Source organism: Nelusetta ayraudi, unplaced genomic scaffold, assembly GCF_046127955.1.
Source record: "Nelusetta ayraudi isolate G7.1 ecotype Tasmania unplaced genomic scaffold, CSIRO-AGI_Nayr_v1 ptg000048l, whole genome shotgun sequence".
Lineage (NCBI taxonomy): Eukaryota > Metazoa > Chordata > Actinopteri > Tetraodontiformes > Monacanthidae > Nelusetta > Nelusetta ayraudi.
In genome coordinates, this window is record NW_027466098.1 from 2994872 (window position 1) to 3139050 (window position 144179).

General features: G+C 43.2%; 1 protein-coding gene and 1 long non-coding RNA gene across 2 annotated transcripts; both read right to left on the reverse strand.

The window, feature by feature from the left end:
- Positions 1–24284: 24284 nt before the first annotated feature.
- LOC142895009 (ribonuclease inhibitor-like) lies at positions 24285–98935 on the reverse strand. The gene is made up of 3 exons (XM_076035735.1): positions 98927–98935; positions 75590–75738; positions 24285–24525 (listed from the first exon to the last, which is right to left on the reverse strand). Exons 1-3 carry the CDS (start codon positions 98933–98935, stop codon positions 24285–24287), a joined length of 399 nt encoding a protein of 132 aa, XP_075891850.1.
- Positions 46373–46698, reverse strand: LOC142895088 (uncharacterized). The gene is made up of 2 exons (XR_012928165.1): positions 46668–46698; positions 46373–46464 (listed from the first exon to the last, which is right to left on the reverse strand). It is a non-coding gene; the product is annotated as an uncharacterized LOC142895088 (long non-coding RNA).
- Positions 98936–144179: the final 45244 nt, after the last annotated feature.

Genomic DNA, 144179 nt, shown 5'->3' on the forward strand with positions numbered 1-144179 from the left:
AGCACGAGCCCTGCTCCTCCCTCGGAACACCTCCACATACAAAGCGTTGGACTTTTGGAAGGACAGTCTTGAGGTCAGCATGACTAAAATCTCCAGTGAGGATGGTAAAGCTTTTGGGTTTGCTGTCTGTTGATCACTGATGGCCTGGTACAGTTCATTGAGTGCAGCGTTCCTCTCACTGCTGTTGTTGGTGGGAGGGATGTAAACTGCAACTAGCAAAATGGCAGTAAACTGCCAGGGCAGATAGAATGGACGGCACTTTATGATCATCAACTGTGCCAGTGGTGAACAGTGTTTCCATACCACTGCCCGTGTCCCGGCACCACGCACCACAGATGTAAACACATGCTGCACCACCGCGGGACTTCCCTCCATTTACATGATGATGGTGATGGTGATGATGATTATGATGATGATGATGATCAGACATTAATGAGTCTTGATTCACTTTCACTGTCTTTAGAATCTCACATGTCGACCACAACTTCTCTCTCTGCTCTCCTTCATCCAGTGAACTCTCAGAGCTTCAGTGTGCAGTGGTGTCTTCAGCTCTGCAGTCCAGCCCCTCCCACCTCACACTGCTGGACCTGAGTGAGAACTTCCTAAGGGATCCTGGAGTGAAGCTGCTCTGTGCTGGACTGCAGAGTCCAAACTGCAGACTGGAAGTTCTCAGGTCAGTTCCTGCTTTCTACTGGTGGACAGTGTGTGTCAGCAGATGACAACTGGTGTGTAACGCTGCTCAGTGTGAAGACTTTGAAGCAGATATTAAAGACTCATGTAGACAAAGTGGATGTTATTGATATTTTCATGTCAACAATCTGCAGCCAGAAAAGACTTTGGATGGTGGAAGAAAGTGTGGAAAATGTCTCCAGTCACTTTGGAGCTCAATGGAAGTTGTTGATTGGTGATGAAGGTCACATGACTGAGCAGAAGATCGTGTGAAGAAATATTAGAGGCAGATTAATAGTGCAGCAGTATTTCTTCATCTTGTCCTTTGAATGTGTTTGACTTGTAACGAGACTCTGATGACTGAAAACAGCCACAAGCACACAAAGGACTCACTGATTATTTTCCATCTTCACTGCTGATTGGCTGCACACTGACTGACACACTGCTGTTGTTATTGTGTTGACAACCCACTGGCACAATGACTCCTTTGAGGGAATGACTCAGTGATCCCAACAGCTGCACATCTGGATCATCAACAGGGAGAAATGACTCTGAATATGACATTTACACCATGGAAGAAATCAAATATTGATTCTTTATTCAGGCCGGAGAACTGCTGGTTGACAAAGCTCAGCTGTGATTGGCTGCTCTCAGCTCTGAAGTCCAACCCCTCCCACCTCAAAGAGCTGAACCTGAGTTGGAACCACCTTAAGGATTCATCAGTGAAGGAGCTGAGTGGTTTTCTGCAGAGTCCAGAATGTAAACTGGAGACTCTTGAGGTCAGTTCACCCTCTTCACTCTACAACTTCTATCACTCTTGTTGTTGTTGTCATGATTTTCACTTCACTGCTGTTGGAAATTCAATTTGCAGTCACTGCTTTGTGTTTGAAGCGTATGAAATTGGGTGGAAAGGTACAGTGTGTAAAATCCTACCATCTAGTGGTCAGATTTCAGATTGCTTTAGTGTCAGATTCTGAAGTCAACATTTCACTTTGATTTTCAGAGTGATGACACCCTGGAAAAACTCTCCATCATTTCTTCTCTATTCAGGTTGTGGAGATGTAGTTTGTTAGAGCTCAGCTGTGATTGGCTGCTCTCAGCTCTGAAGTCCAACCCCTCCCAACTCAGACACCTGGAGCTGAGTTGGAACTGCCTTCTGGATTCAACAGTGAAGGTGCTGAGTGGTTTTCTGCAGAGTCCAGACTGTAAACTGGAGGCTCTGAGGTCAGTTCACCCTCTTCACTCTACAACTACTGCAGTTATTGTTGTCATGACTTTGGATTGAGTTTGTTGGAATTCACTTTGATGCCATTAGAAATGTGTAAAACTGGTTTTAAATTACACACACACACACACACACACACACACACACACACACACACACACGTATGCGCACATACGCACTCACGCACGCACACACACACACACGCGCGCGTGCGCGCGCACACCCTACTGTGAATGACACTCTCCATCATTTATTCCGTATCCAGGTTGGAGAGGTGCAGGTTGTCATAGATCAGCTGTGATTGGCTGCTCTCAGCTCTGAAGTCCAACCCCTCCCACCTCAGAGAGCTGGACCTGGCTGAGAACTACTTTCAGGATTCATCAGTTAAGGAGCTGAGTGGTTTTCTGCAGAGTCCAGACTGTAAACTGGAGACTCTGAGGTCAGTTCACCCTCTTCACTCTACAACTTCTATCACTCTTGTTGTTGTCGTCATGATTTTCACTTCACTGCTGTTGGAAATTCAATTTGCAGACACTGGTTTGTGATAGTAATGAATGAAACTGTGCTTGAAGGTACAGTGTGTAAAATCCTCCCATCTAGTGGTCAGATTGCAGATTGCAGATGCTGAAGTGGACATTTCACTTTGATTTTCAGAGTGATGACACCCAGGAAAAACTCTCTATCATTATAAACTCCATCATTTATTCTCTGTTCAGGTTGTGGGGCTGCAATTTGTCAGAGCTCAGCTGTGATTGGCTGCTCTCAGCTCTGAAGTCCAACCCCTCCCACCTCAGAGAGCTGGACCTGAATATGAACCCCCTGAAGGAGTCATCAGTGAAGGAGCCACTGATGGATCTTGTCTACAGCAGTGACCATCAACTGGAGAGTGTGAGGTTAGTACTGGTTTGGAACCATTGGATGATGGTTCCAGCACCAAAGCCAGTTGATCCCACAGCAGAGGTCCAGTGTTCCCAGTCACAGTGTGAGAGGAGGATGGTGACGTCCAGCTGCTCCTCATTCATCCAACATCTGCTGCCAAACTGCTTCTTCTCTCAGTTCACCACTCAATTATTGATCAGTTCATCTTCATCAGGCCTCAGTATCAGTCCAACACTCCATGGTCACATGACCTTCTGATGTTCCACACTTGACATGTGACTGAGAGTCTGCTTCTTCTCACCAGTCACTCCATCATCTCCATCAACAGTCAACGTCTCTGTGATGATGCGTTCAAGGACGGTGAGTCCTGACTCCTGCTGTCTCTTCTTATCTTTGCAGGTGGTGGTGAGGATGAGGAGAGTGAAGAGGAGAGCTCCATCTACTGGTGGCTGACAGAACTACAACCAGTGGAGCCAAACAGCAAGCTGCACGCACCAACACTGTGTGGGCGTGTCACGACCTTTGACCCCAGTGCAGCGTGGTGGCTGGCGGACTGCTTCTCCCTACAAGCTGCTGTGGTTACTGGGAGAGACGTCCCAGAAGCCACTGGTGGAGCTGAATCCTCAGTGGAAGAAGCAGGACTTGGAGCAGCTGCTCAGTGAAGGCAGCAGCAACACAACCACTGCTTCTGCTCTCATCATCCACGACTGGAACATCTCAACATGAAGGTTCCACACATTAACAACACACTGGTCTGCTCTCACTTCAGACTTCTATAACATCTTCATTTTGGAGGTAAAAAATAATTTTCAAGAGACTTTATTTCTGCTTCATGATCTTAAATAAGGAAATCATGTGGAAAAGATAAAGTGATTCACAACACCTGTGATGGGAACTCAAGTCATTATTGAATCATAAGTAAGACAAAAGAAGTTTCCCTCAAAATAATTCATGGTTTTGATGCTTGCCAGATGTTTGTGTGGAGATTTCAGAAGGACGTCAATGAATCAGAAGGAAACCAGATCATTTATTTTATCTGATTATGTTATATCATCCTAACTTTGTTACGAGCTCAAACATTATATTTCAATGATTCAATATTCTGACAATAAAAGCCATCACAACCTCTGACCTGTGTGACCTTGACCTCAACTGACCTTTCATTTCTGCTGCTTTAACACTTTGATTATATATCTCCTGAAGTCCTACCATGGGGATTCTCCATATCTGAATAACTTGTGTACTCAAACCTTCTGTAGGCCATACCCACTTCTCCACTCGGTCTCAACATAAACCACATGAATCAATGAAAATAAATCTCACTTTTACAAACAAATCCAATTCAGTTCAAATATAATTTAAATAAAATAAATGATACATTATAATTAATCACCAACAGATAAATCAATGCTGGATATGAGGTGGTTTCCGCTCTCTGGGTCGGTGGGGAGGCCCTGCCTCAGGGGGAGGAGTTCCAGCATCTCAGGGTCTTGTTTGGGACGCCTCCCTGGGGAGGTGTTCCAGGCATGTCCCACCAGGAGGAGACCCTGCTGGAGGGACCAGGTCTCTGGGCTGGACTGGGAAGCCTTGGGGTCCCACTGGAGGAGCTGGAGGAGGTGACTGGGTCCAGGGAAGTCTGGGGGTCTCTGCTGAGGCTGCTGCCCCCGAGACCTGACTCCGGATATGGCAGTAGAAGATGGATGGATGGATGGATGCCAGGTGATAGAACATTTCATAAAAACAGACTCTGCATTATAACTTCTATTACACTAAAAATAACTCACTCCAATATAACTGCACTCGTCCTTCTCTCACATTACATTGGATCACAATGACCAAACAACACAACAAAGACAATGATCCAACTGTACTGCCACATCCAGACTCAGTATAGGTCTGTAGGCCTCTTGGACCTTCATGTGAACCACTGCGTGTTGACTGGAGGTGAAACATGGCTGACTGCTGTCCTCCTACCTGGACAATGCAATCTCACTTTCAATCTCACAGCCACTAAAAAACCTGATTGTGATTGAGAGGTCCTCAGCAGCCAATCACTGTTGGGAGTCCAGCCTTCAAACACTCCTCCTGAATCCACAGTCACATCTGTGAGCATCTGGAACTTTGGCCCTGATCCTCCACACCACACAACTTGGGATGACAGCGCCACCTACCTGGATCCTTTCAGCAGCCAGTCCATGCTCTGACCCGGTTCCACTGTGGCCTGTTGGCTCATCTGGACCGGAGTCTGGATCATCAGTGTCCAGGTTCATGGAATCTGTCAGAGTGCCGCCGTCCTGTGATGTAATGATAGAGAATCACTCTAGTTATACTAATGTGCAGAACCACTAGAGTGTCATTTCTTCACTACTATCAGCAACAAGCATTTGGTGTCACACTGGTGTACAACACTTATGGGCTAATTAATAAGAAATGACATATTTATGAATCACCCGCAATGCCCAGATTGTTGCTGCTTATCTGCTGATATGAGCCGTCAACTGTTGCAATATAGAACCACGGGCAGGAAATTACAATTAGTGTAGAGTGTATTATAATTTAAAAGTTTACTAACGGTAGTTCTTTAAAGAATTTAGCAGGGATGGAACAGGCTAACGTGACGACGTCACTTGTAAAACGGTAGGAGCTCAACCTGCTGTCACAGTGAAAACTCCGTGTTACGTCCCGTCTCGGGGGACCGAGACGCAACGTGTGGGACACTTTCCCCCACTCCCAAGCCTCATTAATTTTTCACCTTAGTTGGCGGTTTTCAACAAAAACATTTATGAGTCAGTCAATGAAAGAAACAAAACAACTTAACCGGTGGGCAGCAAAGGCTTCAGGGTGGGCCCAGGCCAAAATAATAAACCAAACTCCAACTAGCTCGCCTTAAGAACTAACTAAAGAAAGAAAGAGAAGCCAAATACAGAAAGGCTAACCTCCCTACATACTTAATAAACAGGAGAAAAGAGGGGACAAAGAAAATGGCAGCCCACCCCTACGGCTGCGTGCTCTAACACCATTTCAGAAGTGACTAACTGCAGAGTTGGGAGCGGAGGAGGGATGACCGTCAGGCTGGCTCGACTGCTCCTCCTTCTCAGCCATGGCGCGTCCAATCAGCAGCCAACATCCAGGACCGCACCTGCAAGGCATCATCCACTCTCACACACACACACAGACACAAACATAGAGGCACCTAGACCCACCCGTGGGTCATAACACCCCCTCCCTTAAGAACCAAACCCTATTAACATACCTACAAACAAAACTAAACAAGAAAACCCTCAGTTCCCCCGAAATAAGAATTTCGCAGCTAGTCCACATGTACACGTGATCATGCATCTGCCAACACAATATCAAGATCCCTAGATAGTAAGTTTGATAGATGGATAGAAATAGATAAGTTAGTTAAAGTTACACACACACACACTCGCACATATATGTACATATATAATATATATATTATATATATTTTTTTTTATTAACCTCTTTCAATGAACTCCAAAACATATATGGTCAAAATCCATATTATTTATGTTGTTGTTTTTTTTAAATGCTCATACAAAACAAAAAAAGTGGAGGGTGAGTTGTCTGAATTGGGTTCAGTGAGCATCACATCCACTTGTAGCGCATTATTTCCTTTTCCGTTCACTAACTCACTCAACCGCAACGATTGTCGAGGTGATTGTTGGAGCACCCAGCACGTGACCTCTACGCACGTGACCTCAACGACGAGATTCCTCCCACGGAAGTACCACAGGAGGACACGGATTAAATAGTATGGCTTGAACACCAGAAGGCTGTATTATGGTGTACATAATATAAAACTTCGGCCCAGGTCTGCTTGTCTTGCATTGTATTGGTTGGTGTTCCTGAAGTTTCATTTTTCGTCCCTTTTTATTTTTTACATCCATGTTTGTGATGAAATAGTATTGTGAATCGCTAGCTCGCATTGCATGCTGGGAAACAGCGACACTCAAGGAAGTTTTGGCTTCGCTGACACAGTCCTGAAGGGACGTGGGTTTTAGTGCACTGGAACGGGATGAATGTGTTCAATCAAGCACTACAAACCTGATTAATTGTCTTAATACTTCACTTCGAATGGCCATATTGTTTCGGAATTCAGAAATTAATTCAGAATTAGATGACAACTTCTTCACAATATTTGCAACTATTCAATTTGACCAGCAGGTGTCAGTAGAAGACGCAATTTCATGTTGACTATTTCCTAATGGAAGTGCTCTCTTGACGTTGGATTTTTCTCATAATTATTTGAAGTGTAGGCCTGTATCTGCACACAATTTGGAATTCGTCCCAGCGCCCTGAGCTGTAAATTTGGACGGTGTAAAAGGAAAATGGCCATCTGCAGCAGAAAAGTGGACCCATATATATATATATATATATATATATATATATATATATATATATATATATATATATATATATATATATATATATATATATATTTCCAGATATTTCCATATATATATATACATATACATATATACATATGCATATCTATATGCATATCTATAACATATATATATCTGCAATTCATATTTTAACGGTTTATATAGACCCCTCAGGCTCCATTCAAAATGGGGGTTATTGTACGAGAGTTGCAGTCAACGAGATTTGGAGAGAGTTTGGATTACTAGATTTTGGATAGTGTTTATAGTTTGGAGTGTTTGAGACTAGATAGCGTTTAGTTTGGAGATAGTTTTGAGAGCTTAGGGAGAGAGTGAGGAGAGGAGAGGTGATAGGATGGAGCCCCCTGTCCTGTACATCAATGTCCATGTTACACAAGCATCTATGCCAGGGGTGCCCATTACGTCCATCGCCATCTACTGGTCAATTGCGAAGGGAGTTTGGGTCGATCGCATGGAGAGAGAGAGGGAGAGAGGGAGTGAGTGTGAGAGAGAGAGAGAGAGAGAGAGAGAGAGAGAGAGAGAGAGAGAGATCCTCGTCAATTACAGCAGGTAGAATCGTTCAGGCAGGATTAGAAAACACGGTGGATCTGGTTGATTTTGGTCATAATGTACGATGTGCTGGATTTTGTTCTTATATGTGCTGTGCTTTACATTCATTCATGCATTCATTCATTTTCCATACCCGCTTAGTCCCGAACTCAGGGTCACGGGAGTCTGCTGGAGCCTCTCCCAGCTGTCTTAGGGCAAAGCCAGGGGACACCCTGGACAAGGGTGTCAAGGGTAAATGTGACGTATCGGCTTCGGCACTATTCAGATCAAATAAAGACCAGACAGGGACAGGAAAAAGAGTTTCGCTGTTGTTTTACACGCAAAACTACCGGGGTTGTCGCGTGAGCTTGCAATCCTGGCGTAAACTGATGGAGACACCTCGCTCGGAAAATGCGCTTCAAAGTGCACACGCACTGCAGACGCGCCGGAGATGCTGGGAGATGCTGCTGGCAAAACGTCTGCATCACACACACACACACACACACACACACACACACACACACACACACCTTTATCCCTAACCTATGCGCTGGAAAACACAAAAATATACAGCAAAACATCTTAACGTAAACACACTTTTATTGATAAAATCAAACATAGGCAGATATAACCTAAACAATTTTAAACCATGAGTTTTCTGTGCAATGATGAGCATAAATGCACATGGGAACATGTTGACCCATTTAATCCTCTTTCTTTCTTTATCATTGGACTACAAATATATTTCTGAATGAATATGTTTTCCTGTTTTATAGGAGGTGGATCTTTTTGACTTGCTCATTTTAAAAGTAGCTTGCATGTTGAAAAAGTGTGAACACCCCTGATCTATGCCCTTTTCCAAGTCCCACAATCACTTTCACTGTCATCTGCCTGATTACACCCATGCCATTTTCAGAAAAAAATTGCACAAACAGAATACATTCAAAAAATGTATCATACACATAGTTATCAAGTCAAGTTATTTATTTATTGTCATTGTTGAACAAAGTTAACAACAAAATTTGTTTGGAGCATCCCCATAACCACTGGCATCAGTACCCATAAAAATAATCATAAATAAGTGAGAAAAAAAAACAAAAATATATATATAATTAATGTACAGAAATTATTTGGTCATTCATTTTTTGCAATTCATAGTCATTCCCAACAGACATAACAGACACAAAAATTCAATGCATCACACGTGGTTCAGACACAGCTTGCCTGTGATTGTACATTTGGCCAGTAGGTGGTTTCGTGTGCACATGAAGCTTCGAGAAATGAACCGTTTCTCGAACCAGTTGGCTCAAGTGGTTCAATGCCTCATGAGGCTTCACCTCACCATCACTATAGTCACTGCATCCTGAATCAGTCACACTCAAAGTCGCACACCACCTCTGCTTTGTTCTGGACTGTGGAATGGGCAATATTAATTTAATCTAATTACATTCTGTTTTATTACTTTATGTCTATTTTAATGCTCTTTATTGGTGCTGAATGGAAGTGTGGTTGTTGTTTTATGAGCTAATGGATAGACAAGTGGCCTATAACATAAGACGCTTAAATGAAGTGAATAGGATATGTCCACAATGTCAAGAAAGGAAGCAGGGTGTCTTTAAAATCGATAACATTTGAATAAGTATTAAAAGTTGAGTTGATGTTATACTTGTATTGACATTATGAGTAATTTATACAACTTTTCCCAGGAACTTTTCCCAATGATGAGGTTGAGGGCCCATCATCTGCAATTCAGCATTCTGCAGGTAGTCAACACCAAAACAAGCGTATTCAGCTGTCATAATCCTGTTTGTAAATAATACATATAAACTGTGTACTTGTAATATAAGTCAAACTTTGGTAACTTGAATATAATTCTCACAAAGGGATTTTTCATGTGTATGCACTTTGTACCTGTTATGAATTTAAAAAAAAAAACATTCATAACTAAACTCAGTTGTTGGTTTCCATCTCTATAAGTTAACAAAGATACATAGATACCTATGAAACACTTGTTTATCTTGCTGAAACTAATACTAGGTTACTAGTACTAGATACACCAGTATACTCTCCCGGAGCACAGATCAACCCACTCAAACAAACAAAAAGCATTTTACTCAGTCAGATAAGATTACTAAATGCTGGATGATACACTGTTTTGTGCATTATTTGGGTAAATAAAATAGTTCTATTATTCATACCTCCGCCTACCATTTATTATTACTTAAGGCATAGGGCATTTAAAAAAACAAAACAAACGTCATTCTGGTGTGCCACCCTTCCACAGTCTGTGCCCCGAGCTTGCCCCCCCAAGAAAAAAATTCTAGGACCGCCCCTGTTTCCAACACTGTGGATGCTCGGTTGTTTATTGCAGCAGACAGATAAACAATTAAACGGCTAAAGCCATCTATTCCACCGTGAATGACAAATCTCCAGCTTTTGGTAAAAAAGGGAGAGAAGATGGAAAGAGAAATCTAAAATATATAAGGCATCAGATAGCTAATTGAAAAAGGTTCATGCACAGCTTATTTGACACAAAAAAGGTATGGTACAAAGATGAAAAGATTTGGAGTGGGTAGAAAATCTCAATGTTTCATTTGTTCAAGTATTTAAAAACAGTTTTGAAAAATACTGTATTAATTTGTGGTTTCCATCTATGTGCCACATTGCATTTGGTGCAGGAACAGAATACTGCCTCCGTCTTAGTGTGCGATTGGCCAAGGCTCGCACTTCAGTCCCAATTGGGTCCACTCTTCTTAAGGAATCACGTACTCTTTGAACTACAACAACGGCAAAAAAAAAAGAAAGACAAACTACATAAAATATTAAAGGCACAAATCCGTGTTAACACAGATAATGCTGACAAAAGGTATGATTTCATTTATTAAATACCCCCCCTTTCTTTTTTTTAAATATACTGCCATTCTTTTTTTAATCATCCATGTAAGCACTTTTAGCTACATTTTGTACGGAAAGCGTTATACAAATAAAGCTAATTATATTTGTTTGTTTCGGTTAAACTGATGCACAATACAGATTACTGAATACATTCATGTGGGGATCAACTTCATATCAAACTTACTTTGCACTCGTACATCCCCTGGCATGAAGGAATGCTCTCATCATTCTGTACCCTGTGTTTGGGTGACTGAGTTGGATTTCTGCAATGACGGCATCCAGCTCTTCATCACAAAGCGCTGAATACATGTCCGACATTCTAAACAAACAAAGAATAATTCCTGAAATTTTACTTGGCAAGAGCCAAAACATATATGATTAAAAGCGTCCATTTTCACTGCAACCATTTTGACGTGTATTTGTTGTATCATTAGTGTTATTAGGTACAAGTGTTGCTGCGTTCATTGCAAGGTTAACGTCATTTGCGTCAATAGATATGGAAAACAACTACACTTAAGTTTAAAAGAAATGTGCACGTTTTGTAAATGGCAATTTCTTAATATTATTATTATTATTATTATTATCATTATTATTATTATTATTATTATTATTATTATTATTATTATTAGTGTTCTGTTAAGGTGAAACAACAAAGAAGCCTTTAAGTCTAAATTGTTTAATAAATAGGTTAAGAGCAGTTGGTGTAAGTATGAAAGTCATTTCATTTATTTGTTGCATTAAGAGAAGCATTTATAGAGCGTCGTTGCCACCTACTGGCATCTTTCGGTAGTATTTCTGTTGTAATTTTGAAGCGAACTTTATACCGGAAGTAAGACACGGGAAACACACTGCCAGCGTTTTCTGATACGCACCCGTTCCTGTAAACCAGTGTTTGTGTGCCGCGAGACATTGTCAGGTGTGCCGTGGGAAATTATCCCATGTGTGTGCCTGTGCAGTCTAGCGCCTGGCAGAGTAATCGTGTAGTACTCTTCCGTACCAGTAGGTGGCAGCAGCAGGTAGCTAATTGCCTTGCGCCTGGAGACAAGCGAATTAGTGACGCATGGATGCAGCGACAGGTGTGTGGATTGTGGATAGCGGGACGACGGTTGAAAGTGATGGATAATTTTTTGAAGAGGAAAAATGCTGACTCTGAACTGGACCCTGGACAAAATCCGGACCCAGATGAAGGCCCTAGTGTGAGTGGAGGCAAAGACGGTGACGTCGAGCAAAGTTTCTGGCGTGAGGCAATACAATGAAAGCTATCTTTCATTTGGATTTACTTTTACCGGAGATGCAACGGCACCGACTCCGTTGTGCTTGGTATGTGGTGAAAAGCTCTCCAACAGTGCTATGGTCCCAAGTAAGCTTAAACGCCATCTCCAAACGAAACAGCCCTCAGTTCAAAAGAAAAATGTGGAGTATTTTGTTCGCTTGCGTGAACACACGGAGAAACAGGCAACTTTCATGAGAAAAACCGCAAAAGTAAACGAGAGAGCCCTTAAAGCTAGCTACCACGTCGCTGAACTAGGGTTGCCACCTACCAGAGTTACAAATCCGGGACCTCTGGGGGGTGGGGGGGGGGGGGGGGGGGGGGTGTCTCAAGTCTGTCGACGGGGGGGGGGGGGGGGGGGGGGGGGGGGGTCACCGAAATATACGGGACACAAAGTGAAGTGCGTCCTGTATCAGTTCATTACGGGACAGGTTTTTTAGTTGCCAAGTACGGGACAATCGCGTATTTTACGGGAGTAGACCACAGGCAGAAATCAAATGAGGTTTTGTCATTTTCCCTTAAAAACGGGACAAATTGTGTCCCGGGAGAGATTTTATTTTTCCCGGGACAGGTGGTGAAAAAAGAGAACAATTCTGGGAAAAACGGGACGGGTGGCAACACTACGCTGAACTTGTGGCTAAATCAAAAAAGTCCCACACTGTGGCAGAGCAATTAATACTTCCCGCCTGCAAAGCCATTGTAAATGAGACGCTCGGACGCGAAGCGGCTAAAGAAATAGCCAAAGCCCCTCTCTCAGATAACACAATCTCCAGACGTATTAATGAGATGTCTGCAGACATCGAAAGTGTGGTTTTGGACAAGATCCCTATCAGTAAGAAATTTGCCTTGCAACTTGATGAGTCTACTGATATAAGTGTTGTTGCAGATTCTGAAGTGGACATTTCACTTTGATTTTCAGAGTGATGACTCTGAAAACTCTCCATCATTATAAACTCTCCATCATTTCTTCTCTATTCAGGTTGGAGTATTGCAGGTTGTCAAAGCTCAGCTGTGATTGGCTGCTCTCAGCTCTGAAGTCCAACCCCTCCCACCTCAGACACCTGGACCTGAGTGAGAACCTGCTGCAGGATTCAACAGTGAAGGAGTTGAGTGGTTTTCTGCAGAGTCCAGACTGTAAACTGGAGACTCTGAGGTCAGTCCACCCTCTTCACTCTACAACTTCTATCACTCTTGTTGTTGTCGTCATGATTTGCACTTGACTGCTGTTGGAAATTCAATTTGCAGACACTGGTTTGTGTTTGAAATGAGTGAAACTGGGTTTGAAGCAGGGGTGCCCATTAGGTCTAGGGGGTGGGTAGAGAGACGAACCGCTCTCTCAGTCATTAGAAAACACGGTGGTTGTGGTTGATCTTGGTCATAATGTACGATGTGCTGGAGTTTGTTTCTATATGTGCTGTGTTTTACAGTCAAAGGTAAATGTGATGAATCGGCTTCTGCACTGCTCAGATCAAATAAAGGAGATATAAAGCAGGTTTCATTTTAAATCTGCAACTATAATGAACAAAATCAAGGTATACTTCAGATACCTGCATTCTGTTTGAGCACCCCTGGTTTAAAGGTACAGAGTGTAAAATCCTGCCATCTGGTGGTCAGATATCAGATTGCAGCGCTCATTCACTCACCCTCTCTCCTTTGATGAGTGTCAGATTCGAAAGTCGACTTTTGACTTTGATTCTCAGAGTGAAGACACCCTGGAAAAACTCTCCATCATTTCTTCTCTATTCAGGTTGTGGAGGTGCAGGTTGTCAAAGCTCAGTTGTGATTGGCTGCTCTCAGCTCTGAAGTCCAACCCCTCCCAACTCAGACACCTGGAGCTGAGTTGGAACTGCCTTCTGGATTCAACAGTGAAGGTGCTGAGTGGTTTTCTGCAGAGTCCAGACTGTAAACTGGAGACTCTGAGGTCAGTTCACCCTCTTCACTCTACAACTTCTATCACTCTTGTTATTGTTGTCATGATTTTCACTTGACTGCTGTTGGAAATTCAATTTGCAGTCACTGGTTTGTGTTTGAAATGAATGAAACTGGGTTTAAAGGTACAGTGTGTAAAATCCTCCCATCTAGTGGTCAGCTTTCAGATTGCAGATGCTGAAGTGGACATTTCACTTTGATTTTCAGAGTGATGACACCCAGGAAAAACTCTCTATCATTATAAACTCCATCATTTATTCGCTGTTCAGGTTGTGGGGCTGCAATTTGTCAGAGCTCAGCTGTGATTGGCTGCTCTCAGCTCTGAAGTCCAACCCCTCCCACCTCAGAGAGCTGGACCTGAATATGAACCCCCTGAAGGAGTCATCAGTGAAGGAGCCACTGATGGATCTTGTCTACAGCAGAGACTATCAACTGGAGAGTGTGAGGTCAGTACTGGTTTGGAACCATTGGATGATGGTTCCAGCACCACAGCCAGTTGATCCCACAGCAGAGGTCCAGTGTTCCCAGTCACAGTGTGAGAGGAGGATGGTGACGTCCAGCTGCTCCTCATTCATCCAACATCTGCTGCCAAACTGCTTCTTCTCTCAGTTCACCACCCAATTATTGATCAGTTCATCTTCATCAGGCCTCAGTATCAGTCCAACACTCCATGGTCACATGACCTTCACATGTTCCACACTAGACATGTGACTGAGAGTCTGCTTCTTCTCACCAGTCACTCCATCATCTCCATCAACAGTCAGCGTCTCTGTGATGATGCGTTCAAGGACCGTGAGTCCTGACTCCTGCAGTCTCTTCTTCTCTCTACAGGTGGAGGTGAGGGAGGATGAGGAGGAGAGTGAAGAGGAGCGCTCCATCTAGTGGTGGCTGACAGAACTACAACAAGTGGAGCCAAACAGCAAGCTGTGTGTCATGACTAGTGATGGTGAGGTGAAGCCTCATGAGGCATTGAACCGCTTGAGCCAAATGGTTCGAGAAACGGTTCATTTCTCGAAGCTTCATGTGCACACGAAACCACCTACTGGCCAAATGTACAATCACAGGCAAGCTGTGTCTGAACCACGTGTGATGCATTGAATTTTTGTGTCTGTTATGTCTGTTGGGAATGACTATGAATTGCAAAAAATGAATGACCAAATAATTTCTGTACATAAATTATATATATATTTTTGTTTTTTTTTCTCACTTATTTATGATTATTTTTATGGGTACTGATGCCAGTGGTTATGGGGACTATGTGTATGATACATTTTTTGAATGTATTCTGTTTGTGCAATTTTTTTCTGAAAATGGCATGGGTGTAATCAGGCAGATGACAGTGAAAGTGATTGTGGGACTTGGAAAAGGGCATAGATCAGGGGTGCTCACACCTTTTCAACATGCAAGCTACTTTTAAAATGAGCAAGTCAAAAAGATCCACCTACTATAAAACAGGAAAAGTCATTCAGAAATATATTTGTAGTCCAATGATAAAGAAAGAAAGGATTAAATGGGTCAACATGTTCCCATGTGCATTTATGCTCATCATTGCACAGAAAACAAACTCATGGTTTAAAATTGTTTAGGTTATATCTGCCTATGTTTGATTTTATCAATAAAAGTATGTTTACGTTAAGATGTTTTGCTGTATAGTTTTGTGTTTTCCAGCGCATAGATTAGGGATAATTGGTGTGTGTGTGTGTGTGTGTGTGTGTGTGTGTGTGTGTGTGTGTGTGTGTGTGTGTGTGTGACGCTGACGTTTTGCCAGCAGCATCTCCCAGGATCTCCGGCGCGTCTGCAGTGCGTGCGCACTTTGAAGCGCATTTTCCGAGCGAGGCGTCTCCATCAGTTTACGCCAGGATTGCAAGCTCACGCGACAACCCCGGTAGTTTTGCGTGTAAAACAACAGCGAAACTCTTTTTTCCTGTCCCTGTCTGGTCTTTATTTGATCTGAATAGTGCCGAAGCCGATACGTCACATTTACGTTTCACTGTAAAGCACAGCACATTTAAGAACAAAATCCAGCACATCGTACATTATGTCAAAATCAACCAGATCCACCGTGTTTTCTAATCCTGCCTGAACGATTCTACCTGCTGTAATTGACACGGATCTCTCTCTCTCTCTCTCTCTCTCTCTCTCTCTCTCTCTCTCTCTCTCTCTCTCCCTCTCTCTCTCATGCGATAGACCCAAACTCCCTTCGCAATTGACCAGTAGATCGCGATGGACGTAATGGGCACCCCTGGCATAGATGCTTGTGTAACATGGACATTGATGTACAGGACAGGGGGCTCCATCCTATCACCTCTCCTCTCCTCACTCTCTCCCTAAGCTCTCAAAACTATCTCCAAACTAAACGCTATCTAGTCTCAAACACTCCAAACTATAAACACTATCCAAAATCTAGTAATCCAAACTCTCTCCAAATCTCGTTGACTGCAACTCTCGTACAATAACCCCCATTTTGAATGGAGCCTGAGGGGTCTATATAAACCGTTAAAATATGAATTGCAGATATATATATGTTATAGATATGCATATAGATATGCATATGTATATATGTATATGTATATATATATATGGAAATATCTGGAAATATATATATATATATATATATATATATATATATATATAGTATGTATATATATATATATACACACACACACACATATATATATTTATATATATACATATATATGTATATATATATATATATATACATATATATGTATATATATATATATATATATATATATATATATATATATATATATATATATATATATATATATATATATATATATATATATACACACATATATATATATGGGTCCACTTTTCTGCTGCAGCTGGCCATTTTCATTTTACACCGTCCGTCAAGAGAGCACTTCCATTAGGAAATAGTCAACATGAAATTTCGTCTTCTACTGACACCTGCTGGTCAAATTGAATAGTTGCAAATATTGTGAAGAAGTTGTCATCTAATTCTAATCCTAAACAATATGGCCATTCGAAGTGAAGTATTAAGACAATTAATCAGGTTTGTACTGCTTGATTAAACACAGTCATCCCGTTCCAGTGCACTAAAACCCACTTCCCTTCAGGACCGTGTCAGCGAAGCCAAAACTTCCTTGAGTGTCGCTGTTTCCCAGCATGCAATGCGAGCTAGCGATTCACAATACTATTTCATCACAAACATGGATGTAAAAAATAAAAAGGGACGAAAAATGAAACTTCAGGAACACCAACCAATACAATGCAATACAAGCAGAACTGGGCCGAAGTTTTATATTATGTACACCATAATACAGCCTTCTGGTGGACAAGCCATACTATTTAATCCGTGTCCTCCTATGGTATTTCCGTGGGTGGAAGCTCATCGTAGAGGTCACGTGCTGTGTGTTCGTCACTCCACCAATCACTGTTGTGTGAGTTAGTGAATGGAAAAGTCCTAACAGGAGAAGCTTGCTGCCGGAAATAATGCGCTAAAAGTGGATGTGACCCTCACTGAACCCAATTCAGACAACTCTCCATCCACTTTTTTTCTTTTGTATGAGCATTAAAAAAAACAAAACAACAATAATAATATGGATTTTGACCATGTATGTTTTGGAGTTCATTGAAAGAGGTTAATAAAAAAAAGGGGTGGGCTGCCATTTTCTTTGTCCCCTCTTTTCTCCTGTTTAATAAGTATGTAGGGAGGTTAGCCTTTCTGTATTTGGCTTCTCTTTCTTTCTTTAGTTAGTTCTTAAGGCGAGCTAGTTGGAGTTTGGTTTATTATTTTGGCCTGGGCCCACCCTGAAGCCTTTGCTGCCCACCGGTTAAGTTGTTTTGTTTATTTCATTTACTGATCAATAAATGTTTTTGTTGAAAACCGCCAACTGCAGTGAAAAATTAATGAGGGTTGGGAGTGGGGGAAGGTGTCCCACACGTTGCGTCTCGGTCCCCCGAGACGGGACGTAACACAGAGTTTTCACTGTGACAGCAGGTTGAGCTCCTACCGTGTTACAAGTGACGTCGTCACGTTAGCCTGTCCCATCCCTGCTAAATTCTTTAAAGAACTACCGTTAGTAAACTTTTAAATTATAATACACTCTACCCTAATTGTAATTTCCTGCCCGTGGTTCTATATTGCAACAGTTGACGGCTCATATCAGCAGATAAGCAGCAACAATCTGGGCATTGCGGGTGATTCATAAATATGTCATTTCTTATTAATTAGCCCATAAGTGTTATACACCAGTGTGACACCAAATGCTTGTGGCTGACAGCAGTGAAGAAATGACACTCTAGTGGTTCTGCACATTAGTATAAATAGAGTGATTCTCTATCATTACATCACAGGACGGCGGCACTCTGACAGATTCCATGAACCTGGACACTGATGATCCAGACTCCGGTCCAGATGACACAACAGGCCACAGTGGAAACGGGTCAGAGCATGGGACTGGCTGCTGAAAGGATCCAGGTAGGTGGCGCTGTCATCCCAAGTTGTGTGGTGTGGAGGATCAGGGCCAAAGTTCCAGATGCTCACAGATGTGACTGTGGATTCAGGAGGAGTGTTTGAAGGCTGGACTCCCAACAGTGATTGGCTGCTGAGGACCTCTCAATCACAATCAGGTTTTTTAGTGGCTGTGAGATTGAAAGTGAGATTGCATTGTCCAGGTAGGAGGACAGCAGTCAGCCATGTTTCACCTCCAGTCAACACGCAGTGGTTCACATGAAGGTCCAAGAGGCCTACAGACCTACACTGAGTCTGGACGTGGCAGTACAGTTGGATCATTGTCTTTGTTGTGTTGTTTGGTCATTGTGATCCAATGTAATGTGAGAGAAGGACGAGTGCAGTTATATTGGAGTGAGTTATTTAGAGTGTAATAGAAGTTATAATGCAGGGTCTGTTTTTATGAAATGTTCTATCACCTGGCAACCATCCATCCATCCATCCATCCATCCATCTTCTACTGCCGTATCTGGAGTCAGGTCTCGGGGGCAGCAGCCTCAGCAGAGACCTCCAGACTTCCCTGGACCCAGTCACCTCCTCCAGCTCCTCCAGTGGGACCCCAAGGCTTCCCAGTCCAGCCCAGAGACCTGGTCCCTCCAGCAGGGTCTCCTCCTGGTGGGACATGCCTGCAACACCTCCCCAGGGAGGCGTCCCAAACAAGACCCCGAGATGCTGGAACTCCTCCCCCTGAGGCAGGGCCTCCCCACCGACCCAGAGAGTGCAAACCACCTCATATCCAGCATTGATTTATCTGTTGGTGATTAATTATAATGTATCATTTATTTTATTTAAATTATATTTGAACTGAATTGGATTTGTTTGTAAAAGTGAGATTTATTTTCATTGATTCATGTGGTTTATGTTGAGACCTAGTGGAGAAGTGGGTATGGCCTACAGAAGGTTTGAGTACACAAGTTATTCAGATACGGAGAATCCCCATGGCAGGACTTCAGGAGATATATAATCAAAGTGTTAAAGCAGCAGAAATGAAACGCCAGTTGAGGTCAAGGTCACACAGGTCAGAGGTTGTGATGGCTTTTATTGTCAGAATATTGAATCATTGAAATATAATGTTTGAGCTTGTAACAAAGTTAGGATGATATAACATAATCACATCAAATAAATGATCTGGTTTCCTTCTGATTCATTGACGTCCTTCTGAAATCTCCACACAAACATCTGGCAAGCATCAAAACCATGAATTATTTTGAGTGAAACTTCTTTTGTCTTACTTATGATTCAATAATGATTTGAGTTCCCATCACAGGTGTTGTGAATCACTTTATCTTTTCCACATGATTTCCTTATTTAAGATCATGAAGCAGAAATAAAGTCTCTTGAAAAGTATTTTTCACCTCTAAAATGAAGATGTTATAGAAGTCTGAAGTGAGAGCAGAGCAGTGTGTTGTTGATGTGTGGAACCTTCATGCTGAGATGTTCCAGCCGTGGATGATGAGAGCAGAAGCAGTGGTTGTGTTGCTGCTGCCTTCACTGAGCAGCTGCTCCAAGTCCTGCTTCTTCCACTGAGGATTCAGCTCCACCAGTGGCTTCTGGGACGTCTCTCCCAGTAACCACAGCAGCTTGTAGGGAGAAGCAGTCCGCCAGCCACCAGGCTGCACTGGGGTCAAAGGTCGTGACACGCCCACACAGTGTTGGCGAGTGCAGCTTGCTGTTTGGCTCCACTGGTTGTAGTTCTGTCAGCCACCAGTAGATGGAGCTCTCCTCTTCCTCACCACCACCTGCAAAGATAAGAAGAGACAGCAGGAGTCAGGACTCACGGTCCTTGAACGCATCATCACAGAGACGTTGACTGTTGATGGAGATGATGGAGTGACTGGTGAGAAGAAGCAGACTCTCAGTCACATGTCAAGTGTGGAACATCAGAAGGTCATGTGACCATGGAGTGTTGGACTGATACTGAGGCCTGATGAAGATGAACTGATCAATAATTGGGTGGTGAACTGAGAGAAGAAGCAGTTTGGCAGCAGATGTTGGATGAATGAGGAGCAGCTGGACGTCACCATCCTCCTCTCACACTGTGACTGGGAACACTGGACCTCTGCTGTGGGATCAACTGGCTTTGGTGCTGGAACCATCATCCAATGGTTCCAAACCAGTACTAACCTCACACTCTTCAGTTGATGGTCACTGCTGTAGACAAGATCCATCAGTGGCTCCTTCACTGATGATTCCTTCAGGGGGTTCATATTCAGGTCCAGCTCTCTGAGGTGGGAGGGGTTGGACTTCAGAGCTGAGAGCAGCCAATCACAGCTGAGCTCTGACAAATTGCATCCCCACAACCTGAACAGAGAATAAATGATGGAGTTTATAATGATAGAGAGTTTTTCCTGGGTGTCATCACTCTGAAAATCAAAGTGAAATGTCCACTTCAGCATCTGCAATCTGCAATCTGACCACTAGATGGGAGGATTTTACCCACTGTACCTTCAAGCCCAGTTTCATTCATTACTATCACAAACCAGTGTCTGCAAATTGAATTTCCAACAGCAGTAAAGTGCAAATCATGACGACAACAACAAGAGTTATAGAAGTTGTAGAGTGAAGAGGGTGAACTGACCTCAGAGTCTCCAGTTTACAGTCTGGACTCTGCAGAAAACCACTCAGCTCCTTAACTGATGAATCCTGAAGATAGTTCTCAGCCAGGTCCAGCTCTCTGAGGTGGGAGGGGTTGGACTTCAGAGCTGAGAGCAGCCAACCACAGCTGATCTTTGACAACCTGCACCTCTCCAACCTGAATACGGAATAAATGATGGAGAGTGTCATTCACAGTTAGGTGCGCGCGCGCGCGCGCGCGCGCGTGTGTGTGTGTGTGTGCGTGCGTGCGTGAGTGCGTATGTGCGCATACGTGTGTGTGTGTGTGTGTGTGTGTGTGTGTGTGTGTGTGTGTAATTTAAAACCAGTTTTACACATTTCTAATGGAATCAAAGTGAATTCCAACAAACTCAATTCAAAGTCATGACAACAATAACTGCAGCAGTTGTAGAGTGAAGAGGGTGAACTGACCTCAGAGTCTCCAGTTTACAGTCTGGACTCTGCAGAAAACCACTCAGCACCTTCACTGTTGAATCCAGAAGGCAGTTCCAACTCAGCTCCAGGTGTCTGAGTTGGGAGGGGTTGGACTTCAGAGCTGAGAGCAGCCAATCACAGCTGAGCTCTAACAAACTACATCTCCACAACCTGAATAGAGAAGAAATGATGGAGAGTTTTTCCAGGGTGTCATCACTCTGAAAATCAAAGTGAAATGTTGATTTCAGAATCTGACACTAAAGCAATCTGAAATCTGACCACTAGATGGTAGGATTTTACACACTGTACCTTTCCACCCAATTTCATACGCTTCAAACACAAAGCAGTGACTGCAAACTGAATTTCTAACAGCAGTGAAGTGAAAATCATGACAACAATAACAAGAGTGATAGAAGTTGTAGAGTGAAGAGGGTGGACTAACCTCAGAGTCTCCAGTTTACAGTCTGGACCCTGCAGAAAACCACTCAGCTCCTTCACTGATGAATCCTGCAGTTGGTTCTGACCGAGATCCAGGTGTCTGAGGTGGGAGTCGTTGGACTTCAGAGCTGAGAGCAGCCAATCACAGCTGAGCTCTGACAACCTGCAGCCCTCCAACCTGAATAGAGAAGAAATGATGGAGAGTTTAGAATCAAAGTCAAATGTCGACTTTAGAATCTGACACTCAACAAAGGAGAGAGGGTGAGTGAATGAGCGCTGCAATCTGAAATCTGACCACCAGATGGCAGGATTTTACACTCTGTACCTTTAAACCAGGGGTGCTCACACTTTTTCAACATGCAAGCTACTTTTAAAATGACCAAGTCAAAAAGATCTACCTACTATACAATCGGTGTGTGTGTGTGTGTGTGTGTGTGTGTGTGTGTGGAACGCAGATGTTTTGCTAGCAGCATCTCCCAGGATCTCCGGTGCTTCTGCTGTGCGTGACTTTGAAGCGTATTTTGCGAGCGAGGCGTCTCCGTCAGTTTACGCCAGGATTGCAAGCTCACGTGACAAGCACGGTAGTTTGGCGTGTATTTAAAGAAAACAACAGCCAAACTCTTTTTGCTGTCCCTGTCTGCTCTCATACAGAATGCAGGTATCTGAAGTATACATTGATTTTAACAATTATTATAGTTTCAGATTTAAAATGAAATCTGCTTTATGTCTCCTTTATTTGATCTGAGCGGTGCAGAAGCCGATTCGTCTCATTTACCTTTGACTGTAAAATCCAGCACATATAAAAACAAAATCCAGCACATCGTACATTATGACCAAGATCACTGAGTTCCTGCCTGAACCATTCTACCTGCTGGAAGTGACGAGGACTCCACACGATTGACCTAATGGACACCCCTGCTTCAAACCCAGTTCCACTCATTTCAAACACAAACCAGTGTCTGCAAATTGAATTTCCAACAGCAGTGAAGTGAAAATCATGACGACAACAACAAGAGTGATAGAAGTTGTAGAGTGAAGAGGGTGAACTGACCTCAGAGTCTCCAGTTTACAGTCTGGACTCTGCAGAAAACCACTCAGAACCTTCACTAATGAATCCTGCAGCTGGTTCTGACTCAGGTCCAGGTGTCTGAGGTGGGAGGGGTTGGATTTCAGAGCTGAGAGCAGCCAATCACAGCTGAGCTTTGACAACCAGCAGTACTCCAACCTGAATAGAGAAGAAATGATGGAGAGTTTATAACGATGGAATTTTACCAGGGTGTCATCACTCTGAACATCAAAGTGAAACGTCGACTTCAGAATCTGCAACAAAAGCAGTCTGCAATCTGACCACTAGATGGGAGGATTTTACCCACTGTACCTTCAAGCCCAGTTTAGGGCGTGTTTTCATTGCCTTGCCTCACCACGGTTCGCCTCGGTACGATTGCGTTTTCATTGGCTCTGTGATTACGAGACCGTGGGCAGAGTTGACACGGTAAAGCGGGACAATGTTTTCCCCAGTATTACTTCTGTGCGATACACAACAGCGCAGCGATGGACAAAGTAGAAGTTGTTTCATACCTGCTGCTCGGTCTGTGGTTGCTTTTCTGTTCAAGAAAGAACACTTTCCCTCACTGAAGTCACAGTTGATCATTTATGCAGCAACATTTATCATTTATTGTTTCGTTTTCCATGCGAGCAAATGTGTAGTTCAACCTTCATATTTTCACCAAAAGTAAACACGAGACGGATACAACGGGAAATAGCGTTTATTTAAAAACAAACAGAAAAACAGACAGTAAACACGCCTCCTTATTTGAAATAGCTGCCCTCGCGAGCCAAGGACGACTTTGTTATATGCCGCGGTGTTTGAGGCTTCCTCGCGGCCAAGAGCCACGTCCTCTCGACGAATCAGTATTTCTTCTCTCCTCAAGACTCCTGGGGTTCCCTAGCTTACCGCGCCTCACGCAGGAGCAACTCGATTTGTTTTCTTTACCGAGCGCTTCGCCATTTGCCGTTTGTCGTTTTCGCGAATATGGTTGAACACACTCGCGACGTCGAGGGCATTCCCGGTTCGCCTGCCTCTCCCCAAAAGACGAAAGTAAACATGTATTGAAAAAGCTGTTTTCAAAAACTGTATACACATAAATGTATTTGTACAACACCAATAGTAGCTACTTGTATTCACGGTAAAATGTACCTGACACGGAAGTTCTGTGTCAAAGGAGTTGGCGTGGATGTCCGCTCTGACAGGGAACATCGACGCGGACACGGAGCCAATCCAGTGCCCTGCTCGTTGCTACGTCACCACTAAACTCGCTTCGTCTTGCTCGGACCCTGGGGGATTGAGGTACCAAAACAGCGCCCCCTACAACTGTGTAGCGGCCAGTGCAAACACCCTAACACCATACCATGGCGAGGCGAGGTGAGGCAATGAAAACACGCCCTTTCATTCATTATCAAAAAAAAAGTGACTGCAAATTGAATTTCCAACAGCAGTCAAGTGAAAATCATGACAACAACAACAAGAGTGATAGAAATTGTAGAGTGAAGAGGGTGAACTGACCTCAGAGTCTCCAGTTTACAGTCTGGACTCTGCAGAAAACCACTCAGCTCCTTCACTGTTGAATCCTTAAGGTGGTTCCAACTCAGGTTCAGCTCTCTGAGGTGGGAGGGGTTGGACTTCAGAGCTGAGAGCAGCCAATCACAGCTGAGCTTTGACAACCAGCAGTTCTCCAGCCTGAATAAAGAATCAATATTTGATTTCTTCCATGGTGTAAATGTCATATTCAGAGTCATTTCTCCCTGTTGATGATCCAGATGTGCAGCTGTTGGGATGTTGGAGCTGTTTTCAGTCATCAGAGTCTCATTACAAGTCAAACACATTCAAAGGACAAGATGAAGAAATACTGCTGCACTATTAATCTGCCTCTAATATTTCTTCACACGATCTTCTGCTCAGTCATGTGACCTTCATCACCAATCAACAACTTCCATTGAGCTTCAAAGTGACTGGAGACATTTTCAACACTTTCTTCCACCATCCAAAGTCTTTTCTGGCTGCAGATTGTTGACATGAAAATATCAACAACATCCACTTTGTCTAGATGAGTCTTTAATATCTGCTTCAAAGTCTTCACACTGAGCAGCGTTACACACCAGTTGTCATCTGCTGACACACACTGTCCACCAGTAGAAAGCAGGAACTGACCTGAGAACTTCCAGTCTGCAGTTTGGACTCTGCAGTCCAGCACAGAGCAGCTTCACTCCAGGATCCCTCAGGAAGTTCTCACTCAGGTCCAGCAGTGTGAGGTGGGAGGGGCTGGACTGCAGAGCTGAAGACACCACTGCACACTGAAGCTCTGAGAGTTCACTGGATGAAGGATAGCAGAGAGAGAAGTTGTGGTCGACATGTGAGATTCTAAAGACAGTGAAAGTGAATCAAGACTCATTAATGTCTGATCATCATCATCATCATCATCATCACCATCATCATGTAAATGGAGGGAAGTCCCGCGGTGGTGCAGCATGTGTTTACATCTGTGGTGCGTGGTGCCGGGACACTGCAGTGGTATGCAAACACTGTTCACCACTGGCACAGTTGATGATCATAAAGTGCCGTCCATTCTATCTGCCCTGGCAGTTTACTGCCATTTTGCTAGTTGCAGTTTACATCCCTCCCACCAACAACAGCAGTGAGAGGAATGCTGCACTCAATGAACTGTACCAGGCCATCAGTCATCAACAGACAGCAAACCCAAAAGCATCCTCACTGGAGATTTTAGTCATGCTGACCTCAAGACTGTCCTTCCAAAAGTCCACCAGCATGTTGGATTTCCAACAAGGGTGGACAATGCTTTGTATGTGGAGATGTTCCGAGGGAGGAGCAGGGCTCGTGCTCATGTGCGATCAATTCCACGAGGATTGGGACGCTCAAAGGAAATGGGTGTGCGTTTGTGCGTTCGCAACATTTTGAACATCCAGATTTTTTTGTTTCAGGATGAAATCCATGTACGTTTTTGTAAATGAAGCCCCAGGTCCTCCGTGTCTCCACTACAGTGTCCTCAGTGCAGCTTCACACTCCAGTGTGTTCCAGCCACTGAGTGTCAACATGTCCTGTTGTGACTGACAGTGTTGCTCTGATCTGCTGCTTCAACTCAACATGATGCTCAGTTGTGTGTAAAGTCACTGCAGCTTGGAGCTCCACTGGATCAGAGCTCCTTCACTGGCGTCTCTTCGGACTCCAGTGCATCTTTGATCCAACTGCTGTTTTATTGTCTGCTGCCAAATGAAGGAAGGATGTGATGTGTTTGTGTGTTCAATGTGTTGATTGACTGTCTGCATGAATCCTTCACACTGAACAAAGCTCCTCATTCTGCCACTGTCACATCTTCATCTCCATCCTAGACTCCAGTGGAGCAGCTTTACTGCACTCACCATCCAACACAAAGCAGCTGAGTTAACCCTGTGTTGACAGCCTGCTGCTATAAGTCACCACTCAGTGTTTCCCTCATTGTTTTCTTGGAGACCTGCAGCCACAAGTGGATCTGCTGATGTTGATCCACCCTGTGACTGGAGGAGCTGCTGATATAGCAGAGTGGCTAACACCAAGAGCGCACGCGCACACACACACACACTCATCATCTCCTCATTTTCACCTTCTTGCGTTCATATATTGGTTCTACACAGCAGTAGGTTGTTTATTGTCATAGAAGAGCCTTCAAACATAATTAGTGGGTGAATCTGATAAGTGGCAGATTGTACCAAACGGCAGAAATATTGGACAGCATTGTGAAGCCATTAGAAACTTACTTGGTGCTGAGCTGCACAACCAGGGAAGAAGCACCACAAAGCAGGTGAGAATCATTGTTGGAGGAAGTTGACCAAGAATTCTCTCCAGGTCTGTGTGTCCACTGGTGGTGGCTGTACTTTCACTTTCACCTCCTCTTCACCTTCCTGTCGTGTTTGGGTCAAATCTGATTGATGTACAAGTTAAAACACTCATAAATATTGTGTTTTACATCTGATTGCCTCAAGGCCTTACACTCTACGCACTTGAACATATAAAATTAATTTTGACCTCTTTCATTGAATTTTGAGTGTTTTAATCAACACCTGTGGTGTTCCCGGTCAAAAGTGACCGCCATAGGAAATGAATGGGTATCCAGACCCATACACACCACCCCAACTCATTCACTCACCAATTCACTCACTCACTCATTTCACACTGAACAAAGTCTTTTGCAGGTACACATCTCTTTCCCGGGCTTACGTGCCGACCGTCCCAGGTGAACCAACTTCCTGATGAAACAACGTATCATATCTTATCATTCATTCATCATCCGTACCTGCTTGGTCCTGGTCTCCGCAGCACATCTCATGTCCAATTTCCAGCGTTTTGGGTTCTTCCAGTGTATGGATCGTTGGCTGTGATCTACCAACACTCCGCGCCTCTGATCTGCGACTAAAGTAAGGGGCGGGAGGTGAACACGACCGTGTTGGACTTTGAGTTGCTGCTTTAGTGTTTCAGGATTCCTGGTTCTAGTCTTTCTGATACAGGAAGTGTTGCCTGAAATGACAGCACACTCTGGAAAAAGGTTTAAAAAAAAGTCAGTAATCATGGAACGTCAATAGTCTGTATATACTAAAATATGACATTTCCAGTAAATTAATCAAATGAACTGAATTTGACTTTTTTCAACATATGATGAAGATAAAAACAGTTTTCATCCACTTTTCATCCCCATGAAAAATAACATCTACAATCTGTTTTTCACCACAAATTCCAGAAAACATGAACGATAAACCTTCAAGAGAGTGATAAACATTAACTAGAAGACCACACTTTAGAGAAAGTGCCACTTGAAGCTCAACACCTGGGAGGAGGCTGCCCTCCAGAGAGGCATGTGGAGCAGGATGGTCCATGAAGGCTCAGTACAAATAGAGAGGGACGTCCACAGTGCCGCAGGGAAAAAGAGGCCACTGAGAAAGGAGAGAGCAACCACCAAGACGCGTCCTGACACCTCCACCACCACCACCACCATGACAAGCATTCACACATGCACCCACTGCAATAGAGACTGTGGATCAAGGATTGGCCAGTTCCACATCACAGCAGAGCCACCTACAGGAGGACGATCACACTCGCTTCAAACAATGTCACTGAGTCTCCAGTGGAGTGAAACAGACACTGGTCCACCTCTCACTGACCCTGTTGACTGGTATCACATTTCATGTGGATCCATGAGTCAGTGAGGACTCACCCTGCTGCTGCTGCTGCCTCCACTCAACATGGAGCCTGACGGAGAACCACTTGGGCTTTGAGCTGCTCCCCGTTACCTGAAATCCCAGAGCACTGTGAATGATTGAGTGAGTGAGTGAGTGAGTGAGCTCCCTGTTTCAAACAGACACAACTAAACTTGGGACATAAATATCACATTCATCAGTTGTTTGAAATCCCCGAGGGTTGAGCTTTCAGGAACTGTTTTTTCTGTGTTCTTTTGTCATCGGGCAGCTGAGTGGGCAGCTCAGCGGGCAGCTGAGTGGTCCTCAACCCACTGCTGTGCAACCTGATGTCTGCATGGAGGACTTGTGCTGCTTCAATCGAGATCTTCAAGCTGTTCAAATTGTGTCCAGACTCGCTCTCTAACCCCCCCCCCCCCACACACACACACCTGTTTCTTTGGCTGGTGAACTCTGCCAGAGGATCTGGAGCCAAACTATGCAGTACTTTAGAAATCAAAATTAAATCTGCAAATGTGTGAAGACTGTCCCAGTTTAAAAGACTGTGGGCCAGATCCACAAAGCGATTGCGCGGCTTTTGCGCCTGAAAATCCGTGTAAATAGCGCCAAAAACGGTGATTCCGATCCACAGAGAGGACGCAAACGTGAAAATCGGCGCAAAAGTAGCGGCAGGGTTGCGCCAGACTCATTTGAATGTATTTAAATGAGTCATTACGCGCAAAATGACCCCCCCCCCCCTCTATGCGAATATGCCTAATTCAAACCGTGGCAGATCCAGAAAGAGTTTGCGCTCGTGTCTGCGCGCAGTTTGACAGACGCAAACACCGCCGGCCAAAACCAGGCGTAGCTTCTGTCTGTCAAAGTGTTTCTGGCTTCTGAGTGTAACTTTCCTCTCTGAAAAGCCTGCAATATATATATATATATGTGTGACCTCTCCTACTGTCCTGCTTGCTGTATAATGAAGACTTGCAGAAGTCAGGTGTGGAGCAGCAGTTTATTCTCTGAAACAGAATGGGACACAACCATAACTTGCTCCGTGAAACTTGGTCACCTCCTGTTTCATGGGCTTCCTCTGTACTGAAGTAGTGATCGTATAGTTGTTTTTACAATACAAATAATATTAAAAATAAAATACATTTTTCTACAAAATACAAAAAAATTACATTCGCAATTTAAATAATTCACTCCCTAAAGCTCCATTTTTATACACTGTAACATTCTTCCAGTTACACACACATACCTGAAACAGAATGGGACACAACCATAACTTGCTCCGTGAAACTTGGTCACCTCCTGCAGAGACAACGTGCTCCGTATGAGAGCTGTGTGCTGCTAATGGACATGCTAGCATGTTAATCGTTTTTAATAGCAATAAAAAAAAAACAACCGAACTTTGCTTTTAAAAAATTTTTTTAATGAAAGACACCAGCACACATTTAAACACTCAAACACAGTTACATGAAGCATAGCTCAACTTATTGCATTAATTTCTGTCTCAGCAGGGAGGAGACCGTCTCACCTGCTTCATGGGCTTCCTCTGTACTGAGGATCGCCCAGAATGCAAAGCGCTAACTTCAAAATAAAATACAAAATAAAATAAAAATAAAATATAAAGTGCCATGGCTGTGCCCCAACCAAGTTTAAAAATGATTGAACACAATTTAATAACACGGTTACATATGTAGGTCCCCAAATCTTACATATAGATCAGCATAGACTACAGTATATATGCCAATATTTTAGATCGGCTATGAAAAATACAAATGGTACTCAGGTGTTGGTGACAAACGCGTCTTGCATCGTAATGCCAGGAGCGCTTTTATCCTAGCAGAGTTTCACTGTCAAACACATGCACTCACCAACAACCTTTGGCGCAAACTGCTCTCAGGTTGCCAGACCGCAACATTCGCACCTGTTTCAGGTGCCGCATTCGTGGGCGTGTTTGCGCCTGCATGTCATTAGCGCAAAAACCTTTGTGGATACCCGCAACTGTTGCGCAAATTGCCGCCACAATCCCGCCGCAAAATGCGCCGCATTTTAGCGCTGCGCGCCCTTTTTTGAGGATCTACCCCTGAGAGCAGCTACACACACACACACACACACACACACACACACACACACACACACACACACACACACACACACACACACACACACACACACACAGCAGCTCTAATTGGCTGAGAGCTAAATATCTTCTTATCTTTCTGGGTGTAAATGAATCTGTCCATTTTTTAAATGTCGAAATTTAACATTTGGTTTCTATTTTTTCAGATATTATTTCTGTCAAATTCATTTGAATCAACAGAAGAAGAAAATCTTTGTGTAGCTCAAACTTTGTGCGTCTTTGTGTTCAGTTTTTCTGCTGTAGTTGTGCTTTTCTTTTCATTCCAGATGAATTCCACTCCATTTCCTTTTCAAACCTTGTAGGTGTTGAGTGAGCTGCAGCGCCCCCTGGCTACAAGTTTCATACTGTGACTCTGCCGACCGAGGTAAAAAACCAACAAACTGACACTTTGCTGAGGACCTCCTGGAGGAGCTGAAGGTGCAGAACCTTCTCAGGCCTCTCTGAGGAGGAACTTGCGGCTGTCGGTCCTCTGCTGCCCCCTGCTGGTCACACAGGCATCTTACACCTCCGTTCGTCTGTTCAGCACAGTGCTTCCTGAACACCTCACCGGCACACTACAGCCGCCTGCTAGCACAAAGCTGCGCAGAGCCTCCTCGTTGTTCTCCTCACCTGGAGGACGCTTGGTGATCAAGACCTGTGGCCCAAAACTCGGTCCTATAAGATAAGTGCAGGAACACTGCTGCCTCGCCCGCACTTGATTGCGCTAGCCGCCCTGTACAGACGGTCGACGGTGCATGTTGCTTCCGTCGAAGTGTGTGTGACATCATGGATGTCTTGTTTTAGGATATAATATAATTCATTGCACAAACTGTCAGGCTAAGTATAAGAGCTATAGTCTACTACAATCAGTCGTGCCAAAAAAGAGACATTGTCTTTATTTTTCATTTTTATTTTATTGTGTCAGCATTAAGCAGTTAAAGGTCTACTCTTTTCAGCCATAAAGCCCTGATGGTATGCTTTACCTTGATCTAACAAGGAGAACCAAGAGTGGCCTCCCAGGCCATCCATGATGTCTTGCACTCTTGGAATTGGCTGGCGGTCAGGGATTGTCTTTTTGTTAAGCTCACGGTAGTCTATGCACAACCGCAAGCCACCACACTTCTTGTGGACACAGACGACTGCAGATGCATACGGTGAGTTCGATTTTCTTATCCTGTGTGTGTGTGTGTGTGTGTGTGTGTGTGTGTGTGTGTGTGTGTGTGTGTGTGTGTGTGTGTGATTGCATTGTTTGTTTTTCTTGCTATTTCAGTACATGTGACAGATTTTAGGGAACTTTTAGTAACCAACTGTTTATCTTTTCTTTTGTAGTCGCTGAGAGCTGCTGGTGGTGGCGGTGTCCCGGGTGGTGGGCCCCTTCGAGTGCTGTGACCCGGGATTGTGGTTGTTTTCTTCTTCTTTTTTTGCACTTCACTTTCTTTGCAGGTGTGTCACGTGTGAGTGGGGTGTTCCTTGTTTTCTTTGGTTCCTCCCCCGTTTGGCCCCCTCATCGGTAAGCCTCAGTTTCTACACCAAGAATAAGGAGCTCAGTAGCTCCGTTTTAAGTGTTGGTCTGTTTGTTCCTTTTATTTTTAAATGTTGAATAAAAGTTGGTTTCATATTTTAAACATTCTGAACCACGTCTCCTACTCCTTCCTCGTAGAACTTACCTGTGTGCCTAATTATTACTTTTGTGTTTAGTAGAACTCTCTGGGTGAAATTCCCAGGGTGGCGTTGTCGGTTCCTTTTCATTTTGTTAAATTCCCAATATTAAATCTTGCTTTATCAGATAGCCATAACCACTCTCATCGCCACAGGATATTTGAGTCAACTGAGTCAAACTGTCGTGTCTACTTCCCAGTCTCAATAAAAATGTTCACTACTGCTTTGTGCGAGCTTCTTAAATGGAGGTTTGTCGGGGTTTTTCCCTTTTTAGAAGCAAGCCACATATTTTGTGTCTTTCCACCACAAGACATTGGCTTTTGTCACTCTCTTCGTCGTATTGGGAAAAAGTGGCATATCGGACTTTCCCGCCGCGAGTCGCTCGTCAACATACTGCTGTGAAAGAGGGGTGACACAGAACACGAGGTGCATTTAGGTGCTGCTGCGTAAAACTAAAACATTTTCCTGGGCAAATATTCATTTGACAGACGTAAACGAAGTGAAATATGACTTCAATTTAAGTTTGTTTTAGTTTGTTTTCATAAACACACAAAAAAGTTTGAGTTAGTTATCGTTTTTGAAAAAAGTTCTTGACTTCTACTTTAGAGATATTGATGACGAGTTGTTGTATATAAACGGTGTGACTATGTGGTTCAGCAAGCGGTGGTGCTGTCTGTACATAGCTTAGCAAACGGCTAGCGCTAGCACCCCCTTTCAATGCCAGAGTGAAAAGATCCACACGGAGTGTTATGACCCACGGGTGGGTCTAGGTGCCTCTATCTTTGTGTCTGTGTGTGTGTCTGGATGTCGGCTGCTGATTGGACGCGCCACGGCTGAGAAGGAGGAGCAGTCGAGCCAGCCTGACGGTCGTCCCTCCTCCGCTCCCAACTCTGCAGTTCGTCACTTCTGAAATGGTGTTAGAGCACGCAGCCGTAGGTAGTGATGGCCGATGGAGGCTTTGTTGAAGCTTCGACACTTGTTTCAAAAAATGGTTCATTACTCGAGGCTTCAATGACACAGTGCTCGAGGAGGTCATCTAGTGCTCAATAAAATGAAGTGCAATGGAAACGTGTTCATTGTTTCATAGGTTGTTTGGGATTTGATTCGCCATGCATTCTTGTTGGACAACACTACATGCTTGTATGGTTCAATGCTGACACAATAAAATAAAAATGAAAAATAAAGACAATGTCTCTTTTTTGGCACGACTGATTGTAGTAGACTATAGCTCTTATACTTAGCCTGACAGTTTGTGCAATGAATTATATTATATCCTAAAACAAGACTAAATAGCCCATAGTTTAAAAATATGTTCAATAGTAAGTGTTCAGTGGGTCAGATGTCAAATGTGATCTATTTAAAATGTAGAATAGATGAGCTAAATAACACATATATAATACACATTGATGGGAATTGAACCGTCGCCTCAGTCTTGCAAGTCCAAGATTGTCATAATGTACCACAAACCCAAATCACACTCCCTTTTTTCATCGAAGCTGTTTGAGTAGCGTTAGCACACCGTGATTCCTCATCATCTACAAGCCTACACTTCAAATAATTATGAGAAAAATCCAACGTAAAGAGAGCACTTCCATTAGGAAATAGTCAACATGAAATTTCGTCTTCTACTGACACCTGCTGGTCAAATTGAATAGTTGCAAATATTGTGAAGAAGTTGTCATCTAATTCTAGTCCTAAACAATATGGCCATTCGAAGTGAAGTATTAAGACAATTAATCAGGTTTGTACTGCTTGATTGAACACATTCATCCCGTTCCAGTGCACGAAAACCCACTTCCCTTCAGGACCGTGTCAGCGAAGCCAAAACTTCCTTGAGTTTCCCACCATGTGTTGCGCGACTCCCGTGGGGTACGGTGTGGAGGCAAACACAATCGATCACAGACTCCTGGATTCAGATCGCCGTGCGGATCACTGTTAACATCACTTTTTAACACCAACAACAAAAAAATATAAAAGATAAAATACTAAATGAATGAATTAAATCTTATTCAATTTAACCATTTCTAACATTTCTTTTTAACACTTTTCATCTTTTTTAACATTAACGCAGTATTTTGATCAATTACATGACTCTTCAATTATAACCCTTTACACACTCCCCCTCAACAAAGATGTCGTCCTCGACATGAAACGATTAGGGCAGATGCATATCATCCAATCAAAATATTCAAACAGTTCGTATGCAGACATTTGGCCTACTTAAAGTCCTTAAGTGTTTGCAATATGTGTGTAGCGCAGATCAAGCTGCTTCATCAGTCCATTGTGAGTGTATTTGTGTGTATTAACACTCTGCTTTCTCAAAAGTCCATGCGTGTATGGGATGTGTGTGTGTGTTTGTCACACTCGGCTTTTACACAGTCCATGAATGTATGTGGTAGCACTCAGCTTCTGGAAAAGTCCATGAGAGTGCATGTGTGTGTATAACAGTCCATGAAATGTATGAGTGTGTGTTCTGTGTTCTCAACAGTCCATGAAATGTATGAGTGTGTGTTCTGTGTTCTCAACAGTCCATGAAATGTATGAGTGTGAGTGCTTTGTGGTCAGTACCCATGTAGGAGTACCGGTTGATGGTGGGGAACCGGCACAGCATACCTCCATTGCATCCCTGCTATTTCTCGTTCATGAGGCAGAACTTGGTGTAAATATTGAGGATGAGCTTGTGGCCCGACGCTGTAACAAACTGGTTTACCCAGTTCATTGTAGGTGAAGACTCTTGGTGCCCGTCTCTCTCTCATCGGCCTTCTGGAAAGCTGCAGAGCCTCACTGGGATTTCCACTTGGAACAGGTGATGCAGGTGCTGGTGTACTGTCCTCTGCAGGAACCTCCTCTGGACAGACAATTTCTACCTGGTTTGGTGCACAGCTTTGATCCAGCAAGTGTGATTCACTTTGATTGTCATTTGTCCGTTCCATCGGTTCCTCCCTGGAGTCAGCGTTCATAGTATCATTCACAGATTCGGTTTCGGTTAGGACTGTGTTGTCATCAGCCTGAGACTGCATTGCTGGTGGAGGTTGTACTGGCAAGTAGCAATACCAATCATCCTCATCCTCATCGTCACTGCTATTTTCAGATTGTACTGTGTTGTCACCTTTGTCATCACTGATGCTCTTTTTCTTTGGCAGTTTAACAACTTTAAGTGGGATTTCCAATGGTAAGTAATTACAGGGAAGAAGAAGGTTCCGATGCAGGATCCTGCTGTCTCTTTTTCTCCCTTGCTCAGGCACAACTTCGTAGATTGGAAGCTCTTTGTTTACCTGACGCACAACTTTGTAGATACAGTCTTCCCAGTGACTGCGGAGTTTGCCTGTCCCACCCCTGGGAGTCATGTTTCTGACAAGGACGTGGTCACCCTCTTCCAACACAGAGCTCCTGACTTTGTTGTAATTCCTTTTTCCTCTATCTGCAGATTTTTGTGCCCTTTCTCTGGCAATCTCATATGCTTCTTGCATCCCACTCTTCCATTTTTTCATTTGTTGCTGGTGGTCTGAGGTTCCAGTCTCTGGTGTTAGTCTAAATAGTAAGTCAATAGGAAGTCGTGGAGCTCTTCCAAACAACAAGTAGAAGGGGGAGAATCCCGTGACGTCACTCCTCGTACAGTTGTATGAGTAGATGAGCTTGTTTAATGACTCCTTCCAGTTAGCTTTCTCCCTCTCTGTGAGCGTTTTCAGCATCTGTAGGAGCGTTCTGTTAAAGCGCTCAACTTGACCATTGCCTTCTGGATGATATGGTGTCGTTCTTGAGCCTACAATGCCACAGTTTTTCGTCAACTGAGCAAACAGTTGATTTTCGAACTCGCCTCCTTGATCGTGATGTATTCTCAAGGGGAATCCGAACTTCAGGGCATAGTCGTTAAATATTTTGTCAGCTACTGTTTTGCCAGACTTTGATGTGGTCGCGTAGGCTTGTGCAAACCTTGTAAAATGATCAATTATTACCAATATATACTCATATCCCCCCGAACATCTATCTAGATGCAGGAAATCAACAGACACTAATTCAAAAGGCTGAGTAGTGATAATGCTGGTGAGAGGTGTTCTCGTTTCTCTACTGGGCTTCTTGCTTTTCAGACAGGAGCAACTTGAAGACACATAATGTTCAATCTCTCTCTGCATCTGTGGCCAGAAGAATCTGTCTCTTACCAACGAGGTTGTTCTTTCTGCTCCTTGATGTCCCATCTCATTATGTAGTGCTTTTAATACTGTGTCTTTGTACTTTTCAGGAAGGACCATTTGTGTTCTTACAGCTGTTTTGCGACGCAGAACGCCATCATCATCCAGCATCAGCCTCTCCCATTCACGCATCAGCCGTTTAGACTGCATACTGAATGACTTCAACTGTTGAATTGTGGGCTTGATACCAGACATCATAGACTCAACCACAGGGCCAATGTGCTGATCCTCTCTTTGGGCCAGACAGATCTCTTCAGGAGGGATAGGCTGATGCGCTGAGTCACCTATTGCTGTACACTGTGCTGACAGGGTCATAGGCCATAGAATGGTGCCCTGCTCCTCAACAGACTGTACTGTGGCTTGTACTGATCGAGATGAGAGTTCCTCTGTACACTCCTCCATCAGAGTCTCAATATCAACAGGCATCCTGGAAAGAGTGTCAGCATCTGTATTCTCTCTGCCTGGACGGTACTTGACAGTGATGTGAAAATCTGCCAGCTCAGCTACCCACCGACATCCAGTCGCATTCAGTTTGGCTGTTGACAACACATAAGTGAGCGGATTATTGTCTGTATAGACAGTGCAAGAGGAGCTGATCAAATAGTCTCTGAATTTTTCACAGACAGACCACTTTAGAGCCAGGAACTCCAGTTTCCCTGAGTGAAGATGATAGTTCTTCTCAGACTCGGTAAGTGTGCGTGATGCATATGCAATGACTCACATCTTTCCAGCTTGCTCTTGATATAAAACTGCACCGAGTCCTTGATTGGAGGCATCTGTGTGTAGAACAAAAGGTTTACTAAAATCGGGAAATGCAAGAATGGGTGGCTCTACTAAACAGTCTATCAACTTCTCCAGTAGTTCTTGATGTTTGTCAGTCCATGTAATGGGCTGATTTGAGGGAACCCCTTTGCATTTTACTTTCATCTGTGTTCTCTTTGTGCCTCTTGGTTTGTTTTCAGACTGTTGCGTATCTGGGGATGCTTTTAGGAGGTTGTAGAGGGGGCTGGCAATGCAGGAGAAGCCTCTAATATACTGTCTGTAGTAGCTAAGGAGGCCCATAATGGTTCGAAGCTCTCCTACTGTGCGAGGTCTTTTCTCTTTCAGGACTCTCACTGCAATAGTGTCAGCCGGATCCATTTTACTGCCCTCTGCTGATACTATGCGTCCCAGGTAGCGCACTTCCCGCCTGAAGAGCTCACATTTGCTGGGCTTCAATTTAATGCCATGGTGTCGGAGCCGCCTTAGTACTGTTCTGACATCCTCCACGTGGGCTAAAAATGCTTTGCTGAACACTATTGTGTCATCGAGATATGGGATACAAATTTCATCCCTTAGACCCTCCAGACAGTCCTCCATACATCGCTGGAAGGCAGCGGGTGCATTCATCAGGCCGAATGGTATCCTGATCCACTCATACAGACCCCAGGGGGTCACAAAAGCAGTTAAAGGTCTACTCTTTTCAGCCATAAAGCCCTGATGGTATGCTTTACCTTGATCTAACAAGGAGAACCAAGAGTGGCCTCCCAGGCCATCCATGATGTCTTGCACTCTTGGAATTGGCTGGCGGTCAGGGATTGTCTTTTTGTTAAGCTCACGGTAGTCTATGCACAACCGCAAGCCACCACACTTCTTGCGGACACAGACGACTGCAGATGCATACGGTGAGTTCGATTTTCTTATCCATCCCTGTGCAATCAGGTCATGCAGATAGTCCTTCATTTCTCTGTACAATGGCTGGGGAACAGACAGGTAAGTTTTTGCAACAGCCTCAGTGTCTGTTAATGAGATAGAGAGCTGTAGCTTGTCTATACACCCAATATCATTCTCTGATTTGGAGAAGGAAGCTGATTCATCTCTCAACATTTTTTGTACCACTGCTTTTTCAGGCTCAGTAAGATGATTTAGGTCAATTGGGGGGTCCCAAGCATCACTGGAGGCTTCATCCTTTTCCACATCCACTTGACTCACCACGGCTGTAGAGACAGGTGGAAATTTGCGAAGACTGAGGCAGGGTAAACAGCTTGAATTGGTTGCACTGTTCCTACAACTGTTCTCCCAGCCAACACAATATCATGGTCCGTGGGGTTCTGTACATCAATGATAATGAATGGCTTCACTCCTTTTTTTAGTTTCACAAGGGTGTCGCAGAACTCGAGCCCCTCTGCCCACTGTGGGTTTACATCAGGCTCAAATATGAGGGTGATTTCCTCTTGAAAGGGAGATGTTTGTACACGGCATTCTACCTTAATAGAAGTGTGTTTAGGCACATTTAGTCTCTCTTTTGTTGTTTTTACCATGTACTCATATGTCTGTTCTGTGCTCACTTGTTCCACACAGGTTTGAACACCACTTGTTTCAAATCCAGGAAATGCTGCCACGACACACTGAATCAACTGATGCTTGTTGGCTGTGTTAGACTGTTTTAACTCGGTGTCAACAATGAGCCCTATTACATTGGAACCGATGATGGGCCGGGCCAGACTGGTGCCTTTCATGACAAGTGTGGGGACGATAACCTCTGTCACTGGAGCTCCATCAGTAGCGGCTGAGTAGCGGACCATTTGTGTTCTTACAGCTGTTTTGCGACGCAGAACGCCATCATCATCCAGCATCAGCCTCTCCCATTCACGCATCAGCCGTTTAGACTGCATACTGAATGACTTCAACTGTTGAATTGTGGGCTTGATACCAGACATCATAGACTCAACCACAGGGCCAATGTGCTGATCCTCTCTTTGGGCCAGACAGATCTCTTCAGGAGGGATAGGCTGATGCGCTGAGTCACCTATTGCTGTACACTGTGCTGACAGGGTCATAGGCCATAGAATGGTGCCCTGCTCCTCAACAGACTGTACTGTGGCTTGTACTGATCGAGATGAGAGTTCCTCTGTACACTCCTCCATCAGAGTCTCAATATCAACAGGCATCCTGGAAAGAGTGTCAGCATCTGTATTCTCTCTGCCTGGACGGTACTTGACAGTGATGTGAAAATCTGCCAGCTCAGCTACCCACCGACATCCAGTCGCATTCAGTTTGGCTGTTGACAACACATAAGTGAGCGGATTATTGTCTGTATAGACAGTGCAAGAGGAGCTGATCAAATAGTCTCTGAATTTTTCACAGACAGACCACTTTAGAGCCAGGAACTCCAGTTTCCCTGAGTGAAGATGATAGTTCTTCTCAGACTCGGTAAGTGTGCGTGATGCATATGCAATGACTCACATCTTTCCAGCTTGCTCTTGATATAAAACTGCACCGAGTCCTTGATTGGAGGCATCTGTGTGTAGAACAAAAGGTTTACTAAAATCGGGAAATGCAAGAATGGGTGGCTCTACTAAACAGTCTATCAACTTCTCCAGTAGTTCTTGATGTTTGTCAGTCCATGTAATGGGCTGATTTGAGGGAACCCCTTTGCATTTTACTTTCATCTGTGTTCTCTTTGTGCCTCTTGGTTTGTTTTCAGACTGTTGCGTATCTGGGGATGCTTTTAGGAGGTTGTAGAGGGGGCTGGCAATGCAGGAGAAGCCTCTAATATACTGTCTGTAGTAGCTAAGGAGGCCCATAATGGTTCGAAGCTCTCCTACTGTGCGAGGTCTTTTCTCTTTCAGGACTCTCACTGCAATAGTGTCAGCCGGATCCATTTTACTGCCCTCTGCTGATACTATGCGTCCCAGGTAGCGCACTTCCCGCCTGAAGAGCTCACATTTGCTGGGCTTCAATTTAATGCCATGGTGTCGGAGCCGCCTTAGTACTGTTCTGACATCCTCCACGTGGGCTAAAAATGCTTTGCTGAACACTATTGTGTCATCGAGATATGGGATACAAATTTCATCCCTTAGACCCTCCAGACAGTCCTCCATACATCGCTGGAAGGCAGCGGGTGCATTCATCAGGCCGAATGGTATCCTGATCCACTCATACAGACCCCAGGGGGTCACAAAAGCAGTTAAAGGTCTACTCTTTTCAGCCATAAAGCCCTGATGGTATGCTTTACCTTGATCTAACAAGGAGAACCAAGAGTGGCCTCCCAGGCCATCCATGATGTCTTGCACTCTTGGAATTGGCTGGCGGTCAGGGATTGTCTTTTTGTTAAGCTCACGGTAGTCTATGCACAACCGCAAGCCACCACACTTCTTGCGGACACAGACGACTGCAGATGCATACGGTGAGTTCGATTTTCTTATCCATCCCTGTGCAATCAGGTCATGCAGATAGTCCTTCATTTCTCTGTACAATGGCTGGGGAACAGACAGGTAAGTTTTTGCAACAGCCTCAGTGTCTGTTAATGAGATAGAGAGCTGTAGCTTGTCTATACACCCAATATCATTCTCTGATTTGGAGAAGGAAGCTGATTCATCTCTCAACATTTTTTGTACCACTGCTTTTTCAGGCTCAGTAAGATGATTTAGGTCAATTGGGGGGTCCCAAGCATCACTGGAGGCTTCATCCTTTTCCACATCCACTTGACTCACCACGGCTGTAGAGACAGGTGGAAATTTGCGAAGACTGAGGCAGGGTAAACAGCTTGAATTGGTTGCACTGTTCCTACAACTGTTCTCCCAGCCAACACAATATCATGGTCCGTGGGGTTCTGTACATCAATGATAATGAATGGCTTCACTCCTTTTTTTAGTTTCACAAGGGTGTCGCAGAACTCGAGCCCCTCTGCCCACTGTGGGTTTACATCAGGCTCAAATATGAGGGTGATTTCCTCTTGAAAGGGAGATGTTTGTACACGGCATTCTACCTTAATAGAAGTGTGTTTAGGCACATTTAGTCTCTCTTTTGTTGTTTTTACCATGTACTCATATGTCTGTTCTGTGCTCACTTGTTCCACACAGGTTTGAACACCACTTGTTTCAAATCCAGGAAATGCTGCCACGACACACTGAATCAACTGATGCTTGTTGGCTGTGTTAGACTGTTTTAACTCGGTGTCAACAATGAGCCCTATTACATTGGAACCGATGATGGGCCGGGCCAGACTGGTGCCTTTCATGACAAGTGTGGGGACGATAACCTCTGTCACTGGAGCTCCATCAGTAGCTAACTTGAATGTAATTTCAACCCAGCCAACATATGGCATACTTTCTCCATTAGCTGCAGTGATATCTAGGCTGTTGTCAGCTTCCAGTATTTCATTAATGTCTCTGGGCACCACATTTGGCAAGTTTTCCCTCCTCCATTTCTCGTCGATTATTGTTACCTGAGACCCCGAATCCCATAGAGCTCTAGTCATTTTGTTTTGGATGTAACAGTCGATCAGATACTTTTTTCCAATTAGTGGAGCCATTTTTACTTGTGTCTTTTGCTTTGATGACTTTGCTTGGACCGTCTCACATGATGTTTGTGCACAATGGTTTTTATGAACAGTCCAGTTTTCAGCCTGGCAGAACTTGGAACAGTACAGCACTTTTTTGCATGACGTGCATTGTCTGAGTTTCATGTTATTACCCTTTCTGCCACAGTGTACACAGAACTGGGACAATGTTGTTGGATGAGTCACTCCCTGTCTCGCTGGAGTGACCCGACTCCGTTTAAAGGATTGCTCCTCACCTGCCTTGCTTCCCTCATCCTGCAGCCGGCCAGGAAGTGCTCGCTGCTGCCACAGCCATAGCAATGCATACAGTCTTCAGTGTTGTTTTGCTGACGGCGTCGAGGGGCTGCCGTTGGGAATGCGGGCTGGGGGACGACCATGTGGTTATACCGATTGTGACTGCCTCGTTGACCATAGCCTGGCAGAGACCATTGTCCTGGCGGTGGCATCTGTGATGGGGAAGAGACTGTCATCTGCTGAATAACATTATCTTGTGGACCTCCTACTTGGTTGGTGTTTGGCGAAGGTGAGCACTGAGGTTTCTGTATGAACTCTTTGATTTCAGAAACTTCTGCTTTCAGGTCGTTCAGAAGAGCCATGTTGGACCGCATTTCCTTGAGCTCAGACAGGATGTCTGGTTGCATCTTACTGCTGGTCTGCTGGACTGTTGTTTTCTCTTTCTTTTCTCCAGGACTGTCGCAGGTCTGTGCAGAATGGATGGCTGCAGAACGGTGTGGCGTTAGCATTCTCCTCTTGTCCTGTCTCTCATTTTCATAGGCACAAGAAGTGTTTAGTTTTTCCAATAGCAGCTCATCAGAAACATTTGGCTGCTTAAGATATGGTTGAAGATCACGTTTAATGTTGTCGCTTTGCAAACCAGTTAATACTGTGTGCAGGAACATGTTTTGGACAAGACCAGGGTCATATTTTAATCCAGACTCAGATTCTTGTGATGCAAATAAAATCTTTTGTCTCAGGTCCAATGCACGAATAACAACATTTTGAGGGGTCTCTTTAGCACCTTGAACCTCAGAACTTAACTGCTTGTAAAGATCTGTTGCACTTTTCTCCTGATAGTGGCACCTGAGGATACGTCTCAGTGTGGGCAATGTCAGATTAGTTTTACCCTCTAGATAACTGCGGAGTTGCATACCAGGAGCAATAGCCCTTATCACAGCATCCAATATCTCCACCTCGGGGAAGCCCTTGCTCAAACCATGCTCTATTTGGCGTGCAAGACTGGAAAAGGTAAGGCGATCTTTCTGTCCGGGCTCACCAATTTGGCCAGATATTTTAAAATCTTTATGCCATGAATGTGGAGCTTGAGAGAGGGTGGTATGGGGGGCTGACAATCTGTTGTGTGTGGTGACTCCCCTTGATGGTTTTTCACACTCACTTTGTCTCTTCATCAACGACGACCGAAGTTTCAGTGCCTCAATTCCCTTAGACAACCGCATCTGTTCCTCATTTTTTTCATTTGCTTGACTTTGCTGGCGTTCATCTTGTTTCTGAGACATGTTAACTTGTTCAGTGGGTTGAGATACATTCCCAGTTAGAGTTTTCTCACTAACAGCCTGGCACTGAATTATTGTATCCATTAGGGGGAGGAGTTCAGCCATACCATCATCCTCTAATTCTCTTAACTCCTCTCGTTGCAAATGGTTGCTTATCATTGAAATCAGTGATGTTTTGTTCTTGCCACTTACATGCTCAAATTCTGGACCGGAGATTGTCAAGAAATCACACAAGTTCACAAGGTGGTCCTTTGACAGTGTGCACAATCCTTGTATTACCTCAAGCTGTAGTTTCTCTAGCTCTGGTGACTCCATATTCCGCGTAGTGACGAGGTAATAAGTTGGCCGTGATAGCGTTAGCTCCGAGTTAGCGGCGTCAGCTCTCCTGGTAACTTTATTGTACCTCAGATTGCAAGCAGGCTGTATCAGGGATCCCGCAGTTCACTGCAGTTACTTCACTACCAGATGTCGCTGGACTGGGTGATTTGGGTAGGCTGAACGACAACGGGGCGTGTTTCGTAATAAAAGTTAGCCCACGTAGCGCTCATCCCAGCGGTGCCTCCAAAATGTTGCGCCCCTGAAAGCAGGGAGAAGTTATAACACAGGGTGATGACAGTGCTTCCTCATCAGAGTGTTTATTGCAATGAGATTTATTTATTTATTTATTATTAATCGCTTACACACGCACGCACACGCGCACGCAGCAAAATTACTTTCGATCAAACCGAAAATATTCCATAACACGCTCTTAGCGTCCAAAACATTTTTATAATATTCCCACACCCCTTTACTGCTTTCCTGCTCACGACACACCTGAAAACAGGGAGAAGTTATCACACAGGGTGATGACAGTGCTTCCTCATCAGAGTGTTTATTGCAATGAGGAAGACACTGCGACTCCCGTGGGGTACGGTGTGGAGGCAAACACAATCGATCACAGACTCCTGGATTCAGATCGCCGTGCGGATCACTGTTAACATTACTTTTTAACACCAACAACAAAAAAATATAAAAGATAAAATACTAAATGAATGAATTAAATCTTATTCAATTTAACCATTTCTAACATTTCTTTTTAACACTTTTCATCTTTTTTAACATTAACGCAGTATTGTGATCAATTACATGACTCTTCAATTATAACCCTTTACACATGCAATGCGAGCTAGCGATTCACAATACTATTTCATCACAAACATGGATGTAAAAAATAAAAAGGGACAAAAAATGAAACTTCAGGAACACCACCCATTGCAATACAAGCAGAACTGGGCCGAAGTTTTATATTATGTACACCACAACACAGCCTTCTGGTGGACAAGCCATACTATTTAATCCGTGTCCTCCTATGGCACTTCCGTGGGAGGAACCTCGTCGTAGAGGTCACGTGCTGGTTGCGCGTCACTCCACCAATCACCTCGGGGAAGGTCTGAGACAAGAGCCTAATCGTTGCCCTTGCAGGGTACCTGATACAGGTGAGTGAGTATATGGAAAATATGGGTCAGCGTGGGCAGTCGTAACCGGAGAAACTTGCTGGCGGAAATGATGCACTACAAGTGGATGTGACGCTAACTAACTTGGAATCGCTTGCGGCTGGCAAATGAGTGCGATGGATAAGGTGGAGCAATGATTCAGACTACTCTCCCTCCACTTTTTTTGTTTTGTATGAGCGTTTAAAAAAAACAACAACAGAATGATAATCAAATAAATCGAATAAGCTTTAGTTTATTAATCAGAATTAAAACAAGTAGGTTTTGCCCTTACAAGGTTGTAGATTTGTTATAGATGAGTTCCTTTGTTGTAGTTTGGCGCTTGAAAAACTATATATGGGATGTACCATGACCTGAGGGATTTCCTCATCCCATCCCAGCTTGGTTCTGATGCTGAATGTGAATGTATCTTGCTGTACATCCCACTGAGCTCCAAGGGCCCTCTCCATAGGGAGCTGGTCTCTGTCAAGGTTAAGTGTTTTTACCTCTTTAGCTCTCTGCTCTTCAGGAATGGCGGCCAGCACCGAGCGATGATTGCTCACCCACTTATTGAGCTTAAATCCACCTCTACCGCACAGGTCTGTTAGCTGCTGGTACAGATGTATTGCTTGTTCCACCGTGCTGACGGCCTTTAGACAATCATCCACGTAGAAATTTTGACGAACAGTGTTTATAACCTCGGCTGGGAAGTCATGCTGATTGTTGTCGGTTGCTTTCAGCAGGGCGAATGAAGCACAGCTTGGAGATGACACTGCCCCAAAGATGTGGACTAGCATCCTGTGCTCTTGTAGGTCCTTTGTAATGTCCCCATCTGGCCACCAGAGGAAGCGTAAGAAGTTTACATCCTGGTTGAAAACTCTTACTTGATGAAACGTTCCCTCAATGTCAGTCATGAATGCTACAGGGCCTTGGCGAAAACAAAGCAGCACACCTAGCAGTGTACTTGTCAAATTGGGACCCTGCAGGAGCTCTTTATTTAATGATGTTCCACAGTAGGTGGCAGTACAGTCAAATACCACACGCAAGTTTTTTTTTGCGTGGGTGATAGACGCCATGGTGTGGTATAAACCACACCTTTCCACTTTCATGATCCAATTCATCTATTGGCACAATTTCTGCATAATTCTTTGCAAAAACATCTTTCATGCAATCTTTGTACTCACTGAAGAACTTGTCCTTCCTCTTGAACCTTTTCAGAAGATGATGTGCTCTTTGCTGGGCCACAGCTTTGTTGTACGGAAGCCTCACATCAGCTTTACGAAAGGGCAGCCTTAGGCTGTAATGTCCATTTTTCAAAACAGCGGAGCTTGAGGCTATTTTCATAAACTCAAGGTCTTCAATAGACATTTTCTTTTTTTCTTCGTAGTATTGCTCAATAAAATCTTGGTTGTATTGTTGAACCAGCAGCTCTTCAATTGATATTCTGTTACACTGCAGAGATCCATCATTCCCATCATCACTGAGAGGCCCATTGATGACCCATCCAAGCAAGGTTTTCACAGCAGGCCCACTACCCTGGCTGCTGATTACCTTCCATGGTTCCATGGCTCTTGGCGCATTGACTCCTATTAGCAGCCAGTCTGCCACGTCAAAATGTTGAAAAGTTACCCCTGTTTTAGACCAGAAGCGTTTGCTGAGTGTCAGCAGAGCGTCAGCAGAGCGTCTGCGTCGACGCAGTGAAACGCGGCCACTAAAGTCAATGAGCAGGTTTACACCAGGCGCAGAGCGTCCGCGTTTCAGAAGCGTCCCAGAAGCAGTAAAACGCGAGCCGCTGGAAAAGAACGCCAGAATTTATTCTTTGACACTTGCCGCGTCCCGCCTGCGTCAATCGTAGCAGGTAGGATCGTTCGGACAGGAAGTCAATGGTGTAAAAACACGGTGGATCCGGTTGATTTTCATCATAACACACAATTTGCTGGATTTTGTATTTATATGTGCTGTACTTTACTGTGAAACATCAACGTGACGCATCGGCTTCAACGCTGTTCAGGTCGGCCGTCAAACAAAAACAGATTTCACTTTGAATCTCAAACTATGATGAACAAAATGCATCTATACTTTAAATACCTGCATTTTGTATGATGCCAGCAGTTCGGTTTATTATTATTTTTCTTTTTTACACACATCGATACTTCGAGACACTGTTGGGACAGTGTCTCGAAGTATCTGTCTGCAGAGCGTCTGCAGAGCGACCGCGTTGACCCTCTGCTCACGCTCCAGCACCCTCCCACACAGGACGCGTTTTACGAGCAGAGCGTCTCGTGCAGCGGCTCGATCAGTTCACGCGAGGATTGCAAGATCGCGCGACAACCCAGGTAGTTTTCGCGTGTTTTTAAAGAAAACAACAATGAAACAAAACATCGATACTTCGAGACACTGTCCCAACAGTGTCTCGAAGTATCGATGTGTGTAAAAAAGAAAAATAATAATAAACCGAACTACTGGCATCATACAAAATGCAGGTATTTAAAGTATAGATGCATTTTGTTCATCATAGTTTGAGATTCAAAGTGAAATCTGTTTTTGTTTGACGGCCGACCTGAACAGCGTTGAAGCCGATGCGTCACGTTGATGTTTCACAGTAAAGTACAGCACAAAAGTACAAAATCCAGCACATTGTGTTATGATGAAAATCAACCGGATCCACTGTGTTTTTACACCATTGACTTCCTGTCTGAACGATCCTACCTGCTGCGATTGACGCAGCAAGCGTCAAAGAATAAATTCTGGCGTTCTTTTCCAGCGGGTCGCGTTTTACTGCTTCTGGGACGCTTCTGAAACGCGGACGCTCTGCGCCTGGTGTAAACCTGCTCCTTGACTTTAGTGGCCGCGTTTCACTGCGTCGACACGGACGCTCTGCTGACGCTCTGCAAACGCTTCTGGTGTAAAACAGGGGTGAGCCTCCGCCCCCTCCGTGCCCATTGGCGGAGGGAGGGCTCATTGAAAAAAAAACAAAAAACGGTGTTCCTTCGGCGCGCCTGGGAAACTCTGAAATTATGAATAACATAAGCTTGTTTTTGTCCCATTTGCCTGCATCAGCCCGTCATGATATTGTTAAATTAATTGAGAGCCACCCACTATTGTTTTCTGACCACCCCCGCCGTACGTCAGTTTTGCACCATGACATAGAAGTAGAGGGACATGCCACAACTAAGCAGTACGCACATAGAGCCAATGTTGGAGTTGAGAAAGCAACCTTGGCTCTCTTTCTGACAGTGCCCATCTTGATGTTTATTTGGGGTCAGGTTTTTACAGACTATAATGCCCTCGTGGTCCTGGATAGGATGCGCAATCAAACCAGCCGTAGATGCGGTGGTCTCTGCTCCTGCAAGACTTCAATCTCTAGATTTGCCACAAGAAGGGGGGTTGATAATGTGTTGGCAGATGCATTATCACGTGTACATGTGGACTAGCTGCGAAAGAATTTCGGGGGAAGTGAGGTTTTTCTTGTTTAGTTTTGTTTGTAGGTATGTTAATAGGGTTTAGTTCTTAAGGGAGGGGATGTTATGACCCACAGGTGGGTCTAGGTGCCTCTATCTTTGTGTCTGTGTGTGTCTGTGTGTGTGTGTGAGAGTGGATGATGCCTTGCAGGTGCGGTCCTGGATGTCGGCTGCTGATTGGACGCGCCATGGCTGAGAAGGAGGAGCAGTCGAGCCAGCCTGACGGTCATCCCTCCTCCGCTCCCAACTCTGCAGTTAGTCACTTCTGAAATGGTGTTAGAGCACGCAGCCGTAGGGGTGGGCTGCCATTTTCTTTGTCCCCTCTTTTCTCCTGTTTATTAAGTATGTAGGGAGGTTAGCCTTTCTGTATTTGGGTTCTCTTTCTTTCTTTAGTTAGTTCTTAAGGCAAGCTAGTTGGAGTTTGGTTTATTATTTTGGCCTGGGCCCACCCTGAAGCCTTTGCTGCCCACCGGTTAAGTTGTTTTGTTTATTTCATTTACTGATCAATAAATGTTTTTGTTGAAACTGCCAACTGCCGTGAGAAATTAATGAGGCTTGGGAGTGGGGGAAGGTGTCCCACATGTTGCGTCTCGGTCCCCCTAGACGGGACGTAACACAGAGTTTTCACCGTGACAGCAGGTTGAGCTCCTACCGTTTTACAAGTGACGTCATCACGTTAGCCTGTTCCATCCCTGCTAAATTCTTTAAAGAACTACCGTTCGTAAACTTTTAAATTATAATACATTCTACACTAATTGTAATTTCCTGCCCGTGGTTCTATATTGCAACAGTTGACGGCTCATATCAGCAGATAAGCAGCAACAATCTGGGCATTGCGGGTGATTCATAAATATGTCATTTCTTATTAATTAGCCCATAAGTGTTGTACACCAGTGTGACAACAAATGCTTGTTGCTGACAGCAGTGAAGAAATGACACTCTAGTGGTTCTGCACATTAGTATAAATAGAGTGATTCTCTATCATTATGTGGCATCATAGTCACGCCCGACGCACTGATTGCCTGGCCCGTCAACCAATGATTAGGGGGTGGGGTGCTATAAAGACAGGGGTGGAAACAGTTGGCTATTACTGCACTTTGACGCCCCGTCACGTCACTTCCGTTGCCGTCGTCACGTTTCCGTGCGCCTGTCCGCGTCTGCCTCAGGTATGGTTGCCTCTGCCGACTTTGTTTTTCATTGTTTTGGAGTACTGGTTTTAGACTGTGGTTTATTTTTAGGGTCTGACATGTAGTGCGCCGTGGCGCTTTCGGCATGTACCACCTATTGCAACTCCCGGTGAGTCTTTTACTTTCTTTAGTTTTCGTCACTAGCATCTAACAGCTGACCAAACCACTTAATGGCATCGTTTGTTTTTTTTGTAGATACCGCCAAGAAACATGGCTTTGCCGCTGCACTGACAGCCTCTAAAAACCAGTCAACTTACTGCTGCTTTGCTGACGCCGAAAGTGTCCGATCACGTCGTCTATTAAGACCTGAAATACGCGGCCGTTCGACGTGTGACAGTCGGCGCGTAGTGGCCACTAACCACTTCTAATTGTTTTGTTTGTTTGTTCAATTTTCGTTTGTTGTATTGTTGATTTAATTGTATTTTTGGTTTATTTAAATGTCGATCTAATCCTGATTTGTGTGTGTGTGTGGTGGTGTGAGCTTAACCATTGAGTTCGCATACGCGCTCGTGATCCCTCCTAATTGTTTTCTTTTCTTTCGTGATTCAGAGGCTGAGGTCGACAGGTGTGGACGGGTGGTGGTATCCCTCTTTTTTTTTTTGGTTTTAGTTTGCTGTGTCGTCGCCACCCAATTTTGACTGCCCACTGGGATGTGCACGTGTGATTGGGGTGACTCCCTTGGGCTTCCGTCCCCATCCAACCTGCTCCGCTATATCTAGGTGGCCTCAGCCCTGAACACCATCATCACATCCCGTGAGTCGTCTTGTTTCTGTTGCCCCCCTCTCCCCTCCCCGTGTGGTGTCAGCCTGTCCTGCTTTTGTTTGACCCATCTCTCCCCCCTTATTTGAATCATTGGCCTCCTTTATTTTGAAGATCCTTTCCCTTTTTTTTTGAGTTTCAGAAGTTGATTCGCTCATTTGCTTTGATATTTATGGTTTAAGTTTCCCCCCCTTGTTCGTACGTTGTTTGTGTCGAACGGTGCTTTCCCCCCCCCTTGTGTCTTTTTGGTCTTGGTAGTTTACTTATAAATTTGTTTTCTTTTTTCTGAGTGTAGTTAATTTAAATTCGTAACTGCCTGGATTCCTTTCTGTCTAGATGCATTTCCTTCAATTATAATAAAGCCTTGTCTGTTTTTTTGCAAACCACGTCTCAGCTCATTTGTACACGAAACCTGTGTGATTTTCATTATTTTATTTCCTCCACAAACAACTTGAGGTGGCGTTGTCGTCCATATCCTTACCCCTTAACAATAACCCCCTTGCATTCTGTAAACTCATCAACATCATCATCTTCCCCCCCCGCCCTCCCACACACTGCTCCTTTGTGTTGCCACAGTTAGTAAAGCTTATGTCTAACTAGGTTGACGGTGACAAAGCCTTTTCCTCGAATCCAGCGGTTCACTTGAACCATGTAATGGAAAATAAGTATTCTTGGCCTCCCGTGTAATCTGTTAGTTTCACTGTATAACCTTCTGGAGACATTCTCCTCGTGGCCCGCCAGGGTGAGGTATTCGTTGTTTTGTCTCCTCTCATCCTCCCCTCCTTCTTCCTTATCTCGTCCCCTGCGGGTCCACCGTATAAAAGACCTTCTTCTTCCTTCTCTCTTTGCACTCGCACTGGCATTCATTCGAGCTGTTGCACCTGTTGCATCTGTTCTGTTGGTTGTACTTTGTTTGTGCCTCGGATATCCGATCATTTATTTCATGTTCATTAAATTACTTATTTACTCAGCATTTCTGCATCGGTAGCTTTGCTCTTTTCCACAACAGTTTGGTGTCACGAACAGGATAGCTGGAGACCCGTCAGTGAAACTCTGGGACGTCGACGGCCCGGGACCAGGAACGGAGGAAACTCCTCGTTCCCCCTCTACCTCGAACCAAGCATTCAGAGACGAGAGGATCGGCGTCTAAGAGTGGATCTGATCGGCTTCACGTCTATCCAACGAACCTGGAGAGAAAGTGCTAATCCGGAGATCGGGTGAGAAGTAATTGTTCTTTTTCCAGACATAACAGTGACCAAGGTGTTTTTTCTTGTCGTCCACGAACGGTCCCAGTACAGGACGGAACGCATGCGTTAGTCGTTTCTGTGTGGGTAGGCGGTGATTGTGAATCACTGCAGTCCCAGTACAGAGTGTGCGTTGGCCGGGCCTGTCCCGCTCACCAGATATCCAAGAAGGTTGGTGAGGGCTGAGCGGGCAAAACCTTTGGTGACTAAGTACCGAAGGGGTGAATTTTTTCTCTACCTTTTTGCGCCTGAGTAAAAAAAGGGGGCACAGGGACGCCTGTGCAGCTTCAAGTAATAAGTCTAGACAGGGATGGGGAAGAACCAGCGCAAAGTGGCTGCTGCAGTTCCCCAGGGGGGACAAATTGTGGACGACATGCGGAAAAAATACGGTCCAGATTGTCTTGATATGTTGGATGTTTGGGTTGAAAAGTATGGTTTCCCAGAGGGGGGATCACTGAGTATGGAGGAATTGAGAAACCTCCGGGATAAACTGAATATAGCCGAGGGAAAGGTTACAAAAAAGAAAAACCCAAACAGGTGGGAGATTCAAATCATCAAAGATCATGAAAGGTGTTTTTCATTCTGGAAACCTGAAGCAGAGGTCAGGGACAGGAAACAAGTAAAGAAACGTGTGAACAGCGCTGGGCGCTGGAGCACAGGGGTGACAGAGATAACGGCAGAGGGTGCACACGCTCACACACACTCCCCAGAGGAGGGAGAAAAGGAGCCACTCACACACGAGCATTCAAATGCACCAAATCGTCTGTATCCTTCTCTTACAGGCCCGAGGGACCCTCTCCTGGACATGCCTGTCTTCCCTCCTCCCGCCTGCCCTCATCCAACGCTACCACCGTACAACCCTGCGCACTCCAGCACTGACGCCGCAGCGTCGCCACGTTCATCAGGACTGCCGTCAACCAAACGGCCAGCCTCATCACTGCTTTCAGACAAGGGCTGCTCCCCCAGATCGCCAAAGCAGTTAACAGAAGCTGCTGCGTGGGGATTGAAGATGCCCGGCTGACAGAGGTCCGACGTCATGCAGTGCACGCTGAGAGGCTTCTGCAGGAGGCCAGCGATGCAGAGGACAAGAAGATAAAGCGTGCCTCCCTCACCATGATGAAGCACCTCAGTGACACGGCGAGACGGCCCTACAGGAACAACGACAACCGACGAAGGGCGACTAGCGGAGACAGAGGCGAAAAGGGGGCGTGCCACATCTGCGGCCGAATGGGTCACTGGGCCAGAGAATGCCCTGACAAAGGAAGACACCGCGGGCAGAACCATGCCCACCGCAGCCAAGAGAGTGATCGCGAGGACTGGAAAAGAGGATCCAGAGGGGACCAGGACGTGTTTATGTAGCATAATTGTGGCAAAGCACTGTTCCTGCTTTTGTTGTGGTTTGTGGCGTGTGTGAGAGTGATCAGTGAGCAGGGTGCAGTTACCCACTTCTACCAGTGGAGGTCGTGTTCGCCCCGGGGAATAACGCTAGAGAGGTCTCTCAAGTGGCTCGTGAGACCTATGTGGAGCGAACCGTCTTAGCGGACGTTAACGTGTGTGTTATCTGTTGTGCTTCCACAGGTGAGAAGGGGAAAGGGTTGAAAATAAGAGCAAATGTATGTGTGGCTGTTTCGTAATTGAAGTCTGAGATCGAGGGTATGTGAGTTAAATTTACGTTTTGAATGTATCGTCTCTGAGTGATTACCTAGCGAAGAGGAAACAACGGCTAGCCCGTTGCTAGGTTACCAGGAGGCGGGGTTGACGCTCGGTTACGTTAGTGTTCGTTTAACGTTATGGGATGTTTATTCAGTAGAAATGTGAATATTTAAACGTATACGAGTAAGATTGAATGTGGGAAAGTCTTCAAGTCGAAGTCGGGTATGGATCTGTGTTTTGAAATGTAAAAAGTAGATAACGCTCGAGAGGAAGTCTCTCAAGTGGCTCATGAGACGTATGCGGAGCGAACCGTAGTAGCGGACGTTAACATGTGTGTTGTCTGTTGTGCTTCCACAGAAAACCAAAATAAAAGCTTCTAAAGAAACAAAGAAAAACAAAAATAAATGTGTCTTCGCAACATTACCATGCTACATTTACGTTTGACTATCTGCTTTAATATAAAACCACAACAAATGTGTTTTATAATTGTCTTTATATAATCTACAAACGTATTTGTATGATCCAGGGAAAATTCCATGTTTGTTTGCGAAACTCATTGGAAGAATGAAGAAAATCTGTTTGATTGTTATTGTCATGAACATGAATCACAAAACATATATATATATGTATATATACATATATACATATATATATATACATATATATACATATATATATATATATATATATATATATATATATATATATATATATATGTATTATTATTATTATTATTATTTTTCCATGTGTCACTTTAACAGAGACAACACCATCTGTAATTACTATGTTTGGTTGCATTTCCCTGGCAGGCAAAGATAGATGGAAGAGACATCCTTCTGGGTGGAAAATGGGACTGGCTTGTCTGTGGCTGGTGGAGGCTCACTGGGCTCATCAATCCGTCCATCCATTCACCTTGTTTGTCTCATCCTGACTGCAGCACGCCACTGTGGAGGCTTGACATAACACACATTAGATTAATAACAGAAAAGCAAAATGTGACTGATGGTGTATTATTTAGTGTGCTTCAGTTATAATTCTCATAATGACTATTTTGCTGGCTTCAGACAATATATATAATTGTCCTGTCTTAGTTAAAAGCCCACTCACCACGACAAGATGCAGGCCAAGAGTGGGAACACAAACACAGACCAGAAACGAACAGGACAAATCCAGACAAGACTACAAAAAACACAAACACAAATAACACTAATATCACTTTGACCACTATCTTTTTTCACAAGAACTTTTATTTCTTTACAAATTGAACCTTAGATTGTGTCACAACAAACTAAATAAACCCTTGAAACAGCCAACAAAACATGAAATAACACTTCATCAATATTATAATGAGTATCCTCATAAATGATTTCAAGATAACTTTCAACACTTTCTTACAAATTTTTTTTTACGTCTGCCGTAACGATTTTCAAGTTTTTTTCATGTGAATATTTTAACATTGAACATGTTAACTGAACAGTCAATGTAAAATCCCTTCATTGTTGCTCTGACCTCTTCATCATTTGTGACCTCTTCATCATTGGTGATCTGTACATCATTTGTGAACTCTACATGTACATCAGACACAGTATGGCTGTCACATGGTTCCTGAATCACGAGAAAACTGTCTTCTTCCAAGATCTCTGACACCTCTTTACATTTTTTAGAATATGTGTGGTCAAAGATTTGATCAAAATCACGTGTGTGTGTGTGTGGGTGTGTGTGTGACTCACTTACCTTTTGTTTGGTAGCCATGCTCTTACCTGATTTGAAGAAACTAAAAATGGTTGGGACAGCTGTTGAAGTTAGGCACTTTCTCTCACCACGCAAAATGAAAGATTTCTCCTCAAAGTGAAGAGCACACAGCCTGGAGTTGTCATTTGGTGTCCAGTTTTTTCTTCTCACATTTTCCACCCATTTGTGCAACCTTTTTCTGTCCCCAAAAGGAAAGCTGTAAAAAGCAAAACATTCCAAAACTTTTTTTGTGTAATTTTACTTAAAATTGGGTATGCAAACATATTTAACTCATTTAAGCTTGAACACAATGCAGACAGTTGTGCAGAAAGTTTAGTGTTAGCTAAAATATCGGGCACACAGACGTACTTATTATGTATACATTTCTTTCCATTGTAACAGGTCACTACAAGATCTGCAATCCATTACCTAGAATTGGTTTTCCTTAAACTGATGTACAGGATTAATAATCTGACTTTGATGGGCAAATTTGACAACAGAATACAATTATGAAGCACTAAAACACAGGACCACAAAACAATTAAATGCATGATGAAATAATGATATGCTTTGTTAAATGAAATAAAATAGCATTTTCAACTGCCCGGACCTGGGACCTTTCTGTGTGGAGTTTGCATGTTCTCCCTGTGTCTGCGTGGGTTCTCTCTGGGTTCTCCGGCTTCCTCCCACACTCCAAAAACATGCACGTGAGGTCAATTGAACATTCTAAATTGTCCGTAGGTGTGCATGTGAGTGTGAATGGTTGTTTGTCTCTATGTGGCCCTGCGATGACCTGCTGACTTGTCCAGGGTGTCACCCTGCCTTCGCCCGAAGACAGCTGGGATAGGCTCCAGCAGACCCCCGTGACCCTGAATAGGAATAAGCGGGTATAGAAGATGAATGAATGAAATCTTTATTGAATGAATGACACATTTTATTTCACTCGTGGTTTATGTAATTATTATTTTTTGCTCCATAGCTTTCATGATTCAGCATTACATGTTAAGCGTGATGAATTGCATGAAAAGAGAGCGCACTCACTGATAAATTAACATCGTGTGCTGTTTAATTCCATGAGGACGACAAAATATTTGCAAATTTGTGTTAGCCACACACACACGGACGTACGTACGTAAAAACGTCAGCGGCATAAAAGTTCCTTACAGTCATTTCATTCATCATTCTTACCGAAATAACGTGGGTCCTTTGCACCCTTTGCCTGTTGATCGGGTGACACAGTTAATTGCAGCACGGGTCGGCATTTTCTCGAACACTGTAGAGAAGCCAAAAGTTGACCGGTCGACAGGTGCAAGAGAAAGGGAGGAACTTTCAAGATCGTTGAGTTTTTATTTTTTATTTTTTAGTTCTGATGAAATAAATAGACCAATCATTTCATTACTTTGTCTGCTTTCCAAAGAGAGTTGCTTCAAAGAATTATCATTTATTATTCAGTGGCACATTGCTCACTTGTTTAATACACAAATAATAGTATATTATTATAATAATACTATTTTATTAATATAATAATAATATTCATCATCATCATCATCATCATCATCATCATCATCATCATCATCATCATCAAAATTTCCAAACAACAATCGTCAGTTGTTCCGTAAAAAATACATTCATTTCCAGGTTGAATTTCGTACGGTTCGTGACGGTCTCCACACTGACACAACTGCGCATGCTCTATTATCCCATCAATGCGGAAGTCAAAAGGTTTTTGGGAGCCATGCGCTGGGTGAGCAACTTCATTGAAAGGAATGGGACGCCATCTTGGACTCTGGGGGCTTGCCGCACTGTCACGCAGGTTGTGACGTGGCGGGCCGGCGACGCCGACAGGTATGACGTGAATGATTGACAGCTACCATTCGTTCCCGTTAGCGAGAGGATTAAAAACAAACAGACACCATAATGGCATCAGAAAGGAGTTATCCCAGCGGTGCGGAAAAACGGAAGGAAAAGAAAACTGATCAAGAAAAACTTGCAAAGGGGAAAGGTAAGTTATTTGTTTATGTGGGCTGGAGAGGTGGAGGTGAAACGCTGTTGTCCCCCCCCAAGTTTGTTTATTTGTCCTGCTAGCCAGCTAGCTAGCGTCGGATAAATGTTAGCTGGCTGGCTAATATTTGTTCGTCATGAATCAGCGTTTTTGTATGTTTTATGAAAGTTGACCATGTCCTGTCAAGTTGGCCTATCCTGCCATGGGAATGACTGATTGACTCCACACCCGTTTATTCACATTCTAACAGGGAGGGAGGGAGGGCATGTTGTAGTTGTTGTTGTAGTCAGTCCCCTGTTATTGTTCAGTGGAAGTTGTCTCTCACATATTTGACTCTTAATGTTATTTTAGCCTTAACTTAGGATGAATTTACTAAGCTTAGTTTGTATTTTGTAGGCCCTTAATTAGAAATGTGCTACTGTTTTATAATTCAAAGAAATATTTTATGGAAATACTTTATTTGGCATGGTGTTGACTATTTTAGACTATTGTGGTAGTGGGTCATTTATCTTAGTTTTATTACTTTAACTAGTACAGTGTGTAAAGAAATGCCAAAAACTCTTAAAAATGACAATGATAATTGGGTAAAAGCTTTAAAGGGACATTGCAATCATAATGTTTAATTTAAAAACAAATACATTTTTAATTTTCCTATATTACTGCAACATCACTGTAATAATAAAATAGGAAAATGCGCTTCTGATCTGTTTTGCTTGATGATCTAATGAGCTTTGTCTCTGCAGGAGCAATTCTAAAATATGTTGGCGCTGCAGACATTGAGCCCAAGGGATCTCCCGAACATCCTGACCAGGAAGCTCCAGGACCAACATGTTCCTCAGAACCTCCTTCTGTCCAGGTGAATAATGTGTGTTATTCTTAGTAGCTAAGCTGATAAGTGTGGGACGAAGCTAAGGCAATTAAGCATTATTTTGATTGTTGGTTTGCTTTTTAGTGTTGCACTTGTTGGTTTGTTGGATTTTCTTATTTAAAGTAAGCATTTTTTTTTTATGAATACTCAATCTGTTGTATTTATTGACATATAGAGGATTCTTTTCCTAGTATTATAGTGTTTTGCTCGCGAGGTGTAATAGATTGTGGAATCTTAGTAGACCTTAGTAGATGCATGCTGCTGAGAGTGGCAGCAATCAGCTCCGATGACCATGGTGCTTGTAAATAAGGCAAATGCGCCATCTAGTGGGATGCAGCATGTTTATTCGTGTTGGAGCAATGGCAAGTACTACTTACAAAACAAAAGATGCACAGGGTAAAAAAAATAATCATAAACTCAAGCCCAACAAAGATAACAGATGGGCATAACTGTACATAGTAATGATTACTAGTACTTCCAACATTTGTATATTTTACTTTCAACTCGAATTTGAACTATTCATCCCCTTTTTTCAGCAGCCATTAACACTAATAAATTAAATTAAATCAAAACAATAAATTAAAGCTGCAAGCAGCGTTTGCGGGACTGAGCCGCCGTGGCCGACGCGATGCCTGATGACCCCCGATGACGCCTGACCCCTGTCGACGCCCGCAATTGACCCCCGTCCTCTGCCGACGCCCGGTGACATCTGCTGAAAGAAGTCTATGCAAATGATGCAGATTTCTCACCTCCATTTTTTTTTTTTTGGAGGATGCTGTCAAATGTAAAATATTGGCCTTGATGAGACAAACACGTAGGTGTTTGAATGACGTCTGTAGCACTTTTCTAAAGGAAACTGCAGGCATTTGTGTGTTGACAAAGAGGGAGAAGAGGTCTAATCATCATATGCCTGTGTATGCAAATGATGCATATTTTTGACCTGCATTTTTTTTTAAGTGGCTGTCAAATGTAAAATATAGGTCTTGATGAGACAAACACGTGGATGTTTGAATGATGTCTGTAGCACTTTTGTAAAGGAAACTGCAGCCATTTACAGTATAGTGTGTGTGTGTGTGTGGAAGTAGGGATGTGCGATACCACTATTTTTCCTTTCGATACGATACCAGGTGATACCAAGGCTAGTATCCCGATACCAATACAGATACCGATACTTTTAGACGTCCAACTTGTGTATATGAAAATGATGACTTTTACAACGAAAACTTGTGAATGTTATTATAAAAAATGTATTTTATACCTATGTATAAGAATTAAACAAGCTGCCAAATATCAGACTTTGTTTTAATTTTAATCAGAGAAATCAAATCAACAGGTCAACTGAAAATCTGAGCAAATCTCTCTCAAAAAAGAGAAAATAAGAACAGCTGCTCTCAATTCAATATAATTATTTTTGGACCAGACAGAGTGGTCTTCAGGTTAGAACTTGACAGAATATGTCTGTCTCTTTGGGAGTCATCTATGAAAAATTGAAATATTCTTGATGTAAAAGGAAGTCTTTTTATGGGAAGTATAACTCACATACCACCACAAATAGACTAAATAGCAACTGTTTTACTTGAAATGTGCCATTTAAGTAATTTAATTATTATGCTTTTCCAACTTAAAAGTGACACTGAATTGTGTTAAGATGATGGCAGGAATGTGAGTTAAATTAACAAATACATATTGTGCTGGGAGGAAACATTTTTATCTAAGTAAATAAATAAAATATGTTTTAATGAAAAATTGACAAACATTCTGGTATTTTATGTAAATGTATCTTATCTACGTCTATATGCCTGTGATGGTGGGCACTGGGATGTATTTTCACTCCACCTGGATATTGCCTTTCTCTCTGCAGTGCTGGTTGGAAATTGCGCTCACGTTGACGGGGGGGGGGACGCACGCTATCGCTGTCGCGCTACGCTAACGTGTCGGCAAAGTTAACGTGCCAAGTTTCGTTGCGGGGGGGGGGGGGGGGGGGCTGGACTCCAAGATGCTCCTGCTGATCACTGCTATGCTGGAGATGTGGGCTGTGATGTCTGCACTGGGAGGAAACTGAAGGCCCTCAAGTCCTGTCTGGTCTGTCGGGCCTCCTACTGTGACTCTCACCTCCAGCCTCATTGTGATGCTGCTCCCCTACAGAGACACAAGCTGGTGGAACCCAGCCAGCAGCTCCAGGAGAACATCTGCCCTCGTCATGATGAGGTGATGAAGATGTTCTGCCGCACTGATCAGAAGATCATCTGTGCTTTATGCTGTATGGATGAACATAAAGGTCATCAGACAGTGTCAGCAGCAGTACAGAGGCCTGGGAGGCAGAGAGAGCTGGAGGAGACCAGGCAGAAGATCCAGCAGAAGATCCAGCACACAGAGGAAGACCTGAAGGGGGTGGAGTCCATCAACGGCTCTGCTGATAAAGCAGTGAAGGACAGCGAGAAGATCCTCACCCAGATGATCCGTCTGCTGGAGAAAAGACGCTCTGAGGTGCAGCAGCAGGTCAGATCCACACAGGGGGCAGCAGTGAGTGGAGTCAAAGAGCTTGAGAAGAAGCTGGAGCAGGAGATGATGGAGCTGAAGAGGAGAGACGCTGAGCTGGAGAAGATCTCACACACACTGGACCACAGCCAGTTTCTCCACAGGTTCTCCTCACTGCCAGCACTCAGTCCGTCTCCAGACTCCTCCAGCCTGGAGATCCGTCCTCTGAGATACTTTGAGGACGTGGCAGCAGCTGTGACCAAGCTGAGAGATGAAATACATCAAGTTCTGCAGAGTGCACAAACGTCTGTTATTATCTGAGGAGAACAGAAAAGTGACATTCATGGAGGAAGTTCAGTCTTATTGTGATCATCCAGACAGATTCACTGACAAGAAGCAGGTCCTGAGTAGAGAAGGTGTGACTGGACGATGTTACTGGGAGGTTGAGTGGAGAAGGGGGAGGGACTTCTGTGGTTTATTTTAGGGGGTTGGTGTAGCAGTGGCCTACAGGAACATCGGCAGAGCAGGAAGGTCAGAGGAAAGTAGATTTGGATTCAATTGCTGTGTCTCAATTCAGGTTCTGCATCCTTGAAGTGCGCATTTTGAAAGGAAGTTGCGTCATCGCACTGCGCGAAGGCTTGTCCCAATTCCCGAGGGTGTTTAGGACGCTCAAAATGCGCACTCGTAAATACGCACTCGTTTTAGCCGATTCCAAGGATACACCGCTACTATCCTTCGCGTACTTGGGTATCCCATGCTGCTTTGCGTGCTGCTGCAAACCATCGTGGGATCCTGGGAAGTCAGCTGAAATTAGCAGCATGTACTGGTTAAGGCACGACATATAAATCTAAATATTGACGTTTCACATAAAGTATCCAGTTTTTAACGTAGGATTTTATTTATTTGAACATTCAACGGCATCGTTAGATGGCGAACCAATGGTTAGCGTGATACTATAAAAACGTCACTTCCGGGGTTGGCCAGCAGGAGGAAACGGCGGTGACGAAACGAGGAAATACGCCGAAGGCTAGACCGCCCCGAGTGGTTACCGGGGAGGCGGGGTTTGGTCCGTCCTTCTAGGCTGGGAACTCTAAGAACGCTTCTTTCAGACGGAGGACACTCGGTCTCAAGGGTGCAGAACCTGAATTGAGACACAGCAAATGACAAATCCTGGAGTTTATATTGTTACCCAGGTGAATATTGGTTTCGTCACAACAACATCAGTACTCGTGTCTCAGGTCCTCGGTCCTCCAGAGTGGGAGTGTACCTGGACCACAGAGCAGGTCTTCTGTCCTTCTACAGCGTCTCTGGAACCATGGAGCTCCTCCACAGAGTCCAGACCTCCTTCACTCAGCCACTACATGTTGGACTTTATGTTCCTTCAGGTTCTTCAGCTGAGTTGATGAAAGTGTGACTGAAGTCGTCAGAGAGACTCTGAGCTGAATTCTCACCTTTGATTCTTCTTTTGTGTTGACGTTTGTTACCCAGTGTCTCCGGCTGTCAATCACAGGGTGGGCGGGGCCTGGACGCCACTTCCTGTTGGTGCTCCTGGTGACTGTTGTCCACCTGCTGGATGTTTGTTCCCTCTAAGCTGCTTGCTTGCGCAATCGCACACTACTTGCACATTCTCAGCGCACAAGGAAATCTATGTAGCACATAAAATAAAATTCAACAGAAACGTATTAATTAATAATTTTAGAGCTTTTATTAGGCGGCGCACCGCTACGCCTTCGGAATGATGTTTTTTTTTCTTCCAGCTGCACCGTATGAGTCCAAAAGGCAGAGAAAGTTTCCAGGCTGCAGCACCGCGCTGACATAGATTGCGTAACAAAGTGAAGAGGTGCCACTCCGCTCTATTTTCACTGGCTAACTGCAGCACACTCGCTTAACTTGTCTATTCAGAGAAGAGCTATCACTTCGGCTTATTTTTCAATCTATCACGCGCATGCCACTGCACATTGACGCAACATGACCCTCAGCCAGGCCAAAGCAGGACTCTTCCTATGGTTAAAGCAGGACTCTCACATATAACACACTACACATCTCATCAACAACAAGATTTTGCTCTTTTTCATTTGAAGTGGGCCAAATCACTTCTATTCAAAGTAAACTCATGAAAATTGCTGCTGGAATTTGATTCTTTTAATAAGCCATGTAACTTGCTATGATCCAAGGTTTTGAACAGGTGTGATACTGGTGTGTGGCCACAGCGTGCACATCTGATGTTGCCCACAGTGGTCCTCAGTGTGCTCAAGGAGCTTGTCTGGATGCCCAGACACATGGAAAATTAGAGGGAGCATTGATCATAACACCCATGATCATGTGAATTCATATATAGGGATTATATAATTCTATAATATGTTATATATTATGTTGCCTGACAGCGCCACCTGGGGAGTTGCACCCCAGGAAATAGACTATAATAAAAATTCCTCGGGCTACACAGGTTCGTTACGCTTTGAGATTTGAGAGGATGAGACGGACTTCCAAAGAAACAGCTTTATTCAATCACAATTTAAAATAGTTGACTCTTTTTTAAACACACCAAGGAAAATCTTTTTTTAAAAAACAATAAGACCAGGTTTAGCTGCCTGAGTGAGTGTCAAAAAAAATAAGTACTATACCAAAAAGATTGTTCAACATCATAAGAAAATAAGGGGAGCAGGGCTGGACGTAGCCGAGCGGAAAGGCTAAAGAAAAAACAAAGAAAAACTGAAAAAAGGGAATAAACAAAGCGAAGGGAATCACTACAAAGCAAAATTTCCCTCGTGCTGTGCAAAATAAAGCAAAGTGAAGGGGAACCACCGACGCAGTCTGCCGCACGCTACGCCAACTCCTGTCCAAAAGAAAAGAGAACACAATGAATACACTAATACATTGAGACACTCAGGCAAGCGTTAAACAGTTCAAACAAAAGAAAAATTTTCTTTAGTCTTCACACACACACAAAACAAAAGGTAACGATCACTGGGGAACAAAATAGTAATGAACTAAAAAGGAAATCAAACTACTCAATAGAAAACCCAAAGTTTCACCAAAATTTTACCAAGAAAACAAAAGCAACCAAAGAAAGTGGTGACGCCAACAACAAAAACAGACAAACTCAGTTGTCTACACCAAATAAACCACAACCAAAGGAGGGGGGGGGTTAAACATTCAGCAATGAATGCCCATTGCCCACCTCTGGGATTGCGAGCCGAAATGCCAAGAACTGCGGAGGACAGAGTTCTCAGCGTGGACACTGGGGTTGCCGGGGCGACGGAGTGGAGACAAAGTCAAGTGCGTCCCGTCTCAGTTCATTACGGGACAGCTTTTTTAGTTGCCAAATACGGGACAATCGCGTATTTGAGCACGGAAACGACGCAAAGTCACAAACACAAATACAAGTTTACAACGGTACAAAAAGAGGATCGTGGTGCAAACGCAAAAAAAAACAAAAACAAAAAAACAACACGCTGCAGGACATAAAAACATTCACTTCATCAGAGGAGCGATGCAAAGCAAGAAAACACATGCAAAAGAAAAAACGCTGCATAACGCATTCCCTACACCGGAAGTAGAGTTGCTCCACGAGGAGCGCTCCCCTACAGCGAAGAACAGTCCCGACACTTCCAGTGAGAGTCGCCGCCTCCTACAGTTTCAACACCGGGACATCTCGCGGGGGTGGAGGACCTCCACCTGAATGTGGAAGTGGGTGTGTTTCCACAAAATATGTGTCTTCGTGGTATTTAGCTTTTTAATGAAAGGACTCTTAAAACACTGAAAAATAAATGCAATATAGCTATTTTATGACTTACTGTAAATGTACAGGTAGGAGACATTTCCTGCTTGGCATTGCTGCCTGTCGCACTTCTTTCGGTGCCCACGGGTCAGCTGCAGGGTCATCAACCATGAACTACCATTCATTGACGTTTCGCCCCTTGTGGCGGGACAGTGACAGGGACGTATGCCTCGTTGATTCTGTGGTTGTTGATGGGGTGAGGCGTTTTTTCCCCAACTCCTGTCCTTGTTTCGTTCTTTCTTTTATACAGTCAGGCAATCTTTGTAGATACACTACTTTTATTGTATGGCCGCTAGTTATAACAGTGCTCATCAGGTAAAACACCCGGAAGCCAACGTCATCAACTCGCACTAGATGTCTCTGCATATTGCATGGAACTTGGCTGCCATCTAGTGGTTAACTTTCGTAACATCTCCTTTAACATATGGAAAGAAAGCAGTTGAAAATGGACAATAGTGACCGGATGAGAGTTACGTGGCCAGCAACAACAATAGCTGGCTACAGGTTAAACAGAAATGACTAGTTCACTCTCCTAAACATTAGAAAAAAATGAACAGTCCACATGAACAAAGTGGCACAGAAATAAACAAGAGATGACATTCCTTCTTCAGAAAGTTTAAACAACAAAGTCTTTGCGGTACCTCTCAGGAGGTTTTATGTTGGATCTGGTTCTGGTCTGCTTGAGGCCTAAATGTCCAGATTGGGGGACACTTGGCACATCAGTCAACACTGGAGCCCGTTCTAGTTCTGAAGCCCCTTCCCTCCTGTCACCAACTATGTGCTCGAGTCTGCTGTCTGTTTGACTGTCATCTTCCACCAGGGGACTATCAGATTGCATGATGAGAGTTTCATCCACCGGTCGAATGTGCCTCCTGTTGCGCCTGTATACCTTGTCCTGTACAACCACTTCATATGACCTGTCACGCAATTGGTTGGTGCAAATCCCCAGTGACCAGGAGCGAGAGGGCCCATTTGGTTGTAGGAAGACCCGAACTGTGTCGCCTTGCATTATCATGGGCTTGTCGTGAGCATGTTGGTCATATCACCACTTCGATGCAGTGACCCGTGCCAGCTTACGAGGAAGTACCCCCTGTATCACAGCCGGCTTCAGCAGAGGTGGATGAGAGGGTAACAATGTGCGTGTGCGTCTGGACTGGAGTCGCTGAACAGGAGAGCTATTGAGTCCCTCTGTGGAAGTGTTCCTCCGTGCTAGTACGGCCCTCCATCTGTCATCACCAGCATGCACTGCCTTTCTCAGCAGGGTCTTGGCAATTTTGACAGCCGACTCAGCTTTACCATTACTCTGGCTGTGGTATGGTGAGGATGTGAGGTGTTTGAAGTCCCATACTGTTGAAAAAGTTTGAAAGTCCATGCTGGAGAACGGTTGTCCGTTGTCTGTGATGACAATATTTGGTATTCCATGCCGGCTAAACTGACGCTTGCAGCATTCAATGACAGTGGAAGCCGTTGTGTCTAGTGATGTCCAAACGAGGCTTCATGAGGCTTTGAACCCTTTTGGACTATTGTGTTGAAAATTGGTTCATTACTCGAAGCTTCATTCATTAAGAACGTGGGGGTCATCTGCTGGCGCACTGGTTGTACTGCAGCCATGCAAAAGGTTAATGACCATAGCAAGTGTGCGCCTTGAGATTTTCTGTATTTGTACACTTTTATTATTTATTTATTCAAACGTTGGTAACTTTTACTTTGTTTTATGACTCTGTGTTTTCGTATGTCCTTTTATGTATGTTGGCTAGTGAACACAAATTTCCTCCTCTGGGGGATTAATAAAGCATCTATTTCTAGATAAAACTGAAACGAACTTCATTTCATGTGTTGCTGTTCCTTCTTGCTCCGCCCTACCAATATATCAAAGTTATGGCTTGATATATTGTTCATGTTAAACGAAATTTGTTCCTCTGTCTAACATTAAATAAGTAATTAATAATAAATAAATAATAAACCATTGCCAAAATCATTGCTGAAAATGTTAGGGTCAGAAATAATAGTAGTAAAGAGGTAAAGTTCATGTGAATATGCAGATAAAAAGAAGAAATTGATTCATAATATATATATGTGTATATATATATATATATATATATATATATATATATATATATATATATATATATGTATATATATATATATATATACACATTTGTATATATATATGTATATATATATATATATATATATATATAGTTGTTATCTTGCGTTGTTATCTCATAGTTTTCCCATTGTGCTCTAAAGAATGTCCAGTTGTTATATACGTCGCCCTTCATGTCCATTGCGTCTGGTACAGGAATCGAAAAACCCATGGTACGTCAGGTATTAGCTTAGCAGTTTAGCTCCATTGAAAAAACGTCCAGCCTTTATAGCGCCTTGTTGTTCTGTCTTCAGCCGCGGCATTAAGTTTCCGCTTCTTTTATACAGTCAGGCAATCTTTGTAGATACGCTACTTTTATTGTATGGCCGCTAGTTATAACCATAGATATATACAGAAGGCTAGATGTCTCACGGCGCAGAATCAAACGTCCGCACTGGCCGCCATCTTTCCACAGTCAGGCAGTCACGGTCTGATGTAGTGAATGTGAGGGAACGTGAGTGATCTGAACAAACATTAACACTCTGATCTCGCTGAAAACTTGACGGCTTTGCACACGGTTTGCTTTCTGACAAACGTTCATAACGTAGCAATAATTCTGGATGGTTGAACATGTTGAGAGTGCAGCTTTCTATGAGAAAAAAAACACAACGGTGCTATGGCAGCTGCACAAGTTAATACGACTGAGACCACTAAGATTTTCATTTCTTAAGTTAAGTTTAGCCAACAGCTATTTCAGGACAAACTAGTATTTTGTTCACATACAATATTTGTGGTGTCGGTTGTAGTTATTCGCTGAGGTGCGTTTCCTATAACGTTGCTGCTGCATGAACGCAGTCTCATCAGTTCATGCAGCAGAGACACGGTGATCAATGAACTAGAGCTGCTGATATCTCATCCCCCACCTGTTTGATTCAGAGTCGAACGGTGACAACCTGAGATTACAGGCCGTCTTTTTTCTTGTTGTGATAAAAGGGATTAGGATTGGTAGGTGTAAATAAAACAAGCAATTTGACATATGGAGAGACAGAATAGCTTTTTTTCTATATCATTTAACTTAATTCGCAAATGATTTACAATTGGATTGCTTTGCTACAGCATCATGCATTATGGTTTCTACAGGAAATCGGTGACTGAAAAAATGCTGAACTTCTGTGCCGCTTATGGATGCAGCAATCGTCGCTGTCCACAAACAAAAGCTTGTAGGATCACATTTCATCTGTAAGCTATTGTTGGAGCTGTTTGATTAATGTTACGATTTAGTGCTGGTTTGTTTAGTTTAGCGTTTAGCATATATGTTTTTATTAAATACGGGTGTGTGCGTGTGTTTGCTATTTTCACATGAAAGCCTATGGTTATAAATCATTAATAAGTATGCAGTATCATAACTATGCTTATAACCTTTATAACAAACCAAACCGCTCGAAATTCGGTTGAAAATAGAGCAATTTAGGGCTATTTAAAAGAACATGCACAATAAGAATACATAGTTATGAGTGAGAGGGGCGGAGCGAGGTGACTGTGGCAAGATGGCCGCCAGTGCGGACGTTCGATTCCATTGGCCAGCAGCGCGGATAAGACATCTCGCCTTCTGTATATATCTATGGTTAGAACAGTGCTCATCAGGTAAAACAACCGGAAGCCAACGTCATCAACTCGCACTCGATGTCTCTGCATATTGCATGGAACTTGGCTGCCATCTAGTGGTTAACTCTCGTAACACTGTCCATTATGAGACATTTCGTCATCTACTCAAATCTTACAATAAAACTGTCAAACAGGCAAGAATAACCCATTTCTCCAACCTCATCACAAACAATAGCAAAAACCCTTGATTTCTTTTCTCTACCTTCAATCTTTTAACCAATACAAATTTTAATCAGGACGTACAGACACCAACAGATTTCTCATTATGATTATTCTCCCTTTTATACTTTTAGTGCCAGTGTTTCCTCATGGGGGGCCCTCCATGGTGGGAGCTACGCCTGGTCTGTCCATAGGGGCGCTGCAGGCCATGGTGCCCCCTTGTATGGACGGCTCCCCATAGTGGCCTTTCCTCATCAGGTTCTTCAGTGCCAAGCCGTTTTATCTAATGTCTGTGTGAATATGGGGGTGGGCGTTTGTCTGTGTGCGTTGGTGGGGAGGGGTGGGTCCGTATGGGGTGGGGGGAGGGGCAGTGGAGCTTTTTATTTTTTCTCATTGTTATTATTATGATTGTTGTTCTTCTTATTATTATTATTACCTTTCTTTGTTTTGTTTTGTTTTATTTTGTTAAGCACTGTGGGTTGCACATGTTGTGTATGAGCAGTGCTATATAAATAAAGTTTATTGTTATTATTATTATTATTATAGAAACATAAAGACACATCAAAGAGTAACATGAGGTTGTTGTTGTGACAGTGGACGGTAGAGAGTCTGAATCCCCGTCCCAGGCGCAAATCCTCATGGAGGCTTCTGAGGAGGTCAAAGATGGCCAATCCGTCAATCCCAGCTCCATAACGGGGGTCTATGGAATGAAGCCGCGAGCATTGCGCACTGATCCAGGAGAGCTTTCACCTGGCTTGATGAATCCGTGTCTTCTCATCCTGGATGGCTTTTAGTGCGACCCATGAAGCCTGGACACACATGTTGTGGATTGGTTGAACGCTGAAGGCTTAGTGACTCATCTTGGATGACGCAGTCCTACTTTGGTGCAAGGGGGCCCAGAAAGCAACATCATCAAGAGCCAGTAATGGACTCCACAGTGTAGCACTCGTTCGCTCGCCCTCCCTCTCCCATTTTATTTTGTAGAGTCAGATTCTGAAGTCGATTTCACTTTGATTTTCAGAGTGATGACACCCTGGAAAAACTCATCCATCATTATAAACTCTCCATCATTTATTCTCTATTCAGGTTGGAGGGGTGCAGTTTGTCAGAGCTCAGCTGTGATTGGCTGCTCTCAGCTCTGAAGTCCAACCCCTCCCACCTCAGAGAGCTGCACCTGAGTTGGAACCAGCTGCAGGATTCATCAGTGAAGGAACTGAGTGGTTTTCTGCAGAGTCCAGACTGTAAACTGTAAACTCTGAGGTCAGTACTGGTTTGGAACCAGTGGATGATGGTTTCAGCACCAAACACAGTTCATCACACATGTTGAATAAACATCGAACTGAAGGTTGATTCATATCAAAATGACATCCAGAATATGAAAACTTCATTCTGTTCATGTTTGAAGTAAAAAAAAAAAAAAAAAAGGAAAAGGAAAAGGAAAAACAGGTCATCAGTGGTCATGTGACCAAACATCATTTCAACACACATTAGTTTTGGACTGAGGATTTAATTTCAAGGTGACTTTTACTGTAGTGTCAGATTCTGAAGTCAACATTTCACTTTGATTTTCAGAGTGATGACACCCTGGAAAAACGCTCCATCATTATAAACTCTCCATCATTTATTCTCTATTCAGGTTGATTGACTGCAGTTTGTCAGAGCTCAGCTGTGATTGGCTGCTCTCAGCTCTGAAGTCCAACCCCTCCCACCTCAGAGAGCTGGACCTGAGTAGGAACCAGCTGAAGGATTCATCAGTGAAGCCACTGATGGATCTTGTCTACAGCAGTGACCATCAACTGGAGAGTGTGAGGTTAGTACTGGTTTGGAACCAGTGGATGATGGTTTCAGCACCAAAGCCAGTTGATCCCACAGCAGAGGTCCAGTGTTCCCAGTCACAGTGTGAGAGGAGGATGATGACGTCCAGCTGCTCCTCATTCATCCAACATCTGCTGCCAAACTGCTTCTTCTCTCAGTTCACCACTCAATTATTGATCAGTTCATCTTCATCAGGCCTCAGTATCAGTCCAACACTCCATGGTCACATGACCTTCTGATGTTCCACACTTGACATGTGACTGAGAGTCTGCTTCTTCTCACCAGTCACTCCACCATCTCCATCAACAGTCAGCGTCTCTGTGATGATTCGTTCAAGGACCCTGAGTCCTGACTCCTGCTGTCTCTTCTTCTCTCTACGGGTGGAGGTGAGGGAGGATGAGGAGGAGACTGAAGAGGAGCGCTCCATCTAGTGGTGGCTGACAGAACTACAACAAGTGGAGCCAAACAGCAAACTGTGATCACGACTAGTGATGGTGAGGTGAAGCCTCATGAGGCATTGAACCACTTGAGCCAACTGGTTCGAAGCTTCATGTGCACACGCACGAAACCACCTACTGGCCAAATGTACAATCACAGGCAAGCTGTGTCTGAACCACGTGTGATGCATTTAATTTTTGTGTCTGTTATGTCTGTTGGGAATGACTATGAATTGCAAAAAATGAATGACCAAATAATTTCTGTACATAAATTATATATATATATATATTTTTTTTTTTTCTCACTTATTTATGATTATTTTTATGGGTACTGATGCCAGTGGTTATGGGGATGCTCCAAACAAATTTTGTTGTTAACTTTGTTCAACAATGACAATAAATAAATAACTTGACTTAATAACTATGTGTATGATACATTTTTGAATGTATTCTGTTTGTGCAATTTTTTTCTGAAAATGGCATGGGTGTAATCAGGCAGATGATAGTGAAAGTGATTGTGGGACTTGGAAAAGGGCATAGATCAGGGGTGCTCACACCTTTTCAACATGCAAGCTACTTTTAAAATGAGCAAGTCAAAAAGATCCACCTCCTATAAAACAGGAAAAGTCATTCAGAAATATATTTGTAGTCCAATGATAAAGAAAGAAAGGATTAAATGGGTCAACATGTTCCCATGTATATTTATGCTCATCGTTGCACAGAAAACTCATGGTTTAAAATTGTTAAGGTTATATCTGCCTATGTTTGATTTTATCAATAAAAGTGTGTTTACGTTAAGATGTTTTGCTGTATAGTTTTGTGTTTTCCAGCGCATAGGTTAGGGATAATTGGTGTGTGTGTGTGTGTGTGTGTGTGTGTGTGTGTGTGTGTGTGTGACGCAGACGTTTTGCTAGCAGCATCTCCCAGGATCTCCGGCGCGTCTGCAGTGCGTGCGCACTTTGAAGCGCATTTTCCGAGATGGCGTCTCCATCAGTTTACGCCAGGATTGCAAGCTCACGCGACAACCCCGTTAGTTTTGCGTGTAAAACAACAGCGAAACTCTTTTTCCTGTCCCTGTCTGGTCTTTATTTGATCTGAATAGTGCCGAAGCCGATAAGTCACATTTACGTTTCACTGTAAAGCACAGCACATATAAGAACAAAATCCAGCACATCGTACATTATGACCAAAATCAACCAGATCCACCGTGTTTTCTAATCCTGCCTGAACGATTCTACCTGCTGTAATTGACGCGAATCTCTCTCTCTCTCTCTCTCTCTCTCTCTCTCTCTCTCTCTCACTCTCACACTCACTCCCTCTCTCCCTCTCTCTCTCCATGCGATCGACCCAAACTCCCTTCGCAATTGACCAGTAGATCGCGATGGACGTAATTGGCACCCCTGGCATAGATGCTTGTGTAACATGGACATTGATGTACAGGACAGGGGGCTCCATCCTATCACCTCTCCTCTCCTCACTCTCTCCCTAAGCTCTCAAAACTATCTCCAAACTAAACGCTATCTAGTCTCAAACACTCCAAACTATAAACGCTATCCAAAATCTAGTAATCCAAACTCTCTCCAAATCTCAACTGACTGCAACTCTCCTACAATAACCCCCATTTTGAATGGAGCCTGAGGGGTCTATATAAACCGTTAAAATATGAATTGCAGATATATATATATATATATATATATATATATATATATATATATATGTATATATATATATATATATATATATATATATATATATATATATATATATATATATATATATATACATATGTATATATATATATAGTGCAGATACAGGCCTACACTTCAAATAATTATGAGAAAAATCCAACGTAAAGAGAGCACTTCCATTAGGAAATAGTCAACATGAAATGTCGTCTTCTACTGACACCTGCTGGTCAAATTGAATAGTTGCAAATATTGTGAAGAAGTTGTCATCTAATTCTAATCCTAAACAATATGGCCATTCGAAGTGAAGTATTAAGACAATTAATCAGGTTTGTACTGCTTGATTAAACACATTCATCCCGTTCCAGTGCACTAAAACCCACTTCCCTTCAGGACCGTGTCAGCGAAGCCAAAACTTCCTTGAGTGACGCTGTTTCCCAGCATGGAATGCGAGCTAGCGATTCACAATACTATTTCATCACAAACATGGATGTAAAAAATAAAAAGGGAAAAATGAAACTTCAGGAACACCAACCAATACAATGCAATACAAGCAGAACTGGGCCGAAGTTTTATATTAGGTACACCATAATACAGCCTTCTGGTGGACAAGCCATACTATTTAATCCGTGTCCTCCTATGGTACTTCCGTGGGAGGAAGCTCATCGTGGAGCTCACGTGCTGGATGCTCGTCACTCCAACAATCGTTGCGGTTGAGTTCGTGAGTGAACGAAAAAGTGAACAGTCGTAATAGAAGCTTGCTGCTGGAAATAATGCGTTGCAAGTGGATGTGATGCTCACTGAACCCAATTCAGACAACTCTCCCTCCACTTTTCTTGTTTTGTATAAGCATTTAAAAAAAACAACATAATAATAATATGGATTTTGACCATGTATGTTTTGGAGTTTATTGAAAGAGGTTAATAATAAAAGAAAAATAATATATATATATATGTATATATATATATATATATATATATATATATATATATATATATATATATATATATATATATATATATGTATATATATATATATATAGTGTGTAACTTTAACTAACTTATCTATTTCTATCCATCTATCAAACTTACTATCTAGGGATCTTGATATTGTGTTGGCAGATGCATTATCACGTGTACATGTGGACTAGCTGCGAAATTCTTATTTCGGGGGAACTGAGGGTTTTCTTGTTTAGTTTTGTTTGTCGGTATGTTAATAGGGTTTGGTTCTTAAGGGAGGGGGTGTTATGACCCACGGGTGGGTCTAGGTGCCTCTATGTTTGTGTCTGTGTGTGTGTGAGAGAGTGGATGATGCCTTGCAGGTGCGGTCCTGGATGTTGGCTGCTGATTGGACGCGCCATGGCTGAGAAGGAGGAGCAGTCGAGCCAGCCTGACGGTCATCCCTCCTCCGCTCCCAAGTCTGCAGTTAGTCACTTCTGAAATGGTGTTAGAGCACGCAGCTGTAGGGGTGGGCTGCCATTTTCTTTGTCCCCTCTTTTCTCCTGTTTATTAAGTATGTAGGGAGGTTAGCCTTTCTGTATTTGGCTTCTCTTTCTTTCTTTAGTTAGTTCTTAAGGCGAGCTAGTTGGAGTTTGGTTTATTATTTTGGCCTGGGCCCACACTGAAGCCTTTGCTGCCCACCGGTTAAGTTGTTTTGTTTATTTTATTTACTGATCAATAAATGTTTTTGTTGAAAACCGTCAACTGCCGTGAGAAATTAATGAGGCTTGGGAGTGGGGGAAGGTGTCCCACACGTTGCGTCTCGGTCCCCCTAGACGGGACGTAACACAGAGTTTTCACCGTGACAGCAGGTTGAGCTCCTAACGTCGTCACGTTAGCCTGTTCCATCCCTGCTAAATTCTTTAAAGAACTACCGTTAGTAAACTTTTAAATTATAATACACTCTACACTAATTGTAATTTCCTGCCCGTGGTTCTATATTGCAACAGTTGACGGCTCATATCAGCAGATAAGCAGCAACAATCTGGGCATTGCGGGTGATTCATAAATATGTCATTATTAATTAGCCCATAAGTGTTGTACACCAGTGTGACACCAAATGCTTGTTGCTGACAGCAGTGAAGAAATGACACTCTAGTGGTTCTGCACATTAGTATAAATAGAGTGATTCTCTATCATTACATCACAGGACGGCGGCACTCTGACAGATTCCATGAACCTGGACACTGATGATCCAGACTCCGGTCCAGATGAGCCAACAGGCCACAGTGGAAACGGGTCAGAGCATGGACTGGCTGCTGAAAGGATCCAGGTAGGTGGCGCTGTCATCCCAAGGTGTGTGGTGTGGAGGATCAGGGCCAAAGTTCCAGATGCTCACAGATGTGACTGTGGATTCAGGAGGAATGTTTGAAGGCTGGACTCCCAACAGTGATTGGCTGCTGAGGACCTCTCAATCACAATCACGTTTTTTAGTGGCTGTGAGATTGAAAGTGAGATTGCATTGTCCAGGTAGGAGGACAGCAGTCAGCCATGTTTCACCTCCAGTCAACACGCAGTGGTTCACATGAAGGTCCAAGAGGCCTACAGACCTACACTGAGTCTGAACGTGGCAGTACAGTTGGATCATTGTCTTTGTTGTGTTGTTTGGTCATTGTGATCCAATGTAATGTGAGAGAAGGACGAGTGCAGTTATATTGGAGTGAGTTATTTAGAGTGTAATAGAAGTTATAATGCAGAGTCTGTTTTTATGAAATGTTCTATCACCTGGCATCCATCCATCCATCCATCCATCCATCCATCTTCTACTGCCGTATCTGGAGTCAGGTCTCGGGGGCAGCAGCCTCAGCAGAGACCCCCAGACTTCCCTGGACCCAGTCACCTCCTCCAGCTCCTCCAGTGGGACCCCAAGGCTTCCCAGTCCAACCCAGAGACCTGGTCCCTCCAGCAGGGTCTCCTCCTGGTGGGACATGCCTGGAACACCTCCCCAGGGAGGCGTCCTAAACAAGACCCCGAGATGCTGGAACTCCTCCCCCTGAGGCAGGGCCTCCCCACCGACCCAGAGAGGGCAAACCACCTCATATCCAGCATTGATTTATCTGTTGGTGATTAATTATAATGTATCATTTATTTTATTTAAATTATATTTGAACTGAATTGGATTTGTTTGTAAAAGTGAGATTTATTTTCATTGATTCATGTGGTTTATGTTGAGACCTAGTGGAGAAGTGGGTATGGGCTACAGAAGGTTTGAGTACACAAGTTATTCAGATATGGAGAATCCCCATGGCAGGACTTCAGGAGATATATAATCAAAGTGTTAAAGCAGCAGAAATGAAATGTCAGTTGAGGTCAAGGTTACACAGGTCAGAGGTTGTGATGGCTTTTATTGTCAGAATATTGAATCATTGAAATATAATGTTGGAGCTCGTAACAAAGTTAGGATGATATAACATAATCACATAAAATAAATGATCTGGTTTCCTTCTGATTCATTGACGTCCTTCTGAAATCTCCACACAAACATCTGGCAAGCATCAAAACCATGAATTATTTTGAGGGAAATTTCTTTTGTCTTACTTATAATTCAATTATGATTTGAGTTCCCATCACAGGTGTTGTGAATCACTTTATCGTTTCCACATGATTTCCTTATTTAAGATCATGAAGCAGAAATAAAGTCTCTTGAAAAGTATTTTTCACCTCCAAAATGAAGATGTTATAGAACTCTGAAGTGAGAGCAGAGCAGTGTGTTGTTGATGTGTGGAACCTTCATGCTGAGATGTTCCAGCTGTTTGGCTCCATTGGTTGTAGTTCTGTCAGCCACCAGTAGATGGAGCGCTCCTCTTCAGTCTCCTCATCCTCACCACCACCTGCAAAGATAAGAAGAGACAGCAGGAGTCAGGACTCACGGTCCTTGAACGCATCATCACAGAGACGTTGACTGTTGATGGAGATGATGGAGTGACTGGTGAGAAGAAGCAGACTCTCAGGGTTGGACTTCAGAGCTGAGAGCAGCCAATCACAGCTGAGCTCTGACAAATTGCAGCCCCACAACCTGAACAGAGAATAAATGATGGAGTTTATAATGATAGAGAGTTTTTCCTGGGTGTCATCACTCTGAAAATCAAAGTGAAATGTCCACTTCAGCATCTGCAATCTGCAATCTGACCACTAGATGGGAGGATTTTACCCACTGTACCTTAAAGCACAGTTTCATTCATTACTATCACAAACCAGTGTCTGCAAATTGAATTTCCAACAGCAGTGAAGTGAAAATCATGACGACAACAACAAGAGTGATAGAAGTTGTAGAGTGAAGAGGGTGAACTGACCTCAGAGTCTCCAGTTTACAGTCTGGACTCTGCAGAAAACCACTCAGCTCCTTCACTGCTGAATCCTGCAGCAGGTTCTCACTCAGGTCCAGGTGTCTGAGGTGGGAGGGGTTGGACTTCGGAGCTGAGAGCAGCCAATCACAGCTGATCTATGACAACCTGCACCTCTCCAACCTGAATACGGAATAAATGATGGAGAGTGTCATTCACAGTTGGGTGTGCGCGCGCACGCGCGCGTGTGTGTGTGTGTGTGCGTGCGTGCGTGAGTGCATATGTGCGCATGCGTGTGTGTGTGTGTGTGTGTGTGTGTGTGTGTGTGTAATTTAAAACCAGTTTTACACATTTCTAATGGAATCAAAGTGAATTCCAACAAACTCAATTCAAAGTCATGACAACAATAACTGCAGCAGTTGTAGAGTGAAGACCTCAGAGCCTCCAGTTTACAGTCTGGACTCTGCAGAAAACCACTCAGCACCTTCACTGTTGAATCCAGAAGGCAGTTCCAACTCAGCTCCAGGTGTCTGAGTTGGGAGGGGTTGGACTTCAGAGCTGAGAGCAGCCAATCACAGCTGAGCTCTAACAAACTACATCTCCACAACCTGAATAGAGAAGAAATGATGGAGAGTTTTTCCAGGGTGTCATCACTCTGAAAATCAAAGTGAAATGTTGACTTCAGAATCTGACACTAAAGCAATCTGAAATCTGACCACTGGATGGTAGGATTTTACACACTGTACCTTTCCACCCAATTTCATATGCTTCAAACACAAAGCAGTGACTGCAAATTGAATTTCCAACAGCAGTGAAGTGAAAATCATGACGACAACAACAAGAGTGATAGAAGTTGTAGAGTGAAGAGGGTGAACTGACCTCAGAGTCTCCAGTTTACAGTCTGGACCCTGCAGAAAACCACTCAGCTCCTTCACTGTTGAATCCTGAAGGTGGTTCCAACTCAGGTCCAAGTGTCTGAGGTGGGAGGGGTTGGACTTCAGAGCTGAGAGCAGCCAATCACAGCTGAGCTTTGACAAACTGCACCTCCACAACCTGAATAAAGAAGAAATGAAGGAGAGTTTATAATGATGGAGAGTTTTTCCAGGGTGTCATCACTCTGAAAATCAAAGTCAAAAGTTGACTTTAGAATCTGACACTCAACAAAGGAGAGAGGGTGAGTGAATGAGCGCTGAAATCTGACCACCAGATGGCAGGATTTTACACTCTGTACCTTTAAACCAGGGGTGCTGAAACTTTTTCAACATGCAAGCTACTTTTAAAATGACCAAGTCAAAAAGACCTACCTACTATACAATCGGTGTGTGTGTGTGTGTGTGTGTGTGTGGGGGGGGGGGGGGGGGGGGGGAGGGCACAGTGATGGTTCCGCAGCATAAAGTGTATCTTCAGTCGTCGATTGTATGTGTGGGAGTCCCTCAGGTTCAGCCCAGCTGATTTAGTGTTCGGTGAGAGGACCCTCGCGTCTGTTAAGGGGTAAGTGGCTTTCCGATGTTAAACGAGTAGAGAATAATGTGTTAGATTACGTCATTTTTTTTTCCGTGAACACTTGCATCGTGCTTGTGAAACTGCTCACCAAACTCTTGTCGCCAGCCAGTCTAAAATGAAGCGGCAGTTTGACAAGAAAGCTGTGGCTCGAGTTTTTGAGACAGGCGTTGTGTGTTGGTATTGTTGCCGTTACCCGGTTCCGGTTTGCAGGCTGGTTTTTCTGGTCCGTATGTCGTGGAGCGCAAACTTTCCGATACAGATTATGTAGTGCACACTCCTGATAGAAAACGATCATCCCGCGTCTGCCACGTCAAAATGTTGAAAAGTTACGCCCGGTTCACACAGGACGCGGAAGCGCCGCGCCGCGAAGTGAAGCGCTGCGAATCGCCGAGCGCTTCCATTCAGCGCCCATGTTAATCAATCAGTGCGTTTACATGCAGAGCTTAGCATGACTAAGCAATCATTCGGTTTTCTCGTCCAATCGGAGTTCTCACCTTGGTCCCCGTATACATGCAGCTGAGAAATTCAAATTATTGACGGGTCCTCCTCCCAACACTAGGGGGTGGAGTGAGTCTTTTCAGCCGGTCAGCTGCTTTCGGTTGACATATTAAATCTATTATGATATGGAACGATAGTTCATAATGTACGTGTTACTTGCTTTGCAGATAAGGTGTACCCTATTTCTTGTGCTCCTGGTTATTTTAAAAGGCAGACAAGAACGTTGTTTGCTGTTGGAGGGCTACAACAACACTTCGATGCTACGCTTTGTGCCGTCGCTACGGACCCCAAACTCTCGTTCTTGTTGGATTCGGGTTCGGAGCAGACTGGTGGGAGAGTTTGTGTACAGGTTTTGCAAAGGAACGGTGTCTTCAGTTATACACACGCTCATTAAAGTGCCGACCGTGGAGGAAGATGGTGCCGCTGCACGCCGTTTCCAGCAGAATAACAGCGAAATTACCCAAATAAAAACAAATCAGGAAAACATCTCTTTGCTGTGCTTTTATTTACAAAGTTAAAATTCTTCTAACTTACAAAAAATGTGAACGAAAAGGTAGAAATATAAATACGAAGGAATACGTATTTGTTCAGGGGTGCGCAAAGCTGGAGCCCTGCATTTGCTGCGCTACCCTTTTTAAAAAGGTCTCCGTTGCGCGTTATTTTAATATGTCCATCTCTTTTAGAAGAGAAAGCATCGCCCCGGTCTATCCTCTCTCCAAATGTCAACATTCTTATTCGCGTTTGCCAGGTTGTTTCGTGCCGTCTGTTTTGTTAGACGACGTAGTTGTGCGGTCATGAGTCGCGAGAGCGAGGCGTGGCGCATGCGCACTCGCATTGTCCAGTTAATAGTCCGATTAAGGCGTATACATGGCAGAGAAATTCGAATTCCAATCGCATTATCTGGGTGTCTCAATCGGAGTTCTCCGATTCCAATCGGAGTTCTCAAACTCCAATCATAATCGGAGTAAGGTGTTTACATGCAAGTGAGTTCTCCGATCATAATCGGACTAAGGCAATAATTTGATTTTCTCTAGTGCCATGTAAACGCACTGAATGTAGTGGTTCAGACCAGACGCGAACAGGCGCGCGGCTCGTGCCATTCATTTCAATGGAAGCGGAAGCGCCGCGCCAATGAATTTCGCGAGCGAGGCTCCAACTGGTTCACACCAGACGCGAACAGCTCCGCGACGGTCGACAAGCGCTTTTGCTCAGCTGCACTCTTTTTTTCACTCCCACTTTTTCACTTCTTTTTTTTTTCTTTAAAAAAAAATAAAATAAAAAAAATCATTTTCGCCATCGCCACCCCTCGCCCCGTAGCCAGCCCGCTCCATAGCTCACTTCTGTGCGTGTGTGTGTAAATAAATAGAAACACGCACTCAGGTGTCCATCTCAAGACAAGACCTCTTTCATAATGATCATTGACCGGCATCTCTAGGATCAAACAGACGTATTTTGATCAAGTCTTCCTCTGTGTGTGTGTGTGTGTGTGTGTTTAATCTCTCTCGCACTCTGACACAATGTACTGACAAATATAACATACAAATATGATATATGATCGAATTTGTCATTGGGTTTTTATTTTGAAATTAGTTTATTTTGAAAATTCACCGGATTTTCTCGTTTTTATTGAGCGACTTCCTGTACTATTGACGAGGACCGCTCGCGGCTCGCGCACGAAATAGAGCAGACGCCAAAACAACAAATGCATGCCGCGAGCCGCGCAACCACCACATTGATTAACGTGGGCGCCGAATGAAAGCGCTCGGCGGCGCTTCGCTTCCACGTCCAGTGAACTGACGTTAAATGCATGGCGCGATCCGCGAGGGGAGCCGCGCGCCTGTTCGCGTCTGGTGTGAACTACTACATTGCTTAACATGGGCGCCGAATGGAAGCGCTCGGCACTTTGCGGCGCTCTGTGGCGCTCCCGCGTCCAGTGTGAACCGGGCGTTACGTCGCTAGGAAAAATGTGTCGCCTGAGCCTCCGCCCCCTCCGTGCCCATTGGCGGAGGGAGGGCTCATGGAAAAAAAAAAAAAAAAAAAAAATCGGTGTTCATTCGGCGCGCCTGGGAAACTCTGAAATTATGAATAACTTAAGCTTGTTTTTGTCCCATTTGCCTGCATCAGCCCGTCATGATATTGTTAAATTAATTGAGAGCCACCCACTACTGTTTTCTGACCACCCCCGCCATACGTCAGTTTTGCACCATGACATAGAAGTAGAGGGACATGCCACAAGTAAGCAGCACGCACACAGAGTCCATTCTGGGAAGTTAAGAAAGAAGCTTTGGCTCTCCTTCTGACAATGCCCATCTTGATGTTAATTTGGGGTCAGGTTTTTACAGACTATAATGCCCTCGTGGTCCTGGATAGGATGCGCAATCAAACCAGCCGTACATGCGGTGGTCTCTGCTCCTGCAAGACTTCAATCTCCAGATTTGCCACAGGAAGGGGGGTTGATAATGTGTTGGCAGATGCGTTATCACGTGTACATGTGGACTAGCTGCGGAATTCTTATTTCAGGGGAACTGAGGTTTTTCTTGTTTAGTTTTGTTTGTAGGTATGTTAATAGGGTTTAGTTCTTAAGAGAGGGGGTGTTATGACCCACAGGTGGGTCTAGGTGCCTCTATCTAAATAACTATTACCAATTTTAAACGTTTAGTTTTTTACTACTACACAAATGTAAAGTCAAACAACATACGCTTACAGAAACTCACACAACAAAATATAAATTAAAATGTGTAAAACAAAAAGAAAAAAAAAATCAGCATTCAGATAACAGTTTTGTCCTTTAGTGAAGATTGACAATGAGAAAAACCAAGAGCCTCATCTTTGTGCGGCTGATCCTGTTTCTTCTCTCTGTAAATATCTGCCCTGTTTTGGAGAAGATTCTCTCTGAGGGGACTGATGTTGCTACAATGCACAGTCTCCATGCCATCACATGTGTAAGGCGTCGGTAAATTGAAGCCTGCAGTTTGCAGTTGCAGCTGTTGCACGACAAAACGGGTCAACCAACCCGACAAACAACCCGGGTGATAATCGGCTCCGATGGATGGAATTGGGACACCCAGGACAACACCACCTTTTTTTTTACCTGCCGCACGGAATGACGTTGAGCGCAACGTACGCTAAATCATAATATCGCGCCAGTCAAGGTCATATCGCGGGCCTGTCCCGCTCACCAGATATCCAAGAAGGTTGGTGAGGGCTGAGCGGGCAAAACCTTTGGTGACTAAGTACCGAAGGGGTGAATTTTTTCTCTACCTTTTTGCGCCTGATTAAAAAAAGGGGGCACAGGGACGTAACAGGACAAATCCAGACACGACTACAAAAAACACAAACACAAATAACACTAATATCACTTTGACCACTATCTTTTTTCACAAGAACTTTTATTTCTTTACAAATTGAACCTTAGATTGTGTCACAACAAACTAAATAAACCCTTGAAACAGCCAACAAAACATGAAATAACACTTCATCAATATTATAATGAGTATCCTCATAAATGATTTCAAGATAACTTTCAACACTTTCTTACAAATTTTTTTTTACGTCTGCCGTAACGATTTTCAAGTTTTTTTCATGTGAATATTTTAACATTGAACATGTTAACTGAACAGTCAATGTAAAATCCCTTCATTGTTGCTCTGACCTCTTCATCATTTGTGACCTCTTCATCATTGGTGATCTGTACATCATTTGTGACCTCTACATCTACATCAGACACAGTATGGCTGTCACATGGTTCCTGAATCACGAGAAAACTGTCTTCTTCCAAGATCTCTGACACCTCTTTCCATTTTTTAGAATATGTGTGGTCAAAGATTTGATCAAAATCACGTGTGTGCGTGGATGTGTGTGTGACTCACTTACCTTTTGTTTGGTAGACATGCTCTTACCTGATTTGAAGAAACTAAAAATGGTTGGGACAGCTGTTGAAGTTAGGCACTTTCTCTCACCACGCAAAATGAAAGATTTCTCCTCAAAGTGAAGAGCACACAGCCTGGAGTTGTCATTGGGTGTCCAGTTTTTTCTTCTCACATTTTCCACCCATTTGTGCAACCTTTTTCTGTCCCCAAAAGGAAAGCTGTAAAAAGCAAAACATTCCAAAAATAAATGTACAATATTTTTTTTGGTGTAATTTTACTTAAAATTGGGTATGCAAACATATTTAACTAATTTAAACTTAAACACAATGCAGACAGTTGTGCAGAAAGTTTAGTGTTAGCTAAAATATCGGGCACACAGACGTACTTATTATGTATACATTTCTTTCCATTGTAACAGGTCACTACCAGATCTGCAATCCATTACCTAGAATTGGTTTTCCTTAAACTGATGTACAGGATTACTAATCTGACTTTGATGGGCAAATTTGACAACAGAATACAATTATGAAGCACTAAAACACAGGACCACAAAACAATTAAATGCATGATGAAATAATGATATGCTTTGTTAAATGAAATAAAAGCGCTGCCGCCTCACAGCAAGAAGGTCGTGGGTTCGATTCCGGGGCCCGGACCTGGGACCTTTCTGTGTGGAGTTTGCATGTTCTCCCTGTGTCTGCGTGGGTTCTCTCCGGGTTCTCCGGCTTCCTCCCACACTCCAAAAACATGCATGTGAGGTCAATTGAACGTTCTAAATTGTCCGTAGGTGTGCATGTGAGTGTGAATGGTTGTTTGTCTCTATGTGGCCCTGCGATGAACTGGTGACTTGTCCAGGGTGTCACCCTGCCTTCGCCCTAAGACAGCTGGGATAGGCTCCAGCAGACCCCCGTGACCCTGAATAGGAATAAGCGGGTATAGAAGATGAATGAATGAATGAATGAAATCTTTATTGAATGAATGACACATTTTATTTCACTCGTGGTTTATGTAATTATTATTTTTTGCTCCATAGCTTTCATGATTCAGCATTACATGTTAAGAGTGATGAATTGCATGAAAAGAGAGAGCACTCGCTGATAAATTAACATGGTATACTGTTTAATTCCATGAGGACGACAAAATATTTGCAAATTTGTGTTAGCTACACACATCGACAGGTGCAAGAGAAAGGGAGGAACTTTCAAGATCGTTGAGTTTTTATTTTTTATTTTTTTAGTTCTGATGAAATAAATAGACCAATCATTTTATTACTTTGTCTGCTTTCCAAAGAGGTTATTAATTAAAAAAATATGTATGGCAGTGCTGTTATGGTCCATAGAGAGTTGCTTCAAAGAATTATCATTTATTATTCAGTGGCACATTGCTCACTTGTTTAATACACAAATAATAGTATATTATTATAATAATACTATTTTATTAATATGATAATAATAATAATAATATTAATAATGATAATAATAATAATAATAATAATAATAATCATTATTATTGATAAAAATTTGAAACAACAATCGTCAGTTGTTCCGTAAAAAATACATTGATTTCCATGTTGAATTTTATATGGTTCGTGAGCGCGCACGTCTGTCAGTGACGATCTCCACACTGACACAACTGCGCATGCTCTATTATCCCATCAATGCGGAAGTCAAAAGGTTTTTGGGAGCCATGCGCTGGGTGAGCAACTTCATTGAAAGCAATGGGACGCCATCTTGGACTCTGGGGGCTTGCTGCACTGTCACGCAGGTTGTGACGTAGCGGGCCGGCGACGCCGACAGGTATGATGTGAATGATTGACAGCTACCATTCGTTCCCGTTAGCGAGAGGATTAAAAACAAACAGACACCATAATGGCATCAAAATGGACTTATCCCAGCAGTGCGGAAAAACGGAAGGAAAAGAAAACTGATCAAGAAAAACTTGCAAAGGGGAAAGGTAAGTTATTTGTTTATGTGGGCTGGAGAGGTGGAGGTGAAACGCTGTTGTCCCCCCCCAAGTTTGTTTATTTGTCCTGCTAACCAGCTAGCTAGCGTCGGATAAATGTTAGCTGGCTGGCTAATATTTGTTCGTCATGAATCAGCGTTTTTGTTTGTTTTATGAAAGTTGACCATATCCTGTCAAGTTGGCCTATCCTGCCATGGGAATGACTGATTGACTCCACACCCGTTCATTCACATTCTAACAGGGAGGGAGGGAGGGAGGGCATGTTGTAGTTGTTGTTGTAGTCAGTCCCCTGTTATTGTTCAGTGGAAGTTGTCTCTCACATATTTGACTCTTAATGTTATTTTAGCCTTAACTTAGGATGAATTTACTAAGCTTAGTTTGTATTTTGTAGGCCCTTAATTAGAAATGTGCTACTGTTTTATAATTCAAAGAAATATTTTATGGAAATACTTTATTTGGCATGGTGTTGACTATTTTAGACTATTGTGGTAGTGGGTCATTTATCTTAGTTTTATTACTTTAACTAGTACAGTGTGTAAAGTAACAATGCAAAAATAAAAAAAATAATGCCAAAAACTCTTAAAAATGACAGTTTTGTAATTGGGTAAAAGCTTTAAAGGGACACTGCAATCATAATGTTTAATTTAAAAACAAATAAATTTTTAATTTTCCTATATTACTGCAACATCACTGTAATAATAAAATAGGAAAATGTACTTCTGATCTGTTTTGCTTGATGATCTAGTGAGCTTTGTCTCTGCAGGAGCAATTCTAAAATATGTTGGCGCTGCAGACATTGAGCCAGAGGGATCTCCCGAACATCCTGACCAGGAAGCTCCAGGACCAACACGTTCCTCAGAACCTCCTTCTGTCCAGGTGAATAATGTGTGTTATTCTTAGTAGCTAAGCTGATAAGTGTGGGACGAAGCTAAGGCAATTAAGCATTATTTTAATTGTTGGTTTGCTTTTTAGTGTTGCACTTGTTGGTTTGTTGGATTTTCTTATTTAAAGTAAGCATTTTTTTTTTTTATGAATACTCAATCTGTTGTATTTATTGACATATAGACGATTCTTTTCCTAGTATTATAGTGTTTGTTTGTTTTAAAATCAGTTTAACTTGCCTGAGTTGCTCAACTGAAGATGTTTAATTTTACCTGTAGCCTGTTTTGCTCATGAGGTGTAATAGATTGTGGAATCTTAGTAGACCTTAGTAGACGCACGCTGCTGAGAGTGGCAGCGATCAGCTCCGATGACCGTGGTGCTTGTAAATAAGGCAAATGCGCCATCTAGTGGGACGCAACATGTTTACTCGTGTTGGAGCAATGACAAGTACTACTAACAAAAAAAAAGATGCACAGGGTAAAAAAAATAATCATAAACTCAAGCCCAACAAAGATAACAGATGGGCATAACTGTACTTAGTAATGATTACTAGTACTACCAACATTTGTATATTTTACTTTCAACTCGAATTTGAACTATTCATCCCCTTTTTTCAGCAGCCATTAACACTAATAAATTAAATTAAATCAAAACAATAAATTAAAGCTGCAAGCAGCGTTTGCGGGACTGAGCCGCCGTGGCCGACGCGATGCCCGATGACCCCCGATGACGCCTGACCCCTGTCGACGCCCGCAATTGACCCCCGTCCTCTGCCGACGCCCGGCGACATCTGCTGAAAGAAGTCTATGCAAATGATGCAGATTTCTCACCTCCTTTTTTTTCTTTTGAGGATGCTGTCAAATGTAAAATATTGGCCTTGATGAGACAAACACGTAGGTATTTGAATGACGTCTGTAGCACTTTTCTAAAGGAAACTGCAGGCATTTGTGTGTTGACAAAGAGGGAGAAGAGGTCTAATCATCATATGCCTGTGTATGCAAATGATGCATATTTTTGACCTGCATTTTTTTTTTGAAGTGGCTGTCAAATGTAAAATATAGGTCTTGATGAGACAAACACATGGATGTTTGAATGACGTCTGTAGCACTTTTGTAAAGGAAACTGCAGCCATTTACAGTATAGTGTGTGTGTGTGTGTGTGGAAGTAGGGATGTGCGATACCACTATTTTTCCTTTCGATACGATACCAGGTGATACCAAGGCTAGTATCCCGATACCAATACAGATACCGATACTTTTAGATGTCCAACTTGTGTATATGAAAATGATGACTTTTACAACGAAAACCCGTGAATGTTATTATAAAAAATGTATTTTATACCTATGTATAAGAATTAAACAAGCTGCCAAATATCAGACTTTGTTTTAATTTTAATCAGAGAAATCAAATCAACAGGTCAACTGAAAATCTGAGCAAATCTCTCTCAAAAAAGAGAAAATAAGAACAGCTGCTCTCAATTCAATATAATTCTTTTTGGACCAGACAGAGTGGTCTTCAGGTTAGAACTTGACAGAATATGTCTGTCTCTTTGGGAGTCATCTATGAAAAATTTAAATATTCTTGATGTAAAAGGAAGTCTTTTTATGGGAAGTATAACTCACATACCACCACAAATAGACTAAATAGCAACAGTTTTACTTGAAATGTGCCATTTAAGTAATTTAATTATTATGCTTTTCCAACTTAAAAGTGACACTGAATTGTGTTAAGATGATGGCAGGAATGTGAGTTAAATTAACAAATACATATTGTGCTGGGAGGAAACATTTTTATCTAAGTAAATAAATAAAATATGTTTTAATGAAAAATTGACAAACATTCTGGTATTTTATGTAAATGTATCTTATCTACGTCTATATGCCTGTGATGGTGGGCACTGGGATGTATTTTCACTCCACCTGGATATTGCCTTTCTCTCTGCAGTGCTGGTTGGAAATTGCGCTCACGTTGACGGGGGGGGGGGACGCACGCTATCGCTGTCGCGCTACGCTAACGTGTCGGCAAAGTTAACGTGCCAAGTTTCGTTGCGGGGGGGGGGGGCTGGACTCCAAGATGCTCCTGCTGATCACTGCTATGCTGGAGATGTGGGCTGTGATGTCTGCACTGGGAGGAAACTGAAGGCCCTCAAGTCCTGTCTGGTCTGTCGGGCCTCCTACTGTGACTCTCACCTCCAGCCTCATCGTGATGCTGCTCCCCTACAGAGACACAAGCTGGTGGAACCCAGCCAGCAGCTCCAGGAGAACATCTGCCCTCGTCATGATGAGGTGATGAAGATGTTCTGCCGCACTGATCAGAAGATCATCTGTGCTTTATGCTGTATGGATGAACATAAAGGTCATCAGACAGTGTCAGCAGCAGTACAGAGGCCTGGGAGGCAGAGAGAGCTGGAGGAGACCAGGCAGAAGATCCAGCAGAAGATCCAGCACACAGAGGAAGACCTGAAGGGGGTGGAGTCCATCAACGGCTCTGCTGATAAAGCAGTGAAGGACAGCGAGAAGATCCTCACCCAGATGATCCGTCTGCTGGAGAAAAGACGCTCTGAGGTGCAGCAGCAGGTCAGATCCACACAGGGGGCAGCAGTGAGTGGAGTCAAAGAGCTTGAGAAGAAGCTGGAGCAGGAGATGATGGAGCTGAAGAGGAGAGACGCTGAGCTGGAGAAGATCTCACACACACTGGACCACAGCCAGATTCTCCACAGGTTCTCCTCACTGCCAGCACTCAGTCCGTCTCCAGACTCCTCCAGCCTGGAGATCCGTCCTCTGAGATACTTTGAGGACGTGGCAGCAGCTGTGACCAAGCTGAGAGATGAAATACATCAAGTTCTGCAGAGTGCACAAACGTCTGTTATTATCTGAGGAGAACAGAAAAGTGACATTCATGGAGGAAGTTCAGTCTTATTGTGATCATCCAGACAGATTCACTGACAAGAAGCAGGTCCTGAGTAGAGAAGGTGTGACTGGACGATGTTACTGGGAGGTTGAGTGGAGAAGGGGGAGGGACTTCTGTGGTTTATTTTAGGGGGTTGGTGTAGCAGTGGCCTACAGGAACATCGGCAGAGCAGGAAGGTCAGAGGAAAGTAGATTTGGATTCAATTGCTGTGTCTCAATTCAGGTTCTGCATCCTTGAAGTGCGCATTTTGAAAGGAAGTTGCGTCATCGCACTGCGCGAAGGCTTGTCCCAATTCCCGAGGGTGTTTAGGACGCTCAAAATGCGTACTCGGAAATACGCACTCGTTTTAGCCGATTCCAAGGATACACCGCTACTATCCTTCGCGTACTTGGGTATCCCATGCTGCTTTGCGTGCTGCTGCAAACCATCGTGGGATCCTGGGAAGTCAGCTGAAATTAGCGGCATGTACTGGTTAAGGCACGACATATAAATCTAAATATTGACGTTTCACATAAAGTATCCAGTTTTTAACGTAGGATTTTATTTATTTGAACATTCAACGGCATCGTTAGATGGCGAACCAATGGTTAGCGTGATACTATAAAAACGTCACTTCCGGGGTTGGCCAGCAGGAGGGAACGGTGGTGACGAAACGAGGAAATACGCCGAAGGCTAGACCGCCCCGAGTGGTTACCGGGGAGGCGGGGTTTGGTCCGTCCTTCTAGGCTGGGAACTCTAAGAACGCTTCTTTCAGACGGAGGACACTCGGTCTCAAGGGTGCAGAACCTGAATTGAGACACAGCAAATGACAAATCCTGGAGTTTATATTGTTACCCAGGTGAATATTGGTTTTGTCACAACAACATCAGTACTCGTGTCTCAGGTCCTCGGTCCTCCAGAGTGGGAGTGTACCTGGACCACAGAGCAGGTCTTCTGTCCTTCTACAGCGTCTCTGGAACCATGGAGCTCCTCCACAGAGTCCAGACCTCCTTCACTCAGCCGCTACATGTTGGACTTTATGTTCCTTCAGGTTCTTCAGCTGAGTTGATGAAAGTGTGACTGAAGTCGTCAGAGAGACTCTGAGCTGAATTCTCACCTTTGATTCTTCTTCTGTCTTCACGTTTGTTACCCAGTGTCTCCGGCTGTCAATCACAGGGTGGGCGGGGCCTGGACGCCACTTCCTGTTGGTGCTCCTGGTGACTGTTGTCCACCTGCTGGATGTTTGTTCCCTCTAAACTGCTTGCTTGCGCAATCGCGCACTACTTGCACATTCTCAGCGCACAAGGAAATCTATGTAGCACATAAAATAAAATTCAACAGAAACGTATTAATTAATAATTTTAGAGCTTTTATTAGGCGGCGCACTGCTACGCCTTCGGAATGATGTTTTTTTTTCTTCTTCCAGCTGCACCGTATGAGTCCAAAAGGCAGAGAAAGTTTCCAGACTGCAGCACCGCGCTGACATAGATTGCGTAACAAAGTGAAGAGGTGCCACTCCGCTCTATTTTCACTGGCTAACTGCAGCACACTGGCTTAACTTGTCTATTCAGAGAAGAGCTATCACTTCGGCTTATTTTTCAATCTATCACGCGCATGCCACTGCACATTGACGCAACATGACCCTCAGCCAGGCCAAAGCAGGACTCTTCCTATGGTTAAAGCAGGACTCTCACATATAACACACTACACATCTCATCAACAACAAGATTTTGCTCTTTTTCATTTGAAGTGGGCCAAATCACTTCTATTCAAAGTAAACTCATGAAAATTGCTGCTGGAATTTGATTCTTTTAATAAGCCATGTAACTTGCTATGATCCAAGGTTTTGAACAGGTGTGATACTGGTGTGCGGCCACAGCGTGCACATCTGATGTTGCCCACAGTGGTCCTCAGTGTGCTCAAGGAGCTTGTCTGGATGCCCAGACACATGGAAAATTAGAGGGAGCATTGATCATAACACCCATGATCATGTGAATTCATATATAGGGATTATATAATTCTATAATATGTTATATATTATGTTGCCTGACAGTGCCACCTGGGGAGTTGCACCCCAGGAAATAGACTATAATAAAAATTCCTCGGGCTACACAGGTTCGTTACGCTTTGAGATTTGAGAGGATGAGACGGACTTCCAAAGAAACAGCTTTATTCAATCACAATTTAAAATAGTTGACTCTTTTTTAAACACACCAAGGAAAATCTTTTTTTAAAAAACAATAAGACCAGGTTTAGCTGCCTGAGTGAGTGTCAAAAAAAATAAGTACTATACCAAAAAGATTGTTCAACATCATAAGAAAATAAGGGGAGCAGGGCTGGACGTAGCCGAGCGGAAAGGCTAAAGAAAAAACAAAGAAAAACTGAAAAAAGGGAATAAACAAAGCGAAGGGAATCACTACAAAGCAAAATTTCCCTCGTGCTGTGCAAAATAAAGCAAAGTGAAGGGGAACCACCGACGCAGTCTGCCGCACGCTACGCCAACTCCTGTCCAAAAGAAAAGAGAACACAATGAATACACTAATACATTGAGACACTCAGGCAAGCGTTAAACAGTTCAAACAAAAGAAAAATTTTCTTTAGTCTTCACACACACACAAAACAAAAGGTAACGATCACTGGGGAACAAAATAGTAATGAACTAAAAAGGAAATCAAACTACTCAATAGAAAACCCAAAGTTTCACCAAAATTTTACCAAGAAAACAAAAGCAACCAAAGAAAGTGGTGACGCCAACAACAAAAACAGACAAACTCAGTTGTCTACACCAAATACACCACAACCAAAGGAGGGGGGGGGGTTTAAACATTCAGCAATGAATGCCCATTGCCCACCTCTGGGATTGCGAGCCGAAATGCCAAGAACTACGGAGGACAGAGTTCTCAGCGTGGACACTGGGGTTGCCGGGGCGACGGAGTGGAGACAAAGTCAAGTGCGTCCCGTCTCAGTTCATTACGGGACAGCTTTTTTAGTTGCCAAATACGGGACAATCGCGTATTTGAGCACGGAAACGACGCAAAGTCACAAACACAAATACAAGTTTACAACGGTACAAAAAGAGGATCGTGGTGCAAACGCAAAAAAAACAAAACAAAAAAACAACACGCTGCAGGACATAAAAACATTCACTTCATCAGAGGAGCGATGCAAAGCAAGAAAACACATGCAAAAGAAAAAACGCTGCATAACGCATTCCCTACACCGGAAGTAGAGTTGCTCCACGAGGAGCGCTCCCCTACAGCGAAGAACAGTCCCGACACTTCCAGTGAGAGTCGCCGCCTCCTACAGTTTCAACACCGGGACATCTCGCGGGGGTGGAGGACCTCCACCTGAATGTGGAAGTGGGTGTGTTTCCACAAAATATGTGTCTTCGTGGTATTTAGCTTTTTAATGAAAGGACTCTTAAAACACTGAAAAATAAATGCAATATAGCTATTTTATGACTTACTGTAAATGTACAGGTAGGAGACATTTCCTGCTTGGCATTGCTGCCTGTCGCACTTCTTTCGGTGCCCACGGGTAAGCTGCAGGGTCATCAACCATGAACTACCATTCATTGACGTTTCGCCCCTTGTGGCGGGACAGTGACAGGGACGTATGCCTCGTTGATTCTGTGGTTGTTGATGGGGTGAGGCGTTTTTTCCCCAACTCCTGTCCTTGTTTCGTTCTTTCTTTTATACAGTCAGGCAATCTTTGTAGATACACTACTTTTATTGTATGGCCGCTAGTTATAACAGTGCTCATCAGGTAAAACACCCGGAAGCCAACGTCATCAACTCGCACCAGATGTCTCTGCATATTGCATGGAACTTGGCTGCCATCTAGTGGTTAACTCTCGTAACATCTCCTTTAACATATGGAAAGAAAGCAGTTGAAAATGGACAATAGTGACCGGATGAGAGTTACGTGGCCAGCAACAACAATAGCTGGCTACAGGTTAAACAGAAATGACTAGTTCACTCTCCTAAACATTAGGAAAAAAATGAACAGTCCACATGAACAAAGTGGCACAGAAATAAACAAGAGATGACATTCCTTCTTCAGAAAGTTTAAACAACAAAGTCTTTGCGGTACCTCTCAGGAGGTTTTATGTTGGATCTGGTTCTGGTCTGCTTGAGGCCTAAATATCCAGATTGGGGGACACTTGGCACATCAGTCAACACTGGAGCCCGTTCTAGTTCTGAAGCCCCTTCCCTCCTGTCACCAACTATGTGCTCGAGTCTGCTGTCTGTTTGACTGTTGTCCCAGTCATCTTCCACCAGGGGACTATCAGATTGCATGATGAGAGTTTCATCCACCGGTCGAATGTGCCTCCTGTTGCGCCTGTATACCTTGTCCTGTACAACCACTTCATATGACCTGTCACGCAATTGGTTGGTGCAAATCCCTAGTGACCAGGAGCGAGAGGGCCCATTTGGTTGTAGGAAGACCCGAACTGTGTCGCCTTGCATTATCATGGGCTTGTCGTGAGCATGTTGGTCATATCACCACTTCGATGCAGTGACCCGTGCCAGCTTACGAGGAAGTACCCCCTGTATCACAGCCGGCTTCAGCAGAGGTGGATGAGAGGGTAACAATGTGCGTGTGCGTCTGGACTGAAGTCGCTGAACAGGAGAGCTATTGAGTCCCTCTGTGGAAGTGTTCCTCCGTGCTAGTACGGCCCTCCATCTGTCATCACCAGCATGCACTGCCTTTCTCAGCAGGGTCTTGGCAATTTTGACAGCCGACTCAGCTTTACCATTACTCTGGCTGTGGTATGGTGAGGATGTGAGGTGTTTGAAGTCCCATACTGTTGAAAAAGTTTGAAAGTCCATGCTGGAGAACGGTTGTCCGTTGTCTGTGATGACAATATTTGGTATTCCATGCCGGCTAAACTGACGCTTGCAGCATTCAATGACAGTGGAAGCCGTTGTGTCTAGTGATGTCCAAACGAGGCTTCATGAGGCTTTGAACCCTTTTGGACTATTGTGTTGAAAATTGGTTCATTACTCGAAGCTTCATTCATTAAGAACGTGGGGGTCATCTGCTGGCGCACTGGTTGTACTGCAGCCATGCAAAAGGTTAATGACCATAGCAAGTGTGCGCCTTGAGATTTTCTGTATTTGTACACTTTTATTATTTATTTATTCAAACGTTGGTAACTTTTACTTTGTTTTATGACTCTGTGTTTTCGTATGTCCTTTTATGTATGTTGGCTACTGAACACAAATTTCCCCCTCTGGGGGATTAATAAAGCATCTATTTCTAGATAAAACTGAAACGAACTTCATTTCATGTGTTGCTGTTCCTTCTTGCTCCGCCCTACCAATATATCAAGGTTACCTTGATATATTGTTCATGTTAAACGAAATTTGTTCCTCTGTCTAACATTAAATAAATAATTAATAATAAATAAATAATAAACCATTGCCAAAATCATTGCTGAAAATGTTAGGGTCAGAAATAATAGTAGTAAAGAGGTAAAGTTCATGTGAATATGCAGATAAAAAGAAGAAATTGATTCATAATATATATATGTATATATATATATATATATATATATATATATATATATATATATATATATATATATATATATATACACATTTGTATATATATGTATATATATATATAGTTGTTATCTTGCGTTGTTATCTCATAGTTTTCCCATTGTGCTCTAAAGAATGTCCAGTTGTTATATACGTCGCCCTTCATGTCCATTGCGTCTGGTACAGGAATCGAAAAACCCATGGTACGTCAGGTATTAGCTTAGCAGTTTAGCTCCATTGAAAAAACGTCCAGCCTTTATAGCGCCTTGTTGTTCTGTCTTCAGCCGCGGCATTAAGTTTCCGCTTCTTTTATACAGTCAGGCAATCTTTGTAGATACGCTACTTTTATTGTATGGCCGCTAGTTATAACCATAGATATATACAGAAGGCTAGATGTCTCACGGCGCAGAATCAAACGTCCGCACTGGCCGCCATCTTTCCACAGTCAGGCAGTCACGGTCTGATGTAGTGAATGTGAGGGAACGTGAGTGATCTGAACAAACATTAACACTCTGATCTCGCTGAAAACTTGATGGCTTTGCACACGGTTTGCTTTCTTACAAACGTTCATAACGTAGCAATAATTCTGGATGGTTGAACATGTTGACAGTGCAGCTTTCTATGAGAAAAAAAACACAACGGTGCTATGGCAGCTGCACAAGTTAATACGACTGAGACCACTAAGATTTTCATTTCTTAAGTTAAGTTTAGCCAACAGCTATTTCAGGACAAACTAGTATTTTGTTCACATACAATATTTGTGGTGTCGGTTGTAGTTATTCGCTGAGGTGCGTTTCCTATAACGTTGCTGCTGCATGAACGCAGTCTCATCAGTTCATGCAGCAGAGACACGGTGATCAATGAACTAGAGCTGCTGATATCTCATCCCCCACCTGTTTGATTCAGAGTCGAATGGTGACAACCTGAGATTACAGTCCGTCTTTTTTCTTGTTGTGATAAAAGGGATTAGGATTGGTAGGTGTAAATAAAACAAGCAATTTGACATATGGAGAGACAGAATAGCTTTTTTTCTATATAATTTAACTTAATTCGCAAATGATTTACAATTGGATTGCTTTGCTACAGCATCATGCATTATGGTTTCTACAGGAAATCGGTGACTGAAAAAATGCCGAACTTCTGTGCCACTTATGGATGCAGCAATCGTCGCTGTCCACAAACAAAAGCTTGTAGGATCACATTTCATCTGTAAGCTATTGTTGGAGCTGTTTGATTAATGTTACGATTTAGTGCTGGTTTGTTTAGTTTAGCGTTTAGCATATATGTTTTTATTAAATACGGGTGTGTGCGTGTGTTTGCTATTTTCACATGAAAGCCTATGGTTATAAATCATTAATAAGTATGCAGTATCATAACTATGCTTATAACCTTTATAACAAACCAAACCGCTCGAAATTCGGTTGAAAATAGAGCAATTTAGGGCTAGTTAAAAGAACATGCACAATAAGAATACATAGTTATGAGTGAGAGGGGCGGAGCGAGGTGACTGTGGCAAGATGGCCGCCAGTGCGGACGTTCGATTCCATTGGCCAGCAGCGCGGATAAGACATCTCGCCTTCTGTATATATCTATGGTTAGAACAGTGCTCATCAGGTAAAACAACCGGAAGCCAACGTCATCAACTCGCACTCGATGTCTCTGCATATTGCATGGAACTTGGCTGCCATCTAGTGGTTAACTCTCGTAACACTGTCCATTATGAAACATTTCGTCATCTACTCAAATCTTACACTGTATATATATATATATATATATATATATATATATATATATATATATATATACATATTATTATTAAGTTGTTGTTGTTTTTTTAATGCTCAAACAAAACAAAAAAAGTGGAGGGAGAGTCGTCTGAATTGGGTTCAGTGAGGGTCACATCCACTTGTAGCGCATTATTTCCAGCAAGCTTCTCCTGTTATGACTTTCCCGTTCACTAACTCACTCAACCGTGATTGGTGTGGTGGAGAGACGAGCACACAGCACGTGACCTCTACGATGAGCTTCCTCCTACGGAAGTACCACAGGAAGACACGGATTAAATAGTATGGCTTGTCCACCAGAAGGCTGTATTATGGTGTACGTAATATAAAACTTTGGCCCAGTTCTGCTTGTATTGCATTGTATTGGTTGGTGTTCCTGAAGTTTCATTTTTCGTCCCTTTTTATTTTTTACATCCATGTTTGTGATGAAATAGTACTGTGAATCGCTAGCTCGCATTGCATGCTTGGAAACAGCGTCACTCAAGGAAGTTTTCGCTTCGCTGACACGGTCCTGGAGGGAAGTGGGTTTTAGTGCACTGGAACGGGATGAATGTGTTTAATCAAGCAGTACAAACCTGATTAATTGTCTTAATACTTCACTTCGAATGGCCATATTGTTTAGGATTAGAATTAGATGACAACTTCTTCACAATATTTGCAACTATTCAATTTGACCAGCAGGTGTCAGTAGAAGACGAAATTTCATGTTGACTATTTCCGAATGGAAGTGCTCTCTTGACGGATGGTGTAAAAGGAAAATGGCCAGCTACAGCAGAAAAGTGGACCCATACATATATATATATATATATATATATATATATATATATATATATATATATATATATATATATATATATATATATATATATATATATATATATCTCTGCAATTCATATTTTAACGGTTTATATAGACCCCTCAGGCTCCATTCAAAATGGGGGTCATTGTAGGAGAGTTGCAGTCAACTGAGATTTGGAGAGAGTTTGGATTACTAGATTTTTGATAGCGTTTATAGTTTGGAGTGTTTGAGACTAGATAGCGTTTAGTTTGGAGATATTTTTGAGAGCTTAGGGAGAGAGTGAGGAGAGGAGAGGTGATAGGATGGAGCCCCCTGTCCTTTACATCAATGTCCATGCTACACAAGCATCTATGCCAGGGGTGCCCATTACGTCCATCGCGATCTACTGGTCAATTGCGAAGGGAGTTTGGGTCTATCGCATGGAGAGAGAGAGGGAGAGAGAGAGAGAGAGAGAGAGAGAGAGAGAGAGAGAGAGAGAGATCCGCGTCAATTACAGCAGGTAGAATTGTTCAGGCAGGATTAGAAAACATGGTGGATCTGGTTGATTTTGATCATAATGTACGATGTGCTGGATTTTGTTCTTATATGTGTTGTGCTTTACAGTGAAACGTAAATGTGACGTATCGGCTTCGGCACCATTCAGATCAAATAAAGACCAGACAGGGACAGGAAAAAGAGTTTCGCTGTTGTTTTACACGCAAAACTAACGGGGTTGTCGCGTGAGCTTGCAATCCTGGCGTAAACTGATGGAGACGCCTCGCTCGGAAAATGCGCTTCAAAGTGCGCACGCACTGCAGACGCGCCGGAGATCCTGGGAGATGCTGCTGGCAAAACGTCTGCGTCACACACACACGCACACCAATTATCCCTAACCTATGCGCTGGAAAACACAAAAATATACAGCAAAACATCTTAACTTAAACACACTTTTATTGATAAAATCAAACATAGGCAGATATAACCTTAACAATTTTAAACCATGAGTTTTCTGTGCAATGATGAGCATAAATGCACATGGGAACATGTTGACCCATTTAATCCTTTCTTTCTTTATCATTGGACTACAAATATATTGCTGAATGACTTTTCCTGTTTTATAGGAGGTGGATCTTTTTGACTTGCTCATTTTAAAAGTAGCTTGCATGTTGAAAAGGTGTGAGCACCCCTGATCTATGCCCTTTTCCAAGTCCCACAATCACTTTCACTGTCATCTGCCTGATTACACCCATGCCATTTTCAGAAAAAAATTGCACAAACAGAATACATTCAAAAAATGTATCATACACATAGTTATCAAGTCAAGTTATTTATTTATTGTCATTGTTGAACAAAGTTAACAACAAAATTTGTTTGGAGCATCCCCATAACCACTGGCATCAGTACCCATAAAAATAATCATAAATAAGCGAGAAAAACAAAACAAAAATATATATATATATAATTTATGTACAGAAATTATTTGGTCATTCATTTTTTGCAATTCATAGTCATTCCCAACAGACATAACAGACACAAAAATTCAATGTATCACACGTGGTTCAGACACAGCTTGCCTGTGATTGTACATTTGGCCAGTAGGTGGTTTCGTGTGCACATGAAGCTTCGAACCAGTTGGCTCAAGTGGTTCAATGCCTCATGAGGCTTCACCTCACCATCACTAGTCGTGACACACAGCTTGCTGTTTGGCTCCACTTGTTGTAGTTCTGTCAGCCACCACTAGATGGAGCGCTCCTCTTCAGTCTCCTCCTCATCCTCCCAGCAGGAGTTAGGACTCAGGGTCCTTGAACGCATCATCACAGAGACGCTGACTGTTGATGGAGATGGTGGAGTGACTGGTGAGAAGAAGCAGACTCTCAGTCACAAGTCTAGTGTGGAACATGTGAAGGTCATGTGACCATGGAGTGTTGGACTGATACTGAGGCCTGATGAAGATGAACTGATCAATAATTGGGTGGTGAACTGAGAGAAGAAGCAGTTTGGCAGCAGATGTTGGATGAATGAGGAGCAGCTGGACGTCACCATCCTCCTCTCACACTGTGACTGGGAACACTGGACCTCTGCTGTGGGATCAACTGGCTTTGGTGCTGGAACCATCATCCAATGGTTCCAAACCAGTACTGACCTCACACTCTCCAGTTGATAGTCTCTGCTGTGGACAAGATCCATTAGTGGCTTCACTCCTGAATCCTGCAGCTGGTTCCCATCCAGGTCCAGGTGTCTGAGGTGGGAGGGGTTGGACTTCAGAGCTGAGAGCAGCCAATCACAGCTGAGCTCTGACAAACTGCAGCACCACAACCTGAATAGAGAATAAATGATGAAGAGTTTATAATGATGGAGAGTTTTTCCAGGGTGTCATCACTCTGAAAATCAAAGTGAAATGTCCACTTCAGAATCTGCAATCTGCAAGCTGACCACTAGATGGGAGGATTTTACACACTGTACCTTTAAACCCAGTTTCATTCATTTCAATCACAAACCAGTGTCTGCAAATTGAATTTCCAACAGCAGTCAAGTGCAAATCATGACGACAACAACAAGAGTGATAGAAGTTGTCGAGTGAAGAGGGTGAACTGACCTCAGAGTCTCCAGTTTACAGTCTGGACTCTGCAGAAAACCACTCAGCTCCTTCACTGCTGAATCCTGCAGCAGGTTCTCACTCAGGTCCAGGTGTCTGAGGTGGGAGGGGTTGGACTTCGGAGCTGAGAGAGAACAGCCAATCACAGCTGAGCTTTGACAACCTGCAATACTCCAACCTGAATAGAGCATAAATGATGGAGAGTTTATAATGATGGAGAGTTTTTCCAGGGTGTCATCACTCTGAAAATCAAAGTGAAATGTCGACTTCAGAATCTGCAACAACACTTATATCAGTAGACTCATCAAGTTGCAAGGCAAATTTCTTACTGATAGGGATCTTGTCCAAAACCACACTTTCGATGTCTGCAGACATCTCATTAATACGTCTGGAGATTGTGTTATCTGAGAGAGGGGCTTTGGCTATTTCTTTAGCCGCTTCGGGTCCGAGCGTCTCATTTACAATGGCTTTGCAGGCGGGAAGTATTAATTGCTCTGCCACAGTGTGGGACTTTTTTGATTTAGCCACAAGTTCAGCGTAGTGTTGCCACCCGTCCCGTTTTTCCCAGAATTGTTCTCTTTTTTCACCACCTGTCCCGGGAAAAATAAAATCTCTCCCGGGACACAATTTGTCCCGTTTTTAAGGGAAAATGACAAAACCTCATTTGATTTCTGCCTGTGGTCTACTCCCGTAAAATACGCGATTGTCCCGTACTTGGCAACTAAAAAACCTGTCCCGTAATGAACTGATACAGGACGCACTTCACTTTGTGTCCCGTATATTTCGGTGACCCCCCCCCCCCCAGTCGACAGACTTGAGACCCCCCCACCCCCCAGAGGTCCCGGATTTGTAACTCTGGTAGGTGGCAACCCTAGTTCAGCGACATGGTAGCTAGCTTTAAGGGCTCTCTCGTTTACTTTTGCGGTTTTTCTCATGAAAGTTGCCTGTTTCTCCGTGTGTTCACGCAGGCGAACAAAATACTTCACATTTTTCTTTTGAACTGAGGGCTGTTTCGTTTGGAGATGGCGTTTAAGCTTACTTGGGACATAGCACTGCTGGAGAGCTTTTCACCACATACCAAGCACAACGGAGTCGGTGCCGTTGCATCTCCGGTAAAAGTAAATCCAAATGAAAGATAGCTTTCATTGTATTGCCTCACGCCAGAAACTTTGCTCGACGTCACCGTCTTTGCCTCCACTCATACTAGGGCCTTCATCTGGGTCCGGATTTTGTCCAGGGTCCAGTTCAGAATCAGCATTTTTCCTCTTCAAAAACTTATCCATCACTTTCAACCGTCGTCCCGCTATCCACAATCCACACACCTGTCGCTGCATCCATGCGTCACTAATTCGCTTGTCTCCAAGCGCAAGGCAATTAGCTACCTGCTGCTGCCACCTACTGGTATGGAAGAGTACTACACGATTACTCTGCCAGGCGCTAAGACTGCACAGGCACACAAATCGGATAATTTCCCACGGCACACCTGACAATATCTCGCGGCACACAAACACTGGTTTACAGGAACGGCAGTGTGTTTCCCGTGTCTTACTTCCGGTATAAAGTTCGCTTCAAAATTACAACAGAAATACTACCGAAAGATGCCAGTAGGTGGCAACGACGCTCTATAAATGCTTCTCTTAATGCAACAAATAAATGAAATGACTTTCATACTTACACCAACTGCTCTTAACCTATTTATTAAACAATTTAGACTTAAAGGCTTCTTTGTTGTTTCACCTTAACAGAACACTAATAATAATAATAATAATAATAATAATAATAATAATAATAATAATAATAATAATATTAAGAAATTGACATTTACAAAACGTGCACATTTCTTTTAAACTTAAGTGTAGTTGTTTTCCATATCTATTGACGCAAATGACGTTAACCTTGCAATGAACGCAGCAACACTTGTACCTAATAACACTAATGATACAACAAATACACGTCAAAATGGTTGCAGTGAAAATGGACGCTTTTAATCATATATCAGTATATAATATATAATATAATATATAATATATCATATATTATACGATTGTATAAAGCGCTTTGAGACGCCTTTGGTTGTGATTTAGCGCTGTACAAATAAAAGTTTATTATTATTATTATTATTATTATTATTATTATTATTAATATTATTATTATTATTATTATTATTATTATTATTATTATTATTATTATTATTATTATTATTATATATGTTTTGGCTCTTGCCAAGTAAAATTTCAGGAATTATTCTTTGTTTGTTTAGAATGTCGGACATGTATTCAGCGCTTTGGGATGAAGAGCTGGATGCCGTCATTGCAGAAATCCAACTCAGTCACCCAAACACAGGGTACAGAATGATGAGAGCATTCCTTCATGCCAGGGGATGTACGAGTGCAAAGTAAGTTTGATATGAAGTTGATCCCCACATGAATGTATTCAGTAATCTGTATTGTGCATCAGTTTAACCGAAACAAACAAATATAATTAGCTTTATTTGTATAACGCTTTCCGTACAAAATATAGCTAAAAGTGCTTACATGGATGATTAAAAAAAGAATGGCGGTATATTTAAAAAAAGAAAGGGGGGGTATTTAATAAATGAAATCATACCTTTTGTCAGCATTATCTGTGTTAACACGGATTTGTGCCTTTAATATTTTATGTAGTTTGTCTTTCTTTTTTTTTTTTTTGCTGTTGTTGTAGTTCAAAGAGTACGTGATTCCTTAAGAAGAGTGGACCCAATTGGGACTGAAGTGCGAGCCTTGGCCAATCGCACACTAAGACGGAGGCAGTATTCTGTTCCTGCACCAAATGTAATGTGGCACATTGATGGAAACCACAAATTAATACGGTATTTTTCAAAACTGTTTTTAAATACTTGAACAAATGAAACATTGAGATTTTCTACCCACTCCAAATCTTTTCACCTTTGTACCATACCTTTTTTGTGTCAAATAAGCTGTGCATGAACCTTTTTCAATTAGCTATCTGATGCCTTATATATTTTAGATTTCTCTTTCCATCTTCTCTCCCTTTTTTACCAAAAGCTGGAGATTTGTCATTCACGGTGGAATAGATGGCTTTAGCCGTTTAATTGTTTATCTGTCTGCTGCAATAAACAACCGAGCATCCACAGTGTTGGAAACAGGGGCGGTCCTAGAATTTTTTTCTTGGGGGGGCAAGCTCGGGGCACAGACGGGTGGCACACCGGAATGACATTTGTTTAGTTTTTTTAAATGCCCTATGCCTTAGGTAATAATAAATGGTAGGCGGAGGTATGAATAATAGAACTATTTTATTTACCCAAATAATGCACAAAACAGTGTATCATCCAGCATTTAGTAATCTTATCTGACTGAGTAAAATGCTTTTTGTTTGTTTGAGTGGGTTGATCTGTGCTCCGGGAGAGTATACTGGTGTATCTAGTACTAGTAACCTAGTATTAGTTTCAGCAAGATAAACAAGTGTTTCATAGGTATCTATGTATCTTTGTTAACTTATAGAGATGGAAACCAACAACTGAGTTTAGTTATGAATGTTTTTTTTTTAAATTCATAACAGGTACAAAGTGCATACACATGAAAAATCCCTTTGTGAGAATTATATTCAAGTTACCAAAGTTTGACTTATATTACAAGTACACAGTTTATATGTATTATTTACAAACAGGATTATGACAGCTGAATACGCTTGTTTTGGTGTTGACTACCTGCAGAATGCTGAATTGCAGATGATGGGCCCTCAACCTCATCATTGGGAAAAGTTCCTGGGAAAAGTTGTATAAATTACTCAAAAGTATAACATCAACTCAACTTTTAATACTTATTCAAATGTTATCGATTTTAAAGACACCCTGCTTCCTTTCTTGACATTGTGGACATATCCTATTCACTTCATTTAAGCGTCTTATGTCTTATGTTATAGGCCATTTGTCTATCCATTAGCTCATAAAACAACAACCACACTTCCATTCAGCACCAATAAAGAGCATTAAAATAGACATAAAGTAATAAAACAGAATGTAATTAGATTAAATTAATATTGCCCATTCCACAGTCCAGAACAAAGCAGAGGTGGTGTGCGACTTTGAGTGTGACTGATTCAGGATGCAGTGACTGTAGTGATGGTGAGGTGAAGCCTCATGAGGCATTGAACCACTTGAGCCAACTGGTTCGAGAAACGGTTCATTTCTCGAAGCTTCATGTGCACACGAAACCACCTACTGGCCAAATGTACAATCACAGGCAAGCTGTGTCTGAACCACGTGTGATGCATTGAATTTTTGTGTCTGTTATGTCTGTTGGGAATGACTATGAATTGCAAAAAATGAATGACCAAATAATTTCTGTACATAAATTATATATATATATATTTTTGTTTTGTTTTTCTCGCTTATTTATGATTATTTTTATGGGTACTGATGCCAGTGGTTATGGGGATGCTCCAAACAAATTTTGTTGTTAACTTTGTTCAACAATGACAATAAATAAATAACTTGACTTGATAACTATGTGTATGATACATTTTTTGAATGTATTCTGTTTGTGCAATTTTTTTCTGAAAATGGCATGGGTGTAATCAGGCAGATGACAGTGAAAGTGATTGTGGGACTTGGAAAAGGGCATAGATCAGGGGTGCTCACACTTTTTCAACATGCAAGCTACTTTTAAAATGAGCAAGTCAAAAAGATCCACTTCCTATAAAACAGGAAAACATATTTATTCAGAAATATATTTGTAGTCCAATGATAAAGAAAGAAAGAGGATTAAATGGGTCAACATGTTCCCATGTGCATTTATGCTCATCATTGCACAGAAAACTCATGGTTTAAAATTGTTTAGGTTATATCTGCCTATGTTTGATTTTATCAATAAAAGTGTGTTTACGTTAAGATGTTTTGCTGTATAGTTTTGTGTTTTCCAGCGCATAGGTTAGGGATAATTGGTGTGTGTGTGTGTGTGTGTGTGTGTGTGTGTGTGTGTGTGTGTGTGTGTGTGTGTGTGTGTGTGTGTGTGTGTGACGCTGACGTTTTGCCAGCAGCATCTCCCAGGATCTCCGGCGCGTCTGCAGTGCGTGTGCACTTTGAAGCGCATTTTCCGAGCGAGGCGTCTCCATCAGTTTACGCCAGGATTGCAAGCTCACCCGACAACCCCGGTAGTTTTGCGTGTAAAACAACAGCGAAACTCTTTTTCCTGTCCCTGTCTGGTCTTTATTTGATCTGAATAGTGCCGAAGCCGGTACGTCACATTTACGTTTCACTGTAAAGCACAGCACATATAAGAACAAAATCCAGCACATCGTACATTATGACCAAAATCAACCAGATCCACCGTGTTTTCTAATCCTGCCTGAACGATTCTAACTGCTGTAATTGACGCGGATCTCTCTCTCTCTCTCTCTCTCTCTCTCTCTCTCTCTCTCTCTCTCTCTCTCTCTCTCTCTCTCTCTCACACACACACACTCACTCTCTCTCTCCCTCTCTCTCTCCATGCGATCACCCAAACTCCCTTCGCAATTGACCAGTAGATCGCGATGGACGTAATGGGCACCCCTGGCATAGATGTTTGTGTAACATGGACATTGATGTACAGGACAGGGGGCTCCATTCTATCACCTCTCCTCTCCTCACTAAGCTCTCAAAACTATCTCCAAACTAAACGCTATCTAGTCTCAAACACTCCAAACTATAAACACTATCCAAAATCTAGTAATCCAAACTCTCTCCAAATCTCAGTTGACTGCAACTCTCCTACAATAACCCCCATTTTGAATGGAGCCTGAGGGGTCTATATAAACTGTTAAAATATAAATTGCAGATATATATATTATATATATATGTATATGTATGTATATATATATATGTGTGTGTATATATATATATACATATATATATATATATATATATATATATATATATATATATACATATATATATATATATATATATATATATATATATATATGTATATATATACATATATATATATATATATACATATATATATATATGTATATATATATATATATGTATATATATATATATATATATATATATATATATATATATATATATATATATATATATATATATATATATATATATATATATATATATATATATATATGGGTCCACTTTTCTGCTGCAGCTGGCCATTTTCATTTTACACCGTCCAAATTTACAGCTCAGGGCGCTGGGACGAATTCCAAATTGTTTGCAGATACAGGCCTACACTTCAAATAATTATGAGAAAAATCCAACGTCAAGAGAGCACTTCCATTAGGAAATAGTCAACATGAAATTTCGTCTTCTACTGACACCTGCTGGTCAAATTGAATAGTTGCAAATATTGTGAAGAAGTTGTCATCCAATTCTATTCCTAAACAATATGGCCATTCGAAGTGAAGTATTAAGACAATTAATCAGGTTTGTACTGCTTGATTAAACACATTCATCCCGTTCCAGTGCACTAAAACCCACTCCCTTCAGGACCGTGTCAGCGAAGCCAAAACTTCCTTGAGTGACGCTGTTTCCCAGCATGCAAAGCGATCTAGCAATTCACAATACTATTTCATCACAAACATGGATGTAAAAAATAAAAAGGGACGAAAAATGAAACTTCAGGAACACCAACCAATACAATGCAATACAAGCAGAACTGGGCCGAAGTTTTATATTATGTACACCATAATACAGCCTTCTGGTGGACAAGCCATACTATTTAACCCGTGTCCTCCTGTGGTACTTCCATAGGAGGAAGCTCATCGTAGAATTCACGTGCTGGGTCACTCCACCAATCGTTGCGGCAGTCGTAACAGAAGCTTGCTGCTGCAATTAATGTTCTTGTTTTGTATGATCATTTAAAAAAAACAACAACATAATAATAATATGAATTTTGACCATGTATGTTTTGGAGTTCATTGAAAGAGGTTAATAATAAAATAAAAATATAATGTATATACATATATATATATATATATATATATATATATATATATATATATATATATATATATATATATATATAGTGTGTGTAACTTTAACTAACTTATCTATTTCTATCCATCTATCAAACTTACTATCTAGGGATCTTGATATTGTGTTGGCAGATGCATTATCACGTGTACATGTGGACTAGCTGCGAAATTCTTATTTTGGGGGAACTGAGGTTTTTCTTGTTTAGTTTTGTTTGTCGGTATGTTAATAGGGTTTGGTTCTTAAGGGAGGGGGTGTTATGACCCACGGGTCGGTCTAGGTGCCTCTATGTTTGTGTCTGTGTGTGTGTGAGAGAGTGGATGATGCCTTGCAGGTGCGGTCCTGGATGTTGGCTGCTGATTGGACGCGCCATGGCTGAGAAGGAGGAGCAGTCGAGCCAGCCTGACGGTCATCCCTCCTCCGCTCCCAACTCTGCAGTTAGTCACTTCTGAAATGGCGTTAGAGCACGCAGCCGTAGGGGTGGGCTGCCATTTTCTTTGTCCCCTCTTTTCTCCTGTTTATTAAGTATGTAGGGAGGTTACCCTTTCTGTATTTGGCTTCTCTTTCTTTCTTTAGTTAGTTCTTAATGCGAGCTAGTTGGAGTTTGGTTTATTATTTTGGCCTGGGCCCACCCTGAAGCCTTTGCTGCCCACCGGTTAAGTTGTTTTGTTTCTTTCATTTACTGATTCATAAATGTTTTTGTTGAAAACCGCCAACTGCCGTGAGAAATTAATGAGGCTTGGGAGTGGGGGAAGGTGTCCCACATGTTGCGTCTCGGTCCCCCGAGACGGGACGTAACACGGAGTTTTCACCGTGACAGCAGGTTGAGCTCCTACCGTGTTAGAGGTGACGTCGTCACATTAACCTGTTCCATCCCTGCTAAATTCTTTAAAGAACTACCGTTAGTAAACTTTTAAATTATAATACACTCTACACTAATTGTAATTTCCTGCCCGTGGTTCTATATTGCAACAGTTGACGGCTCATATCAGCAGATAAGCAGCAACAATCTGGGCATTGCGGGTGATTCATAAATATGTCATTTCTTATTAATTAGCCCATAAGTGTTGTACACCAGTGTGACACCAAATGCTTGTTGCTGACAGCAGTGAAGAAATGACACTCTAGTGGTTCTGCACATTAGTATAAATAGAGTGATTCTCTATCATTACATCACAGGACGGCGGCACTCTGACAGATTCCATGAACCTGGACACTGATGATCCAGACTCCGGTCCAGATGACACAACAGGCCACAGTGGAAACGGGTCAGAGCATGGACTGGCTGCTGAAAGGATCCAGGTAGGTGGCGCTGTCATCCCAAGTTGTGTGGTGTGGAGGATCAGGGCCAAAGTTCCAGATGCTCACAGATGTGACTGTGGATTCAGGAGGAGTGTTTGAAGGCTGGACTCCCAACAGTGATTGGCTGCTGAGGACCTCTCAATCACAATCAGGTTTTTTAGTGGCTGTGAGATTGAAAGTGAGATTGCATTGTCCAGGTAGGAGGACAGCAGTCAGCCATGTTTCACCTCCAGTCAACACGCAGTGGTTCACATGAAGGTCCAAGAGGCCTACAGACCTATACTGAGTCTGGGTGTGGCAGTACAGTTGGATCATTGTCTTTGTTGTGTTGTTTGGTCATTGTGATCCAATGTAATGTGAGAGAAGGACGAGTGCAGTTATATTGGAGTGAGTTATTTAGAGTGTAATAGAAGTTATAATGCAGGGTCTGTTTTTATGAAATGTTCTATCACCTGGCAACCATCCATCCATCCATCCATCCATCCATCCATCCATCCATCTTCTACTGCCGTATCTGGAGTCAGGTCTCGGGGGCAGCAGCCTCAGCAGAGACCCCCAGACTTCCCTGGACCCAGTCACCTCCTCCAGCTCCTCCAGTGGGACCCCAAGGCTTCCCAGTCCAGCCCAGAGACCTGGTCCCTCCAGCAGGGTCTCCTCCTGGTGGGACATGCCTGGAACACCTCCCCAGGGAGGCGTCCCAAACAAGACCCCGAGATGCTGGAACTCCTCCCTCTGAGGCAGGGCCTCCCCACCGACCCAGAGAGGGCAAACCACCTCATATCTTGCATTGATTTATCTGTTGGTGATTAATTATAATGTATCATTTATTTTATTTAAATTATATTTGAACTGAATTGGATTTGTTTGTAAAAGTGAGATTTATTTTCATTGATTCATGTGGTTTATGTTGAGACCGAGTGGAGAAGTGGGTATGGCCTACAGAAGGTTTGAGTACACAAGTTATTCAGATATGGAGAATCCCCATGGCAGGACTTCAGGAGATATATAATCAAAGTGTTAAAGCAGCAGAAATGAAATGTCAGTTGAGGTCAAGGTCACACAGGTTGTGATGGCTTTTATTGTCAGAATATTGAATCATTGAAATATAATGTTTGAGCTTGGATGATATAACATAATCACATAAAATAAATGATCTGGTTTCCTTCTGATTCATTGACGTCCTTCTGAAATCTCCACACAAACATCTGGCAAGCATCAAAACCATGAATTATTTTGAGTAATTATAAATGATGGAGAGTTTATAATGATGGATGAGTTTTTCCAGGGTGTCATCACTCTGAAAATCAAAGTGAAATCGACTTCAGAATCTGACACTACAGAAAATGTCACCTTGAAATTAAATCCTCTGTCCAAAACTAATGTGTGTTGAAATGATGTTTGGTCACATGACCACTGATGACCTGTTTTTCAAGCATCAAAACCATGAATTATTTTGAGGGAAACTTCTTTTGTCTTACTTATGATTCAATAATGACTTGAGTTCCCATCACAGGTGTTGTGAATCACTTTATCTTTTCCACATGATTTCCTTATTTAAGATCATGAAGCAGAAATAAAGTCTCTTGAAAAGTATTTTTCACCTCCAAAATGAAGATGTTATAGAACTCTGAAGTGAGAGCAGAGCAGTGTGTTGTTGATGTGTGGAACCTTCATGCTGAGATGTTCCAGCCGTGGATGATGAGAGCAGAAGCAGTGGTTGTGTTGCTGCTGCCTTCACTGAGCAGCTGCTCCAAGTGCTGCTTCTTCCACTGAGGATTCAGCTCCACCAGTGGCTTCTGGGACGTCTCTCCCAGTAACCACAGCAGCTTGTAGGGAGAAGCAGTCCGCCAGCCACCAGGCTGCACTGGGGTCAAAGGTCGTGACACACCCACACAGTGTTGGTGCGTGCAGCTTGCTGTTTGGCTCCACTTGTTGTAGTTCTGTCAGCCACCAGTAGATGGAGCTCTCCTCTTCACTCTCCTCATCCTCACCACCACCTGCAAAGATAAGAAGAGACAGCAGGAGTCAGGACTCACGGTCCTTGAACGCCTCATCACAGAGACGTTGACTGTTGATGAAGAGGATGGAGTGACTGGTGAGAAGAAGCAGACTCTCAGTCACATGTCAAGTGTGGAACATCAGAAGGTCATGTGACCATGGAGTGTTGGACTGATACTGAGGCCTGATGAAGATGAACTGATCAATAATTGAGTGGTGAACTGAGAGAAGAAGCAGTTTGGCAGCAGATGTTGGATGAATGAGGAGCAGCTGGACGTCACCATCCTCCTCTCACACTGTGACTGGGAACACTGGACCTCTGCTGTGGGATCAACTGGCTTTGGTGCTGGAACCATCATCCAATGGTTCCAAACCAGTACTGACCTCACACTCTGCAGTTGATGGTCACTGCTGTAGACAAGATCCATCAGTGGCTCCTTCACTGATGACTCCTTCAGGGGGTTCATATTCAGGTCCAGCTCTCTGAGGTGCGAGGGGTTGGACTTCAGAGCTGAGAGCAGCCAATCACAGCTGAGCTCTGACAAACTGCAGTCAATCAACCTGAATAGAGAATAAATGAATGAGAGTTTATAATGATGGAGCGTTTTTCCAGGGTGTCATCACTCTGAAAATCAAAATGAAACGTCGACTTCAGAATCTGACACTACAGAAAATGTCACCTTGAAATTAAATCCTCTGTCCAAAACTAATGTGTGTTCAAATGATGTTTGGTCACATGACCACTGATGACCTGTTTTTCCTTTTCCTTTTTCTTTTCTTTTTTTTTTTTTTTTACTTCAAACATGAACAGAATGAAGTTTTCATATTCTGGATGTCATTTTGAGATGAATCAACCTTCAGTTCAATGTTTATTCAACATGTGTGATGAACTGTGTTTGGTGCTGAAACCATCATCCACTGGTTCCAAACCAGTACTGACCTCAGAGTTTACAGTTTACAGTCTGGACTCTGCAGAAAACCACTCAGCTCCTTCACTGATGAATCCTGCAGCTGGTTCCAACTCAGGTGCAGCTCTCTGAGGTGGGAGGGGTTGGACTTCAGAGCTGAGAGCAGCCAATCACAGCCGAGCTTTGACAACCTGCAATACTCCAACCTGAATAGAGAATAAATGATGGAGAGTTTATAATGATGGATGAGTTTTTCCAGGGTGTCATCACTCTGAAAATCAAAGTGAAATCGACTTCAGAATCTGACACTACAGAATAAAATGGGAGAGGGAGGGCGAGCGAATGAGTGCTGCACTGTGGAGTCCATTACTGGCTCTTGATGATGTTGCTGTCTGGGCCCCCTTGCACCAAAGTAGGATTGTGTCATCCAAGATGAGTCACTAAGCCTTCAGCGTTCAACCAATCCACAACACGTGTGTCCAGGCTTCATGGGTCGCACTAAAAGCCATCCAGGATGAGAAGACACGGATCCATCAAGCCAGGTGAAAGCTATCCTGGATCAGTGCGCAATGCTCACGGCTTCCTTCCATAGACCCCCGTTATGGAGCTGGGATTGACGGATTGGCCATCTTTGACCTCCTCAGAAGCCTCCATGAGGATTTGCGCCTGGGACGGGGATTCAGACTCTCTACCGTCCAGTGTCACAACAACAACCTCATGTTACTCTTTGATGTGTCTTCATGTTTCTATAATAATAATAATAACAATAAACTTTATTTATATAGCACTGCTCATACACAACATGTGCAACCCACAGTGCTTAACAAAATAAAACAAAACAAAACAAAGAAAGGTAATAATAATGATAAGAAGAACAACAATCATAATAATAACAATGAGAAAAAATAAAAAGCTCCACTGCCCCTCCCCCCACCCCATGCGGACCCACCCCTCCCCACCAACGCACACAGACAAACGCCCACCCCCATATTCACACAGACATTAGATAACACGGCTTGGCACTGAAGAATCTGATGAGGAAAGGCCACTATGGGGAGCCATCCACACAAGGGGGCACCATGGCCTGCAGCGCCCCTATGGGCAGACCAGGCGTAGCTCCCACCGTGAAGGGCCCCCCATGAGGAAACACTGGCACTAAAAGTATAAAAGGGAGAATAATCATAATGAGAAATAAACCAAATACATAAAAATAAAGTGTGAAACAGTGGCATAAAAATGGGTAACCATTATAAAAGTATAAAAATCAATTGAAGGTAATAAAAGGCATAAAAATAGTAAAACGGCATAAAATTAGTGGAGTAAGAGAGAGAAGAGTAAAAGAAGTCAGTTAAACGGCAGGTTAAAAAGGTACGTCTTGAGCCTCCCCTTAAAAATATCAACAGTCTCTGCGGCCCTGAGACTCTCTGGCAGGCTGTTCCACCGAGTAGGGCCGTAATGGCTGAAAGCAGCCTCACCATGGGTTTTTTTTTGACTCAGGGAACAGTTAACAGGCCAGTGCCAGAAGACCTAGGATATGATGAAAGCAGGTCAGTTAGATAAGATGGGCCAAGACCGTTGAGACATTTAAAAACTAATAAGACAACCTTAAAATCAATCCTGAAGCGGACGGGGAGCCAAAGCAGTGACTTTAAAAGCGGTGTAATGTGTTCCCTTCCTCTGGTCCCTAGTCAGCACACGTGCGACTGAGTTTTGTAGTATTTGTAGACTGTAAACACTCTTTTTGGGAAGACCAGAGAGCAGGGCATTGCAATAATCTAGTCTACAAGAAATAAAAGCATGCATTAGCACCTCCGTGTTGGCCTGAGAGAGGAACGGGCGGATTCTGGCTATTTTCTTTAGATGACAAAAACCTATCTTTGTAATATTTTTTATATGTGGAACAAAGGTGAGCTCAGAATCAAAAACAATGCCCAGATTCTTTACAAATTGCGAGGGTTTAAAATCCCAACGTTTCGGTAAAAGTTCCTCTCTCCGGCCTTCAGGACCAATAACTAAAACATCAGTTTTGTCCTGGTTAAGCTGTAGGAAATTCTCTGCCATCCATGATTTGATATCTAAAATACAGTTTAAAAGGGCATCAATTGGCGCTGTGTCATCAGGAGACACGGCAATGTACATTTGTGTATCATCAGCATAGCTGTGGAAGCTGATGCCACGTTTCCTTACGACGTCCCCCAAGGGAAGCATGTACAGATTAAAAAGAACCGGACCTAAAATTGACCCTTGGGGGACCCCACATCTAATTTCATGCATTCTGGAGGAGCACGTATCCATACTTAGAAAGAAACATCGATCTGTGAGATAAGAACGAAACCAGTTAAAAACAGTACCTGACAGGCCCACCAGGTTTCTGAGTCTATTTAATAAAATATGGTGATCTACTGTATCAAAAGCAGCGCTTTGATCCAGTAGCACCAAGACTGTCAGCTTCTGAGAGTCTGCGTTACACCTGAAATCATTGACGATCTTTAAAAGGGCTGTCTCAGGACTGTGGTTCTTTCTAAAACCAGATTGATAATTCTCTAAAATATTGTTTGTATTTAAAAAGTAATTTACTTGGTTAAAAAACAGTTTTTCTAAAATCTTACTTAAAAACGGTAAGTTGTATACAGGTCGGTAGTTATTAAAAATGTTTGGATCCAAGTTGCTCCTCTTCAAAAGGGGCCTCACCACCGCCGTTCTAGAGGCAGCAGGGAAAACATCCGTCTGAAGAGAGCAATTGACAATATATAAAATCTGCTCCTCAAAGAACCCATAAAGTGACTTTAAGAGTGACGTGGGAATTGGGTCTAAAAGGCAGGCTGTGGGCTTTACTTGGGAGAAAACCTCGACCAAGTGTCCTTGCATCAACTAGAGCAAAACTCTCCAGTGTTTCCTCAGGTAAAAGTGGTTGTCCAGATGTGTAGAAAAATTGATTTTGATTAATTAAAATACTGGACCTAATGACATCAATTTTACTTACAAAGTGGTCTGCAAAATCCTCACAGAGGGCATCTGTTGGTGTCTGTACGTCCTGATTAAAATTTGTATTGGTTAAAAGATTGAAGGTAGAGAAAAGAAATCAAGGGTTTTTGCTATTGTTTGTGATGAGGTTGGAGAAATGGGTTATTCTTGCCTGTTTGACAGTTTTATTGTAAGATTTGAGTAGATGACGAAATGTTTCATAATGGACAGTGTTACGAGAGTTAACCACTAGATGGCAGCCAAGTTCCATGCAATATGCAGAGACATCTAGTGCGAGTTGATGACGTTGGCTTCCAAATGTTTTACCTGATGAGCACTGTTCTAACCATAGATATATACAGAAGGCGAGATGTCTTATGCGGATAAGACATCTCGCCTTCTGCTGCTGGCCAATGGAATCGAACGTCCGCACTGGTGGCCATCTTGCCACAGTCACCTCGCTCCGCCCCTCTCACTCATAACTATGTATTCTTATTGTGCATGTTCTTTTAAATAGCCCTAAATTGCTCTATTTTCAACCGAATTTCGAGCGGTTTGGTTTGTTACAAAGGTTATAAGCATAGTTATGATACTGCATACTTATTAATGATTTATAACCATAGGCTTTCATGTGAAAATAGCAAAAACACGCACACACCCATATTTAATAAAAACATATATGCTAAACGCTAAACTAAACAAACCAGCACTAAATTGTAACATTAATCAAACAGCTCCAACAATAGCTTACAGATGAAATGTGATCCTACAAGCTTTTGTTTGTGGACAGCGACGATTGCTGCATCCATAAGCGGCACAGAATTTCGGCATTTTTTCAGTCACCGATTTCCTGTAGAAACCATAATGCATGATGCTGTAGCAAAGCAATCCAATTGTAAATCATTTGCAAATTAAGTTAAATGATATAGAAAAAAAGCTATTCTGTCTCTCCATATGTCAAATTGCTTGTTTTATTTACACCGACCAATCCTAATCCCTTTTATCACAACAAGAAAAAAGACGGCCTGTAATCTCAGGTTGTCACCATTCGACTCTGAATCAAACAGGTGGGGGATGAGATATCAGCAGCTCTAGTTCATTGATCACCATGTCTCTGCTGCATGAACTGATGAGACTGCGTTCATGCAGCAGCAACGTTATAGGAAACGCACCTCAGCGAATAACTACAACCGACACCACAAATATTGTATGTGAACAAAATACTAGTTTGTCCTGAAATAGCTGTTGGCTAAACTTAACTTAAGAAATGAAAATCTTAGTGGTCTCAGTCGTATTAACTTGTGCAGATAGGCTGCCATAGCACCATTGTGTTTTTTTTCTAATAGAAAGCTGCACTCTCAACATGTTCAACCATCCAGAATTATTGCTACGTTATGAACGTTTGTAAGAAAGCAAACCGTGTGCAAAGCCGTCAAGTTTTCAGCGAGATCAGAGTGTTAATGTTTGTTCAGGTCACTCACGTTCCCTCACATTCACTACATCAGACCGTGACTACCTGACTGTGGAAAGATGGCGGCCAGTGCGGACGTTGGATTCTGCGCCGTGAGACATCTAGCCTTCTGTATATATCTATGGTTATAACTAGCGGCCATACAATAAAAGTAGCGTATCTACAAAGATTGCCTGACTGTATAAAAGAAAGAACGAAACATGGTGTCAGAAGCGGAAACTTAACGCCGCGGCTGAAGACAGAACAACAAGGCACTATAAAGGCTGGACGTTTTTTCAATGGAGCTAAACTGCTAAGCTAATACCTGACGAACCATGGCTTTTTCGATTCCTGTACCAGACGCAATGGACATGAAGGGCGACGTATATAACAACTGGACATTCTTTAGAGCACAATGGGAAAACTATGAGATAACAACGGAACTGGACAAAAAAGAAGCAAAAGTAAGAGTAGCCACCCTGCTTACAGTAATGGGCAAAGAATGTCACATAATACAAAGACATCTTCACATGTCAGCAGAGGACAGAGACAATCCACAGAAGAATCTGGATGCACTACAAAAACACTTTGAACCTTCCAGAAATGTAATCTACGAGTGCTACGTATTTAACACTGCACAGCAGCAGAGTCAACATGAGTCAACAGAGCAATATGTTGCAAACCTGAGAAAGCTAGCAGACAAATGTGAATTTGGTCCCCTGCGAGATGAATTGATCTGTGACAGATTAGTGCTTGTGACTAAAAATGCAAGTACACAAGCACTCATGTTACGTGAATCAGAACTCACACTTGCCAAAGCAATAGACATGTTTAGAGTCAGCGAACTAGCACAAATTCAAAATAAGATAATAACTGGTGTGGGACAGGAGAATGTACACTTTGCACATGACAAACGCTCAGAGATGCGCCCCTCATTTGCACCTCAGCATAATTACAAAGAGCATATGGGACATGCAAACAAAGATAAACGCCCAAATAATAACCTCTGTCGTTACTGTGGAGCAGTGCATGACAGAATGAAATGCCCTGCATTTGGCGTCATCTGCAAAGCCTGTGGAAAGAAAAACCACTTGCCACTGCAAGAGTGTGCAAACAAGCCCAGCGCAAGACACGGGTGAACTTTCTTGGAGAAGACAGAGTAGAGGAGGAAGAAGAAATGGAAGAGGTGTGGTTCCTATCAAACATAAACGCTATGGAACAGGGAAACGAGAAATGGCTTGTCAACCTCAAAGTAACACCGTACATGACTGAACCAGTATCATATGACCCTAGCCATACAATCACATGTCAATTGGACACAGGAGCCACAACCAACGCCATAAGCTTCAGAGATCTACAGCTCATCACACAAGATGGTAATCCAGACATACCAGCCAGCAAAGCCACCATTAAACTGTATGATGGGTCACAAGTGAAACTAGCTGGGTTGTGTCACCTCAAAGCTGACCATGATGGACAAACACACGACCTGAAGTTTCAAGTTATACACACGTCACAAATGCCTCTGCTTTCTGCAAAAACATGCAAAAGACTCAACTTGCTATTTCATACACCACACAGATATGTCATCTACAGCGGTCTCACGCAGCACAACAGGGACAGATATGCATTTCACAACCACCACAGAGGACATCATCTCAAAATACAACAATGTGTTTGAAGGCCTTGGCTGTCTTCCTGGTGAACTACACCTCGAGGTGGACCCCGACATTAGGCCTGTGCATCAGGTGCCACGACAAATTCCCATTCTGCTCAAACACAAAGTCACTGAAGCCATACGATCCATGGAGAAGAATGGCATCATCAAAAGAGTCACAGAGCCAACACAATGGATCAGCAACATGGTTGTCATAGAAAAGCCAGGAAAGCTGCGCACCTGCATTGATCCCAGCGCACTCAATAAAGCTCTACGGCGGTCACACTACCAGATGCCAACAATAGAGGAGATACTTCCAGACATTGCAAAAGCAAAAGTATTCTCCGTGCTTGATGCCAAAGATGGCTACTGGCAAGTCAAACTTGAAGAAGAGAGCAGTTATCTGACCACCTTTTGGACCCCGCTTGGCAGATTCGGGTGGCTAAGGATGCCTTTCGGCATAAAACCAGCTGCAGAAGAATATCAACGCAGGCAACATGAGGTGTTGCAAGGCCTGACCGGTGTAAGTGTCATTGCAGACGACATTCTTCTCTACGGCTGTGGAGACACTTCAGGAGAGGCACTAACTGACCATGACAGAAACCTGACTGCCTTGCTGCAGAGGGCCAGGGAGGTCAATCTAAAGCTCAATAAAAAGAAGCTGAAACTAAAACTATCCAGTGTCCAATACATGGGACATCTTCTCACCACAGAGGGCCTTCGCCCTGACCCAGAGAAGGTGGCAGCGTTTCAACACATGCAAACACCCACTGATGTTAAATCGCTACAGAGATTCCTGGGGTTTGTAAATTATCTTGCCAAATTTCTTCCTCATCTCTCAGATGTGTGCGAGCCTCTCCAACGCCTGACAGATAAGGACGTGGAGTGGACATGGCTCTCACAACATGAATCTGCCGTTGACACTGTAAAGCAATTAATCACATGCCACCCAGTACTCAAGTACTACAACCTGCAGGAAGAAGTCACACTACAGTGTGACGCCAGCGAGACAGGCCTAGGTGCAGCTCTTCTCCAGAATGGGCAACCTGTTGCATTCGCCTACTGAACAGAGATATGCGCAAAGGTGGTGTACAAGCAAGGGAAGGATCTTCATGTGGCAGATTTTCTGTCGAGGACTTAACAGCCAAACACACAGCATGCCCACATGCAAACACCTGCCACCATCTATGCCATGGGCCTCACCACCAAAGACCTACAACGAGTCGACCACCTCGCAGACACGAATATTTCAACAGCTACACTGGAGTCCATTAGAACTGCCACAATCAAAGATCCACTATGTTGTGCACTGCAGACTTACATATTGAAAGGGTGGCCCACAGCTACACAAGCAGTAGCTCCAGAACTGCGACCTTTCTACTACTCTGACTACTGGGAACTAGATGAACTTTCTGACACAACTAGTGATGTTCTCTCTGACACGGGGCTTCGAACCACGCCCCACAACTCGGTAGGGTTTTTTTCTGAAGCACTGCTCCGGAGCTTGCTTCAAATCACGTGACTGATGACGTTTGAACCACTTCACTGCTTCATTCAGACTGAATCAGCTGGCTGGTTTGGTTCAGTGGGCGAGGCTTTGAAAGACTGGCAGGTCTCAGTTGAGTTTAAAATGGATGAAACGGCGCAATGCGTTGCCTATCTGGTCGATACCTTTTGGATTGATTTGATCAGCTTTCGTATTGCTTTCGGTTTGCTTTCTTATTGCTCTGCAACGGAACCAACCAGGAAGAGATCTCAAGTCTGGGAGCATTTTGAAATCGTGCCGCCGAACAAGGTCATTTGTTACAAGCGTATTACTCAACTTATTCATACAATAACAAATAAAAGCCCTGAAAATGCTGAGTCAGCTGTGCGCCGGTTAAAATCTGAGTGTGCAGCATTGTTGCGGAATGTACCGCATGAAGAGGAGCCGCCATCTACTTCGAGAGCACAGCCAGAACCAGCTGCATCTTCCCAAGGTCCAAAAATTATAGAATTTGGATCAATAGACTTTATTTGCATTTTTTCATGTACGGACTAAACTTTATCTAATGTTTCATTTTCAGCCATTGACCTGCGGAAGCTGTTGGACCGGGACGCTGAAGAAGCGAGGGCATCCAGCAATGCTACTGCTGATGCCATAGTGGAGGTGCAGTGTTATCACAGGACCCTCTGGTGTACTGGATGACACACAAAGCTGTATACCCAAACCTATACAAGCTAGCAAATGAGTACCTGCCTGGCAACACCAGCATCCTCTTTGCCCTGCAAGAGGGTGTTTTCGAAAGCTGGGGAAATAGTTTCCGAAAAGAGAAACACCCAAGCACCTTAAGCCCATACACCCCATCTGTACATAAAATATATAGAAAAAAGAAAAAGGAAAAAATGTATGTATACATATATATATATATATATATATATATATATATATATATATATATATATATATATATATATATATATATATATATATATATATATATATATATACATATATATATATATATATATACATATATACATATATATATATATATATACATATATATATATATATATATATATATATACATATATATATATATATATATATATATATATATATATATATATATATATATATATATATATATATTCCCTGGTGGAAGATGACTGGGACAACAGTCAAACAGACAGCAGACTCGAGCACATAGTTGGTGACAGGAGGGAAGGGGCTTCAGAACTAGAACGGGCTCCAGTGTTGACTGATGTGCCAAGTGTCCCCCAATCTGGACATTTAGGCCTCAAGCAGACCAGAACCAGATCCAACATAAAACCTCCTGAGAGGTACCGCAAAGACTTTGTTGTTTAAACTTTCTGAAGAAGGAATGTCATCTCTTGTTTATTTCTGTGCCACTTTGTTCATGTGGACTGTTCATTTTTTTCTAATGTTTAGGAGAGTGAACTAGTCATTTCTGTTTAACCTGTAGCCAGCTATTGTTGTTGCTGGCCACGTAACTCTCATCCGGTCACTATTGTCCATTTTCAACTGCTTTCTTTCCATATGTTAAAGGAGATGTTACAAAAGTTAACCACTAGATGGCAGCCAAGTTCCATGCAATATGCAGAGACATCTGGTGCGAGTTGATGACGTTGGCTTCCGGGTGTTTTACCTGATGAGCACTGTTATAACTTGCGGCCATACAATAAAAGTAGCGTATCTACAAAGATTGCCTGACTGTATAAAAGAAAGAACGAAACAAGGACAGGAGTTGGGGAAAGAACACCTCACCCCATCAACAACCACAGAATCAACGAGGCAAACGTCCCTGTCACTGTCCCGCCACAAGGGGCGAAACGTCAATGAATGGTAGTTCATGGTTGATGACCCTGCAGCTGACCCGTGGGAACCGAAAGAAGTGCGAAGCAGGAAATGTCTCCTACCTGTACATTTACAGTAAGTCATAAAATAGCTATATTGCATTTATTTTTCAGTGTTTTAAGAGTCCTTTCATTAAAAAGCTAAATACCATGAAGACACATATTTTGTGGAAACACACCCACTCCCACATTCAGGTGGAGGTCCTCCACCCCCGCAAGATGTCCCGGTGTTGAAACTGTAGGAGGCGGCGACTCTCACTGGAAGTGTCGGGACTGTTCTTCGCTGTAGGGGAGCGCTCCTCGTGGAGCAACTCTACTTCCGGTGTAGGGAATGCGTTATGCAGCGTTTTCTTGCTTTGCATCGCTCCTCTGATGAAGTGAATGTTTTTATGTCCTGCAGCGTGTTGTTTTTTTGTTTTGTTTTTTTGCGTTTGCACCACGATCCTTTTTTTGTACCGTTTTAAACTTGTATTTTTGTTTGTGACTTTGCGTCGTTTCCGTGCTCAAATACGCGATTGTCCCGTATTTGGCAACTAAAAAAGCTGTCCCGTAATGAACTGAGACGGGACGCACTTGACTTTGTCTCCACTCCGCCGCTCCGGCAACCCCAGTGTCCACGCTGAGAACTCTGTCCTCCGCAGTTCTTGGCATTTCGGCTCGCATTCCCAGAGGTGGGCAATGGGCATTCATTGGATCAGGACTAGGATGACAAGATGGCCGCCGTGAGGCACACTCAGCACACTCGGCTCTGACCTATATTGCTACGCCGCGGTTTGTACCTCCACCCTGAGCACAAATACCATCCAGAGTTTTTACCAGAGACTAATATAACAGAGCACCAACAGTTGCTCACATTCTGTTCCACTCCTGGACACCGGAGTATCTGCAGATACCTGGCAAAGTTTTATCCAGGATACGTTTTCACCTCAACGGGCCCAGAGATGGGCCCGCGCTGGTAAGTTTCGCTGTTTGCCGGACCTAAACCCACTCTGATCTAAGACAACAAAACGCAGCGGACTCCTCTTTGGAGTCCTCGCGTGTAAGTTTTCCACTGCGGCCCACAGCCATAAACACCAGTAAAAGAGCTACGAGCTACGCCGTTTTGCACTACACTGTTGCTGCCGGAGTTTCTTTTCTGGTTTCCAGATTGTCCCGCCTGCCCCCCGCATGGCTCCACTTACCTCCCCACACGAGTGTGACAGCTGTATCCACAAATCGCAGAAGATCGCGGAGCTGGAGCAGCGTATCTCCAACCTCTACTGGATCAGGGATGAAGAGATGAGGCTGGATTCTGTTGTTTGCCTGGGTCCTACTGGTCCCGATTCAGTCGGACTCGCGGATCTGGATTCAACCATCCCGATGCTCGGTCCCGGTTCCATGGACACAGATCCCGGGCTCACTGGCTCAGCTCCGGCTGAGGGATCGGCCCTAGCTCCCCAGCTCCACGCCGACGAACCGCCTGCCGCAACAACACCTGGGCTAGTGTCTTCAATTCCACCACTTAATTCCATCCGGGAGGATACGTGGCTGGTGCAGGGGGCTAAGCCTAAATGGCTGAGCGGCAGTGCGAGGGCAGCTTTCACTTTTAGCCCCAATCCGAGGCTCCGAGCTAACAGCTCCACTCCCAACCAACAGCCCTGGTCCACAGTGCTGGGAGGGCGGCGGGCGCGACCCAGTCCGTTACCTGCTCCGCCTTGTGAGCTTCAGATGGACAACAAATATGACATCTTGAGTGTTGAGGACTTCCCTCCCCTCCAAAATGACCATCTCGCCTCCTCTCTGACTGGTCCACTGCCAGCGGCCCGGGCTGTTGGGTCGTCTGCGCTGGAACCTCCAGCCAGGTCCGCAACCTCCACCTCTCGGCGCAGGTTGGTGAAGGAGGCTGCTCTCAGGGCGCGACGACGTTCTGGTGGCGCTCTGGGTCTTGAAGAGTCGTGCGGGACCCCAGCCTCCGCCGACGATGTGACACCGACGGAGCACCAGCGCTCGGCCCCTCGTCCTCAGCCACTGTTTGCCCCAACCACCGCCATCATTGGTAGCTCCATAATTAGAAACGTCCGTTTCTTCAATGCCACCACTCATTGTTTTCCAGGAGCCACCGTCAATGACATTACAAACAAACTCCCGGACTTGTTGCAGTCGTTCCCACACTCCATTAAACGTTTGGTCCTGCACGTTGGAGCCAATGATGTGCGTCGTCGGGAATCCGAGCTGCTAAAGTGTCACTTTAACGATCTGTTTGTGGCCCTGAAGAATTGCGGGATGTCAATCTTCATCAGCGGTCCTCTCCCGACACTTGGCCTCGGAGCAGAGCGGTTCAGTCGACTCCTGCAACTTCATTCCTGGCTCCGCGCCGCCTGCACCACCATTGGTTTTAACCTCATTGACAATTTTAATTTATTCTGGAATCGCCCGTCGTTTTACCGTCATGATGGACTTCACCCAAACAAATTAGGTAGCCGCACGTTCACCTCAAACATCCACTACACCATACAATCAGCGTCTCTCACACCTGCGTGACTGTCTTTGTGTCACACCCCCTGCTCAGTGCCGACCACTTCCTCTACGGAGCACCCTGTGGACATTGCCTCCTGCAGGGCCTCCCACAGGGCACGCTTCCCGAGTGCTGATAGGACTGAGCTTGCTACTGCTGTTCCACCAACACCTGCTCCCATACCTGTAATAATGAATCATCGACCATATAAACGCAACAAACACATAACCCACAACCGCACAACCCACGCTACAGGCAGACTTTCCCCCGAGACATACAGACAATTTGGTTTTAACAGAAGCAATCTTTTATATCCACGCATTTTATCTCCCTGTGGTAACGCGCGCACGTCTGGCACGACCATTAACCTGGCCGTGCTGAACGTGCGCTCCCTTTTAAACAAATCTTTTATCATAAATGAATTGATTTTAGATAATAAGTTAGATGGTATGCTTTTAACAGAGACATGGCTTGGCACAGAGGCTCCAGCTGTCCTCACCGAGGCTTGCCCACCAAATTTTAGCTTTTTATTTTCTATCAGGGGATGTGGGAGAGGAGGTGGAACTGCATCAATTTTTTAAAAACAATTTAATGTCAAAGGAAGTTTCTTTTAACAGTTACTCATCATTTGAGTACCATGCTTTTGTTTTTAGCAGTCCACCAATTATTTGCATTAATGTATACAGACCCCCGCATTACTCAACTGCTTTTATCAGTGAGCTCTCCGACCTTTTATCAATCACACTGACAACTTATGATAGAATTTTAATAACTGGCGATTTTAACTTGCACATCGACAACACCTCTGACCCACTGTCAAGAGAGTTTTTACACCTTTTAAACTGCATGAATTTTAACCAGCACGTCACACGGCCTACTCACAACAGGGGACACACCCTGGACCTAGTCATAACCTATGGCTTGTCCACTGGTCTGTCCTCTGTTGTTGATCTGGCCGTGTCCGACCATTATTGTGTGTATTTTAACATCACCAGTTTTAACCAACAGGAAGCCCCGGTGAGACCAGTGAGGAAACGCTGCCTTACCTCCGAGGTGGCTGCAAATTTTATTGAGGTTTTAAAATGCACGCCTGCTGAAATTTTACCTGCACCCTGTGATTTTATTGTTGAACATTTTAATAGCAAACTTAAATCCACATTAGACTTGTGGCTCCACTTTAAACAAAAACTGTTAAACCAAAGCAGCTTTTATCCCCGTGGAGACATAAACCAGAGATTTTAAAATCAAAAAGACAATGCAGGAGTGCAGAGAGAAGGTGGAGAAAAAGCAAACTCACCGTTCATTATGAAGTTCTTCGTGAACAACTAAAATGTCACAATATTACAATCAAACAGGCAAGACTCTCCCATTTTTCAAAATTTATCATAGAAAACAAAAATAATTCAAAGTATCTTTTCTCCACCTTCAACCTTTTAACTAATAATAATCTTAAAAAATCCCCAGAGATGCCGTCTGACGCTCTCTGCGAGAACTTTGCAGGCCACTTCAGAGGTAAAATCGATGGCATCAGGTCCAGTCTTTTAGTGCATCAGAATGTATCTTTTAATACATCTGGACTGTCATTTCTATCCAAGGAAACACTGGAGAGTTTTGCCCTGGTTGATGCAAGGACACTTGGTCGAGTTTTCTCCCAGGTAAACCCAACAACCTGCCTTTTAGATCCAATTCCCACATCACTTTCAAAGACATTTTATGGATTCTTTGAGGAACAGATTTTATACATCGTAAATTGCTCTCTTCAGACGGGTGTCTTCCCTGCTGCCTTTAAAACGGCAGTGGTGAGGCCCCTTCTGAAGAAGAGCAATTTAGACTAAACTATTCTTGACAATTACAGACCTGTATCCAACTTGCCATTTTTAAGTAAGATTTTAGAAAAAATTGCTTTTAACCAATTCAATTGTTTTTTAAGTACAAACAAAATCTTAGAGAAATATCAGTCTGGATTTAGAATGAACCACAGCACCGAGACAGCCCTCATAAAGATTTTAAATGATATCAGGTGTAATGCGGACTCAAATAAACTCACAGTCCTGGTGCTACTGGATCTAAGCGCTGCCTTCGATACAGTAGATCACCACATTTTATTAAACAGACTCAGAAACCTGGTGGGCCTCTCTGGTGCTGTTCTTAACTGGTTTTGTTCTTACCTCACAGATCGCTATTTCTTCGTAAGTTTGGATGCGTGTTCCTCCGGAAAACATAAAATTAAGTGTGGGGTTCCCCAAGGGTCAATTTTAGGTCCAGTACTTTTTAATCTTTACATGCTTCCCCTTGGGAATGTCATCAGGAGACACAGCGTCACCTTCCACTCTTATGCTGATGATACACAGCTTTACATTGCTGTGTCTCCTGATGACACAGGGCCTATTGATACCCTTTTAAAATGTATTTTAGATATTAAGTCATGGATGGCAGCGAACTTCCTACAGCTCAACCAGGACAAAACAGAGGTTTTAGTTATTGGTCCTGAAGGCAAGAGAGAGAAACTTTTACCAAAACTTCATCATTTTAAACCAACACAATCTGTAAAGAACCTGGGCGTCATTTTTGACTCTGAGCTTAGTTTTATTGTGCATATCAAAAACGTCACAAGGACGGGTTTTTATCATCTTAAGAACATAGCTAGAGTCCGCCCGTTTCTCTCCCAGACAGACACAGAGGTGCTGATGCATGCTTGTATTTCTTGTCGGATAGACTACTGCAATGCCCTGCTCTCTGGTCTACCGAAAAAAACTATCTGTAACTTACAGGTACTTCAGAACTCAGCCGCTCGTGTGCTTACTAGGACCAGGGGGCGGGATCACATTACTTCAGTTTTAAAATCACTGCATTGGCTCCCTGTGCGATTCAGGATCGACTTTAAAGTGCTTTTATTAGTTTTCAAGTGTCTTAACGGTCTTGGACCATCTTATTTATCAGATATGCTTTTATCTTATCAGCCCTCGCGGATCTTGAGGTCCTCTGGAACCGGCCTATTAATTGTTCCAAGTGTTCGGACCAGAACCCATGGAGAGGCTGAGTTCAGCCACTACGGTCCGAAACTTTGGAACAGCCTGCCAGAGGGAATCAGGACTGCAGAGACTGTTGATGTTTTTAAGGGGAGGCTTAAGACTCACCTTTTTAGTTTGGCTTTTAAGTGATTTATTTAATTTGTATTTTACTTGTCTTGCTTTTTAGCTTTAAAGCTTTTAGGATTATTGAATATTTTATCTTAATTTTATCTTTACTATCTTATTTCCTGTATATCTTTTTACTTTTTACAATCTTATAGTTTTTTAATTTAGTTTAGTTTATATTATTTATTTTCATTATTGTTACTATTATTATTCTTTTAACTTCCTTTTCCTGTATTGTTTTTAGCTCCAGTGTTTCCTTGTAGGGGGCCTGCTCACTGGGAGGGGTCTCATCGTTCTAGGGACCCTCTCGGTATGGATGATCCCCGTGGGTGGCTGTTTCCTACTACAGGTCTCTCAGTGCCTTGCCATTTCAATTTTTATTGTGCTGATTGACTGACATTTTTTATGTATTTACTTACTTATTTTTAAACTGTTCTCTGGGATGTTTTGTGTGTGTTTGTATGTGCGCGTGTGTGTGTGTGTGTGGGGGGGGGGGTGGGGGGGTAACCTGTATGTGATTTGGGAGGACATGGGTGGATGGTATTTGCTCTATTTTTCTTTTATCTTCACTAATATTTGATTTTAATTTCTGTTAAGCACCTTGAGTTGCAAGCCTTTGTATGAAAGGTGCTGATATAAATAAAATTTGATTGATTGATTGATTGATTGCTGAATGTTTTAAAAAGCTTCTGGCACGTGGTGGTGGGGTTTAAAGCGGGTGCACTGGGCTTGGACATTAGCGCAGCCGGAGGAAGAACCCTGGTTGCGGGTGCCCGTTCATCGGCAGGTGGTGCTGTGTGTGCGTGATGGTTGTGCGTTCACCGCTTGGCTGTTAAAGCCTGGAAACTTTCTCTGCCTTTTGGACTCATACGGTGCAGCTGGAAGAAAAAAACAAAAATCATCATTCTGAAGGCGTAGCGGTGCGCCGCCTAATAAAAGCTCTAAAATTATTAATTAATATGTTTCTGTTGAATTTTATTTTATGTGCTACATAGATTTCCTTGTGCGCTGAGAATGTGCAAGTAGTGCGCGATTGCGCAAGCAAGCAGCTTAGAGGGAACATTGGTTATGATGCAATAAAGTAAATACACTATGAGTCAGTAAAGTACCCATTCTCTATTTGTTCTGTAAAATAGTGGTGTGTGTGTGTGTGTGTGTGTGTGTGTGTGTGCCAGATAAATATCAGCTGTTTCCCACATTGACTGATGTGCTTTTGAAACTTTGATCTTGTCTTCATGGTGTTGACTTTCTAAATGTCTGTGGTGAATACATGGAGATCTTGACAGAAGAGAAATCTACCAACAAGCAGAGACTTTATCTGGATTGTCTTGTTGCTTTATTGCTTCAATTCAACAGTTGATCATTGACTTGACATTGTTATGCTGTACAGACTGATGGTATATTTCATGACTTATTGATTGACTATTGTCACATTGAGCCAACAAGCAGAATCAAAAGACAAAATTCTCTCACAATATTGACATGCATTCATCTGATTGTTGACAAACGGATCAACAGTCAGAAGGTTGATCAGATGGATGAGTTGTTGAAAGGTCAAAGGTCAGGGCGGAAAGGTCCAGAGTGGAAACAGACCTCAGCTGTGTTTCCACAGTAATAAAGTTGTCATGTGGACTAATGACACATTATTAATCTGCGGGATGAATGGGCTGCAGAGGAAGAGAAAGAACGTGGCACAAACATCCAGCAGGTGGACAACAGTCACCAGGAGCACCAACAGGAAGTGGCGTCCAGGCCCCGCCCACCCTGTGATTGACAGCCGGAGACACTGGGTAACAAACGTGAAGACAGAAGAAGAATCAAAGGTGAGAATTCAGCTCAGAGTCTCTCTGACGACTTCAGTCACACTTTCATCAACTCAGCTGAAGAACCTGAAGGAACATAAAGTCCAACATGTAGCGGCTGAGTGAAGGAGGTCTGGACTCTGTGGAGGAGCTCCATGGTTCCAGAGACGCTGTAGAAGGACAGAAGACCTGCTCTGTGGTCCAGGTACACTCCCACTCTGGAGGACCGAGGACCTGAGACACGAGTACTGATGTTGTTGTGACGAAACCAATATTCACCTGGGTAACAATATAAACTCCAGGATTTGTCATTTGCTGTGTCTCAATTCAGGTTCTGCACCCTTGAGGCCGAGTGTCCTCCGTCTGAAGGAAGCGTTCTTAGAGTTCCCAGCCTAGAAGGACGGACCAAACCCCGCCTCCCCGGTAACCACTCGGGACGGTCTAGCCTTCGGCGTATTTCCTCGTTTCGTCACCGCCGTTCCCTCTGGCTGGCCAACCCCGGAAGTGACGTTTCTATAGTATCACGCTAACCATTGGTTTGCCATCTAACGATGCCGTTGAATGTTCAAATAAATAAAATCCTACGTTAAAAACTGGATACTTTATGTGAAACATCAATATTTAGATTTATATGTCGTGTCTTAACCAGTACATGCCGCTAATTTCAGCTGACTTCCCAGGATCCCACGATGCTTTGCAGCAGCACGCAAAGCATCATGGGATACCCAAGTACGCAAAGGATAGTAGCGGTGTATCCTTGGAATCGGCTAAAACGAGTGCGTATTTACGAGTGCGCATTTTGAGCGTCCTAAACACCCTCGGGAATTGGGACAAGCCTTCGCGCAGTGCGATGACGCAACTTCCTTTCAAAATGCGCACTTCAAGGATGCAGAACCTGAATTGAGACACAGCAATTGAATCCAAATCTACTTTCCTCTGACCTTCCTGCTCTGCCAATGTTCCTGTAGGCCACTGCTACACCAACCCCCTAAAATAAACCACAGAAGTCCCTCCCCCTTCTCCACTCAACCTCCCAGTAACATCGTCCAGTCAGACCTTCTCTACTCAGGACCTGCTTCTTGTCAGTGAATCTGTCTGGATGATCACAATAAGACTGAACTTCCTCCATGAATGTCACTTTTCTGTTCTCCTCAGATAATAACAGACGTTTGTGCACTGTGCAGAACTTGCTGTATTTCATCTCTCAGCTTGGTCACAGCTGCTGCCACGTCCTCAAAGTATCTCAGAGGACGGATCTCCAGGCTGGAGGAGTCTGGAGACGGACTGAGTGCTGGCAGAGAGGAGAACCTGTGGAGAAACTGGCTGTGGTCCAGTGTGTGTGAGATCTTCTCCAGCTCAGCGTCTCTCCTCTTCAGCTCCATCATCTCCTGCTCCAGCTTCTTCTCAAGCTCTTTGACTCCACTCACTGCTGCCCCCTGTGTGGATCTGACCTGCTGCTGCACCTCAGAGCGTCTTTTCTCCAGCAGACGGATCATCTGGGTGAGGATCTTCTCGCTGTCCTTCACTGCTTTATCAGCAGAGCCGTTGATGGACTCCACTCCCTTCAGGTCTTCCTCTGTGTGCTGGATCTTCTGCTGGATCTTCTGCCTGGTCTCCTCCAGCTCTCTCTGCCTCCCAGGCCTCTGTACTGCTGCTGACACTGTCTGATGACCTTTATGTTCATCCATACAGCATAAAGCACAGATGATCTTCTGATCAGTGCGGCAGAACATCTTCATCACCTCATCATGACGAGGGCAGATGTTCTCCTGGAGCTGCTGGCTGGGTTCCACCAGCTTGTGTCTCTGTAGGGGAGCAGCATCACGATGAGGCTGGAGGTGAGAGTCACAGTAGGAGGCCCGACAGACCAGACAGGACTTGAGGGCCTTCAGTTTCCTCCCAGTGCAGACATCACAGCCCACATCTCCAGCATAGCAGTGATCAGCAGGAGCATCTTGGAGTCCAGCCCCCCCCCCCTGCAACGAAACTTGGCACGTTAACTTTGCCGACACGTTAGCGTAGCGCGACAGCGATAGCGTGCGTCCCCCCCCCCCGTCAACGTGAGCGCAATTTCCAACCAGCACTGCAGAGAGAAAGGCAATATCCAGGTGGAGTGAAAATACATCCCAGTGCCCACCATCACAGGCATATAGACGTAGATAAGATAAATTTACATAAAATACCAGAATGTTTGTCAATTTTTCATTAAAACATATTTTATTTATTTAGTTAGATAAAAATGTTTCCTCCCAGCACAATATGTATTTGTTAATTTAACTCACATTCCTGCCATCATCTTAACACAATTCAGTGTCACTTTTAAGTTGGAAAAGCATAATAATTAAATTACTTAAATGGCACATTTCAAGTAAAACTGTTGCTATTTAGTCTATTTGTGGTGGTATGTGAGTTATACTTCCCATAAAAAGACTTCCTTTTACATCAAGAATATTTAAATTTTTCATAGATGACTCCCAAAGAGACAGACATATTCTGTCAAGTTCTAACCTGAAGACCACTCTGTCTGGTCCAAAAAGAATTATATTGAATTGAGAGCAGCTGTTCTTATTTTCTCTTTTTTGAGAGAGATTTGCTCAGATTTTCAGTTGACCTGTTGATTTGATTTCTCTGATTAAAATTAAAACAAAGTCTGATATTTGGCAGCTTGTTTAATTCTTATACATAGGTATAAAATACATTTTTTATAATAACATTCACGAGTTTTCGTTGTAAAAGTCATCATTTTCATATACACAAGTTGGACGTCTAAAAGTATCGGTATCTGTATTGGTATCGGGATACTAGCCATGGTATCACCTGGTATCGTATCGAAAGGAAATATAGTGGTATCGCACATCCCTGCTTCCACACACACACACACACACACTATACTGTAAATGGCTGCAGTTTCCTTTACAAAAGTGCTACAGACATCATTCAAACATCCACGTGTTTGTCTCATCAAGACCTATATTTTACATTTGACAGCCACTTAAAAAAAAATGCAGGTCAAAAACATGCATCATTTGCATACACAGGCATATGATGATTAGACCTCTTCTCCCTCTTTGTCAACACACAAATGCCTGCAGTTTCCTTTAGAAAAGTGCTACAGACGTCATTCAAACACCTACGTGTTTGTCTCATCAAGGCCAATATTTTACATTTGACAGCATCCTCCAAAAAAAAAAAAATGGAGGTGAGAAATCTGCATCATTTGCATAGACTTCTTTCAGCAGATGTCACCGGGCGTCGGCAGAGGACGGGGGTCAATTGCGGGCGTCGACAGGGGTCAGGCGTCATCGGGGGTCATCGGGCATCGCGTCGGCCACGGCGGCTCAGTCCCGCAAACGCTGCTTGCAGCTTTAATTTATTGTTTTGATTTAATTTAATTTATTAGTGTTAATGGCTGCTGAAAAAAGGGGATGAATAGTTCAAATTCGAGTTGAAAGTAAAATATACAAATGTTGGAAGTACTAGTAATCATTACTATGTACAGTTATGCCCATCTATTATCTTTGTTGGGCTTGAGTTTATGATTATTTTTTTTACCCTGTGCATCTTTTGTTTTGTTAGTAGTACTTGCCATTGCTCCAACACGAATAAACATGCTGCATCCCACTAGATGGCGCATTTGCCTTATTTACAAGCACCATGGTCATCGGAGCTGATCGCTGCCACTCTCAGCAGCATGCGTCTACTAAGGTCTACTAAGATTCCACAATCTATTACACCTCGCGAGCAAAACACTATAATACTAGGAAAAGAATCCTCTATATGTCAATAAATACAACAGATTGAGTATTCATAAAAAAAAAATGCTTACTTTAAATAAGAAAATCCAACAAACCAACAAGTGCAACACTAAAAAGCAAACCAACAATCAAAATAATGCTTAATTGCCTTAGCTTCGTCCGACACTTATCAGCTTAGCTACTAAGAATAACACACATTATTCACCTGGACAGAAGGAGGTTCTGAGGAACGTGTTGGTCCTGGAGCTTCCTGGTCAGGATGTTCGGGAGATCCCTCGGGCTCAATGTCTGCATATTTTAGAATTGCTCCTGCAGAGACAAAGCTCATTAGATCATCAAACAAAACAGATCAGAAGCGCATTTTCCTATTTTATTATTACAGTGATGTTGCAGTAATATAGGAAAATTAAAAATGTATTTGTTTTTAAATTAAACATTATGATTGCAGTGTCCCTTTAAAGCTTTTACCCAATTACAAAACTGTCACTTTTAAGAGTTTTTGGCATTTCTTTACACACTGTACTAGTTAAAGTAATAAAACTAAGATAAATGACCCACTACCACAATAGTCTAAAATAGTCAACACCATGCCAAATAAAGTATTTCCATAAAATATTTCTTTGAATTATAAAACAGTAGCACATTTCTAATTAAGGGCCTACAAAATACAAACTAAGCTTAGTAAATTCATCCTAAGTTAAGGCTAAAATAACATTAAGAGTCAAATATGTGAGAGACAACTTCCACTGAACAATAACAGGGGACTGACTACAACAACAACTACAACATGCCATCCCTCCCTCCCTGTTAGAATGTGAATGAACGGGTGTGGAGTCAATCAGTCATTCCCATGGCAGGATAGGCCAACTTGACAGGACATGGTCAACTTTCATAAAACAAACAAAAACGCTGATTCATGACGAACAAATATTAGCCAGCCAGCTAACATTTATCCGACGCTAGCTAGCTGGCTAGCAGGACAAATAAACAAACTGGGGGGGGGACAACAGCGTTTCACCTCCACCTCTCCAGCCCACATAAACAAATAACTTACCTTTCCCCTTTGCAAGTTTTTCTTGATCAGTTTTCTTTTCCTTCCGTTTTTCCGCACCGCTGGGATAACTCCTTTCTGATGCCATTATGGTGTCTGTTTGTTTTTAATCCTCTCGCTAACGGGAACGAATGGTAGCTGTCAATCATTCACATCATCCCTGTGCGTCGCCGGCCCGCTACGTCACAACCTGCGTGACAGTGCGGCAAGCCCCCAGAGTCCAAGATGGCGTCCCATTCCTTTCAATGAAGTTGCTCACCCAGCGCATGGCTCCCAAAAACTTTTTGACTTCCGCATTGATGGGATAATAGAGCATGCGCAGTTGTGTCAGTGTGGAGACCGTCACGAACCGTACGAAATTCAACCTGGAAATGAATGTATTTTTTACGGAACAACTGACGATTGTTGTTTGGAAATTTTGATGATGATGATGATGATGATGATGATGATGATGATGATGATGATGAATATTATTATTATATTAATAAAATAGTATTATTATAATAATATACTATTATTTGTGTATTAAACAAGTGAGCAATGTGCCACTGAATAATAAATGATAATTCTTTGAAGCAACTCTCTTTGGAAAGCAGACAAAGTAATGAAATGATTGGTCTATTTATTTCATCAGAACTAAAAAATAAAAAATAAAAACTCAACGATCTTGAAAGTTCCTCCCTTTCTCTTGCACCTGTCGACCGGTCAACTTTTGGCTTCTCTACAGTGTTCGAGAAAATGCCGACCTGTGCTGCAATTAACTGTGTCACCCGATCAACAGGCAAAGGGTGCAAAGGACCCACGTTATTTCGGTAAGAATGATTAATGAAATGACTGTAAGAAACTTTTATGCCGCTGACGTTTTTACGTATGTACGTCCGTGTGTGTGTGGCTAACACAAATTTGCAAATATTTTGTCGTCCTCATGGAATTAAACAGCACACCATGTTAATTTATCAGTGAGTGCTCTCTCTTTTCATGCAATTCATCACGCTTAACATGTAATGCCAATTTACATGTAAGGACAATTTAGAATGTTCAATTGACCTCACGTGCATGTTTTTGGAGTGTGGGAGGAAGCCGGAGAACCCAGAGAGAACCCACGCAGACATAGGGAGAACATGCAAACTCCACACAGAAAGGTCCCAGGTCCGGGCAGTTGAAAATGCCATTTTATTTCATTTAACAAAGCATATCATTATTTCATCATGCATTTAATTGTTTTGTGGTCCTGTGTTTTAGTGCTTCATAATTTTATTCTGTTGTCAAATTTGCCCATCAAAGTCAGATTAGTAATCCTGTACATCAGTTTAAGGAAAACCAATTCTAGGTAATGGATTGCAGATCTTGTAGTGACCTGTTACAATGGAAAGAAATGTATACATAATAAGTACGTCTGTGTGCCCGATATTTTAGCTAACACTAAACTTTCTGCACAACTGTCTGCATTGTGTTCAAGCTTAAATGAGTTAAATATGTTTGCATACCCAATTTTAAGTAAAATTACACAAAAAAAGTTTTGGAATGTTTTGCTTTTTACAGCTTTCCTTTTGGGGACAGAAAAAGGTTGCACAAATGGGTGGAAAATGTGAGAAGAAAAAACTGGACACCCAATGACAACTCCAGGCTGTGTGCTCTTCACTTTGAGGAGAAATCTTTCATTTTGCGCGGTGAGAGAAAGTGCCTAACTTCAACAGCTGTCCCAACCATTTTTAGTTTCTTCAAATCAGGTAAGAGCATGGCTACCAAACAAAAGGTAAGTGAGTCACACACACACCCACACACACACACGTGATTTTGATCAAATCTTTGACCACACATATTCTAAAAAATGTAAAGAGGTGTCAGAGATCTTTGAAGAAGACAGTTTTCTCGTGATTCAGGAACCATGTGACAGCCATACTGTGTCTGATGTACATGTAGAGTTCACAAATGATGTAGAGATCACCAATGATGAAGAGGTCACAAATGATGAAGAGGTCAGAGCAACAATGAAGGGATTTTACATTGACTGTTCAGTTAACATGTTCAATGTTAAAATATTCACATGAAAAAAACTTGAAAATCGTTACGGCAGACGTAAAAAAAAATTTGTAAGAAAGTGTTGAAAGTTATCTTGAAATCATTTATGAGGATACTCATTATAATATTGATGAAGTGTTATTTCATGTTTTGTTGGCTGTTTCAAGGGTTTATTTAGTTTGTTGTGACACAATCTAAGGTTCAATTTGTAAAGAAATAAAAGTTCTTGTGAAAAAAGATAGTGGTCAAAGTGATATTAGTGTTATTTGTGTTTGTGTTTTTTGTAGTCGTGTCTGGATTTGTCCTGTTCGTTTCTGGTCTGTGTTTGTGTTCCCACTCTTGGCCTGCACCTCGTCGTGGTGAGTGGGCTTTTAACTAAGACAGGCCAATTATATATATTGTGTGAAGCCAGCAAAATAGTCATTATGAGAATTATAACTGAAGCACACTAAATAATACACCATCAGTCACATTTTGCTTTTCTGTTATTAATCTAATGTGTGTTATGTCAAGCCTCCACAGTGGCGTGCTGCAGTCAGGATGAGACGAACAAGGTGAATGGATGGACGGATTGATGAGCCCAGCGAGCCTCCACCATCCACAGACAAGCCAGTCCCATTTTCCACCCAGAAGGATGTCTCTTCCATCTATCTTTGCCTGCCAGGGAAATGCAACCAAACATAGTAATTACAGATGGCGTTGTCTCTGTTAAAGTGACACATGGAAAAATAAAAATAATAATAATAATAATAATAATAATAATAATAATAATAATAATAATGATAATATATATGTTTTGTGATTCATGTTCATGACAATAACAATCAAACAGATTTTCTTCATTCTTCCAATGAGTTTCACAAACATGGAATTTTCCCTGGATCATACAAATACGTTTGTAGATTATATAAAGACAATTATAAAACACATTTGTTGTGGTTTTATATTAAAGCAGATAGTCAATCGTAAATGTAGCGTGGTAATGTTGCGAAGACACATTTATTTTTGTTTTTCTTTGTTTCTTTAGAAGCTTTTATTTTGGTTTTCTGTGGAAGCACAACAGACAACACACATGTTAACGTCCGCTACTACGGTTCGCTCCATATAGGTCTCACGAGCCACTTGAGAGACTTCCTCTCGAGCGTTATCTACTTTTTACATTTCAAAACACAGATCCATACCCGACTTCGACTTGAACTTATTAATCATGTCGTTTCCCACATTCAATCTTACTCGTATACATTTAAATATTCACATTTCTACTGAATAAACATCCCATAACGTTAAACGAACACTAACGTAACCGAGCGTCAACCCCGCCTCCTGGTAACCTAGCAACGGGCTAGCCGTTGTTTCCTCTTCGCTAGGTAATCACTCGGAGACGATACATTCAAAACGTAAATTTAACTCACATACCCTCGATCTCAGACTTCAATTACGAAACAGCCACACATACATTTGCTCTTATTTTCAACCATTTCCCCTTCTCACCTGTCTAAGCACAACAGATAACACACACGTTAACGTCCGCTACGACGGTTCGCTCCACATAGGTCTCACGAGCCACTTGAGAGACCTCTCTAGCGTTATTCCCCGGGGCGAACACAACCTCCACTGGTAGAAGTGGGTAACTGCACCCTGCTCACTGATCACTCTCACACACGCCACAAACCACAACAAAAGCAGGAACAGTGCTTTGCCACAATTATGCTACATAAACACGTCCTGGTCCCCTCTGGATCCTCTTTTCCGGTCCTCGCGATCACTCTCTTGGCTGCGGTGGGCATGGTTCTGCCCGCGGTGTCTCCCTTTGTCAGGGCATTCTCTGGCCCAGTGATTTATGCGGCCGTAGATGTGGCACGCCCCCTTTTCGCCTCTGTCTCCGCTAGTCGCCCTTCGTCGGTTGTCGTTGTTCCTGTAGGGCCGTCTCGCCGTGTCACTGAGGTGCTTCATCATGGTGAGGGAGGCACGCTTTATCTTCTTGTCCTCTGCATCGCTGGCCTACTGCAGAAGCCTCTCAGCGTGCACTGCATGACGTCGGACCTCTGTCAGCCGGGCATCTTCAATCCCCACGCAGCAGCTTGTGTTAACTGCTTTGGCGATCTGGGGGAGCAGCCCTTGTCTGAAAGCAGTGATGAGGCTGGCCATTTGGTTGACGGCAGTCCTGATGAACGTGGCGACGCTGCGGCGTCGGTGCTGGAGTGCGCAGGGTTGTACGGTGGTAGCGTTGGATGAGGGCAGGCGGGAGGAGGGAAGACAGGCATGTCCAGGAGAGGGTCCCTCGGGCCTGTAAGAGAAGGATACAGACGATTTGGTGCATTTGAATGCTCGTGTGTGAGTGGCTCCTTTTCTCCCTCCTCTGGGGAGTGTGTGTGAGTGTGTGCACCCTCTGCCGTTATCTCTGTCACCCCTGTGCTCCAGCGCCCAGCGCTGTTCACACGTTTCTTTACTTGTTTCCTGTCCCTGACCTCTGCTTCAGGTTTCCAGAATGAAAAACACCTTTCATGATCTTTGATGATTTGAATCTCCCACCTGTTTGGGTTTTTCTTTTTTGTAACCTTTCCCTCGGCTATATTCAGTTTATCCCGGAGGTTTCTCAATTCCTCCATACTCAGTGATCCCCCCTCTGGGAAACCATACTTTTCAACCCAAACATCCAACATATCAAGACAATCTGGACCGTATTTTTTCTGCATGTCGTCCACAATTTGTCCCCCCTGGGGAACTGCAGCAGCCACTTTGCGCTGGTTCTTCCCCATCCCTGTCTAGACTTATTACTTGTAGCTGCACAGGCGTCCCTGTGCCCCCTTTTTTTACTCAGGCGCAAAAAGGTAGAGAAAAAATTCACCCCTTCGGTACTTAGTCACCAAAGGTTTTGCCCGCTCAGCCCTCACCAACCTTCTTGGATATCTGGTGAGCGGGACAGGCCCGCGATATGACCTTGACTGGCGCGATATTATGATTTAGCGTACGTTACGCTCAACGTCATTCCGTGCGGCAGGTAAAAAAAAAGGTGGTGTTGTCCCGGGTGTCCCAATTCCATCGCAAGCCGATCGGAGCCGATTATCACCCGGGTCGTTTGTCGGGTTGGTTGACCCGTTTTGTCGTGCAACAGCTGCAACTGCAAACTGCAGGCTTCAATTTACCGACGCCTTACACATGTGATGGCATGGAGACTGTGCATTGTAGCAACATCAGTCCCCTCAGAGAGAATCTTCTCCAAAACAGGGCAGATATTTACAGAGAGAAGAAACAGGATCAGCCGCACAAAGATGAGGCTCTTGGTTTTTCTCATTGTCAATGTTCACTAAAGGACAAAACTGTTATCTGAATGCTGAGTTTTTTTTTTCTTTTTGTTTTACACATTTTAATTTATATTTTGTTGTGTGAGTTTCTGTAGCGTATGTTGTTTGACTTTACATTTGTGTAGTAGTAAAAAACTAAACGTTTAAAATTGGTAATAGTTATTTAGATAGAGGCACCTAGACCCACCTGTGGGTCATAACACCCCCTCTCTTAAGAACTAAATCCTATTAACATACCTACAAACAAAACTAAACAAGAAAAACCTCAGTTCCCCTGAAATAAGAATTCCGCAGCTAGTCCACATGTACACGTGATAACGCATCTGCCAACACATTATCAACCCCCCTTCCTGTGGCAAATCTGGAGATTGAAGTCTTGCAGGAGCAGAGACCACCGCATCTACGGCTGGTTTGATTGCGCATCCTATCCAGGACCACGAGGGCATTATAGTCTGTAAAAACCTGACCCCAAATTAACATCAAGATGGGCATTGTCAGAAGGAGAGCCAAAGCTTCTTTCTTAACTTCCCAATAATGACTGTGTGCGTGCTGCTTACTTGTGGCATGTCCCTCTACTTCTATGTCATGGTGCAAAACTGACGTATGGCGGGGGTGGTCAGAAAACAATAGTGGGTGGCTCTCAATTAATTTAACAATATCATGACGGGTTGATGCAGGCAAATGGGACAAAAACAAGCTTAAGTTATTCATAATTTCAGAGTTTCCCAGGCGCGCCGAATGAACACCGATTTTTTTTTTTTTTTTTTTCATGAGCCCTCCCTCCGCCAATGGGCACGGAGGGGGCGGAGGCTCAGGCGACACATTTTTCCTAGCGACGTAACGCCCGGTTCACACTGGACGCGGAAGCGCCACAGAGCGCCGCAAAGTGCCGAGCGCTTCCATTCGGCGCCCATGTTAAGCAATGTAGTAGTTCACACCAGACGCGAACAGGCGCGCGGCTCCCCTCGCGGATCGCGCCATGCATTTAACGTCAGTTCACTGGACGTGGAAGCGAAGCGCCGCCGAGCGCTTCCATTCGGCGCCGACGTTAATCAATGTGGTGGTTGCGCGGCTCGCGGCATGCATTTGTTGTTTCGGCGTCTGCTCTATTTCGTGCGCGAGCCGCAAGCGGTCCTCGTCAATAGTACAGGAAGTCGCTCAATAAAAACGAGAAAATCCGGTGAATTTTCAAAATAAACTAATTTCAAAATAAAAACCCAATGACAAATTCGATCATATATCATATTTGTATGTTATATTTGTCAGTACATTGTATCAGAGTGCGAGAGAGATTAAACACACACACACACACACACACACACACACACACAGAGAAAGACTTGATCAAAATACGTCTGTTTGATCCTAGAGATGCCGGTCAATGATCATTATGAAAGAGGTCTTGTCTTGAGATGGACACCTGAGTGCGTGTTTCTATTTATTTACACACACACGCACAAAAGTGAGCTATGGAGCGGGCTGGCTACGGGGCGAGGGGGGGCGATGACGAAAATGATTTATTTTATTCTATTTTTTTAAAGAAAAAAAAAGAAGTGAAAAAGTGGGAGTGAAAAAAAGAGAGCAGAAGCGCTTGTCGACCGTCGCGGAGCTGTTCGCATCTGGTGTGAACCAGTTGGAGCCTCGCTCGCGAAATTCGTTGGAGCGGCGCTTCCGCTTCCATTGAAATGAATGGCACGAGCCGTTCGCCTGTTCGCGTCTGGTCTGAACCACTACATTCAGTGCGTTTACATGGCACTAGAGAAAATCGAATTATTGCCTTAGTCCGATTATGATCGGAGACCTCACGTGCATGTAAACACCTTACTCCGATTATGATTGGAGTTTGAGAACTCCGATTGGAATCGGAGAACTCCGATTGAGACACCCAGATAATGCGATTGGAATTCAAATTTCTCTGCCATGTATACGCCTTAATCGGACTATTAACTGGACAATGCGAGTGCGCATGCGGCACGCCTCGCTCTCGCGACTCATGACCGCACAACTACGTCGTCTAACAAAACAGACGGCGCGAAACAACCTGGCAAACGCGAATAAGAATGTTGACATTTGGAGAGAGGATGAGACCGGGGCGATGCTTTCTCTTCTAAAAGAGATGGACATATTAAAATAACGCGCAACGGAGACCTTTTTAAAAAGGGTAGCGCAGCAAATGCAGGGCTCCGGCTTTGCGCACCCCTGAACAAATACGTATTCCTTCGTATTTATATTTCTACCTTTTCGTTCACATTTTTTGTAAGTTAGAAGAATTTTAACTTTGTAAATAAAAGCACAGCAAAGACATGTTTTCCTGATTTGTTTTTATTTGGGTAATTTTGCCGTTATTCTGCTGGAAACGGCGTGCAGCGGCACCAGCTTCCTCCACGGTCGGCACTTTAATGAGCGTGTGTATAACTGAAGACACTGTTCCTTTGCAAAACCTGTACACAAACTCTCCCACCAGTCTGCTCCGAACCCGAATCCAACAAGAACGAGAGTTTGGGGTCCGTAGCGACGGCACAAAGTGTAGCATCGAAGTGTTGTTGTAGCCCTCCAACAGCAAACAACGTTCTTGTCTGCCTTTTAAAATAACCAGGAGCACAAGAAATAGGGTACACCTTATCTGCAAAGCAAGTAACACGTACATTATGAACTATCGTTCCATATCATAATAGATTTAATATGTCAACCGAAAGCAGCTGACCGGCTGAAAAGACTCACTCCACCCCCTAGTGTTGGGAGGAGGACCCGTCAATAATTTGAATTTCTCAGCTGCATGTATACGGGGACCAAGGTGAGAACTCCGATTGGACGAGAAAACCGAATGATTGCTTAGTCATGCTAAGCTCTGCATGTAAACGCACTGATTGCTTAACATGGGCGCTGAATGGAAGCGCTCGGCGATTCGCAGCGCTTCACTTCGCGGCGATTCGCAGTGCTTCACTTCGCTTCGCGGCGCTTCCTCGTCCTGTGCGAACCGGGCGTAACTTTTCAACATTTTGACGTGGCAGACGCGGGATGATCGTTTTCTATCAGGAGTGTGCACTACATAATCTGTATCGGAAAGTTTGCGCTCCACGACATACGGACCAGAAAAACCAGCCTGCAAACCGGAACCGGGTAACGGCAACAATACCAACACTCGGTCGCCTGTCTCAAAAACTCGAGCCACAGCTTTCTTGTCAAACTGCCGCTTCATTTTAGACTGGCTGGCGACAAGAGTTTGGTCAGCAGTTTCACAAGCACGATGCAAGCGTTCACGAAAAAAAATTACGTAATCTAACACATTATTCTCTACTCGCTTAACATCGGAAAGCCACTTACCCCTTAACAGACGCGAGGGTCCTCTCACCGAACACTAAATCAGCTGGGCTGAACCTGAGGGACTCCCACACATACAATCGACGACTGAAGATACACTTTATGCTGCGGAACCATCACTGTGCTCATTTTAACCCCCCCCCCCCCACACACACACACACACACACACACACACACACACACACACACACACACTAAAATATACGAATTGCAGTAGGTTGGTTTTGTTGCTCTTGGTTGTCCGTTAGTTTTTTGAGAGTTAGTAGTAGATAGATCCCTAGATAGTAAGTTTGATAGATGGATAGAAATAGATAAGTTAGTTAAAGTTAAACACACGCACATATATATATATATATATACATATATATATTAATCTCTTTCAATGAACTCCAAAACATACATGGTCAAAATCCATATTATTATTATGTTGTTGTTTTTTTTAAATGCTCATACAAAACAAGAAAAAAGTGTCACATCCACTTGTAGTGCATTATTTTTGCCAGCAAGCTTCTCTTGTTATGACTGACCACATTGACCCATATTTTCCATATACTCACCTGAATCAGGTACCCTGCAAGGGCAACGACCTTCCCCGAGGTGATCGGTGGAGTGACGTGCAACCAGCACGTGACCTCTACGACGAGCTTCCACCCACGGAAGTGCCATAGGAGGACACGGATTAAATAGTATGGCTTGTCCACCAGAAGGCTGTATTATGGTGTACATAATATAAAACTTCTGCCCAGTTCTGCTTGTATTGCAATGGTTGGTGTTCCTGAAGTTTCATTTTTCGTCCCTTTTTATTTTTTACATCCATGTTTGTGATGAAATAGTATTGTGAATCGCTAGCTCGCATTGCATGCTGGGAAACAGCGTCACTCAAGGAAGTTTTGGCTTCGCTGACACGGTCCTGAAGGGAAGTGGGTTTTAGTGCACTAGAACGGGATGAATGTGTTCAATAAAGCAGTACAAACCTGATTAATTGTCTTAATACTTGACTTGGAATGGCCATATTGTTTAGGATTAGAATTAGATGACAACTTGTTCACAATATTTGCAACTATTCAATTTGACCAGCAGGTGTCAGTAGAAGACGAAATTTCATGTTGACTATTTCCTAATGGAAGTGCTCTCTTTACGTTGGATTTTTCTCATAATTATTTGAAGTGTAGGCCTGTAGTTGATGAGGAATCACGGTGTGCTAACGCTACTCAAACAGCTTCGATGAAAAAAGGGAGTGTGATTTGGGTTTGTGGTACATTATGACAATCTTGGACTTGCAAGACTGAGGCGACGGTTCAATTCCCATCAACGTGTATTATATGTGTGTTATTTAGCTCATCTATTCTACATTTTAAATAGATCACATTTGACATCTCACCCACTGAACACTTACTATTGAACATATTTTTAAACTATGGGCTATTTAGTCTTGTTTTAGGATATAATATAATTCATTGCACAAACTGTCAGGCTAAGTATAGAGCTATAGTCTACTACAATCAGTCGTGCCAAAAAAGAGACATTGTCTTTATTTTTCATTTTTATTTTATTGTGTCAGCATTGAACCATACAAGCATGTAGTGTTGTCCAACAAGAATGCATGGCGAATCAAATCCCAAACAACCTATGAAACAATGAACACGTTTCTATTGCACTTCATTTTATTGAGCACTAGATGACCTCCTCGAGCACTGTGTCATTGAAGCCTCGAGTAATGAACCATTTTTTGAAACAAGTGTCGAAGCTTCAACAAAGCCTCCATCGGCCATCACTACCTACGGCTGCGTGCTCTAACACCATTTCAGAAGTGACTAACTGCAGACTTGGGAGCGGAGGAGGGATGACAGTCAGGCTGGCTCGACTGCTCCTCCTCAGCTGTGGCGCGTCCAATCAGCAGCCGACATCCAGGACCGCACCTGCAAGGCGTCATCCACTCTCTCTATCTCACACACACACAAAATAAATTGTGTTCAATCATGTTAAACTTGGTTGGGGCACAGCCATGGCTCTTTATATTTTATTTTTATTTTATTTTGTATTTTATTTTGAAGTTAGCGCTTTGCATTCTGGGCGATCCTCAGTACAGAGGAAGCCCATGAAGCAGGTGAGACGGTCTCCTCCCTGCTGAGACAGAAATTAATGCAATAAGTTGAGCTATGCTTCATGTAACTGTGTTTCAGTGTTTAAATGTGTGCTGGTGTCTTTCATTTATTTTTTATTTTTTAATTTTTATTTTTTATTTTTTTAGCAAAGTTCGTTTTTTTTTAATTGCTATTAAAAACGATTAGCATGCTAGCATGTCCATTAGCAGCACACAGCTCTCATACGGAGCACGTTGTCTCTGCAGGAGGTGACCAAGTTTCACGGAGCAAGTTATGGTTGTGTCCCATTCTGTTTCAGGTATGTGTGTGTAACTGGAAGAATGTTACAGTGTATAAAAATGGAGCTTTAGGGAGCGAATTATTGAAATTGCGAATGTCATTTTTTTGTATTTTGTAGAAAAATGTATTTTATTTTTAATATTATTTGTATTGTAGAAACAACAACTATACGATCACTACTTCAGTACAGAGGAAGCCCATGAAGCAGGAGGTGACCAAGTTTCACGGAGCAAGTTATGGTTGTGTCCCATTCTGTTTCAGAGAATAAACTGCTGCTCCACACCTGACTTATGCAAGTCTTCATTATACAGCAAGCAGGACAGAATAGGAGAGGTCACATTGGTGCCGTGACTCGAGACTCTTTTGTTGCGCTACCGATGCTGCAGAGCGACCCGGGGACTGTTCTGCTGCTGCTGTTCATCTGCGGTCACTGAAGTCGGTCAGACGTGTTGCTTTTGTGCAGTGTTAGACATCAGATAGAGGGTTTATGTACTTTTATTTGATTTTTATTTATTTATTTATTAATTTATTTCAGTTTCCAGTCTAGGCATTTTGTGGTTTCATCCTTTTGTTTTGTGGTGTTGTGTTTTGTTAACTTTTTGGAAAGATGAGTAATCCTCAGGGTAATGTTTTTGTAACTCCTTTTGGTGCTGGCAGAGGGAGGGGTTTTATGCATCCTTCAAGTTTACTGTTTGAGAGTCCTGTTCAGGGGGGTGGTGTAGTGTTGGGTAATCAGTGTACACCTGGGCGCCCCTTGCTCAGTACTGGTGTTATCCCTCCCCCCAACTCAGATGCAAACCCTCATGCCCTTGCTAGCCAGGGCACGCATTCCCCTGTCCCGGACAGGCACAGCATGTGTTCCCCTGCACCTACCCCTGATGTTATTGCTGCTAGTATTGTAGGTCAGATGGGTGATGCACTGATTCAACAGGTCAGCCAGCGGGTGGCACAGGACATTATCTCTCACCTCAGTGCATCTGTCACTACCCCTTTACTCAGTGCTGCCCCTTCACCTGCCCATGCTGATATGCTAGCCAGTTCCCCATTACATAGTGCTACCCCTCGACCTAGCCATGCAAATGTGTCTGCCACAAATGCTTTTGACGTGTCCCATTTGCAATATGTCCCTCATCGAAAGCTGAAGGAGCCCCCCTGCTTCAGAGGAGACAACTCAGACTCTGTTTCCGTCCAGGAGTGGGAGGAGCTCATGAGGAGTTTCATTAAGAGGGGGAATCTGCAACCTGAGGAACAAGCGGAGGAGATCCTTGTTCATCTTGGTGGCAAAGCAAAGGATGTTGTCAGGTTTGGGACCAGGAACAGTGGTATTAACATCACCTGTAACCCCGATGCCATTTATGGTCTCTTGCGGAAGCACTTTGATTCTGTTCCGTGTTCACCACTCCCATTAGCAGACTTTTACACCACTCTTCCTGGGAAGGGTGAGGATGCCTTTGACTACTGGCTTAGACTGAACCGCGCTGTTGACTTGGCCATTGAACGTCTGAAGGAGCAAGGAAAGTCACTGGACAGCCCCAGCACTGAGGTGACTCGAATGTTCATAAAGAACTGCCCTCCTACTGAGCTCGCCATGACCTTCAGGTCGAAGACGATAGACAAGTGGACTGCTCGTGAAGTCCAAGACATTCTGAACGAATATCATTCTGAAATGATGTCAGTGAACAGAACTTCCAGAGAAAGGGTGTCAGTGAATGCTCTTGCTGCTGTCTCGCCACCTGCACCACCTGCTGAAGAACAGAGCCCACTGCAGCCACAGGCCACTGACCCTGATGCCCTGAACCGCCTTATTAACATGCTGGAGAAGGTGCTCCTGCAAAGATCTTCCCCAGCTTCAAACAGTCCTGTTCATGGTCCGACTCGACGGCCTGGCCCAAGGCACCCCAGGATCGGTGGGTTGCACTTGGAGGAAATGTCTTCTTCTCCACCATGGACTTGACGTCTGGCTTCTACAATGTGCCACTCCATGAAGAGCACAAAAAATACACAGCTTTCTCTTCACCTTTTGGCCTCCACTAGTACAACAGAATGCCACAAGGTCTGTCCAACAGTCCTGCAACATTCATGCGAATGATGATGTCAATCTTCGGGGATGAAAACTTCATTAGTCTGCTCTGCTATCTTGATGACCTGATGGTCTTTGCCCCAACTGAACAGCAGGCGCTTGAGCGTCTAGAGATGGTGTTCTCCCGTCTGAAAAGTCACAAACTCAAACTGGCCCCCAAGAAGTGTCATCTCTTGCGGAGGTCAGTAAGGTTCCTGGGACATGTCATTTGTGGGGACGGGGTGATGAAGGACCCTGACAAGATGAAAGCCATCATGGATGTGGGAGAGGCTGACCTGATGGAGAGTGATGGTGTGAGCCCTTCCTGGAGGAAGATTAATTCTTTCCTGGGC

What these genes read in the sequence shown, in the direction of transcription:
- LOC142895009 (XM_076035735.1), bottom strand. An exon ending in TGTAAACTGGAGACTCTGAG is followed by an intron (nt 24,526 to 75,589) that starts GTCAGTTCACCC and finishes TTCTTTATTCAG; the next exon opens with GCTGGAGAACTGCTGGTTGT.